The sequence below is a fragment of the Pinus tabuliformis genome, chromosome J (genome assembly GCF_031772625.1).
Source record: "Pinus tabuliformis cultivar Carrire ecotype Pingquan chromosome J, CPIR1, whole genome shotgun sequence".
In the NCBI taxonomy this organism is placed as follows: Eukaryota; Viridiplantae; Streptophyta; class Pinopsida; order Pinales; family Pinaceae; genus Pinus; species Pinus tabuliformis.
Genome location: NC_142295.1, coordinates 1573001450 through 1573145628, shown reverse-complemented (window position 1 = coordinate 1573145628; position 144179 = coordinate 1573001450). Strand labels below are relative to the sequence as shown.

Sequence of the window (144179 nt, the reverse complement as noted above, 5' to 3'; positions counted from 1 at the left end):
CCCCCTAGGATGGTATTCTCAGCTGAGAGGATAGATAAGCTCAGAAGGTGATTCCAGAAGGATTCTCTTTGATGGCATGGTCCATATATGTTGATAACCCTGAGATTGATACCCAGATCAGCCGAGAAGAGGTCAAGTCCCAAGAATCCAGGTCCCCCCCATGTACCATGAGCCCTAATAGAAGCAGGGTTAAAGCCAATTGCAAGCCCCCCTGATCTACCCGAGGAGTCTATCGCCGTGAAATGCCATCCTCGGGTGATGGAGGATAGAGAGGCAGATATGGAGTCCGCAGGGCCAAGGGTTTCCTGGAGGAGAATAATGTCAAAAGGAGAAGATTCAATAAGTCTTTTCAGGGCTAGTTTCTTGGAGGCACTAGCCAAGCCTCTGCAGTTGAAAGAGAGGCACTTCATGGAGGAAGATTGCCTGGGGTGTTCTTTGCTCTAAGTACCCCAACAATGGTGGATTGACGCCCAGAAGCCACCTCAACTTCCGCTCTCCTGATAGCTTTTGTAAGGTCTGATTTTCTCCCTCGAGCAGACAAGGGGGTCAACCCGGATGAAGTAATACCCAGACCGACGATTTTCAGATGAGATCCCAGGGTGTGAGTACGAGGACGCAGATTATATGAGTGTTTAGAGCCCCGGGATGATGAGCGAGAAGATGATGGCGACAAGAGCTTTTGAGATGATGGAGCAGAAGGAGCAGTAACCGGGGAGGAGGGCATAGTGCAGTATGCAACAGATAATAAGGGAGAGAGTGTAGAGGGAGCAGTAGTGAAAATAGACAAAGGAGGGAAAAGTGAAGTACCCGGAGTGGATGTAGATGCTGAGGCTGCCCGAGATCTGGTGACCGGAGAAGATACATGGCCTTGAGCAGCTCCCGGTGCTTGTAGTGGAGTGCTGAAGGGAATGCCCGAGATCGGAATGCGATGAGCGGCCGGTGATATAGTCCTCGATGGAATGGTAGAAGGCACAGGTGCTTCATCTATTCTCTTGTTGAGAGGGCAATCCTTGAATATGTGACCCACCCTATGACAGCGACGACATTTGAAAGGAACCCCTTCGTAATCAAGGATCTGTACCCATGTGAATCTGCCCCAGTGTAGTGTGATATTTTCCTCCAGGCCTTCACGAGTGTCTAGGTGTACAAGGATGCGAGCAAGCGTTCTGTTCCTGGATTCCATGAAGGTACGATCATGGTCGAGGTAATTTCCCAGGGCGTTCCCGATACGAATGAAGACTTCTTCGCTCCAGTGTTGGAGGGGGAGCCCAGGTAGACGAACCCACAATGGCCCAGCCCTAATCTGTTCTCGTTCAGGGTCGAAAAGAGGGCTCCATCTTTTTAACAGCACCAGCGCCATCTCGATGTGCCAGTATCTAGCTAATACCAAATCCGTGTAGTTTTCCTTAGCAAAGTATAGGGCGAACCAGCCTCGGGGAAGAACTTGTACTTCAGGGAGTTCTTTCAGAACCCCTCCCCAAATCTCCTTCACCCAAAGGGTGAGCCGGGTCACTGAATAAGCACGCCCTCGAACATGGCCAACGAGAATGGTATTTGCCATATTGGCTGCCTCCCCAATAGCCGATGTCTCTCCAAACTGAATAGAAATGTCCCTGGATGTAGCTTTGACACACTTAGTTCTTTTCTTACCCGAACGCGGAGCAGAAGGGTGATCCACCAAGGGGTCTGGGGAGCGTTCTAGGGGAGTCGCCTTCGCTGAACTGACTATGACTGCAGGGGTCTCAAAGCATCCCGAGGGTGAGTGGAGGAGAGCAGAGGGCCCGACCGCCGACGAATGAGGCAGTCCAGCGGATGTTGAAACCGGGTACGAGGAGGACGGAGGGTGCGAATCATAGGGAGGCGACGGTGGGATGACAGTCGACAGGAAACGGAGGGTCCCTGGTGATAGAGGAGGGAGATCCAAGCCAGGGGGCTCGAGCAGGGAGGTTCCTTCAAGCAGGCAAGAGGGGGGGGGGGGGACCTGGATAGTAACCACCGGAGAGGGATGCGGCGCAGAATGCGGAGAATGGCTAGGGCCAGCAGACGACGAAATGAAAGAAGGGCGATCAAAAATTACCTGTGAAGAAAGCGGGTCTTCTGAATAGTCAACCTCCTCCTCCGTTTCCATTACATCACCGACAGTATCTGGGGCCATTTTGAAAACGACAGATGGGGCCTGAAAAGTCGGGCCAGGTAACAGGCAGATCAGGTGCGCGGTTAGTCTTCAGGCGATAGAGAGAAAGGTTTTCAGAAAGCCCTAACCGAAACCCTTGCAGGCAGCTCTTTATAATTAATTTATTTAGATAACTTTTTAATTTATTTATTTTTATTGTTTTTTATATGAAAAATATTGATGTTATTTTTTACATAATAAAAATAACAATAATTTAATTTAAAAAAATATAAATATAATATTAAATATAAAATTATTTTAAATTGGTGTTTAGGTTTATTATATAACATTTTTGTTTTCAAAATATATTTTATATATATATGGTTTCGGAGATTTTATCTCTGTAAATATTTAAATTAATTTAAAATAATTATTAATTATTTCTTCCCTAAAAACAAGTATTCGCTTATTATATTTATTAAAAATTAAAAATCTGAAAAATATTGAAAAATATACCAAAATACACCCCACCGCGTAAAAAACATATTCCAAAAGACACCCCACCGCATAAATATATAAAATATAAGCTGATTTCAAGAACATAACATCGTATATATTTCATTGAGAGCTTCCATTGAAGTTGATGTACAAATAATTGTCAACGACATGCATTTAACCCACCATGGAAGATATTTTGAGTGGTCTAATAAGGTGGAGGAATTGTCGGGACAGTTAAAATTAGTTGGAATCTGGGCAAAAAAAATTTGAAAAATTTTGGTACAGGTAGTGTTTAAATCATGTTTTTGATGGTGGAAATGGATTTACCCCTAAAATTTTGGAGTTTAACAACTATAATTTAAATTTACAAAAATCCTTGCCAAATTTTCTCTAAATATTACAGGAATTTCCATAACTTTCAGAGCAACACCTCCCCGTGTGAAACACCTCCCCCTTGTTAGACTACGCGGATATTTTCCTAGCCCCTCGTTACACTACGCGGATATTTTCATACAATGGCCGTAGTAAATGTGGAGGGCAGGGCTATTTTAAAAGCCACCTTGGAGGCTTAAATGCCGTCAACGATGGCGAATCGTGTATTTGGACGAGAAATGAATTAACGTGATGTCATATGAATTACGTGGTCGATGACATGCTTCTCACCGCTGCAAGTGACGTTGTTTGTTTGGGAAATTAACAATGCAAAAAATCAATAATGTTTGGGAAATTAACATTATTGAAAACATGGCACTCGTTTATGCAAACCAGTCAAACTTCAGGGCTTCCAATGAAGTTAATGTACAAATAATTGTGAACGACATGCATTCAAGCAGCCATGAAAGATATTTTAATACAATGGCCGTAGAAAATGTGGAGGGGCAGGGCTATTTTAAAAGCCACCTTGGAGGCTTAAATGCCGTCAACGATGGGGAATCGCGTATTTGGACGAGAAATGAATTAACGTGATGTCTTGTGAATTACGTGGTCGATGACATGCTTCTCACCGCTGCACCGGAAACTAACACTCCACAAAAACTGACGCTTTCAACATTATGGAAAACAGCACGTTCACAGTATCCTTAATTCTACATCAATATATTACAATAGAGATTCGACACTTGTTTATGCAAATCAGTCATTGACCTAATGACTTTTGTCTTTTTAAGTTATTAACGTAATGATTTTTGTTTTAGTCAACTATTCTAACTCGGAATGTGTGTACGGAGTTATCTTAATGGCCTGCTTTCGCAATGTCCTTGTTTGATGTCGGAGATGTCGGAGATTCTAACTCGAAATGTGGGTAAGTATAAGAAAATGTGGAGGGCTATTATTTGAACGGGCATACTCTAATCTAATTTATAGATGAATTAGCTTTTTTATTAGAGTTTTGGCACAGATAGAATTTCAAATAAAATTCTAATTTCTGTTTTTCAAAATATTTTTTGAAATACACAAATAATAAGTTTAACACACTGAAAAAATCATGAGAGCCTAAAACTCTACCGATTAAATAACTTAAGTCTAAATTTTAAAAACAATTTAGTTAACGCTTTTTAAAAACTCTACCGATTAAATAACTTAGGCTAAATTTTATAAACAATTTAGTTAACGCTTTTTAAAAACTCCACCGATTAAATAACTTCAAGTCTAAATTTTAAAAACAATTTAGTTGACGCCTTTTAAAAACCACCTTGACACTTAAATGCCATAGACTATGGTTAACGCCTTTTAAAAGCCACCTTTAGAATTAAATGGCATCCACAATGGTGAACTGTATTTGGACGAGAAATGAATTAACGTGAGTAATGTGACTTACGTGGTCTATGTCATGCTTCAAGTGACGTTGTTTGTTTGGATATTAACAACCCAAAAAAACCGAGGCTTTCAACATTATTGAAAGCATGGAATTCGTTTATGCAAACCAGTCATTGACGTAATGATTTTTGTGTGTGGGATATGTTTTTTAAGTTATTGACGTAATGATTTTTGTTTTTAGTCAACGATTCTAACTCGGAATGTGTGTACACATATATTTTATTTGAGAAAAGTCCGCTTCAGTAACTAAAATGTGCGTGCAGGGTTATTTCATGTGCAGGTGGCTCTTATTGTTCCAAGAATATGATTTTGAGGTCGTTGTGAAGCTTGGATACCTAAACACAGGACTAGATCACTTGTCACGAATTGAGATGGGAGAGGAACCCACTAGTTTGGAGGAAGGATTATCTGATGCACAACTCTTTGTTGTGCGTGTAGCGGACACACACTTTGAAGATATAATCCAGTTTCTGACAATGGGGACTACACTGAAAAAATACTCTGTCCAACAGAAGAAGGAACTAGTAGTGAGTGTGACTCATTTTTCTGTCATCGTGGGGCACCTATATAACATGGGCAATGACGAGATACTATGAAGGTATGTACCTGCATTCGAACGAAGTCACATGGAAGCTCATGGGGGAGCTGCACGAGGACACTATGCAGGGCAAGCGACCATGCAAAAGATTCTCTGCGTAGGGTTGTGGTGGCCAACTCTTCATCAGGATTCAAAAGCACACTATAAGGCCTGTGATATATGTCAAAGAACCGGTAAACCATCACGGAGGGATGAGATACCTTTGAATCCACAAATGATGCTGCCGCCCTTTGGAAAGAGGGCAATCGTCTTTGTAGGACCTATCAAACCTCAAGGAAAGATGGGTGCGAGATACATTATCACCACAATGGAGTACTTGACTCGTTGGACAAAAGTGCAGCTAGTCAAAGATTGCACGGCTACCACGACTGTAAAGTTTATGTTAGAACACGTATTGACTCGATTTGGATGTCCAAAGATCTTGATGAGCGATCATGGTACACATTTCTTGAACAAAATAATCAATGCACTAACAGAAGAATTTCAGGTATATCATTAGAAAAGCACATCGTATCACCCATAAGCTAATTGGATAGTAGAAGCATTCAACAAAATAATGGAGACTGCACTGACCAAAGTCTGCAACACGTAGCCGAGTGATTGGGACCTACGCGTTCCTGCAGTATTATGGGCTTATAGGACAATGTGTAAGAAACTGACGGGATGGAGACTTTTCGATTAGTCTATGGTGTGGAAGCTGTCATGCCAATGGAGTATATTGTGCCTAGTATGCACATTGCAGCACTCACAGGTATGACGGATTGTGGAGCCTTAGAAGAGAGGCTCGCGCAGTTGGAAGAACTGGAAGAGGAATGGTTCCTAGTTGGGTTCCATTAACAAGTACAAAAGCAGCACGAAAAGCCCTGGCACGATCACCATATCAAGTTGCGCACCTTCAAGGTAAACGATTTAGTGTTACTGTATGACAGTAAGTTTGATAAATTCCCAAGAAAGTTTAGAATACATTGGTTGGGACCATATGTTGTTAAGGAGGTCACAGACGAAGGCGCAGTGCAGCTGGTAAACCTAAATGGAGATCCTTTCCCAGGCAAGGTGAATGGCAGTCAGCGAAAGCCCTACATGGGTGGTTCGACTATCTGACTAACTAACAAAAGTGTTAAGCCTTAAAACTGCTCTTTCCCTAGCAACTCTTCTCATCCCATTTTCTTTGTTTTTCCATGAAGAAATGCATTCCTATCATCAATGACTAGTATATATTGCCTTAAGGAGGACATTTAGTGATTTACATGTTATGCTTTTATCTTTTTCTATTTGAATAAATTTTTGTCTTTTAGCTACGAAACGTAGCCTATTCTACAGCTAATCGGTTGTTTTGCAGTTACTTCCATGCTTTAACAGGTTCCAGGTACCAGGAGGAGAAAGTAACTACATGGGCAGCTTGGAAATCATCGTGACATGGACCGTGTCCTATTCACCTAGCCTAGGTCGACAAGGTAGATGGTACAAGACTTCAGTCTATTATCATTTAGATTTTCCTTGAAGTTGTTAGAAGAAGAAAAGGGATCCGAGGTAACCACAAACCAATCTTTTAAGTATAGAATTTAGCCAATATGTACTCAGAGAGGGCTCTCTCTTTATGATTTAGCTTTGTTTAAGGGATATTAGGCTAGTTATGAAAGCTTGGGGGGTTTTGATTTTGTTTGGTGGTGGAATTCAGGAGCGGATGGATAGAACAAGGTATTTTAGGCCATTGGGCTATGGAGTCAACTGAAGATGGCTTAATCGAATCAGGTTGATTTAACAAAGGAGAGTTTCACAGGGCAAGATAGCTAAACGAGAGACAAATGATAGCTTAAAAGGGTGAAATGGTCTTGAAAGGGAGGAAGGGCAATTAAGAATCCTTCAACAAAGTTCAAGATGAGGGAAAGTGGGTGATCATTAACAAAAAGCAATTAAGAATTCTTTGTTAAATGGCCACAATGATAAACTAAAAGCAGGGAGAAATTAAGAATTCCCTACCTATGATAGCTTGGAAGAAAACATTAAGAATATAAATGATTTTAAAGACAGAATGCAGTAAAGCTCTTTCTGAAATATAATTTTTCATTTATCATTCAGATATGAAACACATGTGAATATTTAAACAAGAAAACTGTAAAAACATAAGATATAGAATACTTATTTGTTTCTCGTTTGACACAGGTATCCTGTAAAAGTCCTTTGCTTTATTACTTTGTCCAACCAGCCATACAATAGTTGTTCAACAACACTTCTATTCCAAAATAAGGTGTCTACAGAAATGTCTAAGAATCCACCCACAATACTTTGAATAAGGAAATACTTATACAAAATTTACATCAAAACATCTCCTAACTAAGAGAGATATATTCTAGGAAAACTAAATATCGTTTACATGGATGTAGAGATAGATGGTCTCAAAAGTAGAAACTGAATGTGAACTGCTTGTTTGTTGTCCCTGTTTTTGTTGAAGGAGCTGGAGGCAGGTCCTATGAATGTGCATCTTGTTGTCTTGCTTGTAATTTTGTGCTGGCTGATTGATTTTGGCTTTTCACTGATACTCTTTTACCTGTGATTGATATTCTTTACCAATTTTACCATCATTCATCCTTTTTCACCAAATTTGACTATGGTAAATACTTCAATTTTCTTTACTTTTTACCATGGTAAATCATAAGATGTCTGTCATGTTGGTCCACCAATCATCTCTTGGTATTCTTGTCCTTGTCAATTTTCTGAAAATTTCATCTACTTCTGTGTATTTTACAAAATTTGGTTGTACTGGAAACAAGTTCCTCACTTCATGCTTAATATAGAAAAGGTTCTCCAAACTATCATAGAGAACTCTCCCTGTGGATAATGCCTTGGGTGCAGCTAAACTCGCAGATGAAATGGCTTGACTATTAGCTTGCTGATATAATTTGTTGACATAATCATCCTGCCTCATTAGCTTGTCATTGATGACTAAAGGACTTGGAAGTCCTTTACTTTGTAAGATGCCAAATTTCCCCATAAATTCATCTATGTCTTCCTACATATTTTGACATTTTCGTTCTAGGCCTTGCATTAGACTCCTTTTGGTCAATTCTTTCTTTATTTGAAGGATGGTACTAGTTCTATCCTCGATGTTTAGCTGTTCCAATTGATACCTGTTTCTACTGTTTAGAAAGTTTATTAATATGATAGCTTCTTCAGGCTTCCCTCCTAGTTCTTCCTTGGTTTTTTCAATCTCTTGAAGAGCAACTTTCACTAAGTCAATTTGTTCAAAAATTATTTGAATTGATGACCAAATATCATTGATTGATTCAATGATATTGGTCCATAATATCTTTCTGATATCAGTCAAAGGCTTCTCAATTGTAAGATCTTTTTCCAATGTTTTAACCTGTTGAGTCAAGCCTTTGTTTTTCCTCACCTCTTCGGCAAAATTGAATTTTGACACATCATACTTTTGCTCTAAAGTGATGAATTTCTCTTTTACCTTTTGCAGTTCAGTGACCTAGAGCTTCATTTCCTCCATAGACGTGATCAACTCCTCTGTGCTCTGATATGAGGTTCCTACCTATGATATACATGTACCTGTCACTTCTATAGTTTTAGCTGTTTCCAAAGGGACATTTTGTGCTAGAGCAGTTGCTAATGTAGAAGGGACTGTTGTAGAAACCACTGGCACTACATTTTGAGGTTGAGAGGTCGACTCACTCTGCCTGCTTTGTAGTGTTTTCTCTAATTCTTGCTCTGTCTCTTTTAGTTGCTCATTTAGCTTAAGGACCAAGTCCATAAGCTCTTCTTCATTCTTCTTCTCAATCACTTCAGCAGTATATGGGTGCATGAGCGGTGGTGATTTCAACTGCTTTCTTAGTGCAACTATATCTTCATTCCTTTTCTTTATTAGGCTCTCTACAACTTTGATATCCTTTGGGTTATGGCCCAACTCAATAATCAAATCCTCCAATGTTTTAATTCTGTTGTCCTTTGCCTGTGAGGAGGCCTTTTCTAGTTGTAATTGGGCAGTAGTGTTGTTCAGTGAATTCTCCAACCTATGTGCCATCATTGCCTTGCTTGTCAGTGTAGAATAAACCATCTCCCCTGTTTTTTTATGCAGTTCTATCTGATCTATGGGGTGGATATCTTTAGCTAAGACCTCAAAATCAGTCTTGAGGTAGTCTGCAATTGACTGGGGCTGCTGTACTTTAGGCTTTAGAAAGCTCATCTACATTTTTCCTTCCTTGATGTCATAAGCTAACATCAATCTGGTTTGATTGGTTGGGGCCATCTTCAAGTATTGAGTATAGGCTTTGGCCTTCAACTTCTCATTCTTGGCTTTTATTTCCTTGAATTTTCCTCTTATATCTACGAATTTTTCAGATGAAGATCTGAAAGATGAAACTTCGGCACTCTGCTATCTTTCAAGCTCTTGTCTTTGTGAACTGGAAGGTGTCCCACCTATTGAGAATGTATGTAGACTATCCCCACCTTATTTCCTCAAACTTCCTATTGTTTCTTCAAATAATTCTTCCTCTGAATATGGATTTAGCCTGTGCCTCTTAGCACCAGGCTGGTCTGAAGGACCACTGGCAGGGGTAGCTACTTCCCTGTCTCTTTTCAAGTTCTTTTCCTCATTCAGAGGAGTCTGCAAAACTGGGGGATTTCCCATATTAACCTGAGCTAGATGAGGCTGTGGTGGAGCTTGTTCTTCATAGATTTTAGGTTGCTCTGACATCTCTGGTTGTTCTGATGCTGGAGTATTGGTTCCCTGATCTTGTTCCTATGGTGGTTCTACTAGAGGTGCACTAGTTTCTTGTGTGTGCCTTTGAGAAGTCTCTATTGTAGAGGCACTAGGCTCTGGTGTTGGCTTTTGAGTAGATTCAACTGGTACCTGTTCACAAGAGTCTAGGTCAAGTCTCTTTTCTAAGTCTTTCATCACATTCTCTACATCAACTTGATCACTATCCATTTCAACTAGAGTTCCTTCCCTCCATTCATCCATATTTGCATACTGCTCTATTTCAGGGACTCGGTGATGGATATATGGTGACAACTTATGTTTCATTCTCCTATCACAAATGAAACCTTGTGGATCATATCTCCAAGAAAAGCTTTTCTTTAATCTCATTTTTTCTAGGATTTCTTCTGCTCTGTTGCCTGCTTCTCTATTGTTGTAGACAAATGGGCCTAAGTGGTCTCTCAATTGTTCTTTCTTCTTAGCCTTGGTGAAATGAGTCTAATCAGAGTTTAACATTTGCCTATAATATTCCAAGGCAAACAACCTCATAGGAACATACTTTGGTAGTTTGAACGGAGGAAGTTCACAACCATAAATTCTGATCTCTTTGTGAATCTGGTACAAGTAACAGTCACCTATTTTGCACTGTTTTGAGAGCTGAAGGATTCTTTTGATTTCATCACTAATCCGAGAAGGGGGATTTCCTGTCAACATGGTCGTCATAGGGTGAACAAATTGGTCAATGAATTCATTGTATGAATATGGACAAGTCTAGTGGAAGATAGAAGTCCAAAAAATGACTGATTTGGGATTACCCTTTGTATCAAGTTTATTGACAGAGAATGGAAACTTGTCAGACTGATAGTAAAGGAAAAGGTGATATATGATTGTAGAATACTTGAAAACCTTTTCATTTTCTAACCTCATGATTTGATCATGGCTTTTCTCATAAATGAAAGCAACATAGTTATATTTGACAACAGGAGGCTGACCAGGGGTAAAAATGGACATTAAAACTAGAGTCAGTTCATCCACATACTCACTAGTATTGAAACCCATGACTGCAGCTATCATATTGACTATATTTTTGCCTATCTGTGTGAAGAAAGCTGACAAATAGGGAGGAGGATCTTTGGGTTGATGTTGTTTATCCATAAAAGTTTGGCAAAGGCGGCTGAGTTTAGACTGGGACAATTTAGATGATTTCTCTAGTAATTCTCCAAGGGAAATGGGGGTGAGGTCTTGACTGGGCTGAAACTATAGCATTTCATTGATTGAATCTGTAGTAATTGTGAAAAGAATAGTTTGATTTGGGGACATTATTGCTCTCAGTGTGTGATTATAATTGGCGTGACATTGATGAATAATTAGGGAAAATGCACATAGAGGGGAGCATGTACCTTGGGAGATTTGATTCCCAAAGTCCTATGGGATCAGAGCCATTCAGGTAATTGTCTCGGCATTGAAAAAATACCTTCATGGAGCTTTCTTCAGTTACCAGGTATTTTATTTGAAAATCTTTATTTGCTAAGGGCAGATAATCCAAGTCTCTATGAGGGGTAGTGATAGGAGCTACACTGAGGGCCACGAGGGTTTCCATTCTGGTTCTTGTGGATTCAGATAGGAAAATGGGGTTTTTAAGTGGAGTTGGTGAAAATAGAGGGTCTTGGGAGTCTTCAATTCTAAATTGCTCAACTGAATTATAATGAATTTGGGTTTTTCAAAGTAATTACAGAGGCAACCAAGTATTTATAGGGTTTCTGGAAGGAAACTGGTAAATACCTATTTTCCAGTGATGGGAAATGGAGAGCAGGTTCACTGGGTGCAAATGGTGGACTGGAGCGACGTCGGACTGCAAGTTTCAGGGTGGTTGACGGTTGGTGTATGAGCTGGTCAACTTCAACGTTCAGGTTGCATGCATGCGCTTTCAGAATAAGGACGAAAAACTGTTTTAACTTTGTTTTTATGCAAAGTCAAAGCTTTTGGTAGGTTTGGGATTTGGACAGATGGCGTCAGTGGGGAGGCGATTTGACATTTTGTCTTTAGCGGGAGGCGGTAAGCGGGTTTCGTCGCACCACTAGTGAAGGATAAGTGGTATTTGGGCGAGACCGCGTGATTCCATACGATGCATGACACATAGCATATGTACTATTTATGAAACCACTCTCCATCGTGTGGTAAATGTTGACCGTGGAGGCCTATGTGATATGCGCGATGACCGTCGGATCTGCGGGATCGATCGGACAGTTGTTGGGGAGTTGAAGTGGCGAAAGGTTAACAAAGGGCGGGCCCAATATTAATTAAAGTGTTAATCATATCGGGGGTAAAGTGATTGGTCATCGAGTTATTAATTAATCGTGGGGATTAATTAATCCTCATTATATGGTGGCGGGGTTTGGGTTCTTAATTAACTATGGATTAGTTAATTAATCCTGTTTTATTGTTTGATTTACGGTTATATTTAACCATCGGGGCGGGATATGTAAATATTTGGGTTTTTATATAATATAATAATACAGGCATGGGTAATGTTGATTTATGGGGGAATTATATAATAAACGTTAGTGGTTAATATGACAAAAGTGAATGGTAAAGCGCTAAGTTTAAAACATTTTCATCATACACATTTAAAACTTAGGCTAAGTGAATATGAGGGTTTATATGGAGAGTGTTTTATTTTTCCTAAGTAAAATAGGATTTTACTTAGGAAAAACTTTATTAGGGAAATGAATAACTTATGAAGGGGGGTGAATATTGATGAAGGGGCTTAAGCACTTAGGCATTATAAATTATTGGGCCAAGGGTCTAGTCCCTCCAAAAGTCAGAGAAATGCTCTGAGCCCCTCTAACTTTGGTAATTACCTTTAGTACTTAGGAAATTAGTGAAGATTTTTAGGGGAATGAGTAGGGAAGTTAATTATTTTGACTTTGAATGTTGAAGTGCCTTTCCATGTGATACATGCCTTTGCTTAGTGATGAAAGTAATAGATTTATACATTTAAGCTTGTCATTCATCACACATTTATTCTGCAACCATCATCTACTTACCCTACCTACTTTACCCTAGCATTTTCACTTCTTTATTAGGGTGCACTTAGACTGGCAAACCCTTTTCAAACTTTATTTTCTTTTACATAGTGATACCTATCTAGATCTACACTTATTACATCTACGAGCTCAGGTTAAACTGTTGAGCTCCTTTTAATCACTCTACCTATCTACTTATCTGCCAAGATTAAACTGTTTGGTCAGATCTTTATTCTCTATTACTACAACATGAAATTGAATATATGAATTATTCAAGCTTAAACTTTTTGACTATTTATGAATTGTGGCATAAGTGACAAGCTGCACATAATTTGTTTTATTATACAAAAGTACAAAGTAGTGGCATTTAGACTTGTACACTTTCCTGGTCTTTTATTTTTGTTGGTGTTCATTTTCTTTAATTTTTTGACCTCTTTTTTATTATTTTCACCCTTTGATTTTTCTTTTAGGGTATACCCTCTTTACATTTTTTGATTTTTGATTTTTATAAATGTGGAAAACCTTTGCAACAAGTAAAGGTATGAACATATTTAAAAGCTAAACCAAGTCAATCATGATATATGACACCTATTAGTATAGGGGCATAACAGTGGCTTCACTTGGGGATGGATTTTCCTGGTGGAAAGTCAAGAACAGTAGATCAGTGGCCTCTGAATGACTTTGACTGTGCTCCGCAATATTCTTTTCCTTGTTGCTTTATTTGTATGTATGACAATAATACTTCTGAACCTTAGGGCCTTCTCTTCGGGCTTCAACTCCAAAATCTTGTTGTCCAATCAACACTATGACATTACAAAAGAATATGATATGTACTGTGAATAATATGGTAGCATTAGTAAGTAGGATCAAAGTAATGCTTCAACATCCAACCATTGACTGGTCCTTCTTCTACTTCTATACCATATAACTCTTTAAGAAAATATGCATTGTTTCCTTTGAAAGCATAGATGATGCATGGTCCTTTCCGCAGGAAATCAAACTTCCCATGTTTCCCCTTGTGCTCTCTTCTTGAATCCCATCTTAACACTTTATCTCCAAGGTAGAAATCTTCTGCCTTGGTTATTCTGTCAAATATCTTCTTAAGCTTCTCCTGCAACACTTGGGATCTTTGGTACACCTCCTCTCTAGTTTGCTGCAAATTGATAGTCTAGTTTATCCTTCTTTGAATATCATTAGGTTCCACTTGAGGAAGATCCAGCTGGACCTCATCCTGCAGATTACAGAACTGCGGCTGAAGGCGTAGCCCTCTACACCCCTGGAAGTCAGAGATAAATGCCACCATGCCATTCAATCGAGGTTGGAAGCAATACAGCACGTTACATAGGATTGCACGGGCTTGCTAGACCAGTCACTCATAATGCTCACTTCACTACAGGAAGACCCAACGTTACAATGATTAGAGATAGAAGCACATGAGTTGCAATAGGCCTACGACAATGTCTGGGGAACCACGCAGACAGTTGCCCTTACTCATTGACTAGCCAAGGTGAGGGAGGCCCAAGTGCTAAAAGAACAGGTGGACGTTGCGCGATAGAAAGAAGCAGTTATTAAAGCATGCATCCAACCTTGGCTCGAGGAAGCATTCACAGTCACCGCCAAGATTGAGGGAAAGTAGGCACAGATGCAGGCTATATATGCGCTAAGGAAGGAGGTTCCCTTGAAAACACCGCATTAGAAAGTCGCGCACAACTGGTACAATGGGCAGTGGAAGAATGTGCTTCGGACTTACAGGAAGCGTAGAAGCTACTGGATGACCTATTTGCAAAGGTTAACGCACTAGCTGAGTGACTAGGGATGAGTCATGTTGATTGTGTTGGGGGCCTGTTGGGCAGTGGAGCCCCCATAGCAAGGTTTTGGGGATTAGAACCCGAGTTTTGGTCCATGTAATGTAAATACCCTGCGAAATGCGGGCAGAGAGTGGAAGAGTCGAGGGTAGTCCACCCTAAAATAATGTAAATGTAATATAGAGCATGTCGGCCTACCCATGGTCCACGGACCATGGCATTGTATAAATAGATCGAGGCTCTAAGTGTAAAGGAGAGTCTTAAGCCTTATGATGTTCTTAGATGATGAAACAACTCTGAGTCTGTAAGTTCGAGTCTTGGGTTTTAGTAGGAGGTAGAGGCTCTATAGGTGAGTGTGCAGAGGCCTAGTATAGTCCACAGCTGAGTGCGCGGGCCCCTGCAGATGAGTGTGCAGGAAGGAGTTGAGTCTGTATTGGATCAAGCTGTGAAGATATTAATAATAAAGATCAAATGGGTTGTTATATTGTGCATTTGGTTCATAGATCTGCAATTGAATGTTATGTGTTGGTTATACTTGTTCTTTATCTGCATGCACTTATGTGTATGTCTATGATTAAAATATCGTCTTAGTAATGAACGAATAAACCCTAATTAAGGAAGAACTGGGTAGGTAACATAGATCACACTATGGTTAAGACTATGTGGTGCCACAGAACACTCGAAACTGTTGAGTACAGGTAATCTGGGAACACGAAGGCTGGATCAGGCACCAATCTCCCACATCAAGACATCCCTAGGGTGCGGAAACATGGTTCCAGCACCCTCCCATACTACCTTGGGTGAGACCTCAGTCCGCGCTCCGCGGGCTATTGCCGAAAGGACCGGTAGTACTGGGATTTGCTTGGCTAAACTCACGAGTCAAGCCCCAAGTATCCAACAACCTTGTTCTTTCCCTTGCTACTTCTTTCAAATGGGAAGTCCATCAGATGGATTATTAAATCTGCCTTCTTGCATGGGGACTTGCATGAAGAAATCTATATGGAACAACCTCCTGGCTTTATACAGACAGACTCCAGCATTTTATGTTAGCTTGAGAAATCCCTTTATGGTCTCAAACAAGCCCCTCGGGCTTGGTATGCCAAAATGGATAGCTTTCTTTTAGATACTGGCTTTTCTAGGTGTCATTCTGATAATACTGTCTACACCAAGAAAGTGGGTAAGTCTCTTGTCATTGTTGTTATTTATGTTGATGATCTTATCCTTACAAGTAGTGATCCTAACCTTAAAACATGTGAAGACTAGCCTTAAAAATAATTTTGAAATGATAGACTTAGGACACTTGCATTATTTTCTTGGTCTTCAAGTCTTACAAATCCAAGAAAGGTATTTCCCTTTACCAGTCCAAGTATGCCTATGATCTTCTATGCCACTTTCACATGGAAGACTATAAGCCAGCACCTTCTCCCTTTTAGTCTCAAGCCAAACCTGCAGTCACTTGTACTTCCCCTGAATTTGATGCTACCTTATACCGTCAGCTTGTAGGAAAACTTTTGTATCTGACCCATACTTGTCCTGACCTTTCCTTTGTTGTTGGCCTTATTTATTGGTTTATGAAAAACCCACATGAAATTCATTGGAAAGTAGCTAAAATAATACTTCGTTATGTTCAAGGTACAATTCAGTTTGGGATTCATTACAGTGTAGAAGCATCTCCTCTATTGGTTGGTTTCACTGAGTCTGATTAGGCCGGTGACCCTGATGATTGGAAGTCTACTGCAAGTTATGTCTTCACTCTTGGTTCTGGACCTATTACATGGTCTTGCAAGAAAAAAAGTGCCATTTCTCTTTCTTGAACAAAATCAGAGTATCGTGGCACCATAGAAGCTAGTAAGAAAGCCTTGTGGCTTTGTCAGATCCTGTCATAGTTTGGATTTTAGCAGCAACATCCGACTACACTTTGGTGTGATAATCAAAGTTCCATTCAACTATGCAAAGATCCAGTCCAACATTAGCGCAAAAAACACATTGAAATACACATGCACTTCATTAGAAAGCTCATTCATGACCATGTTCTTGAAGTGCAATATTGTTCAATCGATGATCAAGTTGCAGACATCTTTACAAAGGTTGTCACAGAGGCAAAGTTTACTAAACTTAGATTTATGGTTGGAGTTGAGGAAGTTGTCACTAAGGTGGGATAGGCTCTAATTCCTCCTTCCTTCTCCTATTGTGTCATATTTGTACATCCTTCAATCCTATCCCAAGTTGTTCTTAAGGGGGAATGTTAGGATATTCCGACACATAGGAAATAGTTAAGTATAACTTGGTCTAGTGTATAGTTAGGTAAAGTTTGTTTCTTTATTATGTACTTTTGTAACTTACAATCCGACGTTCATGATATGTTCTAGACATGAAGTGATCTGATGGTTCATTCTCTCTTCGATATTACCGACACTTGATCTGTGGCTTAACACCCAATTGGTCCATGATCTCTATTTAAAGAGCATGGAGGATCATTTGTAGGGTAACCGTTCATGAGAGAAGCTTATGTAAATTTTCATTTTTTTTATTAATAAATTGCCTGAAGTGGTCGCGTTGGCTCAGGTCATGGACTGTTTCTCTCTTTGACGGTTTTAACCACACCAATAATATTGGTGTATTGATTTGTGATCTATTTGTGAGCGGTGTCCTTTGGTGTTCTATCTAAGGAACTTACCGTGTAAAATCCTACACTGCTCATTTGACAAATGACATAGACCAACTTCTTTCTTCAAATCAAATTTTCTCCCAAGAATACAAAAGTGCATCAACAAAGGAAAGTAGTCTGATATCTAAAAGAAACGATCATGTTCCATAATTTCACCAAAGAATTCACAACTTATAGTGCATTCTTTGCAAATGTTTTTGATAAAATTCTGGACCCTTCTCTAAATGCATGAGAAGGGTATAAATACTATTCTAACTAAATGTGAAAAAATAGATTATACAAAATTTGAGGAGGTTTCAAACAACCTTTCTCCTAACTAGGTAACCAAATCAAAAAATAAACAGAACTAAGATGATGTCTTGTTGTCTTCCAGCTTGTCCTTTAAATCACAAATATCGGTCATCGGTTGAATTTGAGGAGGTGCCCCAAATGAGTCCTGAGCTGCCTTGTGAAGATCGCATCGGTGAGCGGTGGCAACATCCTTTGAGTCATATGAAGGGAACAATTGAGAGTCATAATCTGGCTATGTGGCTTAACAAGATATTGCCAATACCACTCTGAGTTGGTCATGGTCATTCTTGTAATTACCTCTCTTTGACTCGCCACCTTTTCCCTTTTCTTGCCAGCATTTATACAGAGAAATTAAATCGGGGATTTCTTTCATATTTCCTTCTTTAATGAGATTGGTGGTGAACAAGATGTGACTTACTGCTTTGATGATATTCTTTGATACTCTGGCTGCCCTTGCAACTGCTAGCTTGACTTGTTTGATTCTGGAATCCCAATCTGTGAAGAGAATGTCTTTATGAGTTTCCTCAATCTCGGGTAGATTGGATTTCCTTCCATCATCTATTTCCTACCACTCGATGAACTTAGAGGTTATGGCATTTAAATCATTAAACTCCGTTCTCTGGTTGATTACCTTATCTGTCAGCTGGTCACTAGTAGTGAGACAGGGAGTAATGTGTGACATCTTCTCGCAGAAATAATCCTCTTGTTTCACCAGAAGGGAATTTAATTTCAGGGCCTCTTTAATGAACTCCTTAGTAGTGGGAACATCCTTGTATATTTCCATGGATTGCTGCATTTCTTGGAGTTGCATATTTTTGGCTGATATATCGACTTCATGGATTATTTTCAGGACCTCCATGTCTTGCTGCAATTGTGCCAATTTCTTAGCCACCTACTTGTTTGTGCTTGCTTTCTCTGTCTCGAGCTCTTGTTCAAGCTACGCAATTCTCTCATATTTCTCCCTTAGTAAAGTAGAGACCTCATTAGCCTTGTCCATAGTGGCCGATGTGTATGCTCTCGTGAACTGTGATAGTCTAGTCAAGTTCTCAGTTGGATTGAAAGGAATGTCCTTCCAAACAATGTCCATTGGCTCATTTCCAGGTGGGAATTTGGGTGTATCTACCCTTCTCCTTTTTCTATGCCTTCTAACTATAGCCTTGTGAAGAGGGCTATAAAACACATCAAGTGGAGGTATTTCAGTTACTTTCAGAACAATTTCTGATGTGAGCAGAACAAGGATAATTTCAGTATGTTGGGATGTTGTTGCTTGTTCTTCCATAGGTGCGGACTATTCACTGATAGACTTCAGCTCTGTATCCTTGTGAATATGCAAAGGAGTTTTACATTCCTCCGTTTCTTGGGTATTTGAGGCTTTGGGAGTGCCTTACAATTTCTGATTAAACTGATCCCACTCCTACTCCAAACTACTACCTTTGGCCTCTGAACTGATCTCTGTAGTCGGGGTGCTCATCACTTGTTTCTCAACTGACTTCCTATGGGACTCAACTGTGTTTTCTGCGTCTTGGGGTTTCTCTATGTCTGGTGTCCTCTCAGTGTTTACCTGAGAGTCTACTTGAGAGCTAGGACCTCCACTATCAACTGTGACACTTGGTGTAGACTTATCCTTGGGCTTTAATAGATTCATTGGGATCACCCAGAGCCTCTCATCTCTGCATTCCTAAAATCTTTGAAAATCTTCAAGTTTTAGATTCGGCTTTGCCCATTCGAATGCTTGTTCGAAGGATACGACCGACTGTAACAAATCCTCAAAATAATTTTCTTCATGATTGTATGGCTTGAGCTTTAGTCTAGTAGTGACATTATATGCCACTTTGTTTGGATCAAATTGCCTCTTAGGCAATGTATGAAGCTTGAGGGCTTCCATGTGTGTTGGTTCCTTAGCAGCATGAACAAAATTGGCTAAAGCAAAAGAACCACATTTGATAGGGAAAGTGGGCCATAATGACTTCTTTCCGTCTTTGAGAACTTTAGTCAAGCCCCTTCCCATAGTCTGGTAGGAAATCTCTCTTGCTAATAACTTATCAGAAACATATAAAGGAAGGACGTGTGGATCAACTGTGCTACCAAAAACCCTAATGTAAGTGAAACACTCTTCAATGAAATACTTGTCGACAGTAAGCAAGTATGCAACAGCTTCGTGGGAAAACCTAGGGGCTTTCTTATTGAAAATTATTTGATGTAGGGGCAACACAACAGCATGGAATATATTATAGAAGTGAGGTATGTAATGCGATTCCCATATATGTTTATGACTGAGATGGATTGGGTAAGAATCTTGTAAGGTCCATTTCCAACCCATGGTTGGAAATGTCGTGCAAAAATAGATATCATCTATAATGTAGGCACTAAAATAGAAGGGTGGGAGGTTCTCTGAAAAGGAGGCTTTATTTTGTCGATATTTGGTAATGGTGGTGGCTAGGTTGTCAGATAGGATGGAAGGCCAATTTATGATATGGGAATTAACAGAGGCATCAATAAGAGGAATCCATTGTATTGAAAACTTAGTATTATTGGGTAGCCCATACAATCTACATAACATGGCTGCTGCATAGTTGTAGGGGTTTTCCAAAGAGGCTATAGCATACATACCCAATTTGTCATATTTGAATTTGTTGTCCAACACTCTCCAACCCTGAATTATCTTGAAGGGTTCTGGGTTCTTCTTTGTGAAGTTAGCCACAAATCTGTTGTCATAGATATCCTGCGGATTAGGTATGTTGTACATCTTCTTCAAATCCTCTGCTCTAAACGACCCTATGAGCTCCATCCTTGAATTCTTGAACTGCCTATCTTCAATGATAAGGTTTTTGATCACCCACCTGATCATATCTGTATAGGGGAGGATTTTAGCTCTTGCTCCTATCCTATGAAGGAAAGAACAAGAAGCATCTCTGCATTGAAGTCCTGAAGGCCTTGTTGAGTCAGTTGTTGCTCTCGTAATAGTGATTTTAGGATGCTCGTTGTCCAACCTATTGTAAATCACTTCCCAAGTTGTTGCGCCTTTGGCAACATCACAAACTTTATCAGCTAAGATAGGAGCCATCTCTGTAAACTCAGATTCAACAATGGTTTGTTTGCTATGTTTCTCCATCACCTTTCTTAATGACATGTATTTTGTCGCTTGGCTGAAATAGACAAGATATATCAGCAAAGATGATATCTGGTAATTAAGACTGAAAGCTTCTCTGAAATGACTTTGGATCGTGAGAAAGGTTTAATGAGATACTTGATTATAACTACCCATAACCTGGAAAATGATTATCCTTCCTCGGGCTGCTAAATATTTATTAACCTGTCAACTCGTTTGTTTTGGTATTTAAAACGTAATTATTCCACACATTTTACCGCTCTTAATCGCGCATCACGGTCTTTAAAGGGATACAGTATAGCGCTATCGAATGCATAAAGCGAAATGCAATTGCGGATATCGCAATATCGCATTTCGCAAATCGCCAACGATCATTCTAATGGCATATTTAAGTTTCTTGTGAACTATAAGAAGTACGAAATGAGATTGTGGAACGACAAGGTGATGTTATTGCAGTGGGAGCCTTAATCGCATATCGTAATTTCTGAAGGTGTTTTAACATAGTCAGGCGGAAAAGTGCGATTTGTGATTTACGATGTGGATTTCATCCTTAGTTTGTTTTGCAAGGTTTTTCTAGGTATTTTCTTAGAGTTAGGTATTATTATCCTAAGCCTAAAAATTTAAAAGGGTCCCCATTTATAGCCCTAACCTTAGTTATTGTTATTTGTAAACGGGGGGCTTGTTTTGTAGTACACACACCCATAAATCAAAACCACATGACTCGTCCTATCTCACACGGATCCACGATCCACCACAAGCACACGTCTCTGTGCAGATATATCTCCCTCGACAACATTGAAAATGTGTCAACATTCTTACCTTCAAAACAAGATGCACAACTTTCACGCCACTCTCTGTGCCACATGCAATGATAGGCAACGCTTTGTATATCTCTCGAGCTATAAATCTCCTAAATAAAATTGAGCATAACTCTCACTTAAGATAAAATCTAGATCTAGATCTAGGTTTCTTAGCGAAATTCATTTGGATGAGACTCCATTCAAATCATATCTAGCCATCACATTGAATATCTTTCACTTGGCTGATTTGATCCACGCTAAAATAAACAAATATTTCAATGCTCCCTAATCCATGCGGCCCTTGTGTAGAGTTGAGAGCGTATTAAAGGACCTTGACCTTCCTTGACTGAAGCCGTTGTCAGTTGAAGAGAGGAATAAACCTGATACACTAGCTGTGAAGTTTCTTTTGTTAAAATTGGTGGCCCCAACAACTTAAAAAAGACACACAACAAACAAATCTAAACACAAAAAAAAAAAATTACTTACACGCTAATCAACAATACATCAAGCACTCTCCTACTCTATCTATACAGAGGATTTAACATTGTTAAATTGCATGATCACAACCCCTCTCTTCAGAGAGTTAGGGTTGAACCTGCTATGATTCCATGTTAGAAAAATTGAGAGAGATCATACACAACCAAAAATCAATCACTATTATTTGTTTATTGATCACAATAATTACAAATACATAGGACATAAAAGACTAGCTTCGACACATCTAGATCACAACTGCAACTCATACATAGGAAACAACAACTTCTAGATTGACTCCTCGTGACTCATAATGACAACTGCACATGAAATGGAAGCATTACCTCCAACACTTCAAGCTCAGAGTCTCATGGGGTGGTAAGCATAATATGAGGGGCCTTTACTTAGTGGTGTTGTTGTAGGGTGGATAGTGAAGAAGTGGTTGGGTGGCACATACAGAGGGGCGGTTCCTTGGTATGGGGAGGAGAATAATATGGGTGACAGAAGGGGTCTTGAATCCCTCATCTTGGACACTAGAAGTAGAGATTTGAAGGGGTGGTATGTGATAGCCTTGGCGACTTTGCTTTCAAATGCGACATATTATGATTAGGAGGGTTTGAAGAGTGTGTGAGTAGGAAAACTTGCAGCATTTACCAGATTGGTCTGTTGTTTTCATATCGATGCAATGATAAAAGGGACGCCCAAGGAGGGGCGTGGTATCCCATCGCCAAGGAGTGGGGCATGGAGAATAGGTTGACCTCATTGAAGTAGTGGAGTAGCAATGTGGACCATCTCCCAGAAGAGTTGAACTCCCTGCATTTCATTCTCTCGAAGCCTAAATTCACCAAGTGATAGTGTTGGTAGAGTGATAGAGATCACCATGATGACAAGAATGAGATAATTGCCTTCATGAATGAGCTCGAGCATAACCATTGGTAAATGCTAGGCCAAATGGATTCCCTCCAATGTGGAAAAAAGAAAGTTGTCTTTAGTGTGAATTTTTTGAAGCTTTTCCGATGGTCTAATTTCTCTAAAATCCCGCAGGAATTTATTGAAATCACAAGCTTGATGGGTAACCCTTGCACAATCTAAGTGCCCTAGGGGTTTTTCAGGGTGTTGAATCCATATATACAGTAAAAAAAAAACCAGTTTAAATAACACAAATCAAGATTTCACCTCAAATTTTTTTTGTCGGTTTCCGACACCTGAAAGTCCAGAAAGTTGCACTAAAGACAACTCCAGAAAAAAGCGCCTTCAAAAGTGACTGAACCACATAGAATAGAGAGTAGAATGCACAGAGGCTTATGTGCATGAGGCTTTCCACCATCAACATGAAAACGGTCCAATGGACCAAGCTCCATGAAACAATGCAGGTTGATTATGGCATTGGGCTAATCATGGCACTGGGTTGTATTCAGATTCCAGATCTTTTTTGGGAAATTTGGGTAATCATGTTGTTGAATAGGAGTTTTTTGCTTTTTTGGTTGAATGTATTTTTTCTCTAGACCGTGGCCAACAAGTCGAGTAGGAATGAGGCTGGTGACAATTTTTAAAAAAACCTTGAGAGATGTAACTCTTTTTCAGAATTAATAGATATTTTCGATATGCAAAAAAAATTATCTTTTATTTTTTAATAAGAAGTTTATTTACACCTTTAAGAATTTAACTTAGAAGGATTCTATTATTTTATGAAAGATGAATTATAATCTCTTTACATTCACATATTATATATGATATTGGTACAACTATATAAATTAAATGCATAGCAATTAAAATAATTATTTGGTACTTGTAAAGTTGAAAATTTGTAATGTTAAAACAAGAGTAGAGGTGCAAAATGGAAAAATGGTTTATACACACATAATACATTCTAGTAGTATTAAATCTAAACTAGCTATAACTTTTTATTTATTATTATACTGGTTGAAAACAGGTTATATCGTTTTTTCTTTTAGTTAAAAATGGTTGATTTTTAATTAGTTTTGAAATTTCTCAATATATTTTATAACATTCATTAAAGTTTTGAAATTTTTGATATTTTGAAAATAAAAAATAAATTTTGAAAATTTTGAAATTTGAATTTCTAGTTTTTTATTGGTTCATTTACATATAGTGTTTAAAATTGAATTATCAACAAAAATATTTAAAAAAGAAAAATACAAAATAAATCTTGTATGTAACCAAGTGTCATAACATTTAATAAAGAATACACATATCAAATCTAAATATTTATGAAAATGAATTGTCATTGTATGAAGTACCAAACCAAGTGTAGAAACATTTAATGAAGATTACACCTATCAAATCTATTTCAATATTTATTTTTATATGGAGTTGTCTATAATGCGACTTTTTGAGATTCCGGTGACGGAATCCGGCGGAAGAAATTGAGATGAAATCATGATTTGTTGCAGTTAAAATGGTTTTTTAACTGCATATTCGGATTCAGCACCGTGAAAAACCCCTGGGACGCTTTCATTGTGCAAAAACTAGTTATCAAACTTCGATTTCAATAAATTACTGCCGGATTTTCACCGAAAAAAATCGCCGGAAAGGCTTTCAAAAAGTCGCGTTAAAGACTACGGTTTTTTATATATGGTTTTACTAATAAAAATATACAAGACAATAAATATAATCATTTATATATTATATTATATTATTTTTAATTTGACACTTTTTAAGTTTTTAATTAATAATTAGATTATAAATTTAATATAAAATAAATAACATCATATTTTTTTAGTTATAATATTCATTTAAATTAATTTATTTGGATGAATAATTTATATTTAGTTTAAAATATAATTTTTTTTATAATTAATTTATTTAGATAAGTTTTTAATTTATTTATTTTTATTATTTTTTATATGAAAAATATTGATTTTATTTTTTACATAATAAAAATAAAAATAATTTAATTTTAAAAAATATAAATATGATATTAAATATAAAATTATTTTAAATTGGTGTTTAGCATTTTTGTTTTCAAAACATATTTTATATATATATGGTTTTGAAGATTTTTATCTAATATTTAAATTAATTGAAAATAATTATTAATTATTTCTTCCATAAAAACAAGTATTGACTTATTATATTTATTAAAAATTAAAAATCTAAAAAATATTGAAAAATATACGACACTGCATAATCGAAAAAACATATTCCAAAATACACCCCACCCCATAAATATATAAAATATAAGCTGATTTCAAGAAGATAACATCGTATATATTTCATTGAGAGCTTCCATTGAAGTTGATGTACAAATAAAAGTAGATTCCAAAAAATCTGGTACAGTCAGTGTTTAAATCATGTTTTTGATGGTGGAAATGGAATCAGCACCATCTAAAACCTCTAGGAAGCCTAAATTTTTTAAGTTTAATAACTATAACTTAGATTTACAAAAATCTTTGCCAAAATTTCTCTAAATATCACTGAAATTTCCATAACTTTCCCGACAACTCCTAGGCCTCGTTAGACTACGCGGATATTTTAAAAGCCACCTTGTTTAAGCCGTCAACGATGGGGAATCGTGTATTTGGACGAGAAATTAATTAACGTGATGTCATATGAATTACGTGGTCGATGACATGCTTCTCACCGTTGTTTGTTTGGGAAATTAACAATCCAAAAAAATCAATAATGTTTGGGAAATTAACATTATCGAAAACATGGCACTCGTTTATGCAAACCAGTCAAACTTCAGGGCTTCCAATGAAGTTAATGTACAAATAATTGTGAACGACATGCATTCAACCAGCCATGAAAGATATTTTAATACAATGGACGTAGAAAATGTGGAGGGCATGCCTATTTTAAAAGCCACCTTGTTTAAGCCGTCAACGATGGGGAATCGTGTATTTGGACGAGAAATGAATTAACGTGATGTCTTGTGAATTACGTGGTCGATGACATGCTTCTCACCGCTGCACCGGAAACTAACACTCCACAAAACTGAGGCTTTCAACATTATGGAAAACAGCACGTTCACAGTATACTTAATTCTATATCGATGGCCCGTGGCACTTGTTTATGCAAATCACTCGTTGACGTAAAGACTTTTGTGTTTGGGATATGTTTTTTAAGTTATTGACGGAATGATCTTTGTTTTTAGTCAACGATTCTAACTCGGAATGTGCGTTCAGAATTATTTTACTTGAGAAAAGTCCGCTTCCGTAACTAAAACGTGCGTGCAGGGTTCTTTCATATAAGAGAAGCACTGTTTTGTTTTATTTTAGAGCTAGTTAGTGTATTTAATAAATGAAATAGTTTTTTAGTTAGAAGTAGGTAAGATAATTTAGAGTTAGAGCGTGATTTTTTCTTTTTAATGTAAAAAAAAAATAAGAGGTGATTTTTACCAATTAAAAAATTTAAATTTATGATTTTTAAAAGTGATCAGGGAAAATGTTGGGAAAAATGGTTATTTAGTCTATTAATTAGGCTACACATTTATTTTATATTAAGTTGTCAATTATTTTGAAATAGAGATTTTAGAATTTTATTTTAATTATCAATAATTATTAGATGCATAGTAAGGATTTAATCTCTATGGAGTATTTTAAAATATTGTTAGAAGTATTAGCAAATCAAAAGTTGAGATTTATCTTGAAAGTGATTATGTCTTCTTCGTAATTGTTTAATTAAAAAAATGTTGTATGAATAAGTGTCATATTAAATGGGTTGGGATTTTTTGGCCATGTGATATTGATAAGCTATGGTATTGACCCATAGTATTGTAACAAAGCATTAAAAATCTCATAATAAAGTAGGTGAATATCCAAGTTAAGAATGTTGTTACATGTATTTTTAAATGTATACATCTTTAAGTTATATATTAATTTAAAAAAAATTGTAATTTAGTTAATTTCCGAATTCAAGTTTAGTTGATCCATATTTTGTATGTTGAAATTATTTCCATAAAAATCACAATAGAATTTCTTTTTCTAGAACCATCCAATGTGGTTCATCTTAGTCCTTATGATACCACATTAGATGGTTCATTGTGAAGACTAAATAGAGTGTCTTATATTTTGTATGTTGAAATTCTTTCTATAAAAATTACATTAAAATTTCTATCTAAAACCATTTAATGTGGTTCATCTTAGTCCTTAAGATAACACATTAGATGGTTCATTGTCAAAACTAAATAGAATGTCTTATCCTCACCTTAGACTAAAATGAAGAGTCTAATCATAACATGAAAATAAATAATAAACTTCAATGAAAAATTAATAAAATATTTTAAATAATATTAAAAAATATATTAATTAACAAATAAATATTAATCGAAATCATATAATAAAAATATAAATCAAGTAAAAAAATAATATTCTTATTAAAAATGAAACTTAATAATGCAATCACAAAGTCAAGTATGTATATATATATATTGATATTTATTGATGATTTTAGTTAATATTTTTAAATTTTAGTAATATGAAATATACTATGAAATGTTTTGATATTTATTATCTATTTCACTTATATTATTATATCATTTATTCATGATATTAAAATAATAGTTTTTTAAATATATATATAAAAGTTTTAAAAAATATAGCAATAATGGTGTAGATCTTTTTAGAAGGCTATCTTTATGTAGGTTGTAAATTTCAAATATATCATTTTCAAATAAGGTTATATTCATTTTAAATATTATATAATATATAATAATTAAATTTAGCCAATTTTTTTTGGATTTTTTTTACGGTGCAATTTATATTTTTAATATTCAAAACAATTTGTGTGGATTATGAAATGTGCTCTCATTAAACCGTAGCCATTCTTTTAAATGTTTATTTTGGTGGACTTTTTTGAGTTGGTTTTTGGTGGACTTTTTTGAGTTGGTGCATGGTACATTGGAAGGAAGTGTATATCTATATATATATATATATATATATGTTTTAAATAAATGGTAGATGGATATTATTAAAGATTAATAATTGAAATAATTTGGAAAATTTGAAAGATAAATGGAAAAAAAATTAAATAAAGATAACAAAGTTTGACATCAAAATGAATTAAGTGCGAATGGCTATATAATTATGAATAGTGGAAAAGCAACTTATTAATCTTAAGGAAATATTATTATTTAATCTTATCACATGCTAAAAAACCTAGCTTCTATAATTATCAATAGTGGAAAAACAACATATTAACCTTAAAGAAATATTATTATTTAGTCTCATTACATGCTTAAAACAAACCTAGCTATAAAACTTTGAGGATGAAGCTTTTTGAAAGAGATATAATAGAGGACTCTAAGGGATCGAGTTTATATTTCATAGGGATTGACCTAAAAGGAATCTCACATGTTTAATGGGTCAGAATATATAATATAGAAGTTAGCAATCTCATTAGACAGAAACATATGTTTTGAATATATGAATAGAAGTCATGTAATCATGTTACAAAATTTCTTTATTTTTTTTAGTGATAGATACTTCACAATATTGAAATTCAAAATTTTAATGATTTCAAAATTAAATAAAATTTTTAATGACTTTTCACTATACATAATACTTTCTTCTTTCTTTATAAGATAAACATTTATAGAGAGATCTGACCTTTAAATTTCACAATTTACATAATACTTTACAACATTACAATAACCAATTACAATTATACTTCCCTTAAACACACTTACATCTATAATTACAATAATCACAATCTTACTAAAATTATATTTTACCAAATTCCAAAAAAATCATTCAATAAAAAAACCCTTACTTTTATATTTTACCTAATTCAAAAAAAACATTCAATAAAAAAACCCTTTAATCATATGCTTCCGTTAGATTATGAAAACCTCACTCAAAGAGCAAGCTTTTTATATCGAAAGTTCAGACGATTATATTGTCGTTATATTGATTTAGTCAACATCCTCGCGTTATATATATAAATATAAAATAATGCAGCCCTGTCACTACTGAATATTTATATCACGATTAGGTTTAGGTTTTTAACATGTATCAGTAGCTCTTAAAGTCTTAGATTCTTCATAATGAAATCTGATTTATTGAAAACTGGGGAAGCATCATGATTTGTTTTACTAAATCTTTCTCATATATATATATATATACTCTTAGAATATTGAAAATGAAAGGGTACGTTTTTCCCATGGATGGGAATGTGGAGAAGCATCATGATTAGTTTATGGATTACCAAATCATATATATATATATATATATTTTACCAAATTCCAAAAAAAAAAAATCATTCAACAAAAAAACCTTACGTTCATCCTATGCTTCCGTTAGATTATGGAATTGTAGGATAAACCTCACTCAAAGACCAAGTTTTTTATAGCGAAAGTTTAAACGATTACATTGTCGTTATATTGATTTAGTTAGATTATGGAATTGTAGGATAAACCTCACTCAAAGACCAAGCTTTTTATAGCGAAAGTTTAAACGATTACATTGTCGTTATATTGATTTAGTCAACATATAAATATAAAATAATGCAACCCTGTCACTACTGAATATTTATATCACGATTAGGTTTTGTACGTGTATCAATAGCTCTTAAAGTCTTAGATTCTTTCATTCTGTTTGATTGGAATGTGGGGAGGCATCATGATTTGTTTATGGTTTGGCTTACCGAATCTTTTCATATATATTTATATATATTCTTAAACTCTTAGAATCTTGAAAATGAAAGGGCATGTTCTTTCCGATGGATGGGAATGTGGGTAAGCATTATGATTAGTTTATGGCTTACCAAATCATATATATAACTAGCATTTGTATTTTATGTTGCAAAGGAAACGATTTAAGGCATAGAGTGAGGAAGAATAGCTACATGTGAATGGACATTGTTAAAAGCAAGGGTGGATGATAATGAGTTACAATTGCAATAGTTAGTTATGTGTATTCTAAAAATGGATATTTTGTAAATAATAATAGTTTGTGGAAGAATAGCGACATGTGAATGGACATTGTTGAAAGAAAGTGTGGATGATAATGAGTTATAGTTGAAAGTATTAGTTATGTGTATTTTGAATATGGATATTTTGTAAATAATAATAGAGTGTGCAAGAATAGCAACATGTGAATGGACATTGTTGAAAGCAATGGTGGATGATAATGAGTTATACTTGAAATTATTAGTTATGTGTATTCTGAATATGGCTATTTTGTAAATAATAGTAATGTCATGTAGAGGTTATCCATTATCCATGTAGTTGTTTTTGTTTATGCGAACATGTTTTTGTTCATTATTTTAAAGTGTCTACTGAGTTACAACTGCCCACATCTGGTCTATCAGAAACAAAAACCAGCCTTCACAGTTGTCTATTAAATAACTGACTATAAATAACCCTAAAATACATGTCTCACTTTGGTTTAAGATGGGTGAAAATGAGCTTCATTGCAAATTATAAGACGTTGATTGCGAAACTAAGGTGACATGATGAGCGACATGTGAATGGACATTGTTGAAAGCAAGGGTGGATGATAATGAGTTACAATTGCAATAGTTAGGTATGTGTATTCTAAAAATGGATATTTTGTAAATAATAATAGTTTGAGGAAGAATAGCGACATGTGGACATTGTTGAAAGAAAGGGTGGATGATAATGAGTTATAGTTGAAAGTATTAGTTATGTGTATTTTGAATATGGGAAGACAAAACATATCTCTCTTTTCCATTACCCATCTACCACTCATTTTGATAGTTGGTAACTACCATGACCTCAACAACAGGTGACAGGTAGTTACTAACTCATTAATAATTATCTAAAATTGTTAATCACCTTAACAATTTGACGAGAACAATTTAAATCATCAAAGAAATGTTGAAAAAAATGAAATTAAAGGATTCATGTGGCTTTGGGTCCATGACTATGTCTATAATAGAGTCTAGAAAGGTATGTAGGCGATGTTCATGATGGGTCTTAAACTCTTAATTTCCATTGTAAAAGATCCCTAACTAATTTTATCAACCATCAACCTAACGTAAAATTGATGTCACCCACCAACATGATGTGAATTGATTTAGGGTAATGGGTCTATTAAAAATGTTACACAATGCTGAAAATTTAAGTTTTTTTTTTTTAAATTTACATACAAACCAACAAGAAAGAATTAGAACATGATCACATGGTTAAGAATTTGCAAACTTTATTAAAAAAACCTACTAAACAAACTTCAAAGGACAAGAAGGGGAAACAGAATTAATGAAAGGAGAAGGAACCAAGTGAGAGGGGGGAAAATAATGGAAGAATGAACATAAGGGATATTTAACTAAACATGCAAGGATTAAATAACGGGGAGGAAGAAAATTAGTAAGAAAAATTTTGAGGAAAATAATGAATATGTTTTGGAATATCTTGCAATCATGTATGGCTATGAGATATTATATTCTCAATAGTGCGCTTGATATTTTTTATTATACTAAATGGTTACAAAATATTATTTTTAATCGTTTCCTTTTTCGAAATGTTTTACTTTTTAATTTTAACGATGATTTTGATCAATTACAAATTGTTTTATGAGAATTTTTTTAACATTTACAATTTCTAAATAATAAGATAAAAATAATTTACTAATGCAAACATTATAATCAAATATGTTTAATGAAAAAATGAGATAACATCCGCATATCATAAAATCTTCTAAATAAAATTAATAAATATAAAGAATTTCCTATGACCTTGTTATATGAAACTACCTTGTTATATGGTTTCAATAGAACTTATATTGTTTCTTATCACATTGCATTTGAACCTATTTTTCTTGGTGGAAAAGATGGCATGTAAATATTTCCCATGGGCAAGGTTTTTATTAGCTATGTACTTTGTAATGGGAAGTGAATTTTTCATATTATCGTAATTACTAGGGTAAAATTGAAGTGTGTAATTTTTAATTTCATATCATAAATATAGTTTTTGTTTTTATTTTTAGATAGTTTTTATTTTTATCTTTAGTGTATATTACTATAAAATAATGTTTTATAAAATAAAAGTGAAATAAAATATTACATTTATTTTATTTATAAATAATGAATAATATTAATTAAAATATCATAATAATATTAAAGTTGTATATGTTTAAATAACTTATTCATAAAACTATGTATTTAATGTTTAATAAAACTATTTTAAAAAATTCTTGCTACACCATCTTCACAAGTATTTTACTATACATTATTATAATTTGAGTCTTATTATGCTTACTAATAATGAAGTACAATGTTTGATGCAACAAAAAAATCAAATAATTATGATTAAATCTTACATATTAAGAAAGATGCTTTGCAAATTGTTAGTAATTAATTTAGGATAATATATGATTTATTATAAAAAAAGAGAAGCTCAAAGTAATTAATAGATTAAGGAATTATAGAGATATAATGCATAATTGCTAAAGTAAGTATTAATATCCATATTAAGATTGAGTGAATGGTTATTATAAAAAAGAGGAAGGTTTTGGAGAAATCTATTTACATTACAAGTTCTCTTAATAATTATTGAATTTTGTCCTAAGTGAGGTGAATGTGTTTGGATAATCGCAAGCTTAGTTCAAAGTTTAATTCCCAATTCACTTATATGTTTGAGTTGCTTCTCTTTGACTTAATTGTGTTATTATCAATAAATGAATCCTTAACAATTATAAAAATATGATTTCTTTTAATGAAACTCAATGTTTAGTTGGACTCAATGTGTTTCTTATGTGTTTGAGGAAATGGATGGGTCAAACCTAGATAATAACTATGCTTAATGCTTCCACAACAATGTCTATAATTCTAAAGTATGTAAGTACATATTGTAATGAAATATATGAAAATCTATATTTTTATTGTTTTTCCTAATAAAAAATACTCAGCCTTTTGAATGTATTGTAATTTTTCAAATGGGTTTTGATGTAGGTTTCACGAATTGCAATCCTATATAAATTGATTCTAAGAATTTACATCGACCTCTATGGTTACCAAAATTTAAATCTAAAATTTTAACATAAAATACAACTCAATTGACAATGTTTCCAGAAGTCAAAATAATGAATAATATTAATTAAAATACCATAATAATATTAAAGTTGTATATATTTAAATAACTTATTCATAAAACTATGTATCTAATGTTTAATAAAACTATTTTAAAAAATTCTTGCTACACGATCTTCACAAGTATTTTACTATACATTACTATAATTTGAGACATAATAAGTTTATGCTTACTAATAATGAAGTACAATGTTTGATGCAACAAAAAAATCAAATAATTATGATTAAATCTTACATATTAAGAAAGATGCCTTGCAAATTGTTAGTAATTAATTCAGGATAATATATGATTTATTATATAAAAAAAAGAGAAGCTCAAAGTAATTAAATAGATTAAGGAATTATAGAGATATAATGCATAATTGCTAAAGTAAGTATTAATATCCATATTCACATTGAGTGAATGGTTATTATAAAAAAGAGGAAGGTTTTGGAGAAATCTATTAACATTACAAGTTCTCTTAATAATTGTTGAATTTTGTCCTACGTGAGGTGAATGTGTTTGGATAATCGCAAGCTTAGTTCAAAGTTTAATTCCCAATTCACTTATATGTTTGAGTTGCTTCTCTTTGACTTAACTGTGTTATTATCAATAAATGAACCATTAACAATTATAATCCTATATAAATTGATTCTAAGAATTTACATCGACCTCTATGGTTACCAAAATCTAAACCTAAAATTTTAACATAAAATACAACTCAATTGACAATGTTTCCATAAGTCAAAATAATGAATAATATTAATTAAAATATCATAATAATATTAAAGTTGTATATATTTAAATAACTTATTCATAAAACTATGTATCTAATGTTTAATAAAACTATTTTAAAAAATTCTTGCTACACGATCTTCACAAGTATTTTACTATACATTACTATAATTTGAGACATAATAAGTTTATGCTTACTAATAATGAAATCTTCACAAGTACTTTAGCCTTGCTACACGACCTTCATAAGTATTTTACTATAAATTACTATAATTTAAGACATAATAAGTTTGTGCTTACTAATAATGAAGTAAACGATCTCTATACATTACTATAATTTGAGACATAATAAGTTTATGCTTACTAATAATGAAGTACAACGTTTGATGCAACAAAAAAATCAAATAACTATGATTAAATCTTACATATTAAGAAAGATGCCTTGCAAATTGTTAGTAATTAATTTAGGATAATATATGATTTATTATATAAAAAAGAGAAGCTCAAAGTAATTAAATAGGTTAAGGAATTATAGAGATATAATGCAAAACTGCTAAAGTAAGAATTAATATCCATATTCACATTGAGTGAATGGTTATTATAAAAAAGAGGAAGGTTTTGGAGAAATCTATTTACATTACAAGTTCTCTTAATAATTGTTGAATTTTGTCCTATGTGAGGTGAATGTGTTTGGATAATCGCAAGCTTAGTTCAAAGTTTAATTCCCAATTCACTTATATGTTTGAGTTGCTTCTCTTTGACATAATTGTGTTATTATCAATAAATGAACCATTAACAATTATAAAAATATGATTTCTTTTATTGAAACTCAATGTTTAGTTGGACTCAATGTGTTGCTTATGTGTTTTAGGAAATGGATGGGTCAAACCTAGATAATAACTATGTTTAATGCTTCCACAACAATGTCTATGATTATAAAGTATATAAGTACATATTGTAATGAAATATATGAAAATCTATATTTTTATTGTTTTTCCTAATCAAAACTACTTAGCCTTTTGAAGGTATTGTAATTTTTCAAATGGTTTTGATGTAGGTTTCATGAATTGCAATCCTATATATATTGATTCTAAGAATTTACATCAACCTCTATGGTTACCAAAATATAAACCTAAAATTTTAACATAAAATACAAGTCAATTGACAATGTTTTCGTAAGTCAAAATAATGAATAATATTAATTAAAATATCATAATAATATTAAAGTTGTATATATTTAAATAGCTTATTCATAAAACTATGTATCTAATGTTTAATAAAACTATTTTAAAAAATTCTTGCTACACGATCTTCACAAGTATTTTACTATACATTACTATAATTTGAGACATAATAAGTTTATGCTTACTAATAATGAAGTACAACGTTTGATGCAACAAAAAAAATCAAATAATTATGATTAAATATTACATATTAAGAAAGATGCCTTGCAAATTGTTAGTAATTAATTTAGGATAATATATGATTTATTATAAAAAAAGAAGAAGCTCAAAGTAATTAAATAGATTAAGGAATTATAGAGATATAATGCATAACTGCTAAAGTAAGTATTAATATCCATATTCACATTGAGTGAATGGTTATTATAAAAAAGAGGAAGGTTTTGGAGAAATCTATTTACATTACAAGTTTTCTTAATAATTATTGAATTTTGTCCTAAGTGAGGTGAATGTATTTGGATAATCGCAAGCTTAGTTCAAAGTCTAATTCCCAATTCACTTATATGTTTGAGTTGCTTCTCTTTGACTTAATTGTGTTATTATCAATAAATGAACCATTAACAATTATAGAAATATGATTTCTTTTATTGAAACTCAATGTTTAGTTGGACTCAATGTGTTGCTTATGTGTTTGAGGAAATGGATGGGTCAAACCTAGATAATAACTATGCTTAATGCTTCCACAACAATGTCTATGATTCTAAAGTATGTAAGTACATATTGTAATGAAATATATGAAAATCTATATTTTTATTGTTTTTCCTAATAAAAACTACTCAGCCTTTTGAAGGTATTGTAATTTTTCAAATGGGTTTTGATGTAGGTTTCATGAATTGCAATCCTATATAAATTGACTCTAAGAATTTACATCGACCTACCAAAATCTAAACCTAAAATTTTAACATAAAAGACAACTCAATTGACAATGTTTCCATATGTCAAAAGTTTTATGAACTTACATTCTTTCAACAATATGGACTTTTCTAGTAATTTTAATATTCTATAGTAGTCAATGTTAACAATGAACCCCAAAGAAATGAATTGACCTACTCTTAAAGAAAAAATCTATGGTAATCTAGATTGCCTTTGCATATTCATAAGCATTAATCACTACATCAATATTGCTAAAATTTCAATCAGTGATATGGAATGCTCAGAAAAAGCAAAGGGAGGTATGCAAGTCTTCATTTAATTTTTTTGACATGTCAATACATATAAATTTAAAGATATAACTATGAAATCATGAAGACAATCAAACCTAGATATATCTATTGACATCCAATATGTAAATCTCCATGGATATATCTTTTGACATCCAATAGGTAAATCTCCATGGATATATCTATTAACGGCCAACATCCAAATCTCCATGTTTAATGTCTAAAGATAGGCACATTCACATTTAGTTATGTTTTTCATGTTAATTAGATAAAAAATCCTAAGGATTCGATTGACAACAACCTCGTGGATGGAATAGCCTTGGAATGGACAACCCAAACATTGTTGATGAAGAGGACATGTCACACATCGTAAGCCCCAATGATATATATGGGAAACCAAGAAGAAGAATAAGAGATATTGAACCCACCAAAATTCTTAGTAAATCATTACAACACAATAAAATAAACATATCATGATAATGCATCATAGCTATCATAATTAAGAAAGAACAAAATAATGCATCATAGTTATCATAGTTAAATTAGAACAAGATAATAATAGAGACACCACATAACCAAAATTCTAATTAATATGTGTAAACATCATTACCTCGCTAACATAAATTAATAATAATTAATTGTTACCCTTCATTAAAAAAACAAAATAACAAAATATAAATTTTAACCAAACTCGAACTGTTTTGAGACTGAACTGAAACATAGAAAACATTTTCCAAAACTTTTATAACAAGAATTCAAACGGTTTGGAAACGAAAACAAAACGCAGAAAACTTTGAAGGAAAATGTTATTAATGAATATAAACTTAGAGTATTTTGATGCTAAAGTGAAACGTACTGAATTTTATCAAAAATAATTATATATCAGTTGAAGTTAAAATAAATCAAATAATTTTGGGCTCGACATTCAGAGATTAAGGTTTTTAAAATTCATGTGTCCACACATGGAACACTATGTTACCATTATCATTCATGTAACCTAAAACCAGACGTGGAACCAGAGTAATGCTTTAATTGTTGATCTGCCTAATCATTTAATAGAAAAAATAATAACGGTTTTTATATTTTTTTTGGTCCTCCTCTCTTAAATCCATGGACTTGAAGCTTTTATCTTGCAGAGCTTCCGGTTTACCTATATATATAGACACCAAAGGTTTAATTTTTGGTTTTGTTTATTTGAAGAATATACGAAATGCCATTCTGTGGGATTACTTTTGTGGAGATATAGATGCCACTATTGGCCATGGTTTTGACATGGGGAGGAGTAGAATTCAAGCTCATTGAGATTGAAGAAGGAACAATGATTCATTGTTGGGTCCCCATAAAACATACAAGGCTTCCACTCATTTTGGTCCACGACTTTGCTGCAGATGGTGGTGTGACGTGGCAGTTCCACCACAAAAGCTCTTATCTAAATATTACATGACTCATCACTAATTACAGTTTGGGATATGTTTTGAGTGTCAATGCGTATGGTACACTGTATTCACTGAGGTGGAGTGATTTTCTAACATGTGAGCCACGTGGCTCGCAACTCTTTTCCGATTATGGTTTGCGCATGGTGGCAGCACATGGCATAGCATGCAGTGATTGCTGTTTGACATTAAACTCATCTGACCGTTCTGTACCTGGCTAGGTTAGCCATCCGACCACTATATCTCCTCTTGGAACTCCCGTCCAATTCGACGACATGGATTAACCCTTGCGATCCTACGGTTTCTAGGTTATTCATTTCTCGATTTTTCTTGGGATTCGAACTCATTGCTTGGTAACCATCCCTTTGAGCCTACTCTGTTGCCGCTCTTCATGCATCTGCTCCATCGAGTTTGACCTCTAGACTTCATGCATCGAAGGGCTCCATAGACCCAACCTTTCTGTCAAGCATCGGTCTCTCCATTAACAGGTATACTTGTGTTTTTTTAAACCATTCAGGCTTTTCCTACTTACTTCCATCCCATCGCAGCTTTTGTCTATTCATATTTCAATCGCATTAATCGTATCTTTATGACTATGATACCTCACAAGATGCCAGTTCACAGTCTCGGTTCTCTCTGCTGCTTCTAGTGGAAAATTGCTCCTTCAGCGTTGGTCTTTAAGGAATGCCGGGTAAGACCTCATCCTCGTCTGACGCCCTTGCGCTGGAGGGTTTGGGGTTAGGGTGTTATCCAGTCCTTAATACACTATATTCTAATGGCTTCTCAGCTTGTTGGCAGCATTCTGTAATTCGAATGGTTAGGGTTTCAAAAGGTTTCTTCTTCTGATAGGTTTTGCTTATGAAGGCGTTGCTTTCAATACAAGCTCTGTGCTTCTTGTCGCACAAGAATATGTATCTCTAGCTAGTCATGTTTTCATGAAGTTTAATTTCGGGGTTTCAAGTTGTAGCACTTTGAAATATTTCTCTGTTAAAAATGTATGTCCTGTTGAAAATCATGAGAGCCGTGCCTCATGCTTTGTACTCTTTTCTAATATGTCAATATAAATTTCATATTTGATCTTCCGGTTAATCTCGCCCGATTTCTGGGTTGGAACTGTTCAGTTAAAATGTATTGCTTAAATTTATGAGTTTTTAGTTGGAAAAGGTGGCCTCGGCCTGCATAAAATTCTGTTTATAATTTACAAATTTATATGCTAGCTATGTTGTCTTTCGATAACTGCATTTGGCTTTAATCGTTCAAACAAGGTTCTGGTTTGTAAAACTTAAGGCCTGTTGCAGGTATCATGAATTTGTTTTTCTTCGGTTCCAAATGTTCTTTTACAAACTCACCCTTTGATTCTATAAGTTACATTAAACGTGAGGGTTTCATTCCTCGCAAGGCTTTTTTGGGGTCAGATTGGGTTTGTTGTTATGTCCTCGTTCCAGGAACCCTTGAACTCTTCCACAGTTCATAGTCCGTGTTTGGGCATAACAACCCCTAACTGTCACAAACCCTGGCTCTCGCATACCCTGGGCGAGATAACTGCTCCAGTACACGGATGTTATATTTTATTGAATCTGTGTTTGATTTATTGCAAATAAAATATTGCTGGGTAAGAGCTCATCCTCGTCTCATGACCTTGGGCTGGAGGGTTTGGGGCTAGGGTGTTATCCGGTCCTTAGTACACTGTATTTTGATGGCTTCTCAGATTGTTGACAGCATTCTGTAATTCGAATGGTTAGGGTTTCAAAAGGTTTCTTCTTCTGATAGGTTTTGCTTATGAAGGCATTGTTTTTAGTACAAGCTCTGTGCTTCCTGTCACACAAGAATATGCATCTCCAGCTAGTCATATTTTCATGGAGTTTAATTTCGGGGTTTCAAGTTGTAGCACTTGGAAATATTTCTCTGTTAAAAATGTATGTCTTGTTGAAAACGATGAGAGCCATGCCTTATGCTTTGTACTCTTTTCTAATATGTCAATATAACTTTCATGTTTGATCTTCCGGTTAAGCTCGCCTGATTTCTAGGTTGGAACTATTCAGTTAAAATGTATTGCTTAAAGTTATGAGTTTTTAGTTGGAAAAGGTGGCCTCGGCCCGCATAAATTTTTGTATATAATTTACAAATTTATATGCTAGCTATGTTGTCTTTCGATAAATGCATTTGGCTCTAATTGTTCAAACAGGGTTCTGGTTTGTAAAACTTAAGGCCTGTTGCAAGTATCATGAATTTGTTTTTCTTTGGTTCCAAATGTTCTTTTACAAAATCGCCCTCTAATTCTGTAGATTACATTAAACATGAGGGTTTCATTCCTTGCAAGGTTTTGTTTGGGGTTGGACTAGGTTTGCCGTTATGTCCTCATTCCAGGGACCCTTGAACTCTTCCGCGGTTCATAGTCTCTGTTTGGGCATAATGACCCCCAACTGTCGCAAACCTTGGCTATCGCATACCCTGGGTGAGATAATTTCTCCAGTACGCAGATGTTATATTTTATTGAATCTGTGTTTGGTTTCTTGCAAATAAAATATTGTTAACAAGTATTTACTGGGTTAATTTAAACTATTTTGCTAGTTCCTGTTTGGATAAACATAGATAAGTTTTTTCGCTTCTGTGGTTTCTATTGTAACTATTCCTGTTTATTTGTTCAATTTTGAAAACTTGCATTTATAATAGCCCAGGTGGCCCTTTCAATAAAATATTCTCCTCATAACTATGATGCATTATCATGATATGTTTATTTTCTTGTGTTGTAATGATTTACTAAGACTTTTGGTGGGTTCAATATTTCTTATTCTTCTTCTTGGTTGCCCCTGATGTTGCAAAGGAAACGCCGTAAGGCGGTATAATAGGTAAGAGTAGTAAAGAAGAATGGAAACTGTAGATGAGGCCATGCATATAGCTAGAGGATATGGCACTGGTGGTGGGAATCAAGAAATCTATTTTTGATTGTACATAAATTTACTATATGAAAATGCTGGAGCCAAATCTAGTACCAGACAAATCAGGGTCATCATTGAAATATTGCTTGCATATTTCTTGTTTGAACTCTGGATCCTAAAAAACTTCCCTTAGATTCAATTCATCTACCTTGGTAACAACTACTAAACAACCCTTTCATACATCAAGCAGCCCTCAATCTATAGAACCAAAACTTACTCGGCTCATGCGACAAACTCTGACCATTTGCTCCATTTGCAATCAAACAAGATTTTATTCTTGAATGAATAAATGTAGCATTATAGGCTTCGAAATCCATTTTGGAAAGATTTATGTTTCATCCTGCAGCAATATCTATAAGGATGGGAGTGCAAGGACTGGCTAGTAATGCCATAGCATAGGTTGAAATTTCAACTGGCATATTTGGCATCACAAATCAAGGTTTATGCTCTGTCCAATCACTGTTGTCCGCAATTTTTCCAGGCCCTTTTCCACTTATCTTCCCAAAATATCCCTTGGCTAAGATTCCTTTGAAACTGCTAATCCCCTCACTAAAACTCTTAGATTGTCTTTGGGAGGGACAACCACTAGTTGTGTTATGCTACTGCAATAGAAAGGGAAAGTTGGAGGAGGAGAATATGATGTGGTAGGATTAGGTTTATTGTGACAACATAATGTTAGAGTGCAGAGGGCACACATTTGATGCCCATAGCCCTAAACTTCAATGGTACACAATTGATCAAAGAAAATGCAACAAACCTCAGATTCACTAGCATCAGAAATATTATCTTCAATGTCATCTTCTTGATCACTGGAAGAAGACATTGAAGAGGCAGCTCCAAACATAATTCTTTTCTCCCTGGCTCGATTGGCCTCCATAAGGGCCTTTTCTAACAAGAGCTTAGCCTCTGAATTGACTTGTTTATGAATTTCCACGGTCTAGGCCAAACCAATGGTTCTGCAGAACTGGGATTCAGTAAGGCTACACAGGCAGTGTGTTTGTACTTAAGGGCTACCACATATGGTATGAGTCCAGACGCATCTTGCTGAATGCAGTCAAAACCCCAAGACAATAATTCTCGCATAGAATCCAAGCAGCCTCCTCGAGCAACAAGGTGCAAAGGCGTGATCCCTGGTCATCCATGAGCTCTAGTGGTTGCACACACTAAAGTACCATTTCTCATTAGCATCTGAACAACCCCTGCATGTTTCATTTGAGTCGCAAGGTGTAATGAAGTGGCTCTAATCCCATCTCTCACGTTTACAAACCGGGAAAATCCCCAAGACTCTGCAATGAGAGTAGACTGGATAGCTGAGAGAATGGCTTCCAAGAAATTAGTGTGCCCATAGTTTGCAACATAATGCAAGAAAGTTCTCCGATGCAATGAGTCAAACAGTAGTATTTTTGCACTAGCTTGCAGAAGCCTTTCAATGCAGGAAACCTTCCCATACATGGTGGCCATCATCAGAGGAGTCTATTTGTTGCGACTTAGGGCATCAAGATGAAAATTCCAGTACAACAGATATGATAGGACATCAATCTGGCCATTTGCAGTAGCAATATGCAATGGAGACATCTTTTCATAGACTGTGGTCTCTGAGATCAAATGGGGCTCTTGCTCAAGAGCAACCTCCACCCTTTGCAAATCCCCTTCCTGGACGACAGAGAAGAAGGCATGCTCATTGGAGACACTACAGCTCAGAGCCTGACCCATTTATTACCAAATCTTGCCCACTGAATCCCCAATGCCCTGAGCCCCTTATCAACACCTCTTAGGCATTTGAATCCTGAAAAATCTAACTCGGGACTCTTGAAACCAACCATGTAATCAATCAGTGAATCCCATCTCTGTTGGAAAGCAATCCAAAGTAGTATAGATTATTTTAAGTTCAAAGGTATCATGAGCTACTATACTACAGATTCCATTATTTTTTTGTCAAACTTCAAAAAACAGAAAATCAAAAATTAGCGCGCACATGATGCAGAATACCAGCTCCTATGTAGAACGAATTTAGGTAAATTTTCACCAAGAAATCGTGCCACAAAATTAATTACTGTGGAGAATTCAATGAGGATCAAAGAATTAAAGGGATTTTTGGCTCTGTTTCATTTCCCAGGTCCTAACACATCTTCAGAACTAAATTGGAAACGAGAGTAAAAATAGCTTTAGATGCAACACAGGGTAGTTTTTTCATGTCCTCTTTTCTGTGATGTATTTTATAAAAAGTTTAAACGCCAGTAGATGTCTATTGTATGCATCTATTGTATGCTTCAAAAGGAAAATGACATATTTTTCATGCAATTTCTTATGTAGATTTCTACTTTTATCTCTTAAAGGGAATTAATGCATAACAATATCTCCATTTTTTTTCAAAGGATTGGAATACATGCATATTTTTCATGCAATTTCTTATGTAGATTTCTACTTTTATCTCTTAAAGGGAATTAATGCATAACAATATCTCCATTTTTTTTCAAAGGATTGGAATGCATGCATGTAGATTGTACCCCAAAGATTATTCATGGGGATGTGAAAACAACGAACATTCTTCTAGACAGCAATTTGAAAGGAAACCTTGGTGACTTTGGTCTTTCAAAGGTATGGATGGATGAGGAGGATGGGGAGCCTTCTCATGTTTCCACTATAGTGAAAGGAACTATGGGATACCTTGATCTAGAGTATATCACACACATAAATTGTGAATAAAAATATGGCTTTAATAGTGATTTGGAAAGCATTGCATATTAAACGCCATTATAAGCCATAAGCAAAATTGTGAATGGCAATATAGCTTTACTGTGACAAATCCAAATCTAACAAGAATGGATGTGAAGTAGCAAATCCTTGTCAAAGCTAATACATTTCCAAAATAAATGTCTATAGATATACTTATAAATGCGATATTCACAATATGGAAACCTTATAGATATGCTTATAAATGAGATATTCACAATATGGAAACCTTATAAATGAAATATTCACAGTATGGAAAATTCAAGAAGATTGGGGACCCAAATATTACTTTGTTTGGTCCTACGTATCAGAGGATCCATCTTGACCAAGAAAACCTTCATATGTGTATGCAGAAATTGAGACCTTGTTGCAGAAGATAAGGTTTTTTGAATAGGATTCTGCTCCAAAAGTTGTAGCAGGGCTGTCTTTTCTTTTGGGAATGTTTTCTTTGGAATATTTTCTTCTTCCTCTCCACTATAATCTATAAGGATCTGAAAAAAATGAGAAAACAAACAGGTTATGCGATGTTGTGGGAAATTAACACAGGACTATGCTCATCACAAAGTACACGAACAAACTGAAATTTGTTCTTAGATCAAGCAAGAAGTATATATCTGTTGAGCATGGGATGGAAATAAAAATAGATAAGGAATACTAGAAAGCAAAATTTCTAGCAAAAAGGGCCCATGGATGTTGATCTTATTCATTATGAATGATGTCATAGTGTTTTGTGTTTTCCATTTGCAGGTATAACGTTTGGATCTAGTTCAACCCACAATACATGTTTACAGAATTTATATGGCAAAAACTTTATCAGCAATACAATGATATCGAGAGTTCATGTTGAGAAACATTCTCATATTTTATGAACTAACTTTTCTAAAATGTCTAGTTGCATAAGCAAAAACTTGATAGATATAAAGAAAATATTCACAATTTCAAAAGCATAAGTAAAACCAGATAGTATCTTCTCTTCGTAGAGGTAGCTTCTGTAAGATCTTTCAAATAGAATGTTAGCTATTTGAGCAGAGCTTGGGACAAATAACTCACCTATTGTGGCGAGACTTTGATCAACTATGATTAAAGCATTCAACAGAGTCATTTATCCAAAGGTATGTTCCCAATTTTTGTATATCATGAACATTTGTTATTACATCCACTTACGACTGGAAAGCAATCCAAAGTAGTATGGATTATTTTAAGTTCAAAGATATCATGAGATACTATACTACAAATTCCATTATTCTTTTTCCAAACTTCAAACCTCTATAAAACTACAAACCTCTATAAACGATGTAACCAGTCAAAATACTAACTAGTTAAAAATAGAAAATCAAAAATTAGTAGTGCTCACATTTTGCAGAATACCAGCTCCTATGTAGAATGAATTTAGGTAAATTTTCACCAAGAAATCATGCCAAAAAATTAATTACTGTGGAGAATTCAGTGAGGATACAAGAATTAAAGGGAGCTTTGGCTCTGTTTCATTTCCCAGGTCCGAATGCAGCTTCAGAACTAAATTGGAAATCAAGAGTAAAAATAGCTTTAAATGCAACACAAGGTAGTTTTTTCATGTCCTCTTTTCTGTGATGTACTTTATAAAAATTTAAACATTGGTAGATGTCTACTGTATGCTTCAAAAGGAAAACAACATATTTTTCATGCAATTTCTTATGTATATTTCTACTTTTATCTCTTAAAGGGAATTAATGCATAACACTATCTCCATTTTTATTCAAAGGATTGGAATACATGCACATAGATTGTATTCATCGGGATGTGAAAACAACGAACATTATTCTAGAAAATCTATCACATGCCACCCCCGAGTTGACACCCTTTTAAATCTGGGCAATGCTGCATCTGCAGGCTTAACCACTTACCACTATGCAAAACAGTTTTTTTTCTTTCCATACGAATGCATTTTGTATTGACTGTCTATTTTGGATTCATGGTTTCTTTTGGCTTTGGCTACAGGTACCATGCGGTTTCCTCCACATCTGAGTTCTTCAATCGCTTTGCCCTATTTCTTCTCTCAAAATCAATTAGCATGATCTATTGACTGATCTTTTGTTATGTACTTCGCACGTGAATAATATTGAAGAATTCAAAAGATTTACAGCTTAGGTTTTGATTAATTGCTGCAATATCAAGTTCAATGTGAGTACCTTGAATGGCCCTCTCTTTGTGGGAAAATCGTTGATTTCAGGAAGCTGCCCCCGAGTTGAGGCCCTTTTAAATCTGGGCAATGCTGCATCTTACCAATATGTGCTACCAACTTACGGAATTTCCATTGCAGCATTGCAACATTCCTTGCAATTGCACCACATGTTGCAATGGGAACGCCGTGAGGCAAGAGCGTAAGAAAGAGAGAAGAGGGAAATCAAAATTCTATGCAATTTGATTTATTTAGTGTGTCTGTGAAAAAACTTCCAAATTTCTATTTTGTATAATATAGTTATATCATGGATTATAATTGCAAGATTGGTTCATTACTAAAATCACCATTTGTAAAATTAATAAACTATTTTATTGAAAGTTTCATCATTTCAATATACATGATTTATTTTAAGTTTGAATGGATATAAGAGAGCAATTTTGTTGTTGCTATTATCATTCTTATTTTTAAAGTAACATTTTTAATTATTTTAAAGTAACTTTTTAAATAAAAAGAATGATTATTTTTAAAATAACAATTTTAATGAAATAAATGATTGTAGAATTATATTGTTAAATTTAGAGGAGAAAACAATTTTATTAAATAATTTTACTAATATTTTTTAAGTTGTCTTAAATATTAGAAATGTGATTAGATTTTGGAAATCCATTTTATAAAGTAGTTAAGTTTTTAAATTTATAATTACACCAACTAATACATTTGATGCTTTAACCAATGTTTAAAAAAACATAATCAATGTTTAAAAAAAATACTATTTAACGTGGGAAATTAAACCAATCTAATTTCATATTAAATCTATATCTACCAAACCCAAAAAAATAAACCTTAATAATATAAATAAATAAGTGAATCTTGTTATGCTACCCTAATTTTACTAGTGACATAAACTTGAGTAAATCTTGTGGGGCTTTCTGTTTTCATTTCGTAGGTGATTGCCTATCTAATCTATTTTGATTTGGCCATTCATTTTAGTTTGATATTTCAATATGGAATGGCAACGAGAAAGAGACTCCGAAAGAGGGAGTAGAAATATAAGCGATGATGATCCAAGAAGATCCAATCCAGATGAACATTTCTCTGATAGTCACATGGAAGAAGTAAGTCGTCGTGAGGAAGAAGCTATTATATTGGACGGATTGCCTCTTTTTCGTGAGAATGAGGTCGTTATACAAGAAGTTGTTCGGATAGTCACTCAAAATATTCATGTGGCCGGTAATATGATAGTTCGAGATATTGTAGCAGAGGATCCGTTGCCGGTTGTTCCTGAGAAGACTGAGATAGCCGCCAATGATGATCAAACACAAGAAATCGAAGCAACTCGTGTTCAGCCTGTGTTATGGAAGAACCAGTGGAACAACAACTGATACGAGAAATAACAAGTGGTAATCTGGAGTTCATAAGAAGGCTACGTGATGTTGTTGAAGTCCATCGCCAGACTAATCTCGAGGTACGATCTCTTATTGAATGCCTCACAACCTATCATAACAGTAATAGAATGCCCCGTCCGGCATTGCCTACCATAAGAATTTTAGAACCCAGTCATAAATGAATTGATTTTATCATTGATACTAACCGAGCCATGAGTAGCCATTCCAAAAACTGTACTCGACTCCAAATCTGAATCAACCCGCTTGAACTTGCTTCCATGAGAGTTAGCGTGTAGCTTGTTTCCTTTTAAAACATCGCCCTCTTCATTCTCCACTCCATTAACCATCACCTCCATCTGCGTGTCCTCTGGTTCCTTCGAGGCTATCTGTGCTCCCAACTCCATTTTCTTCCACTTCCAAATATCGCAGAGCTGTAACATAACACAAACATACGATGCCCATATGCCATTTTATAAAGGGTTTGCAACCCCTCTGCTTGGCGTAATTGGAATGTTAATTGGAATTGGATTTGGAATGTTAATTGAATTCCAAAAGGCTTGTCGCCTTGTTTCCTGGAAATTGTATGAATATTCAAAACACGTTCGAAGAAAAAAAAATAAAATTCAAAACAAGGTAAAAATTGTCAACTGAAACAGAATTTGTTGCGGCCATCTCCCAGCTTATAGAGAATATTGGGGAGGCTCTCTCAATGAATTTTGTGGAAAAACTATGACAGGTAACGTAAATGCAGTTCTTTTAGGAGGGAAACCCGCGTAACTTGAATAACGATGTAACTTAATAACCGTAACTGAAGTGATTAATACCTATCGAAAATTAATAACCGTAACTGAATTAATTAATACCTTTCAAAAATTAATAACTGTAACTGAACTGATTAATACCCGTCGAAAATCAATCTAATGGTCTAGACTATCTTAATCGTCTAATGGTCTAGACTATCTTAATCGTCTAACATTCATTTCAACGGCCCATGAAGGTACAGGTGGCCGGGGAGAAGAGTCATTTTCATAGGAAACGCCTTACGACGTAATTATAATTCGAATTTTCGTGGAGTTGTTGGAAATTTATGGTAATTTCAAACAAAAGCTGAACAGAGAATGATGCTCTGTTTTTACACAGGATCTTAACACAGGGAAGCTGAATTTGATTTCTAAAGAACAGAGTTTCACACACTCATAAAAACATTGTATTCATTAATAAAACAACCTGTTACAAAAGGATCTTCCTCTTAACAGAGGGATTCACCAAGAACTTCCATTTCCATACAAAAAAAATTACTCTCTCTCTTCTGGAAATTTTACACTACTGTGTGTAAAAATAAAACTTACATTTACTGCTGTAGAAATCTCTTACATTTACTGATTCTATTGCATTTCATATGCAACTACAAAAAAATTCACTTGCGCTGCTGCGCATTTTACATTGCATATGTTCAACAATTCGTATTGAACAAAAACAAAAACTCAACCTTCAGGCTGCTGCGTATAATACCTTTCGTTTTCACTCAACGAACACAAACTTGTTTGCACTGTGTGCTCCCCTTCTTCATTTCAATGAACAACAAAAAATATTACAGTCACGCTGCTGCGTGCTCCCTTTCTCAACAAAAAAAAATTCACATATACTTTCACGCTTCTACATATTACATATTACATTGCATATTTTTTAACAATAAAAAAATGAATGACCATACTTCCGTGAATTTTTTTAAAAATAAAATTAAAAGGTTTTACCTATATTCTACGAACAGGAGTAAATACAATTAATTACTTCACTGAAACAAATGGTGGTCAAACCCAAAACTTCACGCAAGGTTTATGGATCAATGGTGGAGACCTGTACAACAACTTTAGTTTCAATCGGACGATGGACAACACTGACCTCAATTGAACGAATATTGCTCAGTCAAACCACACGAACATTACGCTCCGATGAAAAGTGGTTTTGGAAAAGTTGTTGTGGACACGCGTCAGGCAGTGAATGTGATCAGAGCAGTTTGAGAAAATACCACCATTGTGAGAAAGGTGATGCGATGGAGTACTGGCGGTTTTGCAAAATTAATAATGCGGTAGGTGAAATTATAATTTCAACACTCCCCTTTAATTTCAACTGCTGGGTTATCAGTCATACCCAAACATTTCCTCAAAAATTCAAAGCTTTTCTGCCCCAATGGCTTGGTTAGAATGTCTGCAACCTGCTCCTGAGTTCTACAGTGTTCTAAGACAATTTCTCCATTTTTCACCATTTCCCTGATGTGGTGAAACTTTGTGTCAATTTGTTTCGTTCTCTTATGAAACACAACATTCTTGGATAATGCAATAGCTGAGCTATTGTCAAAAAAAATCACAGTTCCTTTTGTTTTCTCTTGGCATAAACTCCTTAACATTCTTCTCATCCAAACTGCTTGACATGCTGTTGCTGTAGTGTTGTTGGGAAAAGTATCCAATACGGAATGACCCTATCCCACTCTAAGGGTGATAGTACCTCAGCAACAACCGAATGCAAAGCTATTCGAGATTACTTCTTTATGAGATGTAAGAGAGGGGAGAAAGAGATCCACTAACCGTTGTCTTCCACTAATGATTGATCCAATCTTCTCTCTTTGCTGCTTGCTCCCAGCTCCTTGCTCTTTCGCTGGCCCAGCTACACAAAGATCCTACAAAAGGGCAAGAGAGGGAAACTACAAGAAGCATACATTCATAATTGATTCAAGGATTAGAATAAATCAAATACACAAGTATAACAATTCACCATTGAGACACATGCATATAGAAGAACCTCAAATGCTTTATTAATGGAAGAAGTAAAGTTCTGAGAGTGTTACAACCATAAGAGGCCCAATCCAGCAACACCTCCCAGCAGAAAGAAATCTTCTCTTCACCTCCTTCAAGCAAATCACCCAATAGTTCTATACTCAAACCAACAACACTTCCTTACATTCACAAGATTCCAGCCTCCTTAGACCTCATGAGAGAGCTCTATATATAGGAGTTTTGGAGAAAGGATGAGTCAGCTTGAGCTTGGCATGGAGCTGACTAGTGTCCTCTCCCACTTCAGTTATTCTTCAGTTCTTGAGTCCACTTGGAGGTTCTTGCTTCCACTTGGAGATCTAGACCCTCTTACTCATCACTTTGCGAATTCCCTGATCCAAGTGTCATTTTGGAAGCTTCCTGGGCCTTGACACCTTGAGGAATTACTGTGCCATTTGGCAAAACTCGCCCAGCGCAGGTACAGAGTGGAGCAGTTGACATTCAGCGCAGATGCTCAGTGGAGCAGTTGACATGATCCAGAATTTGCTTGTTTTTGAGTGTTTTCAGGTGGAGAACTGATATTTAGTGCTGTGGTTTGCTGACCTTGTTCCTCTAGGGGTAGGAACAACATGTTTAGGGACTTTGGATCCCTTAGATTATTGACATTTCATGCTTCATGCTGTAAGGCACAAAAATGTCTATAACAGTTGCCCCCTAAAGTATGAGGTCGTTTATCGGGTGAAATGCTTTATCAGGAGGATCCGAAGTTCATTCAATCGCTGAGAGGTGACCTGTAATAAAATACAATACAATACATTATTTTTCATTCTGCTTTCATGATCTAGCTGAGGCGGGCATTCCCATGCTCAGCTTTATAAATTCATTTTGGTACATAGAACAGACGATCGTCTGATAGTAGACTGATAATTCTCTGCTGAAATTATCATCCTTTGAGTAGGATGATCATCTGCTGTAATGATGTACATGTCAAATGTCTTTATGTTTCCTGAATATATATCGCAACCCGGATGGATGAAACTAGATCCGGGGTCTTCAAACTCGTTCGATCTTCAATCTAAGTACAAGTCGATCCATGTGAGAATTACGCTGAAGTCGAACATGGAAAGACATCGCTTGATTACCGGTCAATAATGTAAACCATTAACAAGCGCGAGAGGAATCACCGATAATGATAATGACCCTCAAGGTACTGCAGTACAATTCACGTGGTGTGAATATAGGACTTGGCGTCAAACACCACGCAAAATCTTCTGGTCGAAGGTCATTGATGTATACCTGTCGCCAGAAGTGAGAAACTTGCCATTGAGGCATGCAAGCTTCAAAGTACTGAGGGGGTTGTTCCTAGATCAACTTCTTGGATAATGAGTTGAAGTCGACAAGAAGCGACCTGTCAAAGGAGGGTCTTAATGAATCCCACATCAGTGACACGGAACGGAGCTAATGATTTTAGTGGAGGTGAAAACAATCTATGAAATATGATTCAGGGTGGCGATCATGGGTGGATGAAGGATAATGTATGGCAGTGGATGGGACATGGTTGACTCTTTCTGAACAACATCTCTTGAACATATAACGACACTGATGTGATGGATTGGTAGCATTACCCCAAATGTGGATGGTTTGGCGAAGACCATGGTGATGAGACCGGTGAATGAAACAACCCAACCCGATGTGATACGGAGGAAAAGTGTCATGTTCAAGAGCGACTTGCTACCATTAAAGCTTTGAGGTTCTCCCAATTTTTCCCCAGTCATTTCTGACCAGTACCCCTTTATTTTTGTCAAGCTTGAGGAGGATAACATATGCTTGTTCTATAACCTGCCCTTCGGGCAAGCCCATCGCTATGTTTTAACGAGCCTAGCAATAGGGAAACTCGTTCTCGTCTAAAGACAAGTTTGTCGCTATTTAATCATTTTAACGAGTCTAACGACAAGGAAAACTCGATCCTTTTCATTTTTAGAGAGTCTGAAAAGGTACAGAAAGTTAACTCCAAAATTCCTTTTTCGTCATCTAATCCCTTAAGTCCGAAAAAGTATAAAACAATACAGAAGGGATGAGTTTTCGATAACTTTAACGAGCCGAATAAAACAAGCGCTCGACCTTTTTGTGTAATAATCCCTCAGGTCCAAAAGGATTAAAATCTAGAGGAGGGATAGCTCTTCCGGTCACTTTAACGAGCTGGAAGGCCAAAACTCGACAAACTTTTCATATTTTACGAGTCAGGAGAAAAGAGCTCAAAGAAGACTCGTCTTTTGAGGAACGAGTGATAAACAGGGATAGCAGCAGATTCCAGGTACAGGTTGGAATTTTCCAATCACGGCAGTGTCACAAGGATGGCTAAGTGAAATCACTCTTCACAGCTGTTCCTCAAAATAGGTAAACAATCATATGGAGGTGAACGATTGGCCAAATGGAATGGAGGTGGCGGGTGCAAACACGACCAAGGCTTTTTATGGGTAATAAATTTACGATCACAATGGTTATTTACCGTAATAGGTTCATTTTTTAATGAGCTTAAACTCTGGAGGAAACTCTTGCTCAATCTTATGTTTATTTTTTAACGAGCATGAACTATGTGCTAAAACTGCTCGGATCTCGCTTTTCTATTTTTTAACGAGCATAAATTCCGCGGTAAAACTGCTCGATATACCAGTCATAAGATAAGAAATGTCTCCTGTGAGATAGCTATTTTTTATGGAGCTTTATCTCACGAAGCTATGCTCCTCATATCCTTTCTTTATGCAAGTTTGGAAACGGCTAATCCTACGAGTTTAAAGGGTTAGACCTACAGGTTTAAAGGGAGGACCTAAAAATTTAAAAAAATAAATAGTCGTCCCTCGCTTGCATTCCAAAAGGTTGCATGCCCCCAGGTATAAGACAGAGTTTCAAGGTTACCCCTACTTCTTTCCGCCAAAACTTTCGTTTCACCGAGAGAGGCATACCTCTTTCTGGTTACCCAAAGATTGTTTTGTTAACACCATCAAACGAAAACATTTCCTCGGCACTGTCTACCGAAGTAGACAATGGTGAATGACCTTTGTCAAACAAGTAACCTTGACAAAAGAATCTTGTTCTAGAACAACCCCTCTTCCATCCACGGACGGGGTACGGACTAGTCATATTCTTTCGCGGAAATTCTACCTTATACCCAAGGTTTCCTCTGCCCGAAGCAGACCAGGATGCATGCCCCCTGGGTTCCAGTCCCATCTTTCCGAATCACTCGCACTCATCGGGAAGGAGGACTGGGGGTGGAGACATTTCTTGGGTGAATAGACCATTGAGGGTTGGTATGTGACTATTTGCGATGCGTGATCCCGGAAATGAAAGTTGGTCTACGAGCTTGACCATTCTTCCTTCATGTGGAAAACACATTACTCTAAAGAGTGAGGAGACTATAGCTCCCATGCAATATATATAGTCTCGTCCAAGGAGTAGGTTATAATCCAAGGGTCCTTGAACGACCATCACGTCCATTTGAACGGTCTTCCCTTTCAATGTAACAGGTACATTGGGGAGGATCCCTAATGGTTGACTGGTTCCTTTATCAAAACCCGAGAGATTTCTTATCTCAGGCAAAAGCTCCGGGGAACCCAGTGCTTTCCAAGCAATAGAGGAAAGGATGCTCACAGATGCCCCTTCATCAATGATAGTTCCAGCCATTACCATTCTGTAGATTTGGACTATGATTCTGAATGGTATATTGGCTGGCAACCGGGGTCTGCCTAGTTGGTTTCAATCAAAGGACACAACTAGGTTGCTTGGTGGTTGGACCGAATACACGGCCGGATATGACCCTGACGATGTTCCTTCCTGCGATAAAGGAATGGGCGCATTGCCCTGATGCTCATCAGAGTCTGTGTTGATGAAAAGAATCTGGATGGTGTCATCCTTATTCTCTTCAGTGAGGGTGTCATTTGAAGATGAATCTTCAGTGACGGTGTCATTTGAGGATGAAACCTCTGAAGGAAGAACCGGGTCAACTGCCGTATCAACCTTTAGACTTTCGTCTGGTCTGGATTCAGTAGGTTCATTTTCAATGACTGACTCTTCAGCTGACCACTTGAGTGGGCCAGCTGTATTTTCAACCAACGAAGGACTTGGCACGAGTTTTTTGTATCCAGGAGGAAGTCTCAACGGTAAAACCGAACGATCTTCCAAAACTCTCTTCGCTTCGTCTAAGAAGGGACAACGGTGGATGGCGTGATCTCCTTTACACAGTTTGCAGGGGGATCTTGCTCCCCCTCTTTGTCTTGAACCTTCACTTTCGCTGGTTGACGGTAAGCATTCAACATGGCTATCAGAGGTTGATGCTCCCGAATTGTGCAAACAAGGTGACCAGTCCCTTAGTATCCGGGGAATACAGGGACAATCTCTATGGAAGTGGTCTCCTCTACATATGAAACATGGCGATTTAGGCCCGGTCTGTGTTGTGTGTGGATTTTTGTCAGATGTCTTTTGCTTGCCCCCAGTCGCCTTAGGCTCCTTCTTCTTCTTCTCTCTCTTCTTCTTCTCCTTCTTCTTCATGGGAGCTTGGCTTTTGCCGGCTCTACCTTGCGAAGATGAAGGATCGAAGGAAGAGTTATAGGAAGTAGAAGGCTGGTGGGCAGCTTTAGACTGATCTAACTGTTGACTCGACTGTTCAGGAACCATGGTGTTCTGAACTACATTGGTTGAGAATAGCCAAATAGGCAGACCAATTGTCAGTCCTGGAAGCGACAATGTGGCCATGTGGGGCGCACCAACTTCTCCCCAAGAGGAGAAAGGACTAGGATTTCCATCATGTGGAATTCCTTGGTGTTATAGACAATTTTGTGCCTTACAGCAACAAGCATGAATTGTCAATAATCCAAGGGATCCAAAGTTCCCTAAACATGATGTTCCTACCCCTAGAGGAACAAGGTCAGCAAACCAACAGCTCTCAGATCAGTTCTCCACCTGAAATCACTCAAAAACAAGCAATCCTGAAATCAAAGCAGGTGCTCCACTAGGTTTCTGCGCTGAAACTCAGTTGCTCCATGGTGTACCTGCGTTGCAAAGCAAGTGGAACAAAGGCCACCTGCGCTGAGCGGGATGGGACAAGTGGCACAATGAGTCAATGCTCTGGAATCTTCCAAAAATGACACTTGGATCAGGGATTTCGCCTTGTGATGAGTCAGAGGCTCTGTTTCTCCAAGTGGAAGCAAGGTTCTCCAAGTGGACTCAAGAACTGAAGATCAACTAAAGATTAACTGAAGAGAGAGAGGACACAAGGCAGCTACACATCAGTTGCAAGCTGACTCATCCTTTCTCAATTCATCTATATATTGAGCTCTCTCCTATGAGCTCAAGAGGCTAGAATTTTGTGCAAAGTAATGATATGCTGTTGGTTTCACTATAGAGATATTGGGTGATTGCTTGAGAGAGGTGAAGAGGAGAAATTCTTCCTGCTGGGAGGTGTTGCTGGATTAGGACCTTCAATGGTTGTAACACTCTCAGAACCTTTACTTCTTCATTAATAAAAGCTATTGAGGTTCTTCTATATGCTCTTGTTTCAATAATATATTGTGATGATTGTATATTTGATTTACACTAATCTATGAATCAGTTATGATTGCATGTTGCTTGTAGTTTCCTTCTTTGCTATTTTGCAGGATCTCACTGTAGCTAGGCTAGCAATAGAGCAAGGAGCTGGGAGCAAGCAGCCATAAAGAAGAGTTTGGATTCGACATTAAGCGCAAGGCAACGGTTAGTGCATTTATCCAATCTCTTTTGCTTTCATAAAGAAGTAAACCTTAAGTAGTTTGCTTTACAGTTGTTGCTAAGGTACTATCACCCTTAGAGTGGGATAGGGTCATCCGAGTCAGATACTTTTCCCTACAACAAACTGGCGACTCCACTGGGGACCGTATCCATTTGATTGTGTTTGTAGTATTTTTCTATTCATTTCCTGAACAAAAGAGTACCAAATCGAAAAGCTTTTGACTATATCAAAAGCGAAGTAGAGGGCAGCTACTCCAGCTCATTTCTGAGCAAGTTCATGATTTGAAGAGCTGATCTACAAGGATCCTTGTAAGCTCTTAGTGATAGCTTTTCACCTTCCTAATCATCCCTTTGAGTGTGCTTGACTGATTGCTTCTGATTTGAGCAAAAACTGTGCATTATTGAGAAAATTATGACCCGGAAACTGTGAAAAACGCAAGTTTCGTTTTCCAAAGCAGGTAGTACACAGGCTACCTGCTTTGCAACGCAGGTCCCGAAGGGACTACCTGTGCTGAGAGCCAGATTGGCTGTGCAGCACCTGCGTTGGCCCAAATTTGCCTAGTGCATTTGGGGTTTCCTCACTTTCTCTTGCCTGTTTTCACTTAGATTTTGCTGCTAGGTGTCAGTCTTGTACCTGTTCTGAAACCAATATTACTTGCCATCATTCTGCCTCTGTTATATAACGAAATTGTACTTGTTCTTTGTATTTCTTACTCATTTACAATTTCCCATAACGAAGAGTAAACTAGTCTTGCTTTTGGCCTCTTAGATCTGAACCTGTGTTAGGCATTTTGCTGGTCTAAAGAGTTAGCTTGTTTGCTGTCCATAGCTGATTAGTCATTTTACTTTCGTCAGTATGGTTTGATTTCATGTATTTCCAGTGATTAAGCAAGTGAATCTTAAGGTGTCTTTTGATTTTGGACAAACTTGTTTGTTTTCGCTTTAAATCGAAATCAGAGTTATATAACAACTTTCTTTTTGTAACCCATCCACATTAAGAAAGGGAAAAGAAAATACATGCATTGTGCATTTTGCATTTCACTGTTTGCTTGACGATTTAGGAAAAATTTTCATTTAGTGTGTGCTCTATGATCTGTGTGAAAAGATTTGCCTTTCTTTTCCCTCAGTAGTTAAGGTTTTCAAAAGTTGAAAGATTGAAAAGTTTGCTTCTCATCTTAGACTGCATTCAGGAATTTGTTATATACATCTCGTGGTGATCCTTAAAGGCAAACTGCTAAGCAAGATCAACATTAAAATAAATCCAATTTACATAACAACGTTTTGTAACATAACGCAAACACATAGAGGTCTAGGTAGAGACGTGTTCCGGCGTCGTTAAACATAGTGACTGTCGATCTCTACGAAGGTGGGTGATTCCTCCTGAGAGTCGGTGGCACTAATACGGACTTGTGCTCCCACGTACCGTCGAGTATATATTGGGAGACCCCTATAGGTAATTATCTTTTATCCATAGGAAGCCGTGTCGGCCGCCCTACTGATCGCGATGCAGTGAACATAGCATTCACGAAGATTGACCACCCGTACCGTAAAACGTATTCTGTGGTTTCGCGAAAAGTTTGGCACACCCTCTGCCTAGAACTCCAGAGCAGTTTCTTTTGGCCTTTTTCAAACTCTATAACTGAAAAAGTCCATCCGAGCATTTGTCACTTCGGGCTCGTTAAAACATCGAAGGCGACTAGAGTCATCTTTAGCTTTTTCTCGACTCTTAAAACATGAAAAAGCAAGTTTGTGTCTAAAAGCGTCGTTAATAAAATTTATTTTAAACGGAACATAATCACCTGTTATTCCCACGTTGATCTTTCAGTTGAAAAGTATGGAGCCCACCAACCAAGGAAGTAACCTTGGCGAAAGTCCCAATCCCTTCTCCTCTTGGGGAGATGTTGGTGCGCCTCATATGGCCACATTGTCACTTCCAGGATTGACAATTGGCCTACCTGTATGGCTCTTTTCAACTAATGTAGTTCAGATCGCCACTAATCCTGAGCAGTCGAATCAACAGTCAGAACAGTCTAGAGCTACCCACCAGCCTTCCACTTCTTATAATTCTTCCTCTGATCCTTCATCTTCACAAGGTAGAGCCGGCAAAAGTCAGCCTCCCATGGAGAAGAAGGAAAAGAAGAAAAGAGAAAAGAAGCAGAAGGGGCCTATGGCGAAGGCGACTGGGGGCAAGCAAAAGACAGCTAACAAAAACCCACACACTGCACCGACCGGGCCTAAATCACCATGTGTCATTTGCAAAGGGGCCCACTTCCATCGTGATTGTCCTTGTATTCCCCGGATACTAAGGGACTGGTCCCCAAGGTTGCACAATCCGGTAGCGTCAACCTCTGGTAGTCATGTTGATTGCAGTCCGTCAACTAGTGAGAGTGAAGGACGAAGAGGGAGACAAAGATCACCCTGTATGTTGTGTGAAGGCGATCATGCCATCCACCGATGTCCATTCTTAGATGAGGCAAAGAGAGTTTTAGAAGATCGTCCGGTTTCACCGTTACGACTTCCTCCTGGATACCAAAAACTCGCGCCTAATCCCTCGATAGTTGAAAATCCAGCTGACCCGCTCAAGTGGTCAGCTGAAGTGTCAGTCATTGAGAATGAACCTGCTGAATCCAGACCAGACGAAAGTCTAAAGGTCGAAACGGCAGTCGACCCGGTTCTTCCTTCAGAGGTTTCATCCTCCAATGACTCCGTCATTGAAGATCCATCTTCAAATGACACCCTCACTGAAGAGGATAAGGATGACACCGTCCATATTCTTTTCATCAACACAGACTCTGATGAGCATCAGGGCAATGCGCCCATTCCTTTATCGCAGGAAGGAACATCGTCAGAGTCGTATCCGGCCGTATATTCGGTCCCACCACCAAGCAACCTAGTTGTATCCTTTGATTGGAATCAATTAGGCAGACCCCGGTTACCAGCCAGTATCCCATTCAGAATCATAGTCCAAATCTACAGAATGGTGATGGCTGGAACTATCGTTGATGAAGGGGCATTTGTGAGTATCCTTTCCTCTATTGCTTGGAAAGCACTGGGTTTCCCGGCGCTTTTACCTGAGATGAGAAATCTATCAGGTTTTGATAAAGGAACCAGTCACCCGTTAGGGATTCTCCCCAATGTTCCAATTACATTGAAAGGGAAGACAGTTCATATGAACATCATGGTCGTCCAGGGACCCTTGGTTTATAACTTACTCCTTGGACGAGACTATATATATTGCATGGAGGCAATAGTGTCCTCGCTCTTTAGAGTCATCTGTTTTCCGCACGAAGGAAGAATGGTCAAGCTCGTAGACCAACTTTCATTTCCAGGATCACGCATTGCAAATAGTCAAATACCATCCCTTAACGGTTTATTCACTCAAGGAATGCCACCACCCCCAGTTCTACTTCCCGATGAATGCGAGTAATTCGGAAAGAAAGAACTGGGGCCCAGGGGGCATGCACCCTGGCCTGCCTTGGGCAGAGGAAACCTTGGGTATAAAGTTAATTTTCACAGAAGAATGGACTAGTCCGTACCCCGTCCGAAAAAGGAAGAGAGGGTTGTTCTAGGATAAAATTCTTTTGTCAAAGTTATGTGAAGCGAAAAATCGCTCCCTTTGTCTAAAAAAGTAGGCTCTCCTAAGGAGGAGATCCGTTTGTGGCAGCAAGTAACCACCATCTTTGAATGTCAAGCCTCACCCATTAAAACAATATGTTTTGAAAGAGAGTAGGGGCAGTCTTCAAAGAAAGAGATGAAATTGCTGCAACAAGTAGTCACCATCCTTAGCAACCTAATGATAGACATCGCCGAAAGGAGAGTTTAGTTTGCGGTAGCAAACAAAACCATTTTTTGGATAATAAGTAAGAGGACAGAATCTCGAAATTATACTTTATACCTGGGGGCATGCAAACCTTTTGGAATGCAAGCACGGGACGACTATTTATTTTTTAAATTTTTAGGTCCTCCCTTTAAACCTGTAGGTCTAACCCGTTAAACTCGTAGGATTAGCCGTTTCCAGCTTGCATAAAGAAAGGATGAAGGGCAAAAGTTAAAACCTGCCAAATTGGAGTAATTAGTGAGGTATCGCTCCTTAAATAAGATTACCTCACCTAAGGCATTCCTTGTATTAAGACTGGTATAACCGAGCAGTTTTAGCAATGTTCATGCTCGTTAAAAAATAAACGCAAAAATCGAGCAGTTTTTTGTATAGAGTTCATGCTCGTTAAAAAATAAACATAAATTGTGAGCAATCTTTCCCTACAGTTCAAGCTCATCCAGAAAAAATGAACCGGTAAATAACCTGGAGAAATGTAACCTTTGAAAGCTGTTTTAAAAACCTTTGGTCGTGTTCTTGCAGTCTCACCTCCATCCGTTCATTTGGCCAATCGTTCATCTCCATATGTGTGTTTACCCATTTTGAGGAACAGCTGCGAAGAGTGATTTCACTTAGCCATCCTTGTGACACTGCCGTGATTGGAAAATTCCAACCTGTACCTGGAATCTGCTGCTATCCCTGTTTATCACTCGTTCCTCAAAAGACGAGTCTTCTTTGAGCTCTTTTCACTGACTCGTAAAAAATGAAAAGTTTGCCGAGTTTTGGCCTTCCAGCTCGTTAAAAGGACCGGAAGAGCTATCCTTCCTCTAGATTTTAATCTTTTTGGACCAGAGGGATTATTGCACAAAAAGATCGAGCGCTTGTTTTGTTCGGCTCGTTAAAGAAATCGAAAATTCATCCCTTTTGTATTGTTTTATACTTTTTCGGACTTAAGGGATTAGATGACGAAAAAGGAATTTTGGAGTTAACTTTCCGTACCTTTTCAGACTCTCTAAAAATGAAAAGGACCGAGTTTTCCTTGTCGTTAGACTCGTTAAAATGATTAAACAGCGACAAACTTGTCTTTAGACGAGAACGAGTTTCCCTATCGCTAGGCTCGTTAAAACATAGCGATGGGCTTGCCCGAAGGGCAGGTTATAGAACAAGCATATGTTATCCTCCTCAAGCTTGACAAAAATAAAGAGGTACTGGTCAGCAATGACTGGGGAAAAATTGGGAGAACCTCACAGCATTAATGGTAGCAAGTCGCTCTTGAACATGACACTTTGTCCTCCGTATCACATCAGGTTGGGTTGTTTCATTCACCGGTCTCATAACCATGGTCCTCGCCACACCATCCACAATTGGGGTAATGCTACCAATCCATCACATCAGTGTCGTTATATGTTCAAGAGATGTGGTTCTCCAAAGAGTCAACCGTGTCCCATCCACTGCCATACATTGTCCTTCATCCATTTCATGACCGCCACCCTGAATCATACATCACAGTTTGTTTTCACCTCATCACAATCACTAGCTCCGTTCCGTGTCATTGATGTGGGATTCATTAAGGCCCTCCTTTGACGGATCGCTCCTTGTCGACATCAGCTCATTATCCAAGGAGTTGATCTAGGAACACCCCCTTCAGTACTTTGAAGCTTGCATGCCACAATGGCAAGTTTCTCACTTCCGGCGACAGGTATACATCAATGACCTTCGACCAGAAGATTTTGCATGGTGGTCGACGCCAAGTCCTTTATTCCCACCATGTGAATTGTACTGCCGTACCTTGAGGGTCATCATCCTTATCGGTGATTCCTCTCGCGCTTGTTAACGGTTTACATCATTGACCGGTAATCAAGCGATGTCTTTCCATGTTCGACTTCAAGAAATTCTCACATGGATCGACTTGTACATCGAGTGAAGATTAGAAGAGATTGAAGACCCCGGATCTAGTTTCATCCATCCGGGCTGCGATATATATTCAGGACATAAAGACATTTGATATGTACATCATTACAGCAGATGATCATCCTTCTCAAAGGATGATAATTTCAGCAGAGAATTATCAGTCTACAATCAGACGGTCGTCTGTTCTATGTACCAAAATGTATTTATAAAGCTGAGCATGGGAATGCCCGCCTCAGCTAGATCATGAAAATGTATGAAAAATAATGTATTGTATTGTATCTTATTACAGGACACTTCTCAGCAGATTGAATGAACTTCGGATCCTCTCAATAAAGCATTTCACCCGATAAACGACCTCATACTTTAGGGGGCATCTGTTATAGACAATTTTGTGCCTTACAACAACAAGCATGAATTTTCAATAATCCAAGGGATCCAAAGTTCCCTAAACATGATGTTCCTACCCCTAGAGGAACAAGGTCAGCAAACCAACAGCTCTCAGATCAGTTCTCCACCTGAAAACACTCAAAAACAAGCAATCCTGAAATCAAAGCAGGTGCTCCACTAGGTTTCTGCGCTGAAACTCAGTTGCTCCATGGTGTACCTGCGTTGCAAAGTAAGTGGAACAAAGGCCACCTGCGCTGAGCGGGATGGGACAAGTGGCACAATGAGTCATTGCTCTGGAATCTTCCAAAAATGACACTTGGATCAGGGATTTCGCCTTGTGATGAGTCAGAGGCTCTATTTCTCCAAGTGGAAGCAAGGTTCTCCAAGTGGACTGAAGAATTGAAGATCAACTAAAAATTAACTGAAGAGAGAGAGGACACAAGGCAGCTACACATCAGTTGCAAGCTGACTCATCCTTTCTCAATTCATCTATATATTGAGCTCTCTCCTATGAGCTCAAGAGGCTGGAATTTTGTGCAAAGTAATGATATGCTGTTGGTTTCACTATAGAGCTATTGGGTGATTGCTTGAGAGAGGTGAAGAGGAGAAATTCTTCCTGCTGGGAGGTGTTGCTGGATTAGGACCTTCAATGGTTGTAACACTCTCAAAACCTTTTCTTCTTCATTAATAAAAGCTATTGAGGTTCTTTTATATGCTCTTGTTTCAATAATATATTTTGATGATTGTATATTAGATTTACACTAATCTATGAATCAGTTATGATTGCATGTTGCTTGTAGTTTCCTTCTTTGCTATTTTGCAGGATCTCACTGTAGCTGGGCTAGCAATAGAGCAAGGAGCTGGGAGCAAGCAGCCATAAAGAAGAGTTTGGATTCGACATTAAGCGCAAGGCAACGGTTAGTGCATTTATCCAATCTCTTTTGCTTTCATAAAGAAGTAAACCTTAAGTAGTTTGCTTTACAGTTGTTGCTAAGGTACTATCACCCTTAGAGTGGGATAGGGTCATCCGAGTCGGATACTTTTCCCTACAACACTTGGTTGGGGCGTTCCATGTTCTCAACCTACAGATCAATGCAGGAATAGGAGGTGATTATGTTCCGTTTAAAATAAATTTTATAACGACGCTTTAGACACAACTTTCTTTTTCACTTTTTAAGAGTCGAGAAAAAGCTAAAGATGACTCTAGTCTCCTTCGATGTTTTAACGAGCCCGAAGTGACAAATGCTCGGATGGACTTTTTCAGTTATAGAGTTTGAAAAAGGCCAAAAGAAACTGCTCTGAAGTTCTAGGCAGAGGGTGTGCCAAACTTTTCGCAAAACCACAGAATACGTTTTACGGTACGAGTGGTCGATCTTCGTGAATGCTGTGTTCACTGCATTGCGATCAGTAGGGCGGCCAACATGGATTCCTATGGATAAAGGCTTTATTCCTATAGGGGTCTCCCAATATATACGCAACGGTACGTGGGAGCACAAGTCCGTATTGATACTTATCGCTTCACCGTGGAGGAATCACCCAACAACTCAACGCTAAGATATCACGTTTAACGACACCGGAACACGTCTCTAGCTTAGACCTCTATGTGTTTGCATTATGTTTCAATGCGTTGTTATGTAAATTCAATTTATTTTAAGGTTGATCTTGTTTAGCATTTTGCCTTTATGGATCACCACGAGATGTATAGTAACACTCCTAAATGCAGTCTAAGATGATAAGCAAGCTTTTCAATCTTTCAACTTTGAAAATCTTAACTACTGATGGAAAAGAAAGACAACATCTTTTCACACAGATCATAGAGCACACACTAATGCACCTTTTTCTAAATCAACATGCAAGCTGTCATAATGCACATGCACAATGCAGGTATTTGTTTTCTCTTTCTTAATGTTGGTGCGATACAAAAAGAAAGTTGTTGTATAAATTTGAATTCAATTTCAAGTGAAAGCAAACAAGCTTGTCCAAAATCAAAAGACACCTTAAGATTTACTTGTTTCGACACTAGAAATATACAAATTCAAACCATATGACGAAAGAAAAAGCTCAATCAGCTATGAACAACAAATAAACTAATTCTTAAGATCAGAACGACACTTATCACAGGTCTAGATCTAAGAGGCCACAGCAAGACTAGTTCACTTTCGTTATGGGAAATTGTAAATGATACAAGAAATACACAAAGAACAAACACAGTTTCTTTATACAACCGAGGCGGAATAGTGGCAAGGAAAGTTGGTTTCAGATAGGTACATTGACTGGTAACAGGCTGCAAAAACAAGGGTGAAAACAGGGCAAGAAACAGCAGGGAACCCCAGTAGCACTAGGCAAGACTGGTTCAGCGCAGGTGGTACACTGTCAGTTTGACATTCAGCGCAGGTAGCCCCTTCGGGAACTGCGCTGAAATGCAGACAACCTTCACACAGCCTGCACTGAAGAACGAAACTTTCGTTTCTCTTGGTTTCCGGGTCACAGATTGCTAAAAAATTCACAGTTTTTGGCCAAATCAGAAGCTATCAGTCAAGTACACACTAAGGGATGAAAAAGAGGATGAAAAGCTATCACTAAGAGCTGTTTAGAGTCCTTGTGGATCAGCTCTTCAAATCATAAACTTGCCCAGCAACTGAGCTAGAGTAGCTGCCCTCTACTTTGCATTTGAAAGATCTAAATGCAGTTCGATTCGGTACTCCCTGTGTTTATGAAATGAATAGCAAAAACACAAACAACCAACAAGATACGTCCCCGGCGGAGTCGCCAATTTGTTGTTGGGAAAACTATCCAATACGGAATGACCCTATCCCACTCTAAGGGTGATAGTACCTCAGCAACAACCGAATGCAAAGCTATTCAAGATTACTTCTTTATGAGATGTAAGAGAGGGGAGAAAGATATCCACTAACCATTGTCTTCCGCTAATGATTGATCCAATCTTCTCTCTTTGCTGCTTGCTCCCAGCTCCTTGCTCTTTCGCTGGCCCAGCTACACAAAGATCCTGCAAAAGGGCAAGAGAGGGAAACTACAAGAAGCATACATTCATAATTGATTCAAGGATTAGAATAAATCAAATACACAAGTATAACAATTCACCATTGAGACACATGCATATAGAAGAACCTCAAATGATTTATTAATGGAAGAAGTAAAGTTCTGAGAGTGTTACAACCATAAGAGGCCCAATCCAGCAACACCTCCCAGCAGAAAGAAATCTCCTCTTCACCTCCTTCAAGCAAATCACCCAATAGTTCTATACTCAAACCAACAGCACTTCCTTACATTCACAAGATTCCAGCCTCCTTAGACCTCATGAGAGAGCTCTATATATAGGAGTTTTGGAGAAAGGATGAGTCAGCTTGAGCTTGGCATGGAGCTGACTAGTGTCCTCTCCCACTTCAGTTATTCTTCAGTTCTTGAGTCCACTTGGAGGTTCTTGCTTCCACTTGGAGATCTAGACCCTCTTACTCATCACTAGGCGAATTCCCTGATCCAAGTGTCATTTTCGAAGCTTCCTGGGCATTGACACCTTGAGGAATGACTGTGCCATTTGGCCAAACTCGCCCAGCGCAGGTAGCCTTCATTACAGTTGACATTCAGCGCAGGTACAGAGTGGAGAAGTTGACATTCAGCGCAGATGCTCAGTGGAGCAGTTGACATGATCCAAAATTTGCTTGTTTTTGAGTGTTTTCAGGTGGAGAACTGATATTTAGTGCTGTGGTTTGCTGACCTTGTTCCTCTAGGGGTAGGAACAACATGTTTAGGGACTTTGGATCCCTTAGATTATTGACATTTCATGCTTCATGCTGTAAGGCACAAAAATGTCTATAACATGTAGCTGCCACATATTCTACCTCTGCTGTAGACAATGCTACAATAGGTTGTTTTTTGGAAGCCCGTGAAATGGCTCCTGAACCCATGTGAAAAGCATAAATGGATGTGCTTTTCCGATCAACTACACTTCCAGCCCAATCACTATCAGTGTATCCAATTAAATCTGAACATTCTAAAGTAGTATATAAAATGCCAAACCTTTTAGTACCTTTAACATGCCTCAGAATTCTAATTGCTACCTACCAATGTGCTTCTTTTGGCCTCTCCATGAATATGGAAATTAAACTAACAACAAACATTATATCCGGCCTAGTTGCAGTCAAATACATGAGGCTGCCAACTATGTTCCTGTACCAACTAGGATCAAAATCCTTGTTGCTGTCGTCTTTGCTGAGTTTTAATCCCATTACTGTGGGAGTGATTGGTGCCTTGCTCTCCTGCATATTGAATCTTTCCAATACTTCATTAACATATTTCTCCTATGAGATAAAAATCCCATTTCCATTTTTTTCTACTTCTATTCCTAAGAAGTATCTCAGCAAACCCATGTCAATCATTTCAAATTCTTCTTTCATGATTGTTTTGAAATTTTCAAAGAGATAATCATCATTACCTGTGTAAATAACATCATCAACATATAACACAACAATTAGTAATTTACCATCATTTTCTTTGATGTAGAGGGTGGGTTCTCCCTCACACTTTGCAAATCCATTTTCCAGTAGATAGGAATCTATCCTACTGTACCATGCTCTTGGTGCTTGCTTCAGCCCATAAAGAGCTTTCTTCAATCTACACACTTTGTGTTCTTGGCCTTTTTTTTTCATAGCCTGGAGGTTGTTCAATATAAACCTCTTCCATTAACACTGCATTTAGGAATGCTGACTTCATGTCCATTTGGTAAACTTTCCACTTGTTTTTTGCTGCTATGGACAACACTGCTCTCACGGTTTCCATTTTTGTAACCACTGCAAAAGTTTCCTCATATTCTCTCCCATACTGCTGCTTATATCCTTTGACTACCAGTCTTGCCTTGTGTCTTTCTATTTTTCCTTTAGCATTACTGTTGGTCTTGTAGACCCATTTAACTCCAATTACTTCTTTTCCTTTTGGTAGTTCAACTAAATCTCATGTCTTGTTTCTTTCTATGGCATTGATTTCCTCATCCACATCTTCTATCCATTTCCTATCCTTAATTGCATCTTCGAAATGAACAGGGTCATCAACATGACAATATAATGCAAACAAAGAATTCATACCTTCATTTGCTGCCTCTTTCTCATAAATATCACTTAAATTTCTGAACTTCTTACCTCTTTCATTTGGTGTGCAAGTGCTTGAAGAAGCACTTGAATTTCCTCCTTGTGGTGTGCTTGTAGAAGCACTTTCATTTCTCCTCAAGGGTGTCCCTTGCTGTCCTTGTGTTGGTGCTGCTGTTTGGGGATGTATTTCAGCCATCTCCTCATCATTTTCATCATGAGACATAGAGTTTTTAACATTCACTGTTTTCTCTATGCTTCCATCCCAAGCTTCCTCCTCAATGAACTGAACATCTCTACTCACAATGAGCTTCTTGGTGGATGGGTTATACAACCTGTAAGCTTTGGATTCCTCACTGTATCCAATGAAAATACATTTCTCCCCTTTGCTGTCCAACTTCTTCCTTAGCTGATCTAGAATGTGTGCATAAGCCACACATCCAAAAACTTTCATGTGGGTGACTCCTTGCTTTCTCCCACTCCATGATTCTTCTGGCATTCTGTTCATGACTGCTTTTGTAGGTCATCCATGAAAAATGTACGCTGCACAGTGTACAACTTCAGCCCAATAATCATTTGGCAGATGCTTTGCCTTCAACATGCTCCTCGCCATATCCATGATTGTCCTGTTCTTCCTTTCAGCAACTCCATTTTGCTGCGGAGTGTACCTAGTGGTAAATTTCTTATGGATACCATTTTCTCTACAAAAATGTAGAAATTCTTTGGATATATACTCACCTCCTCTATCAGTTCTTAAGAATTTGATATGCAGCCCGCTTTGGTTTTCTACAAGTGCTTTGAAATTGCAAAATCTTTCAAACACTTCACTTTTGTTCTTCAGGAAATAAACCCAAGTTATTCTGGTAAAATCATCAATAAATGTTAGTATGTAGTGGCTGCCTACAAGTGATGGAGTTTGCATTGGTCCACATAAATCTGAGTGGACAATCTTTAAGGGTGCTTTTGCCCTTATGCTTTTCCCAGATGGAAAACTTTCTCTGTGTTGTTTCCCCAAGATACAACCTTCACAAAGGCTGTCTAGTTTCTCTATCAATGGTAATCCTCTTACCATTCCTTTCCTACTCAACAAGTTAAGACCTCCAAAGTTGAGATGTCCAAATCTCAAGTGCCACAACCAATTTTCATCCTTTGGTTCACTTTGGTAAGCCTCTTGTGTCACTGCTGCAATTTCTTTATTTTTAAAATCTGCTCTCATCCTAAGAGGGAACATCCTGTTCCTTGTCATCTTCACTTCAGCAATACATCATTTGCTGGGTGCTCTATCCGTGATGGTGCATACATCATTCACAAAGAAAACATTGTACCCCTTTTGAACAAGCTGTCCAATACTCAAGAGGTTACACTTCATTCCAAGAACATAATATACATTTGCTATGGTTTTCTTTTCACCTTTCTTTGTTAGGATGTTTACTTCTCCTTTTCCCATAACAGAAACTTTACTATCAGTCCCAAATGTGACTTGTGACTTCACACTTTGATCTAACTTAGAAAATAGGGCTCTGTTCCCTGTCATATGGTTACTGCAACTGGAGTCTAGAAACCATATATCATCACTCATTGTTTTAGCCATATTACAAGCTAACAAAAAATTATCTTGGCTGATATTTTCTCTAGTGAAATTTGCACTAGATCTATTATTCATATCATGCTGCTTCTTCCTACATTCATTTTCATAATGCCCATATTTTTTACAATAATAACATTGGACATTGGATTTTTCATACCTTTGTCCTTGAGCATGATGTTGTCCACTTTGTTGGCTGCTGCCTTGGCCTTGGTTCTGATTTGGATTGCTACCTCTTCCTTGAGCATTTGCTGGACTGTTTCTTCCACCTCTGTTTTGGCTTCTGCCTCTTCCTCTCTTATTTCCTCTGCCTTGACCTCTTCCTCTTCCAAAGAACGTCTGGGTCTTGAAGCCATGTTCTAGAGATGAGTTTTCATTTCTACTCAATATCTGCTCATGTGTTATCAGTGATGCATGTAGTTCATCAACTGTGAAGTTTGTGAGATCCTTTGTCTCTTCTATGGTGGTGAAAACCACATCGAACTTTGAGGGTAGGACCCTCAACAGTTTCTCCACAATCCTCCTTTCTTCAAGAATCTCTCCATGAGACCTTATCTGTGTGACCAGAACAATCATATGTGTGAAGAATGAGTCAATATTATCTGACTCCTTCATGCATAGATTTTCAAAATCTCTCCTCAAAAACTGTAGTTTTGCTGTCTTCACTTTCTCCATGCCTTGATAGATTGTCTTGAGAGTTTTCCATGCTTCTTTGGATGTCTTGGCTACTGCTTTCCTTGGAAACACACTCTCATACACTCCTTGATATAAGGAGAGGAGGGCTTTAGAATCCTTCTTCTTATAGCTCTTCAACATATCTTTCTCTCCCTGAGTTAACTTATTAAACTCATTTTCATTTGTTGGTTCTTCAAAATCATCCTCAAAAAATTCCCATAAATCTTGAGAAGCAAACAGGGCTCTCATGGTTATTTCCCAATAGTCATAGTTTTTCCCATTAAATTGTGGGAGCTGGGTATTACATATACCCATGCTAGTGTTGGTGCTAATGCTGGTGCTAGAGCTAGCCATTCTTGCACTCTAAACTATGCTTCAAAATACTTGACTGTGTATTTACTGTCTTCAACAGCAACACAAAAGACTAGCTTGTGAAATACCTTGGATTTTTTTGACTGAGTCTTCATTCTGCTGGAGAAGCTACTATAGCAAGAAATCCTTCCTTCAGCTTCTTTGACACCTTCAAAGAGCCTGGACAAGCTCTCATACCATGTTGGAAATTTATGGTAATTTCAAACAAAAGCTGAACAGAGAATGATGCTTTGTTTTTACACAAGATCTTAACACAGGGAAGCTGAATTAGATTTCTGAAGAACATAGTTTCACACACTCATAAAAACATTGTATTCATTAATAAAACAACCTATTACAAAAGGATCTTACTCTTAACAGAGGGATTCACCAAGAACTTCCAGTTCCATATAAAAAAAATTACTCTGTCTCTTTGATCAGGTGCTCATGTTCTAAGTGTCGTAAAATGCTCAAAATTTAAAGTGCTTAGTGTTACCGGAAAAAGTGTCTATTTAGAACGACTCTATCCCACTAAGGTGTGACAGTTACCTTAGAAACAAACAGAGAAAACTAGTTTTGTATTTCCTTTATGAATTAAAGATAGAGGGGGATAGAAAGAACCGACCTGTGTCTTGCGCTAATCCTTTGATCCAATCCCTCTCTTCTTTGACAGCTTCCAGCTACCTGCTTCCTTACTTGCCCAGCTTCACCAAGTTCCTGTAAGATCACAGAAGAAGAAAACTACACAAAGACATGGATATATATTCATAAAAAGCTTATGATCAGATTTAAGCTAAACATACAAATGTAAGAGGCATCAATGATACACAACCATGTAGGAGAAACTCAAATAGTTTTATTGATATAACAAGAAGATCCAGGAGGAGTTACAACTGATGATTCCTGATCCAGCATCAACCTCCCAGCAAAGAAGCCCCTCTTCACCTCCAACAAAGCATAAATCACCCAATACTTTGATATCTATCTCAAAACCAACAACAATTCTTTGCAATGTACAAAATTCCAGCCTCTGGATCTCTGGGATGAGGGATCCATATATAGATGTATGCAAGGAGGATGAGTTAGCTTATGATTTGACTAGTGTCTTCTCTCTGTCATTTCTTGCTTCCACTTGGAGACTGAGAGCCTCTTACTCATCCTTGGTCGAATTCAGTGAGGCAAGTGTCATTGGAGAAGATTCTGGAAGCTTCCATTGTCTTTCCACCTCGCGGAATGGCACTGCCATTTGTCATTTCCCGCTCAACGCACCCTGATAGTGCATTTAGGTGCGTTGCAATGCACCTAGCTAGTGTATTTAGGTGCTATGCAACGCAACTAGCCAGTGGAGCAGTTGAAATGATCCTGATTTGACTGATTCTGAGCAGTTTCTGGTGGAGAACTTCTGGGAGAAGCTGTAATTTGTTGACCTTGTTCCTTTAGGGGTTGGAACAAAACTTTTAGGGACTTAGGAGCCCTTGGTTTATGGACATTTCATGCTTGGTGCTGCAAGGCACAAAAATGCCTATAACAGTTGCCCCCTAAAGTATGAGGCCGTTAATCGGGTGAAATGCTTTATTATGAGGATCTGAAGTTCTTTCAATGCTGGGAGGAGACCTGTAATAAGATACAATACAATACATTATCTTCATACAGTTTTTCATGATCTAGCTGAGGCGGACATTCCCATGCTCAGATTTATAAATTCATTTTCATGTACATAGGACAGACAATCGTCTGAGTGTAGACTGATTATTCTGATAGAGCCATCATCCTTTTGGTAGGATGATTATCTGTGCTGCAATGCTGTACATTTAATGTCTTTATTTTCCTGAATATATATCGCAGCCCGGATGGATGAAACTAGATCCAGGGTCTTCAATCTCGTCCGATCTTCACTCGAAGTACAAGTCGATCCATGTGAGAAATATTCTGAAGGGCGAACATGGAAAGACATCGCTTGATTACCAGTCAATGATGTAAACTGTTAACAAGCGCGAGAGGAATCACCGATAATGATAATGACCCTCAAGGTACTACAGTACAATTCACGTGGTATGAATAAAGGATTTGGCGTCGAACACCACGCAAAATCTTTCGGTCGAAGGCCATTGATGTAAACCTATCGCCGGAAGTGAGAAACTTGTCATTAAGGCATGCAAGCTTCAAAGTACTGAATGGGGTGTTCCTAGATCAACTTCTTGGATAATGAGCTGATGTTGACAAGAAGCTATCCGTCAAAGGAGGGCCTTAATGAATCCCACATCAATGACACGGAACGGAGCAAATGATTTTGATGGAGGTGAAAACAATCTGATGATATACGGTTCAGGATGGCGGTCATGAAAGAATGAAGTATAATGTATGGTAGTGGATGGGACACAGGTGACTTCTCTGGATGACTTCTCTTGAACATGTCGGCGACACTTATGTGATGGATTGGTAGCATTTACCCCAAATGTGGATGGTATGGCGTGACCATGGTGATGTGACCGGTGAATGAAACAACCCAACCCGACTCGGACACGGAGTGGAAGTGTCATGTTCAAGAGTGACTTGCTACCAATAAAGATTCTTTGAGTTTCCTTCCCAATTTTTCCCCAGTCATTGCTGACGAGTACCTCTTTATTTTTGTCAAGCTTGAGGAGGATAACATATGCTTGTTCTATAATTTGCTCTTCGGGCAAACCCATCGCTATGTTTTAACGAGCCTAGCGATAGTGAAACTCGTTCTTGTCTAAAGACAAGTTTGTTGCTATTAATCTTTTTAACGAGTTTAACGAAAAAGATAACTCGGTCCTTTTCATTTTTAGAGAGTCTGAAAAGGTACATAAAGGTAACTCCAAAATTCCTTTTTCGTCATCTAATCCCTTAACTCCGAAAAAGTATAAAACAATACAAAAGGGATGAATTTTCGATAGTTTTAACGAGCTGAAGAAAACAAGCGCTCGATCTTTTTGTGCAATAATCCCTCAGGTCCAAAAAGATTAAAATCTAGAGGAGGGATAACACTTCCTGTCCCTTTAACGAGCTGGAAGGCCAAGGAATCGGCAATCTTTTCATATTTTACGAGTCAGTTGAAAAGAGCTTAAAGAAGACTCGTCTTTTGTGGAACGAGTGATAAAATGGGTAGCAGCTGATTCCAGGTAAGGTTTGGAATTTTCCAATCACGGCAGTGTCACAAGGATGGCTAGTGAAATCACTCTTCGCAGTTGTTCCTCAAAATGGGTAAACAATCAAATGGAGGTGAATGATCGGCCAATGGAAAAGTGGAGGCGATGGTGCAAACACGACCAAGGCTTTTATGGCTGAAGTACTACATTCATGGTGGTTATTTACCGGGGAATAGTTCATTTTTTAACGAGCTTAAACGCGGGTGGAAACATTTGCTCGGTCCGGGTTTATTTTTTAACGAGCTTGAACCTCGCGGTAAACACTGCTCGATTAATCCAGTCATATGATAAGAATGTCTCATATAAAAACGACAATTTTTAGAGTTTTTCCCCACATCCTTTCTTTATGCAAGTTAGGAGATGACCAATCCTACGAGTTTAAAGGGTTAGAGGTCCTAAAAATTTAAAAAATAAATAGTCGCTCTTTGCTTGCACTCCAAAAGGTTTGCATGCCCCCAGGTATAAAACAGAGTTTCAAGGTTACCCCTTCTTTAGTCCGTTAAAACATTTGTTTTACCGAGAGAGGCCTACCTCTTACAGGTTACCCAAAGATTGCTCTATTCGCGGCGCAAACAAAACACTTCTTCGGCGATGTCTACCGAGATAAACAAAGGTGAGTGGCGGCGCTCGCCAACTCTCATAACTTTGACAAGAGAATCTTGTTCTAGAATAACCCCTCTTCCAATCACGGACGGGGTACAGACTAGTCATATTCTCCCGCGGAAACCTATCCTATACCCGAAGTTTTCCTGCCGAAGCAGACCAGGATGCATGCCCCCTGGGTTTCAGTCATATCCCTCCGAATTACTCGCGCTCATCGGGAGGAAGGACTGGAGATTGAGAGATTTCTTGCGTGAAAGGACCATTCAGGGATGGTATATGACTATTTTCTCTATATGATCCGGGGAATGAAAGCTGGTCCACGAGCTTGACCACTCTTCCTTTGTGCGGAAAACACATTACTCTAAAGAGTGAGGAGACAATTGCTCCCATGCAATAAATATAGTCTCGTCCAAGGAGTAGATTGTAATCTAGGGGTCCTTTAACTACCATTACGTTCAGGTGAACGGTTTTCCCTCTCAATGTTATGGGCACATCGGGAAGGATCCCTGAAGGTCGACTGGTTCCTTTATCAAATCCTGTCAGATTTCTCATCTCAGGCAAAAGCGATGGCAAACCAAGCGCTTTCCAAGCAGTTGAGGAAAGGATACTCACAGAAGCCCCCTCATCTATGATGGTACCAGCCATGACCATTCTATATATTTGAACGATAATTTGGAATGGTATGCTTGTTGGTAAACATAGTCTGCCTAGTTGATTCCAGTCGAAGGAGACAACTAGGTTGCTTGGAGGTGGGACCGAATAGACGGCCGGGTACGACTCTGACGAACTTCCTTCCTGCGGTAAAGGAACGGGTATATTGCCCCCATGTTCATTGGAGTCTGTGCTTATGAAGAGAATTTGGATGGTGTCATCCTTTTTCTCCTCAGTGATTGTATCATCCAAAGATGAAACCTCTGAAGGCAAGACCGAGTCAACTGCTGCCTCGACCTTTTGAATTTTGTCTGGTATGGATCCAGATGGTTTATCTTCAATGATAGGCGTTTCAGCCGACCACTTGAGCGGGCCAGCCGGATTTTCGACTAGTGACGGACTCAACAAGAGTTTTTTATATCCAGGAGGAAGTCGTAACTGTGATACCAGACGATCATCCAAAACTCTTTTAGCTTCATCTAAGAAGGGACAACGGTGGATGGCATGATCACCTTCGCACAGTTTACAAGGAAATCTATATTTTCCTTTTTGTCCTAGGACTTCGCTTTCACTAGTCGACGGTGTGCTTTCAGCATGATCATCAGAGGTTGACGACACCGGGTTGTGCAATCTAGGAGACCAGTCCCTTAATATCCGAGGGATGCAAGGACAATCTCTATGAAAGTGGTCTCCTTTGCAAATGACACATGGCGATTTAGGCCTGGTCGGTGTAGTGTGTGGATTTTCGTTAGACGACACTCGTTTTCCCCCATTCGCCTTTGGCTCCTTCTTCTTCTTATCTTTCTTCTTCTTTTCCTTCTTCTCCTTAGGAACTTGATTTTTGGCTTTACCAGCCCCATCAAGCGAAGAGGAAGGAAGAGAGGAAGAATTAGATGAAGTAGAAGGTTGGTGGGCAACTCTGGACTCGTCTAATTGCTGATTCGATTGTTCAGGAATAGTGGTGTTCTGAACGACAGAGGTTGAGAAGAGCCATACAGGCAAACCAATTGTCAGTCCTGGAAGCGACAATGTGGCCATATGGGGTGCACCAACATCTCCCCAAGAGGAGAAGGGACTAGGATTTCCTCCAAGGGGAATTCCTTGGTTGGTAGACTCCATGTTATCAACCCAAGATCAACATAGGAAAGGGGTAATGAATATTCCGTTTAAAATAAATTTTTAGACGCTTTGATACAACTTGTTTTTTCAGTTTTAAAGAGTTGAGAAAAAACAAAAGATGACTCTAGTCTCCTTCGATTTTTAATGAGCTTGAAGTGACAAGTGCTCAGATGGACCTTTTCCGTTAAGGAGTCTGAAAAGGAACGAAAGGGACTGCTCTGGAGATCTAGGTAGAGGGAGTACGAAACCAATCGCAAAACTGCAGAATACGTTTTACGGTACGGCAGTCAATCTTCCCGAATGCTGTGTTCAATGCATTGCGATCGATAGGGGGACAGACACGGCTTCCTATGGATAAAGGATTTAATCCTATAGGGGTATCCCAATATATACTCGACGGTACGTGGGAGCATAAGTCTGTACTGGCACTTATCATCTCAAAGTGGAGGAATCACCCAACCATCAGTGAGGACAACAGTTACCAGGCTTTACGACGCCGGAATACGTCTCTAGCTTATACCTCTAAATGTTGTGCGTTAAGTTCCAAAGCATTGTTAGATTCATTGAATTTATTTTAAGTTGATCTTTCTTATGAAATTTGCCTTTTGGGTTCACCACGAGATGTAGATGTAATTCCTAAAATGCAATCTAAAGATGATAAGCAAACTTTTATCTCTTTTCAGCAATGAAAATCCTGGCTACAAGGGGAAAAGAAAGACGCAATCTTTTCACAAAGAGCAAAGAGCACACTGTAAATGCACTTTCCTAAATCAAGCCAAACAGACTGTCAATATGCAAATGCACATGTGCATGTATTTGTTTTCGACTTTCTTAATATTGATGCTAAAAAGAAAGTTGATGTACAAATCTGAATTTGCTTTCAAGCGACAAACACAAACAAACTTCTTTTCGAAATCAAAAGATAAAGACGATTACGACGCTTTACGATTTTGAAATAAACACTCGTTTTTGACACTAGAAAAACATAAATTCAAACCAAAGGCAAAAGTAAAAGTATAGTAAACCATCAACAACAATCAAACTTTCTCCTATGATCGAAATCGACACTTGCAACAGATCTAAATCAAAGGATGACAGTACGACTATTCTACTTTTGCAATGGAAAACTGTAAATGACTCAACAAACACACAGAATCATCTACAGTTCTTTTGTACAAAGGAGGCGGAATTAGAGCAAGGAAAAGGGGTTTTTAAACAGACACATACACTGATCACAGGCTGCAAAAATCAGAGACAAAACTGGAAAGAATGAAGCACAAGAACCTCAACTGCACAGGGCTAGTGTGATCAGCGCACCTGTAACACAAAGAAACTAGATTGCAGCGCAGGTTGCCCTTTCGGGAACTGCGCTGAAATGTAGGAACTCTTCACAGTACCTGCGCTGGGGCAGAAATGAGAATTCTATCCGGGTTCTGGGTCACGGTTTACAGTTTAGTATTTGGTTTTTGGCCGAGTAAAAGCAATCAGTAATGCACAATCAGAGGGTAGATCTAAGGAGGGTCTAAGAGCTATCACAAAGGGCAATCAAATCATTTGTGAATCAGCTGTTCAAATCATAAACAGATCCAGTGAATGGATTGAAGTAGCAGATGTCTACTTTGCATTTGTTATGGCAAATGCAGTTCGAATGCTACTTATAAGTTTATGAAACAAACAACAAAAGATACACAAACAAACTAATTAGACAATCGTCCCCAGTGGAGTCGCCATTTTGTTACCGGGAAAAGTGTCTATTTAGAATGACTCTATCCCACTAAGGTGTGACAGTTACCTTAGAAACAAACAGAGAAAACTAGTTTTGTATTTCCTTTATGAATTAAAGATAGAGGGGGATAGAAAGAACTGACCTGTGTCTTGCGCTAATCCTTTGATCCAATCTCTCTCTTCTTTGACAGCTTCCAGCTACCTGCTTCCTTACTTGCCCAGCTTCACCAAGTTCTTTTAAGATCACAGAAGAAGAAAAGTACACAAAGACATGGATCTATATTCATAAAAAGCTTAGGATCAGATTTAAGCTAAACATACAAATGTAACAAGCATCAATGATACACAAGCATGTAGGAGAAACTCAAATAGTTTTATTGATATAACAAGAAGATCCAGGAGGAGTTACAACCGATGATTCCTAATCCAGCATCAACATCCCAGGAAAGAAGCCCCTCTTCACCTCCAACAAAGCATAAATCACCCAATACTCTGATATCTATCTCCAAACCAACAACAATTCTTTGCAATGTACAAAATTCCAGCCTCTGGATCTCTAGGATGAGGGATCCATATATAGATGTATGCAAGGAGGATGAGTCAGCTTATGATTTGACTAGTGTCTTCTCTCTGTCAGTTGTTGCTTCCACTTGGAGACTGAGAGCCTCTTACTCATCCTTGATCGAATTCAGTGAGGCAAGTGTCATTGGAGAAGATTCTGGAAGCTTCCATTGTCTTTCCACCTCACGGAATGGCACTGCCATTTGTCATATCCCGCTCAACGCACCCTGATAGTGCATTTAGGAGTGTTGCAACGCACCTAGCTAGTGTATTTAGGTGCTATGCAACGCAGCTAGCCAGTGGAGCAGCTGAAATGATCCTGATTTGACTGATTCTGAGCATTTTCTGGTGGAGAACTTATGGGAGAGGCTGTAACTTTTTGACCTTGTTCCTTTAGGGGCTAGAACAACACTTTTAGGGACTTAGGAGCCCTTGGTTTATGGACATTTCATGCTTGGTGCTGCAAGGCACAAAAATGTCTATAATACTTAGAACTGGTTCAAAGTTGAATGACTGGAAAGTGCTCATCTTCCCAATTCTGGCACCGCAAACGGTTCAAAAAACGGTCGCCGTATGAGGAAGTTATGGCAAAAAGAAGAATTTGTCCATAACATTAGAAATTTTAATTTTTCAAAAAAAAATTAAAAAAGGAATATTCCGCCTGGAACGAAATCTGAGGCAACCACCAAACATTAAATGTAACTGCAGTTAAGTTGGCAGAATTTTGGCAGGAGCGCCAAATTTGGCGGACCCGCCATAATTGGCGGAGCTATCTGGAGTTAACTAAAGTTAGCTGGAGTTTTTCTAGGGAAAAACTGGAGAAACTTTAAATGGCCATAACTTTGGCTAGGAAAGGCGGTTTTGGACGAATTTTTTTTTTTTTTTTTTTGGGTATTTTTGACCTTCTGAAGCCATTGGTGCAGGTATTATATCCATCTGAGGTCATTTTTCAGAGGTTTTGGAGCCATGAAAGTTTTAGGAGCCACTAGGGCCCAGTTTTGTGAAGACTGTATAGGGTTGCAGGTATCCATTGGAGGTGATCCAATAGTCAATCCTGAAGGATTCAAGTGTTTTGAATCCATTTTTACCATCTATTTCTCCTGTAGATGCTTCTATTCAGCTGTATTTTCAATTTGAGAATTTAATAAAAACAAGGACAAGCCCGGTTGGGAGCTTTGGACCCAGCAGACGTAGCCCAGGATGGGGTGAAATGCTTTATCAACTTCTTTTGCATTTGTGGTTGATTTATTTTGCAGATCAAATTCATTTTAATGTGTTAAACAGTAAAAGGAAATAACTCTGCTATGCTTAAATGGGTCATGAACAGCTGAAAATTTCATGTGTTTTCTTTCTACAAGATATGGAAATCTTTTAAACATGTTTAATTCTGAATTCAATACCTTGCAAACAAATTTCAAGTAGTTTCAAATTCAGATCAAGTGGGTATCAGAGTTCAGGGTTTTGTGCAAAGATCTTCTAATTGTCTTGCAAAGTATTGATGCTTACCAGGTTGAAACTTAAAAGAGGGGAAGGACAATTGACTAGAGAACGAGAGAATCCTCAGTCAAGGAAGGCCAGAGAGCCATCACCTCCACCTTCAATTTCACCCTCAAGAGTCTCAGCAGAAGCTTCAAGGATGTCTGAACATGAAGGAGAAATTCCTACAGAGACAGATCCAAGAGAAGAAGAAAGAGTCTTCAGAAAGGCTTTCTTGGACCTCACTGAAATGGTGAGGATATTGTACCAAGAAAGAAATGAGAAATTGGCTGGAGAAGGGTCCAAACATCCACATGAAGGAGAGGGATCTTCAGGAGTTAAGAAGGATGATGATCATTCCAAGAAATGACATGGAGGAAATGGTGATCCACCACCCCCATCTTCACCTTCATCCTCTTCATCCTCGTCTTCTTCTGTTCATAAGCATAGATCCTTTGGAAAAAGTCCTTTTTTGAAGCTTGATGTAAAATTCGAATTACCTATGTTTAATGGTGAAGTGAATGCAGAAAAGCTTGACAACTAGATTAGGCAGTTGGAAGTTTACTTGAGGATCCAGAATATGCATGATGATGCCACAAAGATTCAGTTGGCTTCTTTGAGAATGGATGGAGCAGCATTGGTCTGGTGGGAGGCCAAGACTAAAGAGGAGATCAAGAAATTTGGTAAGGTTACCTTAACATGGCCTGAATTTCTGTTAGCCATTAAAAAACAGTTTTATCCTCTTGCTCACATGCAGAAAGCAATTATGAATTGGCAAAATTTCAGACAACTTTAGGGTCAGAGTGTCCAAGACTACACCCAAGAATTTAGGAGAAGAGCTCTCTTGTTAGGGGTAGATTTACAGACCCAAGAAACCTTGCTGAAATACATCAGTGGCTTGCATAACTACCTTAGACACACCATCTTGATGTTTAACCCTACTAGCCTGGACGGGGTTTGTGTCCAAGCTACCCATTTAGAGGCAAGGGGAAAAAACACATTTGAAGAGGGTAGAAACAAGCCCCCCAAGGGGAAAAACAAAGAGAAAACCTCCAAGGGAAAGAGCAAAAAGAATGCATCTGTCAAACAGGAGAGTGAGAAAGTGATCTGTAAACACTGTTCTAAACCAGGCCATGAGGAGAAAAACTGTTGGAAATTATATCCTGAAAAAAGACCTCAATTTAACAAATCCAAAGGGAAACAGAAAACTGTTGCTACTACATCTACACCACAAGATTTAGAGGAAGATTCGGGTGATGAAACCAAAATTATAGCCATGGGTTTGAAAAACTTGAAGGAAAAAGAAATTGAAACTCAAGTCAACACTAGTACCTCAAACTGCCATGTACAAGCTCCTAATGAGGAAGAAAGAATTGAACTGTTTCATGTGAGGGTGATTTCAAAACATACTAAAATCGACACACTTTTTGATAGTGGGTCACAAGAAAACCTTATATCAGAGGACTTGGTCAAGCAGCTTATACTTGAGACCGTTCCACATCCAAAGCCATATCCACTTGGATGGATTTGCAAGGATGCAAATTTACAAGTTTCAAGAAAGTGCACATTGCGCTTTGCAATTACTGCACATTTTATTGACACAGTTGAACTTGATGTAGTACCTTTTGATATAGCAGGAATTGTTTTGGGAAGTCCTTACTTGTTTGACAGGAAAGCTATCTTTCATCGCCATGAAAACAAATATCATCTATTCAAAGATGGCAAGGAGTTCATTGTTAGAGCTCATCGCAAGAAGACAAATATAGCGATGGTGAATGCAGGACAGGTAAAAAGGATGGTCAATTCAAGTAAGAATTTTGTTCTTCTTATGATTAAGCCCAAGGTTGATGTGAATCATGAGTCATTTGACAATTGTGATCCAAAACTTAAATCAGATCTGTATGATGTAGTTGATGCATATCATGAGATGTTTCAGGAGCCTACAGGTTTGCCTCCTAAGAGGGAGATTCAGCATGAAATCCATTTGCATCCAGATTGTCCTCTTCCAAACATAGGCATGTACCGCATGTCTATTATGGAGAATGCTGAAATAAAGAAGAAAATCAAGGACTTGTTGGACAAGGGTTTCATAAGGCCAAGTACTTCGCCATGTGGGTCACCGATTGTATTGATTCCAAAGAAAGATGGCACTTGGCGTATGTGTGTTGATTTCAGGGCCTTGAACAAGATAACGGTAAAGAATCGTTACCCACTCCCAAGGATAGATGATTTGCTAGACCAGCTGAAAGATGCTCGATATTTCACTAAGCTAGACTTGCGCAGTGGATATCATCAAGTAAGAATTGAAGAAAGTGACATTTGGAAGACAGCCTTTAAAACCAAACAAGGACTCTTTGAGTGGCTTGTGATGCCGTTTGGTTTGTGCAATGTACCTGCAAGTTTCATGCGGGTAATGGATGATGTTTTGCGTCCTTTTCTTGATGATTTCATTATTGTCTACTTAGATGACATCTTAATTTTCAGCAAGTCTAGAGAAGATCATGTCATGCATGTTAGAAAAGTACTTGATGTTTTGAAGAAGAATCAGTTATTTCTTAAAATGTCAAAGTGTGAATTTGGAAAGACTTCTTTGGTTTATTTGGGACACATAGTAGGAGGAGGTGCTTTGAGAATTGATCCTGCTAAGATTGAGGCTATTGTGAAGTGGCCTACTCCCAAATCCATAACAAAGGTAATAAGTTTTTTGGGTGCAGCTCAATATTGGAGGAAGTTTATCTCTAACTTCTCTTCTATAGCAGCTCCTATGCATGCAGTGACAAGTGTGAAGCATGCTTTCCAATGGGGAGTCAAGCAGCAAAAAGCTTTCGAATCTTTGAAAGAGAAGATTAGTTCAGCTCTAGTCCTTGCATTACCAGATTTGAGACAGCCATTTGAGATACAAACTGATGCTAGTGATTATGCTATGGGTGCAGTTCTTCTACAGCATGGTAAGCCTATTGCTTTTCATTCTGAAACTTTTAATGGTGCTGTTGTAAATTATCCTACATATGATAAGGAGTTGTATGCATTGGTACAAAGCGTCAAAAAGTGGAAACGCTATGTGATGGGAAAAGAAACTGTTATACATACCGACCATCAACCCTTACAGTACTTGCAATCACAAAGCAAGTTACAATAGTCACGACATTTCAGATGGATGGGCTTCTTGCAACAGTTCCATTTGGTAATAAGGTACAAGAAAGGTACTTTGAATAAGGTTGCTGATATGCTTTCAAGGCCTATCAATGGTGCTATTACTTTACTTAAGAATGCTTCCATTGTACATGATAGTTACATAGAACAATATGCATCTGATGATGACTTCAAAGATGTGTATGCTAACTTGAGTAAAGGGAATCATGTAGAGGAAAATGACTATCACATGCATAACAATTTGTTGTTTCATTTGGGCAAGTTGTGTATACCACAGGGGGAGAGGATCAATGTCATAAGAGAAGCTCATTCTTCTCTTATTGCGGGCCATTTTGGTGTGAGAAAAACAGTTGCAAATCTATAGAGGTATTGCTATTGGCCTCGCATGGTAGATTCTGTTTCAAGGTTCATAAGAGATTGTTCATTATGACATCCTACAAGCAAGCCTAGCAACAGGAAGCTTGGTTTGTATACTCCTTTTCCGGTACCTTCTAGACCATGGGAGAGCATCTCTATGGATTTTGTAGGAGGTTTGCCAAAATCTCTAAAGAAACATGATTATTTATATGTAGTAGTTCATCGTTTCAGCAAAATGTGTATACTTATGCCTTGTAAGAAAACTATAACTGCTGAACAAACTGCTGAATTATTTTTTCATCATGTATGGATTCACTTTGGTTTGCCTACTTCCATTATTAGTGACAGGGATTCCAGATTTGTGGGAAATTTTTGGTCCAACCTATGGGAGATGATGGAAACAAAGTTGAAGAAAAGTACTGCTTTCCATCCGCAAATAGATGGACAAACTGAAGTTGTGAACAGAACCATTGTGAACCTCTTGAGAGGTTATTGCAGCAAGCATCCCAAGCTTTGGGTTGAACATTTGCACTACATACAACATGCTTACAATCGTGCCAAGCACTCTTCCACAAACACCTCACCGTTTGAAGCTTGTTTTGGTTACTTACCAAAATCACCTCTTGATTTCATTCTTGAGAAAGATGTTGCCATTGAGGGACATAGTGACATTGACAAAGCTTGTTCATTCATTGAAAGAATTCAGCAAATACATCAACAAATTCAAGAACAGCTTGAGAAGAGTCAAGGCAAGTACAAGGAAAGACACGACAAGCATAGAGTCGATCACAAGTTTCAAGAAGGAGATGAGGTATGGCTGTACATTAGTAAGGAAAGGATGCAAGGAGAAGGTAAAAAGCTGAAGCCTATTGGTTATGGTCCATTCAAAATCCTCAAGAAGGTTGGAAATAATGCTTTTCAATTAGATTTACCTTCCTACATGCAAATGTATTCTGTTGTCAATGTGGAGAACTTACTTTTGTATGAACTTCCTTTGATTGCTGATCATGAAAATGTTGTTCAGCTGCCATCTATAGAAGATTTCTCGCCAGAATTCTTAGATGAGCTGAAAGAAGATACAATCCCTGACAGAAGGACACACACTTTCGGGTTGGTTTCAAAGGTAGCAAACTGAACAAGGCAAAGTGGATGGAGGTGGACAGAGTGAGGGAGTTGTACCCTTACCTCTTTAACAGGTAGTTGAAGGCTTTTGGGGTCCAAAAGCTTCCCAATGGGGAGGCGTGATCAGGTGCTCATGTCCTAAGTGTTGTAAAATGCTCAAACTTTAAAGTACTTAGAACTGGTTCAAAGTTGAATGATTGGAAAGTGCTTGTCTTCCTGATTCCGATGCCTCAAACGGTTCGAAAAACGGTCGTCGTATGAGGAAGTTATGGCAAAAAGTAGAATTTGTCCATAACATTAGAAATTTTAATTTTTCAAAAAAAATTAAAAAAGGAATATTCCGCCTGGCACGAAATCCGAGGCAACCACCAAACATTAAATGTAACTGCAGTTAAGTTGGCATAATTTTGGTAGGAGCGCCAAATTTGGCGGACCCGCCATAATTGGCGGAGCTATCTGGAGTTTTTCTAGGGAAAAACTGGAGAAACTTTAAATGGCCATAACTTTGGCTAGGAAAGGTGGTTTTGGACGATTTTTTTTTTGATTTTAGGTATTTTCGACCTTCTGAAGCCATTGGTGCAGGTCTTACAGCCATCTGAGGTCATTTTTCAGAGGGTTTGGAGCCGTGAAAGTTCTAGGAGCCACTAGGGCCCAGTTTTGTGAAGACCGTATAGGGTTGCAGGTATCCATTGGAGGTGATCCAATAGTCAATACTGAAGGATTCAAGTGTTCTGAATCCATTTTTACCATCTATTTCTCCTGTAGATGCTTCTATTCATTTGTATTTTCAATTTGAGCATTTAATAAAAACAAGGACAAGCCCGATTGGGAGCTTTGGACGCAGCAGACGTAGCCCTGGAGGGGGTGAACTGCTTTATCAACTTCTTTTGCATTTTTTGTTGATTTATTTTGCAGATCAAATTCATTTTAATGTGTTAAACAGTAAAAGGAAATAACTCTGCTATGCTTAAATGGGTCATGAACAGCTGAAAATTTCATGTGTTTTCTTTCTACAAGACATGGAAAACTTTTAAACATGTTTAATTCTGAATTGAATACCTTGCAAACAAATTTCAAGTAGTTTCAAATTCAGATCATTCTTTTGGAAATTTTACACTGCTTTGTATAAAAATAAAACTTACATTTGCCGCTGTAAAAATCTCTTACATTTACTTGCTGATTCTATTGTATTTCATATGCAACTACAAAAAAAAAATCACTTGTGCTGCTACGCATTTTACATTGCATATGTTCAACAATTCGTATTGAACAAAAAACAAAAACTCAACCTTAACGCTGCTGCATATAATACCTTTCATTTTCATTCAACGAACAAAAACTTGTTTGCACTGCGTGCTCCCCTTCTTCATTTCAATGAACAACAAGAAATATTACAGTCACGCTACTGCGGGCTCCATTTCTCAACCAAAAAAAATTCACATATACTTTCACGCTTCTACATATTACATATTACATTGCATATTTTTTAACAATAATACAAAATGAATGACCATACTTCAGTGAATTTTTTTAAAAATAAAATTAAAAGGTTTTACTTATATTCTATGGGCAAAGTAAATGTTGGAATTTAATTCCAACTGCAACAATGAACAGCTGGACAAGAATCTGATCTGCAGTAAATACTCCAGGCTGATCGGTGCATCAAAGTCAAGCCCGATATTTTTGCACATAAATATGCATTAAAGTTTCAATTGAATTCCCCTGCAGACAGCCGACTTGTTTTTTGATAGAAGCATCACCGCCTTGCTGCATTTAATTCACAGATAAACATTAGAAGATATTTTGTAATATTTTATTGTTTTAATCAGATATGTTTTAGCATATAAATACCACACAGCAGTTCTGTTTTAATGTTAGCAGCAGCAGCTGAAGAATCACACAGAGCAGAGGAGAGCACGCAACAGCGTGAGAAAGAAGAATAATTTCAGAACAGTGAAATGCACAGCAGTGCATAAATTTGAATGTAATTTGCTTTCTGGTTGTTTGCTGATAGGAAGGGTAGATGTTATTTGTGTGGAACTGAAGCGTTCCTTGGCAAATCTATTTTGTAATAGAAGTTGTGAAATTCCCTCAGTATGAGGAAGACAAATCTGTAACAGTTAGTTTATTTTGATGAATACAAGTTAATTTTTCCTGTTGCTGTTACACCGTCACCGTTGCTGTTACACCATAACTCAAAAAATACTCGACGTCAAAAATTTACGTTGCTGCAACACCACGAACAGCGTTGCTGCAACACCAGTTACAGCAACTGAAAAAAAAAAAAAAACTGTGTTGCTGCAACACCATTTCCAGAGAACGAATTTTTCTGTTTTCTGAGTTAAAAACATAGTCTATTTTCTGTGTTAAAACAGAGTGTTATTCTGCATTGCTGCAACACCAAACTCAGTTGCTGCAACACCAAACTGTGTTGCTGAAACACCGTTTCCAGCAAGCGATTTTCTGTTTTTCTATGCAAAAACAGAGTATAAAAAACAGAGCAATTTTTGTCTGTCTGTTATGGAATTTATCATAAAATTCCAACATGGTACCAGAGCCAGTCTAGGCACTCAGTGAGTCAAAAACAGAGCTTGTTTTTCACTGTAGGAGCAGTAAGAAGTTTGTTGAGCAGATTTTTCCAGCAGAGAAAGTTTTTGCTTGTTTTTCAAAATACAGTCAGTATCTTTTCTTTACCAGTACAGGTTAAGATGGCAGATGCTGGAACAGGTTTGACAAATCCCCAACTGCCACAGTTTAATGGGAAAAATTATAGTTATTGGTCCATAACAATGAAAGCATTGTTTGCTTCTCAAGGAATATGGGAGTTGGTTGAAATTGGCTATGCTGAACCTGCAGATGCAACAACGTTCGCTGCTTTGACAGCAGCAGAAAGAGAATAGTTGAAGAGCGACAGAAAGAAGGATGCCAAAGCACTCTTTTTCCTCTTCCAATCAGTACATGAAAGTGTTTTTCCGCGGATTGCTGCAACAACAAAATCCAAAGAGGCATGGGATATTCTCCAAACTTCCTACCAAGGCATGGAGAAGGTGAAGACTGCAAAGTTGCAGATGTTGAGGAGAGACTTTGAAAATCTCAGCATGAAGGAATCTGATACAATAGATTCATTTTTCACTTAGGTTATTGGCTTGATAACCCAGATAAGATCTCATGGTGAGATTCTTGAAGATAGAAGGATTGTAGAGAAAATCTTGAGATGTTTACCCTCAAGGTTTGAGTCTATTGTGGTGGCAATAGAAGAAACAAAAGATCTCTCACAGTTCACGGTAGATGAGCTGAGTGCTTCTCTGTTGTCTCATGAACATGTAGCTACCTATACCAATAGGTTTCATATTTCATGATTGGCAATGAAAAGGTCCAAATATGCTCTGCTTTGATGATTCAAAGATCACATATTTCCAAGAGAATACAATCTATGCTTATAGCTTAATATGGACTCAAATTTTGATGGATGGTCCAATAGTCTAATCTGGATCATGCCATGTTTTGAATTTTCAGTTGTAGAATAGAGAAAGAAGTCTGTCCAAACTGTTTAATCTTGGCAGACAAGTAGTTGAGGTAGAGAAGAAAAGGCTCCCAACAGCTTAATCTGGGACCTTGGAAGAAATAAGGGTAGAAGTAGATAGAAAAACAAAAGAAAAAGCCAAAGAAAAGAAAAGGCAAGTAAGGGTCTGCAAGTCCAAGTGCACCCCCCAAGAAGAAATAAAAAATGCTAGGCAAATAGATGGGTAGGCAGTTGGGGTTGCAAAAAGGTCATTTCTTATAAGTTGCATGCGTGTTAACTTTGTTTACCAAAGCAAAATCAATGAACTAAGAAGGTGTTATTCTTCATCAAGTTGCAGCAAGCAAGAAGCATGTCTAACCTCCCTTCTTCCCATTTTTCCATTTCATTACTAACACTCCCTCATCAGTTGAGATTCATGGAAGAAATTATGGTTTCATGGTGGTTCTTAATCTTTTTAGAAGCCACATTTCTTGTCTAAAATTCTTTTCATTTTGATCTACTCCCTAAAACTAAGTAAGTTTCAAATAAACTTAGTGATTTCCCCCCTCATTCACATTTTCCCTCATATTAACTCTAACTCTATTATGTAATTCCCTATGTTACCCTTCCCATACTATTATTAACACCATGGTGTATAAACCCCAAAATTTTGTATACATATCCCTCCCCTTGGCATTATAGCCAATAAATCCTCTGTCAGGGATCAAATTGGCATCTGGTCACTTTGATGAACCTAAACCTCACCCCTCTCCCTTCTTTAAAGTCACTCCACCCATTAAACCTTCGTTTGTAAAGAAAAAACCTTATAAAAACCCCCTCCTACCCATAAACCCCTTTCAAATTGTGAAATAACCCAAAAACCCACCTTTTGCCGCTTATCCAAAGTTTCGGCGCATATGTTTGATTTTTCAAAATATATTAAAAAAACATCGAAATCCTCCATTCCCCAATGTTTTCCGCCGGGCGCAAATTCCAAAACAAATAATAATTTAATCTCGCCCCCCATCCGTATTGTCCGATCACATCACCCTTCTGTCAACCGTCGGATCGGACCCATGTGATCCGACGGCCCTCGTTCATATCGGAGCGGCCCCGACGTCCGACAGATACATTCCGATATCTGTCAGAAGGTGACGTAAGGCGCCCGCCACGCGCCTTCCCCACAATGCATCGGAGGTACGCCTGACACATTCCACCTCCGTAGCTATAGCGGTGCGATATAAAACCGCTAATCGTTTCCGGTTTCGGTGAATCCGCTCATCCAACGTCATCCCCACGTCATTGCCACCCCACCATCGCGTCAACCTTTTGTCTGCCCCCGTGCCAATGTGTCTGCCACCGCATCATCTCCGTGGACCAATAGCAGCTTGCCACCTCACCCGATGACGTCATGCTGACGTCATCCGACTCCGACCCCACCCGATGACGTCATGCTGACGTCATCCCAAAAACGCGCCAATATTGCCAAAAATCCATTTTTAGGCCAAAATCTCGTGTTTTTTCCACTTTTGGCAAAAGACACTACTTTTATTTCTGCATGCTGCTCACGTCCAAACCAGCACCAGCCTGCTAAAGTCGATTCCGAGACCGCCAGAGCCTCCATTGTACCTGCATTCGCAACTCTTGCCGACGAATTCACCAGGTATTCTTCAAAATCATCCCATAAACCTGGTTTTATCCATAATTCCGCAAATAAACTGTTAAATAGACTTTAAAACTCTGTTTTCACCGTTAAACACACTGTGACCTGCACTTATATCCAGCTAGTGAAGCCATTAAACTCCTGCAGGGCCGCATTTGACAAATTGAATTGAAATTCACAGCTAGTTCGCGCAGTCGTGAACTAGGAACCTTAACTGACCAAATTCACCACAAAAAACACTTTGCTTAGTCCTGCTACTGTTTTGTCAGTCCTTTAAGCAGTATTTCAATTGCTGCAACTATCGCACTCACCCTCTGTTCCATATAATTCACATTTCTCCTTCAAAGAAAACTCTTTGGGTTGCTCTGCATAGAAACTCTATCCATAAATCCTAGGAGAAGTCATATATCCACCAGTGGCTCCAATAGCATTAAACATTGCTCCATTAAATGCCCCTCAGAGACAATTGGAATGGCAGTCTCTGGCAGACATGGACTATCAGATTTCAGAGGAAATGCTGATGGGTACTAAGTTCCACATCCACCTGCTCAATGAACTGAAGGCTAAGCATGAGGCTGGAACAGATGTGCTGGGGATATGGGGCTCATTCCTCCCTATTTTCAAACTCCCTCAAGTTAACCAATTCCCTGATTTGATCCATCTGTGTGCTGAAAATTATGACCCCACTCAGAGGGCAGTTCTTGACCCTTCAGGATCAGCTGTGTTTTATGTCACCCCAGAAGCTATCAAGGATATGCTCTACTTCAGGACTGAGAAGAAACTGGTCCCTCTATCACTTGTAGACCTGATAAATCGAGGAGCCAGAATGACAGATGCTCAGGTTACCAAACTAAACCAGCTATACATTGGCTCTGACTCTGTGAAGTATCCTCCTATCAATCAGGTATACCTCAACCAACTGGGCAGAGATCTGGCTGACATGATTAGTCCCATTTTGGGCTACAACTCCATTGAGTTTGTTGATCAAACTGTGCTGGTAATCATGCTCATGTTTGCTCCTGGCAAGTCTCCTATCTGCTATGACTATGCCACCTATATAGCAGACAAAATACATGAGCAACTAATGAACCTGGCAAGAGAAAGAGTGTTCAGGTATACCTCCTACATTTACCACTTGATCTTATATCATCAACATCAGAAATTCTCTTTTCCAATCAAAAGAGAGGATGCCCAAGGCAATCCAAGATCAGTGGTCTATTGGTAATCTGTTTTCCACTGTAGAGGTGAAACTCCATACACCTATTGTGAGTTCATATATCAGTTCATTCACCCAGCTATGTCAATGATGATGGGCTCACCTCCTCCGAGACTCATAGATGAAATGCAAAGGATCCTGCAGCTATCCAAATCATACAGCATTGGGGACTGGTACTTTTACCAGCACCACACCGTCATCAGGATGTATGGGTGTGAACTGCCTCCCTACAGACTACCCAGATATGTGCCTATGAGGCTATTTGCCCTAGAATACTTCAGGCAGTTTGGCAACGTTGATGTGCTTCACTTTTCAGGCAAAGGCAAGAAAGCACAGTTGAAAGTCAGGAACCAACTGGGTCACTTTGTCTATAACCAAAGGGAGGAAGGTTGGAAAGAAGCAGACAGGATGCTTGAGTCCCTTGGCCTTCAAACTAGTTTCCTCTGGAAACCTTATGACCCCAACCACTTCATCACTTTGAGAAGGCTCAGATATAGGCTCTCTGGTTATGATCATCTAAAAATCCCTCACATTGAAAAACATGCTAACCAAGCAAAATGGAGGAGAGGAACCCTAGAAGAGTCGGTTACACAAGAAGAGCTGAATCAAAGAGCAGTGAGGAATCTTAAAAAGATGGCTGACCTTGAACTTTGTTCACAGGTGTTTTCACTGCCAAGCACACAAGTAGGAGCAGTTGCATCCTCCTCGACTGCAAACCAGCAAGCACCCAAAGCCACTGAAGATATATCAGGCAAGGGCAAGGAAAAAGAGATGGATACTGAACAACCACCGCATGAGAAGGTGCAGCAACAGGTACAACAACAACAACAACAACAAGTGCAGCAAGAAGAAGGGCAGCATAATAAAGAGCAGCCCCCACAGCAAGAAAGGGCAGTTGAAGCCCCAATTTCCACAGAACAACAGGCACAAAATACAGTGCCTCCTAGGCAAGAAACATCAGTTGATGCATCAATCCTCCAAACTCCACAAAAGGAGGATACTAGCAGAAAAAGGGACAGAGAGACTCCCTTGACCACATCAGAAAGTCGTGGTGAGAAAAGACAGAGAATGAACCCTTTCTCGGATGAGGAAATGCCAACAGGGCAGTCTCTGGGCATGGGCCCACCCAGCAGGGAAGTATTTGCAAGTTCCTTCCAAGGGGAACATAACAGAACTGTGGGAGGAGAAGTCAGCTCCTCTAGCCAGCAGAAGGAGGGTGAACTGAGCATCAAACAGCAGTTCATAGACATAAAGAAAAGGAGTTAGCCCATAAAAATACAGTTGTATAATCACTTGCTGAAGATGGCTCCCACCAACCAGCAAAGACTGATGTCTGCTTTTGATGTCAGTGAAGGCAAGATGATCATGAGTCATTTCTTACCAGCTGTAGCACAGCCCCAAACTCATGCAGATTATATAAGGACCAATCTTGAGGTCCTTTCCAAAGACATCCACCCAACGGATAAAATTGAGTTGCACAAACAAACAGGTGAGATGGTCTATGCCTCCTTGGCAGAAAAAACCTTGGACAACTACAGGCTAGAAAATAGCCTTAATAATATAGCCGCCCAACTTGAGTTGGAAAGGGCATCATCACAGGCTAAGGACAACAGAATTAGGTCCTTAGAAGATATAATTATTGAGATTGGGCATGATCCCAAAGATATCAAGGGCATCCAGGAGATATTGAAGTTAAGGGATGTAGACATGGCTGCTTTGAAGAAAAAGATAAAAATGCCAGCCACAATTCACCCTCAAACAGATGAGGTTGCCCAGCAGAGGCATGATAAGGAAGCCACAGATTTACTGGTGTCTCTCTATAAACAGCTCATCCAGGCACAAGAAAAGATGGGAGAATCAGAGGCTGCACAGGTAGCATTACAGACAGCTTTGAAACAAAGAGAAGAAGGATAGACCTCCCAGCCTCCTCCTGAAGTAATAAATCTTGAGGAAACTGCTCCACCTACTGTTCCTCCTCCTCAGCAGCCAGAACAAGCAGCAAGATCCACCTCAGCAGCACCACCAACAACAGAGCAGGCCCCAAGCCTGGACATGCAAAAGCCGAGGAATGAGATCCAGGCCCTGGAAGCTCAAATGACAGAGCTGAATGAGACCAGGGATAAATTGGCCAAAGTGAATGACAGATATGATAAATCCAAGCAGTCTGTGGCAGAAAAGGGTAGGGAGATAAAAGCCCTCAAAGATAAAATCAAAGAGCTAGAAAATGAGCTCAAATTAGATATGGTGGTGGCTGAGCTTAAAATAGTGTTGTGGTCTAACATTGGTCAATCTATCAATGAGCAATGGCAATATATTGAAACAATCCATGAGCAGTTGGACCTCATTCCAAAAGCACACACTGAAATTCAGAGAGCAAGAGCTGCTCTAAGCAACATGCTTGAGATAGCCACCAGGATGATCAATGTGCTTAACAATAGGACAAGCACTCAGTTGGCTGCCATGGGAATTCCAAACAGAACTGAGCACATTCAGTTAATCAAAAGGGTTCTCACTCTGAGAAACTTAGTGCAGACATTGGAAAGAAGAACCCAGGATATGCAGACTGAGGTGAACAGATTTTTGGAGAAGTTTCAGGTGTTAGAAAACAGAGGGCTCCCTAGCTTACTGAACAGCGCAGGGAGATTGTTCACACATGACCAGTATGCCAAAAGGGTCAACACATTTGCCACTAGTCAGATCAATGAGAAGCCCAGCACCTCAGAGGAAACACGGCCAGCCATAGGACATACTCTCTATAACAGAGTAGAGAATTTATTTTTTATAATGAATGAAATCAAACACCTGTTTGAGGCCCCTCCCAATTTTTATAAGTATACAGAGGCAGAGGAGACTATAGATGCAATCCTCAGGCATCAATTACCTACACATGACTGGAGGACCAAAGAAATACAAGCAATTCTGTAAACAGTGAGCCATTCACCAAATTTTGTTTATAAAAATATGAATTGTTATGCAAAGCACAGTTTAATAAAATCAGCATGCATTAAAGATTAAAGCTGAGCCAACTCAGCAGAAATTTCGGCCAACGAAGCAAAAGCAAGAAGCTACAGGTGGCAGGGCCGAGAAGATACAGCGCAGCAAATGTAAAGGCACATTTTCCAGCATTTAAGCAAAGCGTTCCAACCGACTCAGTGGCCTCCAAAGGTCAAAATATCCTCTGACAGACTTAAAGAGCAGTTATGTTGTATTCAAAGCTGTAATAACTTCTTTTCTACTTTTCTGTACGAAGTAATGAAGATATTTCTCTCTCAGATGACTCAATGCCTGAGATATTTTGTATAAACATTTCTATAAAGTCCCCTTCGCATGAGTTTGCAAAGGGTTGTTGTTGATTTCTCCTGAAGAAGTTCTTATGCTATAATCCTTTCAGAGTTTAATAAAGAAAGTGATGGAATTTCTCGTATTTCTGAAGTGTTGAATGCGTTCTGGTGTCTGTTGAAAACTGGAGGATTCCTGTGTACTTCACAATACAATAAGTTTTTGTAACTCTCTTTGTTATGTGCTTTAATCTTTTACAACCCATATATGTTTCTAATTTCTGAATATTTAGCAACAAGGAAAAAGAATAACCTTCAGGACTTATTCAAGGAATACCCTGAGTTCAATCTGTGTTGTTAATGAATGTTTTTCTTCAACTGTAATCTTGATAAGTGTAATTCTTAATTGCTGCACTTTCAGAATATATCTTTCACAGTGAGCTTTGTTTCAGGAATTCAAGTTTGCTCCTGTGCAACATGTTTCACTTTCATATCACCAGCTCAATAGAAAATTCTTAATTGCTTTCTATTGGCTGACCATGCTTCACCACTTAAGTTTAAATTTGTTTGTTTAAAGATACACAATAGGCCCTGCAGTCCGAACATCACCACTCCTGCATTTCAAAGCATTTCACAACTCTAGACTCCATTGCCCAATGATATACTATTCTCTGAACACTACACCTTAAGCCCTGAAAGAAGTCCTTCAACCAAAATATAAACCAAAACCTGAGCATAATAACTAGCCTAAAACACCATCAAAACAGAGACAAATTATAAAGAGAGAGCCCTCTCTGATTACAGTTTGGCTAGGAACTGTGATCCAAAGATTGGTTAGTGGTTACCCCGGTCGTATTCCCTTGGGAATCACAGGGAACAACCTGGGTGTTAACATAATTGGCGACTCCACTGGGGATTCTTAGGATTTTCTAATTTCTATACATCTCTCAAAGCTGCAAATCAAGCCTGAAATCAGTCAGGAGGCCTTCAAAACTGTTTCTGTATCACATGGACAGCTTTAGGGAAGAGCTTTTTCAATAAGTCTTCATCTCAACTTTGGAATATATATAGCCATTCCAAAATCTTTATCCAGTCCTTGCAAAAATAAAAAGCTTCCTATAAAATCCTAAAAATCAGTTAGAAGCTGGCTCCCAAGAAAAATCCACGGCATACTAGGGCAAATCCTGACCCTAACCCACCCATCATTGTTGATAATCCAAATACCATCCCTAGAAACATTAGGAGGCAGCAAAGGCAGGAGCAGCCTGCTGATTTAACCTCAGATTCAGATCATCCCAGCCTTATCTCTACTCCATGCAAGGTCCTTTTCCGGTCTACCCCTAATTCCCCTAGTTCACCATCCGCATCTCAAAGTCCTCCTCTCACATCTTCATCCACTACACATATCCCCTTGACCAACACTATAGGTTCACCCTTACCTATTACCCCTGTAGTACCCACTGTTCCTATTATCCCAGCTGCCCCTGTTAATTCTATAAACCCTGTAAATATGGCTAACAGATATGCACCCTTGCAAATACCAGCTAATGCTGCAGCCCTACCTCAAGATTACCAAACCAAAATATCATATTTTGACTCCAATGGCCCTCTGACAGCTGTCCAGCATGCTAAGAGGATGCAAGACCATTTTGAGACCTATGAAATAGATGATGACAGTGTCAGAATGAGGATGTTTGTTCAAAGCCTAACTGGGGATGTAAGAACTTGGTTTAGATCCCTGAATGCAAATTCCATCACAACTCCCGATGAACTGTATCAAGCATTTACTAGCAGATGGGAGAAGAAGAAGGATCCTCTGCACATACTTGGGGAATATGACACTATCAAAAGAGGTCCCCAAGAGACTATTTTGGAGTATTGTGCAAGATTTAACAATGTATATAACGCAATCCCACAAAATTTAAGACCCCCTCCTGATTTAGCTTTGTACAAATTCCCTGATGGTTTTGACCCTGACATGGCCTATCAGTTGAAGGAAAGAGATCCTCAATCCCTTGCAGAAGCCCAAAGGGTTGCGGTCACAGTGGAAGCTAACCTGATTGCCAAAAGAAACAGAGCAAAGTTGGAAAAGAGGACTGTTTTCAAAGAGGAACCCTCTGCCTTTGATCAAAATCTGGATGCAATACTCACTGGAATGAAGAGATTAGGTGACAGAGTGGAATCGGTTGAGAGAAAATCATCATGGGAAGCATCACAAAACAACCCTCCTAGGAATCCAAATTTTAGGAGAACTCAAAACCCAAATGTTGGCAAGGCCAGTGCTGACCAAGACATAAGACCCCCTTTCCAAGAAAATTATGTAGAAACTTCCACATCAACAGAGCCCAATGAAGATCCTGAGATTAATTTAATGGGTCTAGATGGTGAAAGTCAAGTTTTCTTAACACAAGAAGATCATGAGGATGATGAAATCAAACTGTTCCAAACTAAATCAGGCGAACCTTTGACTTTAAACAAGGCTATGACACCGCTGTCTATGAAGTCCATAAACAATACAAGCTGAGGAGAAAAACTGTGAATGTAAATCAACCAGAAAAGATAAAGGATAATCAACAGCCTAAAAGAGCCATAGTCACAGACCCTAATGACAAAACAGATTCACCTGCAGAAGAAGTAATTATTGAAGAGATTACTGAACCATTGTCCTTAAAACAGCAGCCTGTGGCAACTTCACCTTCTCAACCTAATTTAAATGTTACTCCCCAAGAGATGAGTAAAAGAGGCAAGTCCCAAAGTCAAGATAAAAATCAAGAAGAAGATTTAATGAACAAGGAAAGGACTATTATCCATAACCCCAAGACCCAATCTGAAAAACCCTTTGACCTAGAAATTGAAATTGGCAAACAAAAGATAGCAATTCCTCTCTCAGAACTAGCCAAGCATGACATCTATAAACTACAGATCAAAAAGTCCCTTCAACTCACTAGCAACAAAGATGATGTCAATGTGCTGGATGACACCCCAGAATTACTGTTTGGCCCAGAAGTGGATGGAAAAACGGTAGCCACAGGGGTATTACCTTTTTATGTCAGCTTACACATTCATGATAAAATACTACATAATGCAATGTTTGACTCAGGTGCCTCTCACAATCTCATGCCAAAAGCAGTCATGGAGAGATTGAATCTAGACATAACAAGACCATACAAGGACCTATTTTCCTTTGACTCCAGCCAAGTCAAGTGTCTGGGTCTCATAAAAGATTTATGTGTGTCTCTGGTTCAATACCCAAACAAGACAATCCTAATGGATGTGGTTGTTGCTGATATCCCACCTAAGTATGGGATGTTGTTATCAAGATCATGGGGAGCTAAACTCCAAGGTTCCCTACAATTAGACATGTCATATGCCACCATCTCTGTTTTTGGGCAACCAAAAAGACTGTACAGAGAAACACTCATGAAATACATGGTCAGCAGTGAAGAAAAACCTCAAAACTTTCCCGTATATGCTGTCCATTCAGACATAGACTCATACATTCTCTTCAATGACAGCACAACTCCCTCAAAAGGTGAGGTTGAAACCAAGATACTCATACAGGAGGAAGACTCAAATGAAAGAATTACCACCCATGAAACAACAGTCAATCAAACACTAGATACTGCTGCTGTTCTAAATATCAAGCATACCCAATCAAATGATGAAACTGTCCTAGAAGACAAGCTAGATGAAAAACCACAACTTCTACTCACATTGCCAGCCCATGAACAGATCATTGAATCTCCTTCCCAACAGGATATTCTATGGTTCCTCGAATTTGATGGCTCAGTCAACAAGTTAGGGGCAGGAGCTGGAGTTTGGGTACACAATAAAGAAAATAGTCATGCAGAAGGCAGGGCCTATAGATTGAACTTCAGATGTACTAATAACATGGCAGAATATGAAGCTCTTTTACTAGGCCTCAAGTTAGTAACGTTCTTACAAGCTGCCAGGGTTTCAATCATGGGTGATTCAGATTTAATTATTCAAAAAGTGAAGGGAAACTTTGTCACCAATGACAAAAGACTAAGGACTTATAGGTCTGCTGTTGCTGAGGTACTAAACTTTTTCTCTGAATTCCAAATCACTAAAATTCCTAGAACCCACAATCTGCATGCTCATAGTTTAGCCACCTTTGCAAGTACCTGCAAGCTGCCTTTTGAGCCCCATCATTGTTTTACAGCTGAGGTAAAACACAGACCCTCCATTCCAAACAATATTAATGATTGGCAAGTATTTGAGGATGACAAGCAAATAAACCATTTCTTAACTTTGCAACAAGAATTTGCAGGATTAAATATTGACACTGATACAGCAAGTCAATCACAAATACTTGATATAGCAAGTCAATCACAAATACTTGATGGAGCAATTCCATCACAAATACAGTTTCAAAATATTACTCACCCAATATCACCTAGAACAACAAAACAAATGCTAAATCCAACTATTTTCAGCAAGGAAAACATTCAGCAAATTCAATCAATCAATTGTGAGGAAGTGGCCAATGCTGAAACTGAAATAATAGAGCTGAAAGACAATTTTCTACCAACAGGCCTAACTCCACTAGAGGACATCTTTGATTCAAATGATATTCCCAGAAAACCAAAAATGCAGCTCTTAAATGCAGCCATTGAAGAATGCAACATAGGTACAATTGACAAACCCAAAATAATTAAATTATCTACATCTTTACCTCCTGATCAAAAGCCTAAATACATTGACCTCTTTAAAGAGTTCCAGGATGTTTTTACATGGAGTTATGAGGACCTAAAGTCGTATGACACCTCTGTAATCCAGCACACTATCCCTCTCAAGCCTGATCCAAAACCCTTTAAACAAAAACTGAGGAGAATCAATCCAATGCTCCTCCCAGCAATGGAACAAGAGGTACAGAAAATGTTCAAGGCTGGCATCATAGCACCAATCAGATTCTCTGAATGGATCTCCAACTTAGTCCCTACAAGAAAGAAGACTGGTGAAATTAGGCTGTGTGTGGACTTAAGAAATCTGAACCAAGTATCCCTCAAAGACAACTATCCCTTACCCAAGATGGATCACATTCTCCAAAGAGTGGTAGGGGCCTCAAGGATCTCATTACTGGATGGATTTTCAGGCTTCAATCAAATCCTGGTACACCCTGATGATCAAGATAAAACAGCATTCACAACCCCATGGGGAACTTTCAAATATGTAAAGATGCCTTTTGGATTGAAAAATTCAGGGGCAACATTTCAAAGAGCAATGGATATTGCTTTTGCCAAGGAGATTCATGAATTTTTAGTCATTTACTTAGATGACCTTACACCTTTCTCAAAATCAGACCAAGAACATATAAAACATTTGAGACAGATCTTCCTAAAATGCAGAAAATATGGAATTTCCTTGAATCCCAAGAAATCCCTGTTTGGTTTAGAGGAGGGTAAACTATTAGGCCACATCATTTCTAAAGATGGCATTAGAATTGATCCAGATAGGATACAGGCTATCCTACAAATGCCCCACCCAAGAAATGTCAAAGAGTTGCAAGGATTTTTGGGAAAAATCAATTTCTTGAGAAGGTTTATCCCAAACTTAGCAGAACTAATCTGATTATTAAATAACATGATAAAGAAAGATTCAAAAGTAAAATGGACTGTTGAAGCCAATCAAGCCTTTGAAGGTATAAAACTGGCCCTTACCCAAACCCCAGTGTTGACCAATCCTCAGTTTGATAGAGAATTTATCATTTTCTCTTTTGCCTCCCAGCATACAATTGCTGCTGTTTTGTTGCAAAAAGATGACCAAGGAAATGAGAAGCCAATTGCTTTCTTTAGCAGAGATCTTAGAGATTCACCTTTAAAGTATCAAATCATGGAAAAGCAAGCATATGCTTTGGTCAAAGCCATTAAAGACTTTAGGATTTATATCCTGTATTCCCATGTTATAGCATATGTACCAAGCCCAATTGTGAAAGACATACTTACTCAAGAGAACTTAGAAGGCAGAAGAGGAAAGTGGATTGCCAACATTTTGGAATTTGATATTGAAATAAAACCTACAAAACTAATAAAAGGGCAAGGTTTGGCCAAACTAATGACAGAAACAAATTTCCAGGCCTTAGACATCAACCAGCTGGACAGTGAACCGGAGCTGGCGACTCCAAAGATCAATGTAGCCTTTGAACAATCCCCTTGGTACTCTGATATATGTTATATATTGCAAAACCTGTGTGCTCCCCCAGGATTGTCCAAAACTAAATGTAGGTTCTTAAAAATGAAAGCTTCTAAATTCTGTGTTATGGGTGGAAATTTATTGTGGAAAAACCATGAAGGCATATTGCTAAACTGCCTAATTGAGAATGAAACTGACAATATCATAAAGGAATTTCATGCAGGTGACTGTGGTGGACACTTGTACTGGAAGTCCACTGTGGATAAAATACTAAGGGCTGGTTATTACTGGCCCACCATGTTCTCTGATGTCAAGAAATTCACAACCTCATGTCATAAATGTCAAGTGTTTGAGGGAAAGAGATAGCTGCTGCCACTTCCCTTGAGGCCTATTGAAACAGAGAGACCTTTTCAACAATGGGGTTTGGATTTCATTGGGGAAATTCATCCCTCATCTTCAGGCCAACATAGATGGATCTTAACAGCCACAGACTACTTCACTAAGTGGATTGAAGCTGTTCCATGCAGACAAGCAAATGATTCCACTATCATTCAGTTCTTGGAGAACAACATATTGGCTAGATTTGGCTGTCCTGATAAAATAATAACAGACAATGCTGCTGCTTTTAGATCCAAGAAAATGGTGAATTTTTGCCATAAATTTCACATCACCTTGGGCCATTCTACTGCATACTATCCCCAAGGAAATGGCCTTGCTGAGTCATCAAACAAAAGCCTGGTGAACATAATAAAGAAAGTGCTAGAAGAGAACAAAAAGAATTGGCATAAGAAGCTTGTAAACGCTCTATGGGCAGATAGACTAACAACCAAGAGATCAATTGGGACCAACCCATATGAGTTGGTTTATGGATTAGAAGCCAAATTTCCTTCATCACTAGGAGTGCCTGTTATGAAACTTCTTCAAGAAAGCCAAGATGAACCAAATGATATGCAAAGAAGAATCAATCAAATCATATGTTTACAGCAAACTAGAGACCAAGTTTTCAGCAGAGTTCAAGTTCTACAAGAAAAATTAAAGAAGGCCTTTGATAGGAGAACTAAGGCAGAAGATTTCAACATTGGTGACAAAGTCCTCAAGTGGGATTCAAGAAGAGAGGATAAGGGAAAACATGGAAAATTTGATTCCCTTTGGAGAGGACCATTTGCTGTCCAAGCAGTACAAGGAAACAACACTTATTTCCTTAAGAGTCTTAATGAAACTGATTTGGATGAAGGTCCTGTGAATGGCAGGATGCTGAAGCACTATTTTGAATATCACCCATAAGTGCAGCCTGAGTTTTCCCTTGTACAAATCCAGATGTATATATTATTTTCTGTCAACATGTAAAAATGCAATTTCTCCAAGTTTTCTTAAACTGCCAGCAAAAGGTAAATAGAATCAGAGTTCTACCAAGAAGAGAAGCACACAATTTTGGCATTTCAAAGCAGCAAACTTCAAGATTGGCAAGAGCAGTCAAGGGGCAAGGCAATCTGACCTGCTGTTCTTGGTCTTTCAAATGAAATACCATCCCCATGTGGAGCCAGTGTTAGCTACCTATACCAATAGGTTTCATATTTCATGATTGGCAATGAAAAGGTCCAAATATGTTCTGCTTTGATGATTCAAAGATCACATATTTCCAAGAGAATACAATCTATGCTTATAGCTTGATATGGACTCAAATTTTGATGGATGGTCCAACAGTCTAATCTGGATCATGCCATGTTTTGAATTTTCAGTTGTAGAATAGAGAAAGAAGTCTGTCCAAGCTGTTTAATCTTGGCAGACAAGTAGTTGAGGTAGAGAAGAAAAGGCTCCCAATAGCTTAATCTGGGACCTTGGAAGAAATAAGGGTAGAAGTAGATAGAAAAACAAAAGAAAAAGCCAAAGAAAAGAAAAGGCAAGTAAGGGTCTGCAAGTCCAAGTGCACCGCCCAAGAAGAAATAAAAAATGCTAGGCAAATAGATGGGTAGGCAGTTGGGGTTGCAGAAAGGTAATTTCTTATAAGTTGCATGTCTGCTAACTTTGTTTACCAAAGCAAAATCAATGAATTAAGAAGGTGTTATTCTTTATCAAGTTGCAGCAAGCAAGAAGCATGTCTAACCTCCCTTCTTCCCCTTTTTCCATTTCATTATTAACACTCCCTCATCAGTTGAGATTCATGGAAGAAATTATGGTTTCATGGTGGTTCTTAATCTTTTTAGAAGCCACATTTCTTGTCTAAAATTCTTTTCATTTTGATCTACTCCCTAAAACTAAGTAAGTTTCAAATAAACTTAGTGATTTCCCCCCTCATTCACATTTTCCCCCATATTAACTCTAACTCTATTATGTAATTCCCCTATGTTACCATTCCCCTACTATTATTAACACCATGGTGTATAAACCCCAAAATTTTGTATACATATCCCTCCCCTTGGCATTATAGCCAATAAATCCTCTGTCAGGGATCAAATTGGCATCTGGTCACTTTGATGAACCTAAACCTCACCCCTCTCCCTTCTTTAAAGTCACTCCACACATTAAACCTTCGTTTGTAAAGAAAAAACCTTATAAAAACCCCCTCCTACCCATAAACCCCTTTCAAATTGTGAAATAACCCAAAAACCCACCTTTTGCCGCTTATCCAAAGTTTCGGCGCATATGTTTGATTTTTCAAAATATATTAAAAAACCATCGAAATCCTCCATTCCCCAATGTTTTCTGCCGGGCGCAAATTCCAAAACAAATAATAATTTAATCCCGCCCCCCATCCGTATTTTCCGATCACATCACCCTTCCGTCAACCGTCGGATTGGACCCATGTGATCCGACGGCCCTCGTTCATATCGGAGCGGCCCCGACGTCCGACAGATACCTTCCGATATCTGTCAAAAGGTGACGTCAGGTGCCTGCCACGTGCCTTCCCCACAATGCATCGGAGGTACGCCTAACACATTCCACCTCCGTAGCTATAGCGGTGCGATATAAAATCGCTAACCGTTTCTGGTTTCGGTCAATCCGCTCATCCAACGTCATCCCCACGTCATTGCCACCCCGCCATCGCATCAACCTTTTGTCCGCCTCCGTGCCAATGTGTCTGCCACCGCATCATCTCCGTGGACCAATAGCAGCTCGCCACCTCACCCGATGATGTCATGCTGACGTCATCCGACTCCGACCCCACCCGATGATGTCATGCTGACGTCATCCCAAAAATGCGCCAATATTGCCAAAAATCCATTTTTAGGCCAAAATCTCGTGTTTTTTCCACTTTTGGCAAAAGACACTACTGTTATTTCTGCATGCTGCTCACGTCCAAACCAGCACCAGCCTGCTAAAGTCGATTCCGAGACCGCCAGAGCCTCCATTGCACCTGCATTCGCAACTCTTGCCGACGAATTCACTAGGTATTCTTCAAAATCATCCCATAAACCTGGTTTTCTCCATAATTCCGCAAATAAACTGTTAAACAGACTTTAAAACTCTGTTTTCACCATTAAACACACTGTGACCTGCACTTATATCCAGCCAGTGAAGCCATTAAACTCCTGCAGGGCCACATTTGACAAATTGAATTGAAATTCACAACTAGTTCGCGCAGTCGTGAACTAGGAACCTTAACTGACCAAATTCACCACAGAAAACACTTTTCTTAGTCCTGCTACTGTTTTGTCAGTCCTTTAAGTAGTATTTCAATTGCTGCAACTGTCTCACTCACCCTCTGTTCCATATAATTCACATTTCTCCTTCAAAGAAAACTCTTTGGGTTGCTCTGCATAGAAACTCTATCCATAAATCCTAGGAGAAGTCATATATCCACCAGTGGCTCCAATAGCATTAAACATTGCTCCATTAAATGCCCCTCAGAGACAATTGGAATGGCAGTCTCTGGCAGACATGGACTATCAGATTTCAGAGGAAATGCTGATGGGTACTAAGTTCCACATCCACCTGCTCAATGAACTGAAGGCTAAGCATGAGGCTAGAACAGATGTGCTGGGGATATGGTGCTCATTCCTCCCTATTTTCAAACTCCCTCAAGTTAACCAATTCCCTGATTTGATCCATCTGTGTGCTGAAAATTATGACCCCACTCAGAGGGCAGTTCTTGACCCTTCAGGATCAGCTGTGTTTTATGTCACCCCAGAAGCTATCAAGGATATGCTCTGCTTCAGGACTGAGAAGAAACTGGTCCCTCTATCACTTGTAGACCTGATAAATCGAGGAGCCAGAATGACAGATGCTCAGGTTACCAAACTAAACCAGCTATACATTGGCTCTGACTCTGTGAAGTATCCTCCTATCAATCAGGTATACCTCAACCAACTGGGCAGAGATCTGGCTGACATGATTAGTCCCATTTTGGGCTACAACTCCATTGAGTTTGTTGATCAAACTGTGCTGGTAATCATGCTCATGTTTGCTCCTGGAAAGTCTCTTATGTGCTATGACTATGCCACCTATATAGCAGACAAAATACATGAGCAACTAATGAACCTGGCAAGAGAAAGAGTGTTCAGGTATACCTCCTACATTTACCACTTGATCTTATATCATCAACATCAGAAATTCTCTTTTCCAATCAAAAGAGAGGATGCCCAAGGCAATCCAAGATCAGTGGTCTATTGGTCATCTGTTTTCCACTGTAGAGGTGAAACTCCATACACCTATTGTGAGTTCATAGATCAGTTCATTCACCCAGCTATGTCAATGATGATGGGCTCACCTCCTCCGAGACTCACAGATGAAATGAAAAGGATCCTGTAGCTATCCAAATCATACAGCATTGGGGACTGGTACTTTTACCAGCACCACACCGTCATCAGGATGTATGGGTGTGAACTGCCTCCCTACAGACTACCCAGATATGTGCCTATGAGGCTATTTTCCCTAGAATACTTCAGGCAGTTTGGCAACGTTGATGTGCTTCACTTTTCAGGCAAAGGCAAGAAAGCACAGTTGAAAGTCAGGAACCAACTGGGCCACTTTGTCTATAACCAAAGGGAGGAAGGTTGGAAAGAAGCAGACAGGATGCTTGAGTCCCTTGGCCTTCAAACTAGTTTCCTCTGGAAACCTTATGACCCCAACCACTTCATCACTTTGAGAAGGCTCAGATATAGGCCCTCTGGTTATGATCATCTAAAAATCCCTCACATTGAAAAACATGCTAACCAAGAAAAATGGAGGAGAGGAACCCTAGAAGAGCCGGTTACACAAGAAGAGCTAAATCAAAGAGCAGTGAGGAATCTTAAAAAGATGGCTGACCTTGAACTTTGTTCACATGTGTTTTCACTGCCGAGCACACAAGTAGGAGTAGTTGCATCCTCGTCGACTGCAAACCAGCAAGCACCCAAAGCCACTGAAGATATATCAGGCAAGGGCAAGGAAAAAGAGATGGATACTGAACAGCCACCGCATGAGAAGGTGCAGCAACAGCAGCAACAGGTACAACAACAACAACAACAGCAAGTGCAGCAAGAAGAAGGGCAGCATAATAAAGAGCAGCCCCCACAGCAAGAAAGGGCAGTTGAAGCCCCAATTTCCACAGAACAGCAGGCACAAAATACAGTGCCTCCTAGGCAAGAAACATCAGTTGATGCATCAATCCTCCAAACTCCACAAAAGGAGGATACTAGCAGAAAAAGGGACAGAGAGACTCCCTTGACCACATCAGAAAGTCATGGTGAGAAAAGACAGAGAATGAACCCTTTCTCGGATGAGGAAATGCCAACAGGGTAGTCTCTGGGCATGGGCCCACCCAACAGGGAAGTATCTGCAAGTTCCTTCCAAGGGGAACAGAATAGAACTGTGGGAGGAGAAGTCAACTCCTCTAGCCAGTAGAAGGAGGGTGAACTGAGCATCAAACAACAGTTCATAGACATAAAGAAAAGGAGTGAGCCCATAAAAATATAGTTGTATAATCACTTGCTGAAGATGGCTCCCACCAACCAGCAAAGACTGATGTCTTCTTTTGATGTCAATGAAGGCAAGATGATCATGAGTCATTTCTTACCAGCTGTAGCACAGCCCCAAACTCATGCAGATTATATAAGGACCAATCTTGAGGTCCTTGCCAAAGACATCCACCCAATGGATAAAATTGAGTTGCACAAACAAACAGGTGAGATGGTCTATGCCTCCTTGTCAGACAAAACCTTGGACAACTACAGGCTGGAAAATAGCCTTAATAATACAGCCGCCCAACTTGAGTTGGAAAGGGCATCATCACAGGCTAAGGACAACAGAATTAGGTCCTTAGAAGATATAATTATTGAGATTGGGCATGATCCCAAAGATATCAAGGGCATCCAGGAGATATTGAAGTTAAGGGATGCAGACATGGCTGCTTTGAAGAAAAAGATAAAAATGCCAGCCACAATTCACCCTCAAACAGATGAGGTTGCCCAACAGAGGCATGATAAGGAAGCCACAGATTTACTGGTGTCTCTCTATAAACAGCTCATCCAGGCACAAGAAAAGCTGGGAGAATCAGAGGCTGCACAGGCAGCATTACAGACAGCTTTGAAACAAAGAGAAGAAGGACAGAACTCCCAGCCTCCTCCTGACGTAATAAATCTTGAGGAAACTGCTCCACCTACTGTTCCTCCTCCTCAGTAGCCAGAACAAGCAGCAACATCCACCTCAGCAGCACCACCAGCAACAGAGCAGGCCCCAAGCCTGGACATGCAAAAGATGAGGAATGAGATCCAGGCCCTGGAAGCTCAAATGACAGAGCTGAATGAGACCATGGATAAATTGGCCAAAGTGAATGACAGATATGATAAATCCAAGCAGTCTGTGGCAGAAAAGGGTAGGGAGATAAAAGCCCTCAAAGATAAAATCAAAGAGCTAGAAAATGAGCTCAAATTAGATAAGGTGGTGGTTGAGCTTAAAATAGTGTTGTGGGCTAACATTGGTCAATCTATCAATGAGCAATGGCAATATATTGAAACAATCCATGAGCAGTTGGACCTCATTCCAAAAGCACACACTGAAATTCAGAGAGCAAGAGCTGCTCTAAGCAACATGCCTGAGATAGCCACCAGGATGATCAATGTGCTTAACAATAGGACAAGCACTCAGTTGGCTGCCATGGGAATTCCAAACAGAACTGAGCACATTCAGTTAATCAAGAGGGTTCTCACCGTGAGAAACTTAGTGCAGACATTGGAAAGAAGAACCCAGGATATGCAGACTGAGGTGAACAGATTTTTGGAGAAGTTTCAGGTGTTAGAAAACAGAGGGCTCCCTAGCTTACTGAACAGCGCAGGGAGATTGTTCACACATGACCAGTATGCCAAAAGGGTCAACACATTTGCCACTAGTCAGATCAATGAGAAGCCCAACACCTCAGAGGAAATAGGGCCAGCCACAGGACAGACTCTCTATAACAGAGTAGATAATTTATTTTTTATAATGAATGAAATCAAACACCTGTTTGAGGCCCCTCCCAATTTTTGTAAGTATACAGAGGCAGAGGAGACTATAGATGCAATCCTCAGGAATCAATTACCTACACATGACTGGTGGACCAAAGCAATACAAACAATTTTGTAAACAGTGAGCCATTCACCAAATTTTGTTTATAAAAATATGAATTGTTATGCAAAGCACAGTTTAATAAAATCAGCATGCATTAAAGATTAAAGCTGAGCCAACTCAGCAGAAATTTCGGCCAACGAAGCAAAAGCAGGAAGCTACAGGTGGCAGGGACGAGAAGATACAGCGCAGAAAACGTAAAGGCACATTTTCCAGCATTTAAGCAAAGCGTTCCAACCGACTCAGTGGCCTCCAAAGGTCAAAATATCCTCTGACAGACTTAAAGAGCAGTTATGTTGTATTCAAAGATGTAATAACTTCTTTTCTACTTTTTTGTACGAAGTAATGAAGATATTTCTCTCTCAGATGACTCAATGCCTGAGATATTTTGTATAAACATTTCTATAAAGTCCCCTTCGCATGAGTTTGCAAAGGGTTGTTGTTGATTTCTCCTGAAAAAGTTCTTATGCTGTAATCCTTTCAGAGTTTAATAAAGAAAGTGATGGAATTTCTTGGATTTCTGAAGTGTTGAATGTGTTCTGGTGTCTGTTGAAAACTGCAGGATTCCTGTGTACTTCACAATACAATAAGTTTTTGTAACTCTCTTTGTTATGTGCTTTAATCTTTTACAACCCATATATGTTTCTAATTTCTGAATATTTAGCAACAAGGAAAAAGAATAACCTTCAGGACTTATTCAAGGAATACCCTGAGTTCAATCTGTGTTGTTAATGAATGTTTTTCTTCAGCTGTAATCTTGATAAGTGTAATTCTTAATTGCTGCACTTTCAGAATATATCTTTCACAGTGAGCTTTGTTTCAGGAATTCAAGTTTGCTCCTGTGCAACATGTTTCACTTTCATATCACCAGCTCAATAGAAAATTCTTTATTGCTTTTTGTTGGCTGACCATGCTTCACCACTTAAGTTTAAATTTGTTTGTTTAAAGATACACAATAGGCCCTGCAGTCCGAACATCACCACTCCTGCATTTCAAAGCATTTCACAACTCTAGACTCCATTGCCCAATGATATACTATTCTCTGAACACTATACCTTAAGCCCTGAAAGAAGTCCTTCAACCAAAATATAAACCAAAACCTGAGCATAATAACTAGCCTAAAACACCATCAAAACAGAGACAAATTATAAAGAGAGCGCCCTCTCTGATTACAGTTTGGCTAGGAACTGTGATCCAAAGATTGGTTAGTGGTTACCCCGGCCGTATTCCCTTGGGAGTCATAGGGAACAACCTGGGTGTTAACAGAACACATACTGAGTAGAGGAACAAATTCCTCTTTTGAGCAAGCATTTAAGACTCAGATGTCTTTTGGGCAAAGAAGAGGTCGAGGCAGAGCAAATAACAGAGGTCGTGGTGGAAGCCAAAACAGAGGCAAAAATTATCCTGCTAGCACAAGCTGAAGGAGCTGCAATCAGAACCAAGCTGAAGGTTCAAGCAAACAGCAAGATCATGGACAAAGGTATGACAAATCCCAAGTCCAATGTCATTATTGTAAAAAATTTGGGCACTACGCCAATGAATGCAAGAAGAAACAAAATGACATGAATAATAGGCAGAATGCTAATTTTGCAAATGAAGAAGATAAGAACCCAAAGAATGTCCTGTTAACATGTTACATAGCATAAGACAAACAAGAAGATTTTTGGTTCTTAGACTCAGGTTGTAGTAATCACATGACTGGAAATATTGAAATGTTTGCCAATATGGATGAAAATGTGAAATCTGAGGTAACAACAGGGACTAATAATAAGATATATGTCAAGGGTAAGGGCAGTGTCAATATCTGAGCAAAAAATGGAGAACAGATGATTGTGCCAGAGGTATACTATGTACCTGGTCTGAAATGTAATCTTTTGAGCATTGGACAGCTCATAAACAAAGGTTACAATGTGTTCTTCAAAGATGATTTGTGTACTATCAGAGACAAACCTCCAAGTAAGAAGATCATTGCACAGGTGCAGATGACCAGCAATAGAATGTTTCCTCTCAAACTCAGGGCAGATTTGAAGGAAGGAAGAACTATTGCGGCTGTAACACAAGAATTCTTTCAAGAACAGGTGAAAGATGTGAATTGGTTGTGGCATTTAAGATTTGGACATCTCAATTTCGGAGGCCTGAATCTATTGCACAGAAAGGGAATGGTAAAGGGATTGCCGTTGATTGAGAAACCGGACAGCCTTTGTGAAGGCTGCATCTTGGGCAAGCAACACAAGGAAAGCTTTCCAGCAGGAAAGAGTATAAGGGCAAAAGCACCCTTGGAAATTGTTCATTCTGATGTGTGCGGACCGATGCAAATACCATCATTTGCTGGAAATAAATATGTTTTAACTTTTATTGATGATTACAACAGAAAGACATGGGTGTATATGCTGAAACAGAAGAGTGAAGTGTTTGAGAAATTCCGCCACTTCAAAACTCTTGTTGAAAAGCAGAGTGGGCATTATATCAAAGTGCTAAGAACAGATAGAGGAGGAGATTAGATCTCCCAAGACTTTCTGCGTTTTTGCAGAGAGAATGGCATACAAAAGCAGTTTACTGCAAGGTATACACCTCAGCAAAACGGTGTTGCTGAAAGAAAGAATAGGACCATTCTTGACATGGTCAGAAGTATGCTGAAGGCAAAACATTTGCCGTATGAGTGTTGGGCAGAAGCTGTTACTTGCGCAGTTTACATCTTGAATAGATGCCCAACTAAAGCTATCATGAACAGAATACCAGAAGAGGCATGGAGTGGTCAAAAGCAAACTGTCACTCATATGAGAGTATTCGGTTGTGTTGCATATGCACATGTACCAGATCAGCTAAGGAAAAAGCTTGATAGTAAGGGGGAGAAGTGTGTCTTTATTGGCTATTGTGATGAGTCAAAAGCATACAAACTCTATAATCCATCCACCAAGAAATTAATAGTAAGCAGAGATGTGCAGTTCATTGAAGATGAAGCTTGGGATGGAAGCTTGGAAAAAACAGTGAATGTAAAGACAATAGTGTCTCATGAAGAACAAGAGGAAGGGACAGCAGCAAATAATCCTTCCTTGGTGGCTCCTCCTACACCACAACAAGTACAACAAACCACACCACAAGCTGGAATCCGAACAACCTTGAGAAGTCAAGGAAGAACAAATGATGTTACACCACAAACAACTGATGCTGAAACACCACAGGGATCTGAAATACCCTCAAGTTCAGATGGAACTCCAAGCACACCAAGAAGACCAAGATTCAGAAATCTGAATGAGATTTATGAACAAGGAGAGGTAAGTAACAATACCGGTCTGAATTCATTATTCGCTTTGTATTGTCATATTGATGACCCAATCCATTTTGAAGATGTTGTAAATGAAGATAAATGGATTGAAGCAATGAATGAAGAAATTTGTGCAATTGAGAAGAGTAAAACATGGGAGTTAGTTGACCTCCCTGAAGGTAAGGATGCCATTGGAGTTAAGTGGGTCTATAAGACCAAAAGCAATGCTGAAAGTAAGATTGACAGGCACAAAGCAAGACTTGTTGTGAAAGGCTACAAGCAGCAACAAGGCAAAGACTATGATGAAACCTTTGCACCAGTAGCAAGGATGGAAACAGTGAGAACAGTGTTGTCTATTGCAGCACAACACAAATGGAAGATTTATCAGATGGATGTTAAATCTGCATTCCTGAATGGAGTGTTAAAAGAAGAGGTTTATGTTCATCAACCTCCGGGCTATGAAGTTGAAGGCCAAGAGCATAAAGTTTGTAAACTGAAGAAGGCTCTTTATGGGCTGAAGCAAGCTCCAAGAGCATGGTACAGCAGAATTGATGCTTATCTGATTGAAAATGGGTTTGATAAGTGTGATGGTGAACCCACACTCTACATAAAGCAGAATGACGGTAAGATTATTATTGTTGTTTTATATGTAGATGATCTGATTTTTACTAGCAATGATGCTTCTCTCATTGCTGATTTTAAAGCAGTCATGAAAAGTGAATTTGAAATGAATGACTTGGGCTTCTTAAGATATTTTCTTGGAATTGAAGTAGACCAAAGTGAAAATGGTGTTTTCATTTCTCAAGATAAATATGTAGAAGCTGTGTTGAAGAGATTTAACATGCAGAATAGCAAGGCTGCTGTGACTCCAACAGTAGTGGGGCTGAAATTAACCAAAGAAGACAACAACAAATATTTTGATCCAAAACTGTACAAGAGCATAGTTGGCAGCCTTATGTACTTGACTGCAACTAGGCCGGACATTATGCACGCTGTGAGTTTAATCTCCAGATTTATGGAAAGACCGAAAGACTCATTGGCAGGCAGCCAAGAGGATTCTAAGGTATGTGAATGGAACGAAGGGGTTTGATATTTTATACTCCTCTTCTGAAAGTTTCATATTGACAGGTTACACTGACAGTGATTGGGCTGGAAGTGTTGATGATAGGAAAAGCACATCGGGATATGTGTTTCATATGGGATCGGGAGCCATCTCATAGGCTTCCAAGAAGCAACCAGTTGTGGCTTTGTCAACAACAGAGGCAGAGTATGTGGCAGCAACAGCAGCACCATGCCAAGCAGTATGGCTGAGAAGAGTTCTCAAATATTTGTGTCATGAACAAGAAAATGGCACAACCATTTACTGTGACAATAGCTCAGCAATAGCATTGTCTAAAAACTCTGTTTTTCATAAAAGAACAAAGCACATAGACACCAAATTTCACTTCATACGTGAATTGGTTAACAATGGTGAGATTGTTTTGCAGCACTGCAGAACAGAGGATCAGCTTGCTGACATCTTGACAAAACCATTAGCAAAGAAAGGTTTTGATCATTTCAGAAAATGTCTGGGTATGCAGCAGTTGAAATTAAGGGGGAGTGTTGGAATTTAATTCCAACTGCAACAATGAACAGCTGGACAAGAATCTGATCTGCAGTAAATACTCCAGGCTGATCGGTGCATCAAAGTCAAGCCCGATATTTTTGCACATAAATATGCATTAAAGTTTCAATTGAATTCCCTTGCAGACAACCGACTTTTTTTTTTATAGAAGCATCACCCCCTTGCTGCATTTAATTCACAGATAAACATTAGAAGATATTTTGTAATATTTTATTGTTTTAATCAGATATGTTTTAGCATATAAATACCACACAGCAGTTCTGTTTTAATGTTAGCAGCAGCAGCGGAAGAATTACACAGAGCAAAGGAGAGCACGCAGCAGCGTGAGGAAGAAGAATAATTTCATAAGAGTGAAATGCACAGCAGTGCAGAAATTTGAATGTAATTTGCTTTCTGGTTGTTTGCTGATAGGAAGGGTAGATGTTATTTGTGTGGAACTGAAGCGTTCCTTGGTAAATCTATTTCGTAATAGAAGTTGTGAAATTCCCTCAGTATGAGGAAGACAAATCTATAACAGTTAGTTTATTTTAATGAATACAAGTTAATTTTTCTTGTTGCTGTTACACCGTCACCGTTGTTGTTACACCGTAACTCAAAAAATACTTGACGTAAAAAATTTACGTTGCTGCAACACCACCACGAATAGCGTTGCTGCAACACCAGTTACAGCAACTAAAAAAAAAAACTGCGTTGCTGCAACACCATTTCCAGAGAACGAATTTTTCTGTTTTCTGAGTTAAAAACAGAGTGTATTTTCTATGTTAAAACATAGTGTTATTCTGCGTTGCTGCAACACCAAACTCAGTTGCTGCAACACCAAACTGTGTTGCTGAAACACCGTTTCGAGCAAGCGATTTTTTGTTTTTCTGTGCAAAAACAGAGTATAAAAGATAGAGCAATTTTTGTCTGTCTGTTATGGAATTTATCAGAAAATTCCAACAGTAAATACCAGTATTACTTCACTGAAACAAACGGCGGTCAAACCAAAAACTTCACGCAAGGTTTATGGATCAATGGCGGAGACGTGTACACCAACTTTAGTTTCAATCGGACGTGGACAGCGCTGACCTCAATCGAACGGCTATCGCTCAATCAAACCACACTCCGATGAAAAGTGGTTTTGGAAAAGTTGCTGTGGACACGGTGAATGTGATCAGCGCAGTTTGAGAAAATACCACCATTGCGAGAAAGGCGGTACGATGGAGTACTGGCGGTTTTGCAAAATTAATAACGCAGCAGGTGAACTTATAATTTCAACAGAAGTTATGTTTATGGACGAAAAAACTGACACTTTTCATGTCTTTGGGGAGTCTAGTCCAAGCTAGGAATTTGACGGGCTGTAGTATGTATTCGCGCCACGCTGGGGATTTGATGCGCTGCAGCATGTATTTGTTTTTCATGCATTGTTCTCTTACATGCATATATTAAATTTAATTAGCTTTAAATTAGATTTTCAAAAAATTTGCTAGATATTACCATAATTTTATTAAAATTTTCATTGTTTTTTCCTTTATTTTCTAAGTTAATTTGTAATTTTTCTAAAGTATATTATAATTTAAAAAATTATAAATTACTTTGGAAAATAATGGAAATTTTGATAAGATTATGATAATATTTAGTAGAAATTTTTGAAAATCTAGTTTACTACTATCAACTTTCAGGTTTTGGAGTGACCTAGAAGTTCTTGATAATACTGAATTTATTTTCACTATAAATAAAAGCTATTCAAACATTCTAACATTCTGATTTTTTGAATTTTTTAACTAAATTTAAAAAATAAATCTACCTTCCAGGTTAATCTCTCGCAGACAGTTAAATATTATTTATTGCTAAATTTTGAGTACATATATCTAAATCCATATAGAATCGGTCATAAATTAGAATATAAAATGTAATTTAGATCTTATATTTTTGTAAAAACAAAAATATCTTTGCGGGACCGCATCATTTGAGCGTGGGTAAAAGTAATAACAGTATTGTAATTTGTAAATGAGTACTCAAATGTGCCATTCTTTTTTCCCTCTTTTGTGAGGCTTATGGCGGGATCTATACCGGCTCTTTACTGTTACAAACCCTCGCCTCCTTCACCTTTCGAGGAGGCGTCGTTCACTTATAGTGATTGATATATCAATGACCAATTGAACCAAGCGGGGCAACGAAGTTGAAAAAAAAAATAGATAGCTACGTATATATTTCTGTCCGTGATAACCTACCTTTAAGGTAAAATCTACTATACTGACTCCATGAACCGGATTGTTTAGAATAATAATAAATTAATGTTATTCTTCCTAATTGTCATAGATTTACATCGTGCCTTTTGTGAATAATTTATGCCATACTGTTTACACTTTTCTAATTTCGGTGGTAGATTGTTGATAATTTTGTGTTGTTTTTGTTGACATTTTTTTCATTTTGGGTGGCGAATTTTTTTTATTATGTTTTTCTTTTCATTGTATATATTAAGCCTCTTGCAGAGGTTTATTACTGTTTTAAATCTAATTATAGTTTATAATGGATAGTAGTTACTTATATCGTTTTGTTTTGTTTTCTAGTCAAGTAGTCAAGTGATGTGCTAAAACCTATTATAAGTCTCTCCATGCTCCGATGTAATGGGAGGATGTCAAATATCAATTCCAATTCTCATTGTTCTTTACCGCTTAAATTTTATTATGAAATTGATTCAGATCATCACAACTAGAACTTGCTCAATATCAACGCTTCATAATTGTAGAACTTGTTCTCATAACTTTAAATATGCAAATAAATCTCCATCAAAATTGTCCACTCAAATATTGAGTACCGTCCAGCAGAGTCAAAACATAGTATATTCAGTGCCTTAAACCAGCTTTGAGCTAAAATGCTATTGTTTAACAATTTGAGCTGAGGCTGTTCTCGTTGTCAATATGGTCATTAGATATAAAATGTGGTGTAGTTGCATTGTTCCCGGCCCACCGCTGAGTCAATTAAGTTGTTTGCCCCTGATACCCTCTCTACTGAGGTCATTTACCTAATATAAAAAGAGAGTTTTATTGATCGAGTGTTTCTGTTGTTTGAAGAGAATAAATATATAGTAATTCTAAGCAGCCTAAAATTTGATAAATAGCAATTGCAGCTGGCCCAAAATTTGATAGCCTAAAAATTTATGATATCAAAATTTTTATAAAGAAATAAAAGTATTTGATACTTATAAAATGATAAATATTAAAAATAACTACATTTCATCATATTTTTGTTTCACAAGAACAATATATTTGAATTTCCAAACTTGAAAAGAGTATCACGAACTTTTTCATAAAACTATATTATAATTATTTATGTATATTACACCAAAGTAACTAACATACCATTAAAATTAATAATATCCAAATGTAACATGGAATATGGCAATTAGGTTTTTATGGCAATTAGGTTTTTACTAAAAGTTGTAAGTTAATAAGATTTAAGACTACAAATAGTGGTTTCCTATAGGTTTTTACCTTTTATAATTCTTTAGAAGACAATTTTAATCTTAATTACAATTTAATTAAATGATTTCATATTTAACTATGAATAGAGAGAGGCAACACAGAAGGTATATATTAATTTCCATTTTGGAGAACATTATTTAATGATTTCTGAAATTTCATGATTATAGGAAGGAAAAGTATAATACCTATTATTACTTAATGAAATAGTTGCATTTTTTAAACATATATCATGATGATATTTATTATTTTTTAAGTTTAATATAATTTATAACCAAGATTATTTATTATTGAAAATGTCATTTTTGTATTTGGGTATAATGCAAGTACCGAGATCTTTATGGTTTCTATATTCAGGAGGATTTAAAGAGTAATTAAGTTATGATAGGTAAAGTTATCATCATCAACTTCTTTTGTATAGCAAATTTTACAGGTTCACTCATTTTAAGGTGTTTTGGAGTTAATCCAATGACATATTTCAATGTGGGGTCACTATCACTGATATTGAATTTTGAAATTATTTTTTTCTTTAGTTGAGATTCTCATAGTTGTAATGAAAATCACCTAAATATTGTGGAAAACTCAAGAATGTAAGAGAAAATAAAGATAAACCCTAATACAAATCTATTTTGATGATATACAATAGAAAGCTATGTTCACTTGCCCCTTCAATGGGGCAACTCCATTAGTAATGCTCCATATACAATAGCAATTCCTAAAAAAACATTACATAACCTTCTCCTCCATATATAACTATCTATGGAGAATATTAACTACCTATGGGCCTTGTCAACTAACTAATTTGGGTCTTATTAATGAAAAGACAACATTTTACAAAGAATGACAATTACCTAATTGTTTAATGGTCCTTTTTCAAGGATGGAGGACTCATGTACATTAATAAAGTACCTAAATAAGGAGGTTAGGGTAAGACCCCCCCACTTTGAAAGCAATGTTCTCCTTAAGGTTGAAGATGATGAAATTGTTGGAGAATTGTTGCTAGTTCCAATGTGACATCTTTTGGTTGCATATATTTGCACAATATCAATACTTCCTTGATAGTTTGTTAGCGCAATCAATGCTCTATAGTATAGAACCTTCTTCAACATATTTTGGTAAGTTGGTAAGCACTTTGCAATTTGATCCGACAACCTTCTTCAAATACGCCGCACATGAAAGATTGCATGGATCTTGTACAGATTTGGAAAATCCATTTTGTAAGCAACCTGACCAATGCATTATATGATCTAATAGGGCCCATAGAACTTAGGAGGTATATTATGGGGAGATTTACCTTTGAGTGATGTTATAAGGCTGCAACAAAAGGAACATTTGATATCGTTTTCGAAAAATAATGTGGATAATTACTTCTCTAGGGTGATGTGTTCTATATACTACATGAGCGTTGGATGCTCCTCATACATAGTGTACCACAGATAAGGGATTTTGGAAATAAACCACTTTATTATGTTGTCATTTTGGTAGCTCCATGATAAGTGGTATTATACCACCATTCAACAAAGGGAAGTCATTATACCCATTGGTGTGGATTTTTAACTGTAAACCATATCAAATAGGTCTCCGAGCACTTACTAACTACTTTTGTTTAACTATCATTCTAAGCACAATATGTAGTTCTCATGTTTAGTTGGGTACCCTAAAGTCTAAATAGCTCCTACAAAAATTTGCTAATGAATGGGGTTTCCAAATCTCAAATAGTAGAAGTAGTCATACCATTTAATTTAAACATATGATCCATGAAAACTTGGACAATATAGGTGTTGGGACACGGTCCGGTGAGGTAAATTTTGTAATAATTTTTGTTAATTATGTAAAGTCTCTGCATTTTGAGGAGCGGAGCATGAAGGTAGTAGGAGTCAAAAGCGATTTAGGAAGGTCAAAGCCCATTAGTTTGTTAGAAGTTAAGATGTTTTGTGAGATGCCCATGGTTCATGGACCATGGTATTGTAATGAAAGAATCTATATAAAGGAGTCTAGCGAGTCATAGGAGTGAGGTAGTAATTGAAGATCATTGTATCAGCATGTAGTCTAAGGCAAAAAGTATGATTTCTGTAATTAGGCGCAAGGAAAGGCTCTCATTCAGCTGTGTGCGCAGATACCTTGGTAAGTTTCCAAGCTGAGTGCACACACCCCTGCAGTTGTGTGTGAAGGGAAGAATAGTGTTTAACAGAAGGATTATATCTAATAAATACTATTTTGGAGCAGTAATTGTGTATATGTTCATTTGTATTTACTTATGCAATTTATGTGTATTCACTTTGTTTTATGCATTTATCTGAATAAACACTTAATTAATGTGAGAAAGTGGTAGATATACATGTTTAATTGATACTATGAATGTTTAAAGTGCTCCACAAAGGGTTATATTCCGTTTTCTGTAAGTTACTGTGATTCTTGCATTTTAAGGATTAGGGTTTGCGAAGGTGAGGATAAAGCCCTAGAAATAACAGAAACCCATCACACAGACCTCTCGATCCAAAAACCTCGTTCTGTCATCCCCCAACACTGCTTTGTGCAAGACTGTAGCCTACACTATGTTGATTGTTGCCGAAAGGGCCATCAATTTAGGGTTTTGTTGGTTGGCCTAGCTAACTCTGAACCTGGGTCACGACCACTCAAGCCAATAAATGGTTCCATTGCCAGGACGAGGATCTATGTGAGGAATGTGTGATGCCAAATAAATGGTTCCAAACTAAGAAGGAAATCAAGAAGTGGATAGATCAGAAGCTGCACGAATTTTCAGCGAGGAAAATGTGAATCCGTGCCTTTCAAAGGAGAGTGCTTGAATAGATACCTATATATAGACGAGCACAAATCCTTCTACTCTTTTCCATGTGAATTACACCATTGGTTGTCGAAATTGGCAGATGGCCAAGGCACGTGGAAGTTGGACAACCCTATTGTGTGGACTCCATAGTTTGTAAGGCACATAGAAGCTTCAGGAAACAAGATCGCGAGGGATGTTGATTACTAGATCGATAGAATTTTGGGCGGATTCATCACTAAGTTCACCATCACTACATATGTAAGTTATATCGAAGTTGAATGACAATTCTTTAGAGGAATTAGAGGTAAGTATTTGAAATCCCTAAAGACTTAGATTAAAATGTTATTGTGTGAGAAAAGGGTTATGCCATTAAATTAATGTTTAGAAGAGCTCTAACGGGAACTACCCGAAGTGGAAAAACATTCAAAAGAGACCTAGATTCAGGTGTTGAATATAGTCCCCTATTGGGAGCGTTTGACAATGATGAAGAAAGCAGTGTTCTTAGGGCAACTATCATAAATACCTATTCTTGAAAATTTGGGCAAATGGAAGGTTGTAACTCCTAATTTCAAGGGCTAAATTTACTTTTTTTACTCTCTCCCTTAAAATAAGGTAGGCTAACCTCCATACCTAATTTTTTTATAAAATAAATTTAAGGCAATTTGTAACAATGTACTGTGATACAAAATATTCACCCAATAAAAATATAAAACCCCTTAATTTCGCCCCAAGGGCGAAAATTCACCCCTAAAATTTTCCATGCGCAGGAGAATGTGGGACAACCATCTTCTCAGCGCAGATAGAGGAGGTCGCTCGAGCGGTACACTAGGTACATGGACCTGGTTGGGGAGTGTGTAGATACTGAACCTTCTTCATTCGAGGAGGTAGTGCAGCAACCAGTCTGGGTTGACGAAATGATAGAGGAGTACAACTCTATCATTCAGAACAATGTGCGGGATGTTGTCCCAAGGCCTCATGGCAAGTCAGTGGTGGGTTTCAGATGGCTTTACAAGGTAAAGCAGGCAGTTGATGGCAGTGTTGAGAAACATAAAGCAAGGTTTGTTGCCCGGGGTTTCTCACAGGTCGAGGGGATCAACTACGATGAGACTTTTGCTCCTATAGCAAGGTACTCATCGATTAGATCGATGTTGGCACTATCAGCTCAGATGGGGTGGAAGATCCACCAGATGGATGTGAAGACAACATTCCTCAATGGGAAGATTGAGGAGGAGGTGTACATTGAGCAGCCCAAGGGTTTCGTGACCTTCGATCGTGAGTCACACGTGTGTAGACTCAAGAGGGCCTTGTATGGGATGAAGCAAGAACCACGTGCTTGGTACACTAGGATCAACAGTTATTTCATTGGGTTGGGCTTCACCAAGAGTGAAGTATATGCGAACCTTTACCACATCATGGTAGAAGGTAAACCATTGATCATTATTCTTTATGTCGATGATTTGGTTTTGACAAGTGATGATCAGCTGATACAGTCTTGCAAGGAGGACCTTGCAAGAGAGTTCGAGATGAAGGACATGGGCTTTGTGCACTACTTTCTAGGCTTGAAGGTGTGGCAGAAAGATGGTGAAGTATTTGTGTCTCAAAGCAAGTATGCCAATGAGATACTAAGGCGCTTTCACATGAAGAAGTGCAAGCCCATGCAGACTCCTCTAGCTAGGGACTGGAGGAAGGAGGACGCTACTTTAGGTGAGGTAGTAGCTGCTACTTTTTATCGATAGCTGGTGGGTTCACTTATGTGTCTGGTGAAAACACGACTCGACTTATGCTTTTCGGTGAACCAGTTGAGTCAAGCTATGTTCAGCCTACCAAGCTATTTTGGAAGGCATTGAAGCATGTGCTGAGATACCTCAGAGGCACATCTCAGTTCGGATTGTGGTATAGACAGACAGAAGGAGTGAAGCTTCAGGGCTTCACAGATGCGGATTGGGCAAGGAGTCCATCAGAATGGAAGAGCACTTCTAGAGGAATCTTCAACCTTAGTTCAGCTGTAGTTTCCTGATACAACAGGAAATAGAGATCAATTACACTTAGCTCAGGAGAGACTAAATACATGGCTGCAAGTCAGGCTGCATGTGAGTCCATTTGGATGCGGAAGATTCTAGTGGGATTGTTTGGTCAGAGGATGGATCCTACAGTGATTTGTTGCGATAACCAGAGTTGTATCAAACTCTCTAAGAATCCAGTTTTTCATGATAGGTCCAAGCACATTGATATCCGATATCACCATCTTCGAGACTGTGTGGTTAAGAGGATCATGTTGTTGCTGTATGTTTCGATAGAGGAAGAGGATGTAGATATTTTGACGAAGGCATTGTCAAAATGCAAGTTCGAGTTCCACAGAGACAGGATTGGGGTTACTAATAATCCCTTTCTTGTTGAGAGGGAGTGTTGAAAATAGCAACAAGAAATGCTAAAAATAGCACTGCTATAAATAGTAGTTCAACCAGTGTTGAACATAGCAACAAGGAATGAAAAATGGAAGTGCTAAAAATAACATTCTATAAATAGAATTTCGGGATACCTTCCTATTTTAGTTAGTCCCTGAACTAAAATAGTGAAGTAAAATTCGAATTTGACCTTAGCAGCTGTTTGTAAAATAATTAATTAATTCATCTTGAGTTAATTAGTTAAGGAAAATCAAACATGAAGTCTATGTGGGGACATACAACAATTTCTCCATTAATTGAGGAATTTATCCATCAGTTAAAGAGATAAGGATGAGTTGTAATTAGTTGGCTCAGTTAACTGATTCAAGTCCAGTTAGATTAATTCAAACAGTTTGTTGAATTAATGCGAGTTTAGTTAGTTAATGCATGCATGCAGGTAACTACTGCACTTCAGATAACTAAATATTCTCTCATAAATAACTCATGCATGTCAGTTTAGACAGAGACCTAGCTGAGATCAAATGGAGGGGCAGTGTACTATCAGTTGCTAGAATATTCCATTGTGAATATTCCTTGCATGCAGAAGGAATTCTTTCCTTGAGGATTTCATAGTTACTTCTTTAGGTTTTGTGAGTGTGATAAGGCCAATTCACACATGTGGCTTCACTGGACCCCAAGAAAAATTGTGCAAGGAAATAGGAGGCTTGGAGGGCTTGAGGAGAACATATACAATTTCTATTCAGTCTATGAGCTATATTATTTTATTGCAGAGAGGGCAGGATAGCTTGAGAGCTGATTCTTTTTGTAACTTGAACATTATTTCCACTTGTATGATAATACAGAGATTGGGGTTTTAGGCTGAGGCTTTCCCTGGGTTATTTCTTATGTGAATTCGATTAAGCTTCCGCAAAGTGTTGTAGGAGTAGATCTTGTATTGTGTTTTAGTATATTGCATAATCTGTTGATCTACAATGGGAATTTCTATGTCTTGTTTCTTTTTTCACAATTTGAAGGCATTGACTATATTGAAACCTTCTCCCCTGTTGGAAAAATGAACTCTATCCACCTTGTTCTTTCCCTTGCTGCCTCTTTCAAATGGGAAGTCCATCAAATGGATGTTAAATCTACCTTCTTGCATGGGGACTTGCATGAAGAAATCTATATGGAACAACCTCCTCGCTTTATACAAACAGACTCCAGCCTTGCATGTCAACTTAAGAAATCCCTTTATGGTCTCAAGCACACCCCTCGGCCTTGGTATGCCAAAATGGATACCTTTCTTTTAGATACTGGCTTTTCTAGGTGTCATTCTGACAATACTATCTACACCAAGAAAGTGGATAAGTCTCTTATCATTCTTGTTCTTTATGTTGATGATCTTATCCTTACTGGTAGTGATCCCAAACTTATAAACCATGTGAAGTCTAGCCTTAAAAAGTAGTTTGAAATGACAGACTTAGGACACTTGCATTATTTTCTTGGCCTTCAAGTGTTGCAATCCAAGGAAGGTATTTCCCGTTCCTAGTCTAAGTATGCTTGTGATCTTCTACACCACTTTCACATGGAAGACTAGAAGCCAACCCCTTCTCCCTTTTAATCTGGAGCCAAACTTTCAGTGACTTGTACTTCCCCTGAAGTTGAGGCTACCTTATACTGTCAGCTTGTAGGAAAACTTTTGTATCTGACCCATACACATCTTGACCTTTCCTTTGTTGTTGGCCTTATTGCTCGGTTTATGCAAAACCCACATGAAAGTCATTGGAAAGCAACTACCAAAATACTTCATTATGTTCAAGGTACAATTCAGTTTGAGATTCATTACAGTGCAGAAGCATCTCCTCTATTGGTGGGTTTCATTGATTCTGATTGGGCTGGTGACCCTGATGATCAGAAGTCTACTGAAGGTTATATATTCACTCTTGGTTTTGGACCTATTACATGGGATTGAAAGAAACAAAGTGCCATTTCTCTTTCTTCAACAAAAGCAGAGTATCATGATGCTGTAGAAGCTGGTAAGGAAGCCCTGTGGCTTCATCAGATCCTATCAAAGTTTGGCTTTCAACAGCAACATCCGACTACACTTTGGTGTGATAATCAAAGTGTCATTCGACTATGAAAAGATCCAGTCCAACATCAGCACAACAAACACATTGAGCTACACATGCACTTCATTAGAAATCTCATTCATGACCATGTTCTTGAAGTGCAATATTGTTCAATCGATGATCAAGTTGCAGACATATTTACAAAGGCTCTCACAAAGGCGAATTTTACTAAACTTTGATTTATGGTTGGAGTTCAGGACGTTGTCACTAAGGGGGGATAGGCTCGAATGCCTCCTTCCTTGTCTTATTGTGTCATATTTGTACATCCTTCAATCCTATCCCAATTTGTTCCTAAGGGGGGATGTTAGGATATTCTGACACATAGGAAATAGTTAAGTATAACTTGGTCTAGTGTAGAGTTAGGTAAAGTGTGTTTATTTACTATGTACTTTTGTAACTTACAATCTGATGGTCACGATATGTTCTAGACATGAAGTGATCTGATGGTTCATTCTCTCCTCGGTATTACCGACACTTGATCCGTGGCTTAACACCCGATTGGTCCATGATCTCTATTTAAAGAGCACAAAGGGTCATTTATAAGGTGACCGTCCATGGGAGAAGCTTATGTAAATTTTCTTTCTTTTACATTAATAAATTTCCTGAAGTGGCTGCGTTGGCTGAGGCCATGGATTGTTTCCCTCTTTGAGAGTTTTAACCAAGTCAAGAATATTGGTGTATTGATCTGTGATCTTTTGTGAGCGATGTCCTTTGGTGTTCTATCTGAGGAACTTACCTTGTAAATTCCTACAGTTGTTGTAGTAATTACAACACAACCCATTTTAACTATCTCATCAACAAAAGAAGAGTATGTAGCAACAACAACAACTCGTCATGCAATTTTGTTATGCAAAGTATTGGATAATATACAACAAAACAAGAGGGACAAACTACAATGTATTGTGACAACAAATCAAAACCATGTTTTCGATCCAAAAATAAAACATATTAATATGAAATATCATTTCATTAAAGAACTTGTAAACACTTGAGAAATCTACTTGGAATCTTGTCGATCAAAAGAACAATTGGCTAACATATTCACAAAGTCATTGACAAGGGATGTATTTAAGTTTCATTGAAAAAACTTAGGTGTTGTAAGCCTAGTTGAGACTTCGACTAGCAGGCAATAGTGGTCAATATCAATGGGGAGTATTAGAGAATAATATCTCCTGATAACTAAATTCATTGAGTCAAGTTACCTATTAGTTCGATTTATTTTTAGAAATCTAAATTCAGATGTCAATTCACATTTAGCTAGGTGTCAATGATGTGTGAGAGCTAAATATTAACATAGCTATTCTTAGCGAGTTCAAGTATTTATAATCATGCATCTTTGAGTAATTAAAGTAATTCATTGAGAATCAACTCACATTTTGAGCATGTTAATTTTGTTTCCTCTTCTGTCCATCTATCATATTTCCACCTCCAACTCCGAGATTTCCTTCCTTGCACAAATGAAGAAATCCATGTTATTTGGATCAGATCTGTTGCGCCTCCCTATCAATCTATGCAGGGATTTTCCTTTGTGATTTTCTATTAGGCAAAGTTCCGCATGATGATATGGATTGATCAAAACTTTTGTAGGGAAATATGCTTCTCCTTCTTTGAGTCTTTCATGAGAGTTTTAAGAACTCTAAATATGAACACAACGGGCGTCAATTTGCATTTAGAATCGATCTTCCTTTCAATATGAATATCCCATTCCTCTTTGGTGATCCATCCTCGCTAGTCTTGACTGCTAAATAGATCAAACAATCTATATTTATTAGAGATCATACATTACATGCGATGAAGTCCTTAAAAGGCTTAGGGATTCTCTATTGTATTGTGGTTGAGTTTAGTGTAGGTTTCACTTAGTAGGTCAGGATGTTGGCACACTTGGGTGCTTTTAACTCAATGTGTTTCTTCTTTTAAGCTATAAAATAATAATAGATTTATTGTTGGTGGTTTATATGTATTATTGCTCAAAGTTTTTTTTTTTTTAGCATTTAGCTAAATGTATCATAGATAATAATATAAATTAATAGTGTGTATTCATTTAAAAACAATAAAATAAATTAATAGTGTGTATTCATTTAAAAACAATAAAATAGTTGTATTTATTGCACTCTTTAAATAATAAAAGTTAATACGAAGAATTTACTTGTATGATGATAGCCATCGCATTGATTTGAGTAGCTATAACCCAAAACCATAGAAAACATCTAGTTTAGTCATGATATTACAATAAAAAAGTATAGAGGACATGGATCGACAAAATGAGAAATTTGATTTAGTGAGTTTATTTCAATATTAAAATAGTGTAAATTATTAAGTAAAATGAATCAAAGGTCAAAAATACATATCAAAAATACATATTATGACGTTGAGAAAGAAATTGTGAATGATAAAAATAAGTCCACCACTTTGTATGATATGTATAATTACTTTGTTAGTATTTGCTTGCTCAATAAAAATATATATACTTTTTAAGTGATATATATATATATATCAAAATACATAAAACTTTATTAATAAAAGAGCACCTTTTACCGTTCATAATTGCTTCAGCCAGGAACATGCAAATCACTCAACACAAGTCTAAGTCTGCCGCATACGCTAGGCATGGTAATGAAATATTTGGAAGAGGGGCTCCTTCACACACGAAATATTTGAAAGACAGGCTCCTCGCATACCTCGTAATGAAATATTTGAGAAGCTCACCACAGACACACACATGAAATATTTGAAAGACAGGCTCCTCGCATACTTCGTAATGAAATATTTGAGAAGCTCACCACAGACACACTAATGAAATATTTGAAAGAGAGGTTCCCTCACATACTTCGTAAGGAAATATTTGGGAGGCTCCTCTCACACGCGGTAATGAAATGAAATATCTGAAAGACAGGCTCCCTCGCATACTTCGTAATGAAATATTTGAGAAGCTCCACCAGAGAGTCACAGACACACTAATGAAATATTTGAAAGAGAGGTTCCCTCACATACTTCGCAATGAAAGATGTGGAAGAGAGGGTCACCTTATATGTGAGTATAACGTAGGCGGTTTGCACGACGGTGAGCACCAGTAATGCGATAGCCGCGCATAGACCTGCCACATTCCACGGAGATGAGAAATACCTATGCTTAAACTCAGCAAACCAGAAAGTCCATTTCTTCTTGTAGTACGAATTCACTTCTTTTAACAGTCGCCGTGTTTGATCATTCGTATTCGCGGCCATTCCTTTGCAGAGACCGTGGAAAAGCTTGGCAACCTCTTTGTCACTCCCAAGCCAGTTTGTAATGATGCGTTTTCTTGTTAGTAAAGCCACGTCTTCTTCGGAACCGATCAACATCCCCATCATACTCAGGTAATACGCAACGGGATTTATTTTAAATTGCTTGCACATCTCAAAAGCAATTACGTTGCGGAATACTATCTCTGTGGAGTCCGTGATAATGATCGTAGGAAGGAAAAGTGTGGCGCTTTTCTTATCAAAGAAGATGCCCTTGATGCCATCTTTATCGCCTTCCTCAAATTTCTTAAATTTGATCCCAGATTTTCTTAATTGTACCGCATGAGGTATTCTTTCAAAATCTGGTTTCACTTTTTTTGTACAAGTACAGATTTTGAAAATATTTAGGAATATGGTGAATATCCCCATACAAATTTTAAGAATATTTTGGAATAAGGTGAATATCCAATACAAACTGCAACCTGAGTGTGCGCCGTCTGAGTGTGCACCTTCTTCTTCTTCTTTCACTGAGTCGTGTTCTACATACATACGATTATCGAAATCTGGAGACACGATGCAGGCATGCAATAAACCCAGAAGGTGATGAACATTTTTTACATCTGGTTTTGGCCAGGAACATATATTTTTCTTACAGTCGAAAGGGTAGAAAAAGCCCAAGAACGGCTTATAAAGCAAGTCGAAAAGCATTTTCTCGACATCATTCGATTTGACCTCCCACTGCAACAGCTTTCGGAGAACGATCAAGGGAATCTGATTTTCAAGCTTCAAAATATCGTTCAGTATATCGATTCCAGTGTAATTAATCTTCCTGGACTGAAAAAGAGGTTCATAGTTCCCATTCTCTCCGGGAGAGTGGTCCCCACCCAGGGTCCTCAATATTTCTATAATGAAGCAACCGTCCAAAATTAGCATCTCAGCGAGGATCTGTCCATCCCAATCGATTTCTTCTTCGTAGTTTTCCTTGATTTCCTTCTCAATCTGCAACATTTCCAGCTTCAGCTCCAAGATTTCATTCCTTGCACGAACGGAGAAATCCATATTATTTGGATCAGATCCGTTCGTGCGCCTCCTTATCATTCTATGCAAGGCTTTTCCTTTGTAATTCTCCATTAGAGGAAGTTCTGCGTGACGATATGGACCGAACGAAACTCTTGTAGGGACATATGCTTCTCCTTCTTTTGACTCTTTCATAAGAGTTTTAGGAACTCTAAATATTGAGACAACAAACGGCGATCTGCGTTCAGAATAGTCATTCTCTTCAATATGAACTGTCCATTCCAGTAGTCCTTGCTGGTCTTGACCATTACGTAGTCCTCTCGGTTGCTGCTGCTGCGACGTCTGTGTATTACCACTCTGGGATTGTGACTCGGGCGCTAGCAATCTAGGACCAGACATTTTATTACAACAATTCCGATGGAGATGTTACTCTTCACTCTCTATTGTCTCGGGGCAGAAACACAAATCTAATGCTTCTTGAGCCTCTATGGAACCTCTTATAAATAAGACAGGAGATACCAACTAGCCTTACTGGTCAACTACTATTCTAGACATCCGTTCTCATGGATGAAACTAACAGAGAGTTGGAACCTTTTTTAAATAAGAAGTTGAATTAACTACCCTTCCCAGTCAACTACGGTTGAAGACAATACTCAGAAGTCTAGAACCAACTACTACTCCAAAGTGTCTAAGTGGTAAGATTATCATACACACATCCACATGGTTGTATTTGTGTCTCAATTATAAGCTTTTTTTTCTTTCTTCTTAAATCTAAGTTAGTTAGTTTTATTAATAAATCAAACATATACCAAATATATATATTTGGTTGTGTTTATTGGTTTCCCACATCGAGTAGGGTTGCATAGTTGTATTAATAATAGAAAGTTATATTTGGTTGTGTTTATTGGTTTGTTACATGGAAAATTATATTAATAATATGGTATAGTTTTTTAGGCCATTCAAAACAATTATAGCGAAGCTTACTAAATACTAAAATTTACGAGGATTTAAGTGATGTTTAGTGCTTAAGGCTTAAGAGCTTTTTATATTTAACACGAAACTATACATGATTAAAAATAGACAAACAACATAAATGGACCATCATTTTATGTAATCCGATGGATGATAATTGGGCACTCAAGATGCTCCACACCATCATAGAACTTGATATTGGCCAACTCTTTCACCATCAATGTGACCTTATGCTTCTACCATACGAACGAAATGTTCAAAACTCGAAGTCACAAACCCATTACCTATATTGCATGTCAAGCGTGTACACCAAGTGGACTAATCATTGATCCACTCCGAAGGTGCAAATGCTTTCCACTCATTCGCATTTATGCCGACTTAATGAACACACGAAGTGGGTGTTTATCTCACTTATAATTTACTTTGTTACTTTATAAATTGTGGTGGTAAAATTTTCCTCATAAACTTAGAAATTGCTTTATAAGGTGTGGCTAATAAATTTTCTTAATAAACAATTTCAACCGTTTATTTCTTATTATATTTTAATCGATATTTTGGAGATGTGAAATAGGTGTTATGAAATTATCCGCGAGCTTTCTTTGATGGAGTTGCTCAACGGGGTTCATGTGCTTGTGGCTGTTTTATATCGATGAATGAAGATCTACACTTTTCCATTTATTGGAATGGTGGTAATGGTTCAAACAATAAGGCCGAAGCTATGGCCTTGGCGGGTCTCCTTCAGTTTTGCTCATTCCTGAATATTCAGAACCTACAAATATACGGGGATTCCAAAATCATAATTGAACAGGCATCAGGGAAATTATCTATTAAGAATCCCTTGCTATCTGGATGGATGAACAAGATAAAAGAATTATGGAACAACAAAAAGGATTACACAATCAATCATGTGGACAGGTCCCATAATTCTCGTGCTGATGAACTGTCAAAGAAAGGTCTCGCAATTCAGCCTGGTTCATGGAAAATGGAGATTCAAATGGAATCAACAATATATCAGATAAAATATTTCTCCCTTCCGAGTACTTAGTTTTTTTTTTTTGGTTTTTTGTCTTCCTATGCTCAATAGACTCTTCCTCTTCATAAAAGGTACGTCTATCTTTTCCTCTGTGATCTTCTCTTTTTTGATGGGGTGGCTAAATCTGGATGGTCCTATATGTATATTCATGAGTCTATGGTTGGACATTATTTGTCTATGTTTCAGATATTTACTTTATCATTGATGTAAGTTTCTATACTTTCGGCTGTGTTGTGTCACAGCTAAAGTCCTTCATATATTGTTACTAGCAGATATCTAGTTCTCCTCTATGTACATATCTTTTAAATGAATATAAATCATGCTTTATAAGGTGTGGCTAATAAATTTTCTTAATAAACAATTTCAACCGATTATTTCCTATTATATTTTAATAGAAATTTTGGAGAATATGTGAAATAGGTGTTACGAACTTTGCTGATCCAACCTTTATTTTGATGTCTCAGAAATGTTGGGATTTGATTGGCTTAATTTTTGGTATATGTTCAATTTTATGTTAAAAGAAACATAAATATTTAAAGGATGGTTACAAAGATGGTGAGTAAAATAGAGAATTCCAAAAAGCAGGAGCAAAGAGCGTTGAGATAACAATGTTGTCATTTTGTAACAGCTAAAGGTTTTTTTTTTATTTGGTTGTTTGTTATGCATATTTTCATTTTATTAGTTTTTGAAAAAAGCTTGGGTTCTAAACCAAGTCAGCAAAATTGGTTCACTTATCAATCAATTATACATATATGTGTTCCGAACAAAGAAAGGGCTATCCATTTTTTATCTTTTCATCTTTTATGACACGAGTCTGGTAATTTTTCTCTTAAAATACGAGGAAAGGTGAATAGTTTAGGGAATTGATCGAATTTATTTAAATTTCGAATGATTATTTTATTATATATATATTGAAATTTATTTAATATTATTTATATTAGCATTCCGTAGTTTTCTTAGGTTGGGAGGAAAATTGCAGAGGTAACCATAATTCTTTTTTGGACCAGCCTTTCTGGCCTAGAGAGAGCTCTCTTTATGTGAATTTACAGTCAATTAGATGATTGCATGTTTCATATTTGAGGCTAGTTATAAAGATCAAAAGATAAGTTTTAAAGTTGTGGTTGCAGGGTAAAGGAGAGTCCATTAGGTATGGAGTCATAATAATGTTCAACAATTAGTTGAGATTGCAACAAGATGATGGAGCTTAGTGAAAAGAGTCGCCTTCACTAAGTGGGCCCGCAGGCTATTTTTGGCGCAAGTCTATTTTTAGACTATGTCTATTTTTAGACATATGGATCATGTCTATGTTTATGGATGATTGATCAAGTTGGGAAAAATAGATGGACTTCTATTTTTGATGAAAGTGTGAGTGATCAAGTCTATTTTTAGACTGGCTGTCAAAAATAGAAAAGTCAAATATTATTATCTCACAATAATATTTGGACTATAAAATTAATCTTATTCTCTTGGAGCACTTCAGTTTGAGCTACGGAAGTGGCACATGCAGCTGTCAGAAGGAAATTCGTTTTTCTTATGAGTCAGTTGAGTTGTTGCATGCATGACTTCAGTTAGAACTCAAGTGAGTTGAGTTTAGTGGACTGGAGGTACAGTTGATGGAGTTGTGTTCAGTTTAACTTAGTTAAACTGGTTGTAGTTAGTCTAACTGCAGATAGACTAATGATGAGTTGTTAAACTAATTATTAACTCATAATACAACTAAAGAATACATCAGTTAACTCAGTTGCATGTCAGTGCATGTTCAGTTCAACAGGGACAGGTGGTAGAGAATCATATTGCTATCAGTTGTGACTATAGTTGTGCACCAGATCTTGCACAATCAAGGGATTGAGTATGCCAATGAGTTTGCTCACGTATTTGGCCCGCATTTTAGCCTTTGCTCATGTCCACAAAGAGTGAGTGACTATTTTGCAGGTGAAAATCGAGTTTGGGAAGCAATTCTCATCAGTTCTTGAGCAGGTATTGAGTATTGGAGGCAGGCAAGCAGTGGAATAGATTTGGAGATCAGATCTGAGCTGTATTGTGTGTAACAGGTGGAGATACTTGTGAGAAGTATTATGCTGTGTATTGTTACATGATTCAATCAATATAATATATAGATAGTGTGGGGTTTTTAGCAAGATGCTTTCCCCGGGATACATACTGTGTTAATGAGTTTGATTGATGCTTCTATATGTGCCTGTGAATGTTTCTGCTTCTGTAAATTGATGATCAACATAGAGGAGATTATGTATTATACATGTTCCGCTTATAATTGTATGATCAGGATAATCTCTGTGAATATGTGTTAAATTATTCAAAATTTCTACAACAATAATTAGAACAACTTGAAACAAGGCGAGGTAGGAAATATCTTGGATCTTACAAAGTTGTTGTAGTATGGGTGAGATGAATGAGAATGAGGATCCTTTAAATATAAAGCATCGTAGATGAATTTTATATTTAATTTCAGAAGAAAAACACAGAAATTGCTTGACAAGCCAGAGCATAGTACTGTGAGTAAATTCCACTCATAATATTCTTGTAAACAATTAATAAGGAGAATCGATGTAAAAGTGAAAGGAAAGACAAATTTATAAACAGAAAAACATGACCATTTGTCTGACACAAGAATCTTGAAACAAAATTGTCTCTGTATTGCTGAATTGATTACTTGTATTGAAACTCCATAGCTTACAATCTCAAAGATCTTCTTTTTACTCCATTATCAACCCCTTTTAAATTCAAAATCATAAACTATATAAAAAATATTGTTCCTAAGTCTAAGGGGGTCGAAATCCACCCATTCCCCTAATAGATGTAACTAATTACATAAAAATAGCAAAAGGAAAACCACTTTTCTAGAAACTAGGAAACTATCTTTGACCCATTAATTACAATCTTTCCTACACATCTAATACATCGAACTTGTACAAACAAATCATGATTGCAGTCATCGCATGGTAAATCATAACTGATGAAGTCATAAAAATTCTCCTTTGCCAATGTTGGGGTGAAAAAATTGTTCAAAAATGTGATTGTGTCCATGTGTAGGAAGGTTGTTGTGCACAACAAGAAAATAATCCTCTGACTTTTCTTGAAACCAACTGTCACTTTGATCATCATGAACATGTCCATCAACATCCTCAGGTCTTTAGATGACTGTTACAACAAAACCGACCATGAATAAGTTTTGAAAAATTGCGCAGCGACAGAGGGAAACACTCCAACTAGCCAAAGAAGAAGCTCAAAATGCTTCCAACCTCTCCTAGACCCCTGATAATTTTGAATTAATACATATAAGGATGATAAACTAAAATTTCCAAGACTTGGAGGCGGGTGAGAGGGTGAAAAATGACTATGTTTCTGTGCACAACGCCTGTGCACAACAACTGTATTTCTTAAATATATCCTAAACGGTAAGCCGAATGGAGCTGAAATTTTTACAGAAGCATACTACAATCATACCTCATCTTCACAACAATTTTGAGCCAAATACGACTCACAGATCTTGAGAAAATAAAAAAATGGTTTTAAATGACGGTGACTCGTTTCTAAAAAACCATGAAGCATTTTAACCTGAAATTAAGTGGGTTTATTCATCTTATCCCCATGCATCTACTGTAAAAATTTCATGGTAAATGGGTATAGGTTTTAAGAGATATGGTGAAAATATGTTGACTGTGTGCATGGGTAGAGCCATCTATTTTTCATGGTTTAAGAAACAGTGGGGTCTCTGAACAAGCTGCACATGTTGGTGATGATGTTGAAACTATATTAGTGATAACACACACCCCTTTCAAGCCTCCTTTCGCCAAAAATGCAAAACATTCATCTCTAGACCAAAAACCCTAACCCTAATGCTTTGTCAATAGTGCAACAAACTTCTGGTTGATGTCTAGAGCATATGAAAAGGTGAAGAATGAACTTGGTGGATGTTTCTGAAAGCCAAGAATGTCCTTTTAATCCTCCACATGGTCTAAAGTCTTCTTTAGTTACAATGATGCCCCACTTTCAAAAACGCAACACCACTTGCGATGATGAGGTATGATCTTGTAAATAACATGAAAACTCACTCATGACAAGACACTCATGGCCAAACACCACTTATTTCTCCAAATGACGTTTTTGTTGGGTGCAAGAATTGTGGTTAGGCAGACTCCTTCAACACTTAATTGTCAACCGGGGGTTTCGTAAACTTAAAGACGAAGCACATGAAATGCCAGAAATGATATGAAAATTTCCAAACTCTATTCCTATTTCCTTAATTGTAATCTTACAGAACCAAAAATAGAATATCACCTGGAAATTCACACCAAAGATATTCTAGTGCTGGAATGTGCAAGAAAGTACTTTTGCAGGAAAATAAATGAAAGTAACTCTCAAACTTCTTGCAAACAATCTTTGACTAATGAACATCTAAATCTATGTTTATCTTTAGTATAGTTGTGTGTCAGGTTAATAATTGGACCCTTGAAGATATTTGACTTCTTATAGATCTTTCTCCCTGCACTAAGCTATTATTCCTATACTTTTGCAATGTGCTTGCACTAGTACAAGAACAAAGTTTAGGTGTTGGAAGCATATTTTACACCTGTACTGAAGATTTATGTCTTTATGCAGGAGCTCTAAGCCTCAGGACTAGAGCCACACTAGAGCACTCTGTTCCTGTATTAGGATATCGATTCCTGTATCAGGACAAAGGTTCCTGCACCAAGTTTTCCCATCCTTCTTATAAGAAAATAAAGAATATGTTAACTTAGGAAAAGAACTTGCAAAGGTGAACAAAACTTCAAAATAAATTCCTCAAACCAAGAGATACTTCAACCAATATTAATACCTGAAAGAAGAATTAATTTCCAAAGTCAAAGCGCACTCTTCTTTAATCAAGGAACTTCTTCATGCAATTCAAAGAGATCATCTAATTGTGACAGCATGCTTCAATCCTATAATAGTTATTCACACGAACTGATCTGCACTCATGACATTCTTAACTCAGAAAGATTTTCTTTAACAATAATTACGCATAAAGTCTGATCTTTCCTAAACAGCATGAAGTGCAGGTGCAGAATAGTGTGTCACAACGACGTCAACTCCAAATTAGCAAAGCATGTTTAGTTCAAGATATCAAGAACACTTCAGAATGAAAATCACACACTGTAGAATCACATTAAGGCTTGTAAATTATATAAGAATAAAAGACTATTATTGTAATGAACCAAAGGAATCAATCTGTGAAACTATAAATGCGCTAGTGCATGAATGCGTGCTTACACGATCTAGGTAGAAATGAGATTAAACTTTGAAGAAAAGAAATAATAAAATTAAACTCAATCAAGCATGCACACCACGGATCTGTCACACAACGATGAAATTAGGTTTAAAATTTGCAGAAGAATAAAATCATCTATCTACTTCACACTTTGCATTTAAATGAAATTAACACACCTTAATCGAAAAAGAAGAACACGAGGGAAAACAAGATGGGTTGGCTGGGCCTTAGCCAACCAACTCATTTCCCTGTTTAGGAAACGCAAAGATTCAACTCTTAATCAATGCATCAAAGTAGAATTACAATGCAAGATTGAGAAATCATGGCGTAGTCCCTTTCTATTAATAATCAGCAAATATACATCATGAGTTCGAATCCAGCCTAGAACTAGGGAAATACCAACAAAATTACAAAAGAAAAAATCAAATTATCCTTGCTGTAGCTATCGCTAGCTACCATTTTCTATCTGAATCCTATATTTTATACATTCATTTAGGCCTGCGGCCGTAACCAAATTACATCAAGCATTCCAATCTGTGCCTTTCGTCCATAACAAAATAACAATAGCAGTTCATACTAAGCCTTTCAACTATAACAAAATGCTAATATAGGTATTCATTTGACGACCCAATCTCCACCATATCCTTGAATTTCCTCTCCGCTCCGAGCCCAACTTGAGTTGATTGTTCTAGAACATGGTGTTCGCATGAAGTGGTGAGCTGTCACGACAGTTAAGGATTCGCCAGTGGTGCAAGAATCCTACCTGCACTCGACCATGCTAACGAGATGATCAATACATTGCCTATCAAATACTTTTAGGAAGAGAAATATTAGTTGCAAAGATTTAAAGGTACAAAATCTATGAAAATGATTAATTAAGCACATTCATAACCCTTAAACATGAAATATAAAGTCAGTGTAGGAAAAGAGACGATTCTTGTACTAGTTCAAGAATAGGGAGGTTTACACAGTTAAAACATAGGTCTAAGGTTATGGTTTTAAAGAGAAAAAAGGGTTAGAAATGAAGCAATTTAGCCTACCAACATCCTCCCCTCGTTAAGCTGTTGTGGGTCCTCACACAACTTTTACCTGCTGCAAAAAAACCAAAACAGAAAAGCCTCCCTTCAATTCTGAACTTGTATGTTGATCCCTACTCTTTGCCTTCCTGCTTCGAGCCTAATTGAGTTTCTTGGTCACCTTCTTAAGACGTTCATAACACTTCGAGGCCCGATATTTCCATATCTTAACTTGTCTTTTTTGTTCCTTCACCGCTCCTGCCAACTCTGCATTTGCTCCTTTTTGGATTGTACTCTATTCTTTCATGGCCTGATTTAATACCTCCAAGCCATAGACATGTTTCTTGAGTTCTTCTATCTGAATGTTCAGACAGAGGGTGGATTTCTTCACTCTTAATTCGTCTGGCGTAGACTTCTCGACAGTCGATTCTATACATGTGCCACCGTTATCAAGGTCAAAGCTATATTGTTCACCTTTCAGTTCCTGCATTGTAATATCATCAAGGGTTTCAACACCCAAAATCTCAATGTTATTAAGGGTCTCAATGCCCTGAATTTTTACTTTATGAGGGGTTTTAGTACCCTGTTCATTCATCTCACCAGGGGCTTTAGTACCTTGTTCTTCGAAATTGTTGAGGGTTTCAGTACCCTGCTCGTCCATCACACCAAGGGTTTCAGTACCTTGCTCTTCAAAATTATTGAGGGTTTCAGTACCCTGTGCCCTGTCATCCACCTAACCCTCTGTTGGGTCCTTACTTGTACTCGACATCACTTTTCTTTTCTTCATTATGCCAAAGAGGACCGACAAGGGTGTGTTGTCTTCCTTCTCCACATAGTCACCATCAACCACTGTATGAGTCGTTGCCTCAGCGAGAACCGAAAGATTATCTTTACCTGGTGAAGCAGGTGGCAAGTCATCCAACAGTATCAGAGAGGTTGACTAAACATGACCTACCCTTGAAGAGGTAGTCCTTCTCCTGGCCAATATCCTGGTCTAGGTAGGACGTTTTAGCGCTTGAAATTTCACCTCAGGCTGAGAAATGTAAACCTCAAGGCAACATCAAACCACTTCGCCTCGTAGCTAGCCCTACGGGGCGTCAGAGGGCTCTCTCCGGTCTATCTCGGTGAGATCTTCAATGGATGAGATGACCAATATGGTAACACTGATTTTAGGCTAGTAAACTGAACAAAAGGTTGATTTGGGGTTTTTTATGGTTTTTGGTGGCAATTTGAGGGGATGGCAATTTTGGGTGCGGAGATTGGATAGAGTTTCTGCAGGGGGTTCTTTGGGGCAAGGTAGGATACAGTATTGATGCCTTTGATTGAGGTGGATGGTCCGGAATGATAGGTGAGGAGCTAAGGAGAGCAAACAATAACTTTGAATTCTCCTTAAACAGTAGAAAACATTGAAATTAAACAAACTTAAAAGCAGAACATGACAGTCATGAATTCTTACATTAACACTTCGTTTGTTTAATGTGCAGAAGGAAAAGAAAGGAAATGATTCACATAACACACTTACAGGTACATAGATAAACACACCATCAATACATGTAACCACAAGAATCCCAAAAAGGATTGCAAAACCCTGGTCTTCCTTAGCCAAAAATTGCAGAGATACAGTGAATAATACAATGATAGCTTATCCCTCAAGAGTCCAACCATGAAAATGAGCAAGAAAGTACATAATATTGATCATCTAACCTCTTTCCCTGCCTCCATGGGTCGAGCTCACTATCCTAGGAGCTATTTCAACAAATTCTAAACTAAGCACTACAAACTAGGCAGTCAAAACAACTTGCCTCTATAAGCTAGGAAACCAATTCATTCATTTAATTTTCAACTTTTTCATGAATGAATCTTCTAGAAGAGGTACATAAGAGTAAAAGTGTCAATAAAGTATAATAATTACATCAAATAAGATAATAATCCACCCCAAAAAGTCAAACAGGGTCAAACTGCGTTTTTCCGAGCTGTACACTGAAATTTGGAGAAGTTTGCCTGATGGGTCGCGCGCCTCTGCCTGACGGGTCGCGCGCCTTTGGGACCCCATTTGGGGCACTTCCAGGTGGCCAAATTGAGCAAGAGTAGGCTTGTTGGAAAGGCCTATGAGTCTACGTTCCCAACTGGAATTTCTGAATTTCGTGGTCATTTGCCCCTCCAAAATTGCAATCTCCCAAGACTGCTTTCTGCAACTCAAAAATGTGGCAGAAAGTCAATTTTTGCTTGTTTTTTGACTTTCTCGAGGCCCAAAACTTCATAAAATCTCAAGTCCATTGACGAGAATATGTAACTTCTCATGAAAAATCTGGAAATGCTGAGTTTTTGCAAAATGGAGTTTCCAGGATGAAGGGTCGCACGGGGGGTGAGACCCGTTAATGGAGAAAACTTGTAAATTGCACAAAAAATTCACAAATGACAAAATTTTCTCCAAATTTCTTGAAATTTGGGCTGGGAGTCCCCAATCAAGTACCATGCTCAATCAAAGAGTCTTTGACCAAAATTTGGAGTGGATCGGGCCTTTTCTGTCATTTTAGTGCCTTGGCCAACCTCCTTGGATCCCGCGATTGCAATTTTGACATTTCTCTAAAACCATGACACCTGTGCAAAAAGTGAAGGAGGTTTTTCTTCTTTGGCATGTTGTGGACAAAAACCTCTCTCATTTTTTCAAAATTCATCTTTGATTGCTCTGAAACATCATTTGAATGAAACTTGCCCCGATGTGTGAAACAAGGAATTTTGTCGAAATGAAGCGAAATGAAGGGGATAAGGGGCTTCTAAATTCTTGAGGAAATTTTTGGGATTGGGGAGGGATGTTCGGAAGCAGGGGAAAGTGGAATCTCAGAGATTGAGTGAGGGGAAGGGGTCCAAAAGGGAAAAACACAGGCCAAACCTAGAAAATTGCCAAGTTGTAGCTAGAAACTAGGGTTTGTGCAAAAATGAGGAATTTGGGGGATCTCAGTGATGGGAAGTGTTGGATAAGGTACATGAAAGATAGGGGAAGGTGTATGAATATCTGGATACAAGTTTTTCTAGTGATTTGACCATCCAAGAGAAATTAGCTTTCAAAACCCTAGGAGAGGGAAATGACCCTGCCTAGGTGCAACTGAAGCATGGACAAGGTGTAAAATGACTCATTAGACACTGAGATGATAATGAAAACCCTATGAATGATGATAGACTCAGCTGAATGGTGACATGGACCAACATTTGGACAACTTTAGAAGGAGTTAAAGCAAATCCTAGACCTAATTCCTAGTGACCAAATTTTGCTTGAAAACTCTTTTAAATGACAAAATTTGACCTTGACACTTCAAAATCACTTTGTAAGAGCATATTTGATCACTGGAGGTGTTATCACTAAACAAATTTCAAAGAAAAGGGGTAAGGTGAGGAAGAATTGGTCTTGGTCACTTTCATGTTCCTTTCATGCATAAGAAGCACTTGGCAAGCTCAGGGTCAGCATAGATCAAAGTTCTCCATTTCAATTCAAGCAAGGCAGTTAGCACTCAAGAAGAAGAATGTAGCTTTGAGGAAGTCAAAAAGGAAATTGATGTCTACCAACCTTGAGATTTCCCAATTCAAGGAAAGGGCAAGGAAACGTGCAATTGAAAAGGCAAAATTGAAGATCTAAAAGCACAGATAAGCCAGTGGGAAAGGTTTCCTTAACTAAGGAAAGTCACGTAGCAAGTAAGGTTAAGTCCTCAAATTTTGATGATTTGCCTTGTTGAATTTTTCCTTGAAAAATGATGCCTCTGCATTTAGTTTTGAACAACTTTAGAACAGATGAAAGGGACATTCCAAGATAAAGAAACTCAAGACAGTCGAATTTTGGCATTAATCTGTGTTTTTGAAATTACACAGCAGTTTCGCAGCGCGCTGCAAAACCCTTGTAGCAACCTGTTTCAGCAGAAAAAACTCTGTTTTCTGCGTTTACTAGTAAATTACCAGAAGGGTTTCTGAGCAGCTGAAAACTGAAAGAGGATTTTATTCCTAACATACCAAACTACAAAAACCTCTTTCAGTTTCTTTAAATTCGTTCTGATGTGGGAGGAATTTATGGTTAAACGTGCGCTACGAAATTGCTGAAAGTCAAGCTTTGTCTACTGGTTTTAGCAGTCGTTTTTCAAAATCAGTTTTTGGTTACAGGAAGACGTATTTTGGAATTATGAGGGTGGTTTCTCTTCATAAAATGTCCAGCTACAATAACCTATCTCACTTTATTCATAAGTGTTTTCAGTTGGGATATACTAAGCTTTCATTGAGACCCTAATTTCAGAAAATGGATTTTTCCTGTTTGCCACGTGTTTTTCAAGGACAGTTTTTGGACAGCTGGAGAAATGTTTTCAAAACCCAGGAGAGGTTTTTGTTGTGGACAAAATGGGCTACCAAAACCTCCTTCATTTTCATAAAATTTGTCATGGATGAAGAGATAAAGGCTCTGCAATTTTCAAGGATCTAAACCTAAAAACATGGAAACATGTTCCCTAATTTCTAGGGTTTGTCATCAGCAGTTGGGTGACCACGTGGGAGGCTTCATCAAATTCGACTCCTTGAGGTTGAAAGTTGTCAAATAATGCTTTAAATGCTTAGATAAGGTTGTTGAATCATGATAAGGAGTTACACTCCTAGTTGTATTAGGTCCCTAGGACTGCTAGTTAGGTGTCATTTGCATTTAATAGTTAGTTTTGAGTATCAATAGGTGTCATAGTAGGATGAATTCGAATTTCCCTCATGCTGGAGGAGGAATCTAAGTTGTGTAAAGAGCTCTATATATAGCAGAAGAGCTGATGTACAAAGGGTTGGAAAATTTTATGACACAACTTGTATTTGGCTTATGTAAAGACTCATTTCAGTGATATAATTTTGATTTTACTTCTCAGGATTCATGAAAGATTTCTTATATTCAGAATGTGTGATGCTGTCCTTTCCTTAGTTTTGTTTACAGTGATATGGATGTATAATCGCTCAGAATTCACTGAATGTGCTCTGATTTCCTATATGCATCTATAAACTGTGTGGTTCTATATGAGTGTATGTTCTGAATATTCAAATGTTGAATGCCCTGACTTCCATGTAAGGTCAAAATCTTTGTTATGTTGAGGTGTTGTTGACTCCATAGGCCCAATGGATAGTTGTTTAATATGTTTCCAGCATTCATATTTGTTACAGTTGTTTCACAAGGGTTAGCCATCTTATCTTAATCAAAATCATTAACCCATCTAGAGAGAGCCCTCTCAGGTTGAGGAGGCTAAGCCTCAGCCTAAAGTAGGTTTGAAAGAGTTACTTGAAGTCTTCCTGGTCTGCAGCCTTCCAGGGCTTGATTTTGAGATAACATTTTGGTGCGTCTGCCGGGAGTCTGAAGATTATTCATTCCCGAAATCATGAAGCTGAACTTCTGAAGGTAGCAGGAGCTCAGAAGGTTTTCGAGGCTGCAAACTACCTTGGCGACTCCACACATCGAATAAGAAATTGGAAGGTGACTCCACTGCTAGAAGATCAGTAGCTTGATGAAGTTTCAAAATGAGTTCCACTGCAAGAATGAATGCCAGGTATGCTCCTATGAATCGGTCTCATATCCCTGGTTTTCCAAATCCTATGCCAAAGGTTGCTTGGTTAGAGGATCTTCCAATATTCAAAGATGAAAAGAAAGATGATGTTGCTCTTCATTTGGTTAGGTTTCATATGCATGTACACAGTCTTAAGTTTCATTTCCCTGAAGATTGTCTCATGAAGATTTTTATGACCACTTTAGAAGGAAAAGCACGACCTTGGTATAAAAATTTGGAAAATGGTTCAATATATTCGCTTGCTAGTTTTCATGATGAATTCTATGAGATGTATAAAGAATGTTATCCTTCCTTATTGCTGCTCAAAGATTGTTGTAGACATTCTTTAAGTCTTATACAATACTTGGAGGATTTTTATGATGATGATGAATTTATGGATGATGAAATTTTAGAGGCTCTTCATAACAATGCATTTCATCACCAAGAAGAAAGTATAACATCTCATGAAACGCAACATGAAGATCAGCAGGGGTTTACTTATGAAAATCATATTACATCCTCTGAGATTGATGTAGAGATGCAGCAGATTTGTCAAGCTTCAGATCATTATGAGTATGAAATTGATTGCAAACAAAAAGAAGAAGTACTGGAAGATAGCTTTTACGACCCTCAGGCAGAGGAAAAGGTTGGTTTTTTATGTCAAACTTCTCAGCAGCTTACAGCAATAAATGATCATAAGAAAGAGGAAAATTACATTGTTTGTAGGCAGCATTTAGAAAAGCAGTTCGATAGCATATCGAAAGAATTTTGTGTGGTTGAGAATCAGTTGTCTAAAGATGTAGAATGTTATGATGATCATCAACATAACTATGTATTCTTTGACCCTATAAGTGAATATATGGACAAGCTTTGCACTCCGGTCTTTCATTTTCATTTGCATTATGAAGATCAAGTATATTATGGGTTGATTTGGTCATCTCACTACCATGGTTATTTTGAGGTTGAATGCAGTCAAGAGCCTCCAATATCAGAGAAGACAATTGATTGGCTTTATTGGAAATATCATGTTGCTTGAGCTACAAGTGGAGCTTGCAGCTCATAGGGTACGTAGATAGGAAAATGCAAATAAGCTCAAGGTTGACTGAGCATTTTTTTTTTAGTAGATGTAGATTTCTTTTTCCTACAGTGATCATCAAGCTTAAGCCCGAGGTGAAGGCCCAAGAAACTTAAAGGAGATGTTTTTCAAATAAATTTTTGTTTATCATAAAAAGATAAGGCACTGGAACTGCAGGTTCTTAGTGTACCACAAGGGCACACTATCCCAAGTGGAGCCACTGTTATCACTAAACAAATTTCAAAGAAAAAGGGTAAGGTGAGGAAGAATTGGTATTGGTCACTTTCATGTTCCTTTCATGCATAAGAAGCACTTGGCAAGCTCAGGGTCAGCATAGATCAAAGTTCTCCATTTCAATTCAAGCAAGGCAGTTAGCACTCAAGAAGAAGAATGTAGCTTTGAGGAAGTCAAAAAGGAAATTGATGTCTACCAACCTTGAGATTTCCCAATTCAAGGAAAGGGCAAGGAAACATGCAATTTAAAAGGAAAAATTGAAGATCTAAAAACATAGCTAAGCCAGTGGGAAAGGTTTCCTTAACTAAGGAAAGTCACGTAGCAAGTAAGGTTAAGTCCTCAAATTTTGATGATTTGCCTTGTTGAATTTTTCCTTGAAAAATGATGCCTCTGCATTTAGTTTTGAACAACTTTAGAACAGATGAAAGGGACATTCCAAGATAAAGAAACTCAAGACAGTCGAATTTTGGCATTAAGCCGTGTTTTTGAAATTACACAGCAGTTTCGCAGCGCGCTGCGAAACCCCTGTAGCAGCCTGTTTCAGCAGAAAAAACTCTGTTTTCTGCGTTTACTAGTAAATTTCCAGAAGGGGTTCTGAGCCGCTGAAAACTTAATTTTGAAAACTGAAAGAGGATTTTATTCCTAAAATACCAAACTACAAAAACCTCTTTCAGTTTCTTCAAATTCGTTCTGATGTGGGAGGAATTTATGGTTAAACTTGCATTATGAAACTGCTGAAAGTCAATCTTTGTCTACTGGTTTTAGCAGTCTTTTTCAAAATCCATTTTTGGTTACAGGAAGACGTATTTTGGAATTATGAGGGAGGTTTCTCTTCAAAAGATGTCCATCTACAATAACCTATCTCACTTTATTCATAAGTATTTTCAGTTGGGATATACTAAGCTTTCATTGAGACCCTAATTTCAGAAAACGGATTTTTCCTGTTTGCCACGTGTTTTTCATGGACAGTTTCTGGACAGCTCGAGAAATGTTTTCAAACACCAGGAGAGGTTTTTGTTCTGGAAAACATGGGCTACAAAAACCTCCTTCAGTTCCATAAAATGTGTCATGGATGAAGAGATAAGGGCTCTGCAATTTTCAAGGATCTAAACCTAAAAACAGGGAAACATGTTCCCTAATTTCTAGGGTTTGTCATCAGCAGTTGGGTGACCACGTGGGAGGCTTCATCAAATTCGACTCCTTGAGGTTGAAAGTTGTCAAATAATGCTTTAAATGCTTATATAAGGTTGTTGAATCATGATAAGGAGTTACACTCCCAGTTGTATTAGGTCTCTAGGACTGCTAGTTAGGTGTCATTTGCATTTAATAGTTAGTTTTGAGTATCAATAGGTGTCATAGTAGGATGAATTCGAATTTCCCTCATGCTGGAGGAGGAATCTAAGTTGTGTAAAGAGCTCTATATATAGCAGAAGAGCTGATGTACAAAGGGTTGGAAAATTTTATGACACAACTTGTATTTGGCTTATGTAAAGACTCATTTCAGTAATATAATTTTGATTTTACTTCTCAGGATTCATGAAGGATTTCTTATATTCAGAATGTGTGATGTTGTCCTTTCCTTAGTTTTGTTTACAGTGGTATGGATGTATAATCACTCAGAATTCACTGAATGTGCTCTGATTTCCTGTATGCATCTATAAACTGTGTGGTTCTATGAGTGTATGTTCTGAATATTCAAATGCTGAATGCCCTGACTTCCATGTAAGGTCAAGATCTTTGTTATGTTGAGGTGTTGTTGACTCCATAGGCCCAATGGATAGTTGTTTAATATGTTTCTAGCATTCATATTTGTTATAGTTGTTTCACAAGAGTTAGCCATTTTATCTTAATCAAAATCATTAACCCATCTAGAGAGAGCCCTCTCAGGTTGAGGAGGCTAAGCCTCAGCCTAAAGTAGGTTTGAAAGAGTTACTTGAAGTCTTCCTGGTCTGCAGCCTTCCAGGGCTTGATTTTGAGATAACAGGAGGAAGGCTGGAAAGACTGACACTAACATTGGCTCCAATGGGGATGGTAGCTCCTTGGAGGTGCCAAGAACCTCAGACCTCTGGGAGAGCAGACCAGTGCATTCAACCATTGGGCGATGGAGTCATTATTTCGGCAAACGACACAAGACTTTGACTCACTTATTGACTGAAACCTGACTCAAGCCGACACAATTATGAAACCAACATGACTGAAAACTGACTCATAAATGACTGATGATTGACTTAACGAAAACAAGAACTTACAAAGCTTATTGAAGGGAAGCATTCCATCAAGATTTGAAATCATGATGACAACCACTTGTGTTTCTTACAAGACAATATACATCAAACTATATCAAAATGCCAATGCAACCAATCAAGCAGATGCCTTCTTGATTGATTCTCCTGATTAGATCTTCTGGTCAACAATACAAACCTATCACTGGGCATCCAAAAACATAGTTGACCATATTCTCCTTCATCACTGAATACTGCAATGATCACCTTCACTGCTGACTGCAACAGATCTGCCATTGGATCTTTAAAAACATGAAGTTTTGCCACTGCCACCTCCTGCTGAAAGAACAAGGTGTCTTTTGCTTCAAATGCTGATCTGCCTTCATCATGTGCTTCGGAAAGAGTATGTTCCTGGTCCTCAAAAAACTCTGAACAAGTAGATGAGCATACCTCCTCTTGAAATAACATTTCAAAACATGAGACATATGAAGAATCTGAAAGGTAATCTTGTATGCTATGATCTTCTATAGTCTAAATATATGGTAGGTTATCCTCATGTGATATGACAGCCAGATTCTCATTACATTCATCAAACATGAGAAAAGAAATTTCAGATGTTTC

At 37.9% G+C, this 144179-nt stretch overlaps 1 protein-coding gene and 1 pseudogene across 1 annotated transcript; both read right to left on the bottom strand.

The window, feature by feature from the left end:
* Positions 1–40834: 40834 nt before the first annotated feature.
* Positions 40835–42113, bottom strand: LOC149233496 (putative E3 ubiquitin-protein ligase XBAT31 pseudogene; annotated as a pseudogene).
* A 4727-nt stretch (positions 42114–46840) lies between these two features.
* LOC149233495 (putative UPF0481 protein At3g02645) lies at positions 46841–126587 on the bottom strand. Its single transcript, XM_089382213.1, has 2 exons — positions 124977–126587; positions 46841–47110 (listed from the first exon to the last, which is right to left on the bottom strand). The coding sequence occupies exons 1-2, from the start codon at positions 126585–126587 to the stop codon at positions 46841–46843; spliced, it is 1881 nt and encodes a 626-aa protein (XP_089238339.1).
* Positions 126588–144179: the final 17592 nt, after the last annotated feature.

Coding starts and splice junctions, on each gene's coding strand:
- LOC149233495 (XM_089382213.1), bottom strand. CDS start 126,587: ATGTCTGGTCCTAGATTGCTAGCGCCCGAGTCACAATCCCAGAGTGGT. Junction 47,111..124,976: donor ACGTTATACTCACATATAAG/GTGACCCTCTCT, acceptor GTTATGTTACAG/CTCTGCGATATTTGGAAGTG.